The following is a 144179-nucleotide window of genomic DNA, read 5'->3' on the forward strand; positions in this document are numbered from 1 at the left end:
TAGACCACGGGCCTGATGAGCAAAGAGATGCAAATATCCACATATGCACACATGCAGCTCCAGGTTAGAGATCGGCTGGGTTAGTAGGGAGACCATGCTGACTAAGAGGGAATGCCTTTCCCTCCGGGTAACCCAGCACATATACATAATAGATATTTAGCAAGTGTTTAGTAAATGAACGAGTGAATGAATGGACGAGCAAACAGAGGAACGGCCCACTGCAGGAGAGTGTGAGATGTGGGGTCCGGGTGATTACTGCAGAGGGGAGAGAAAGGAATTAATCATGGACCTATGACAGCTGCAGTCTACAAACATGGCAGCCACCTCATCTTCATCTTGAGCAGCATTCAGGTGTCTTGGTGGGTTCTGGAGAGAGACACGGCCCCTCATCAGTGTGCCAGTGTGAATATTAGACATGTGGGTTAGTTGCTAGGGCTGCCTAACAGTATGCTGTGGACTTGGCGCAACAGATGTCCATTTTCTCACAGTTCTGGAGGCTGAGAAGTCCGAGGGTGCAGACAGCTGCTTCTCACCGTGTACTCCCATGGCCTTTTTTGGTGCATGCAGGTGGAGAGAGAGCATGCATGTGAGCTCTCTGGTGTCTCTTCTTACAAGGACACTTATCCCATCATCAGATGAGCGCCTTATAACCTCATTTAACCTTCACCCCCTCTTATAGACCCTGTCTCCAAATTCAGTCACATTGGAGATTAGGGCTTCAACATAAGAATTTGTGGTGAGCTCAGGGGTGGGGGGACGTGATCCAGTACATAGCAGTGTGGTTGCCTAAAGACTTATCCACCAGCACTGAGCCAGGTGCCCCCACAGCTACATCTGGATTTCTACACTTGCTGCAGCGGGAATACTTGGCTTCTACCAACCAGTGCTGAAATAACACTGCTGTAACCACACTTCATAGCATCTGGCAGAGTGCTTTCAACGACACAGTCTAACTTAACTTGGCAGCAAACCTGTGAAGTAGGGACTGTACCCATTTTGTGGATGAGAAGAACGCAGTATAAGAAGTTAAGTGTCTGGCCCACAGCCCCTCAGCTGATCCGTGGTGAACCAAATCCCTCTGCTCCAACTCTTACAGATAGTGCCCAGAGCTTCCCATTAAGGGACTCTTGATTTCCCTTCCATTCCCAGGCTTTTAGTTTCCCAGGAGTATTTAGGAGGCTTTGGGAATTCCGTTGCCTATGAAAGGAAGCAGCTAGGCCTGGTGCACTGTAGACATACTAAAGATTACTTCATAAACAAAAATTAGGTAAAATACTCCTAATGAAGGAACTGAGTAGACAGAAATATCCCTGAGTCTAATTATCTAATGATCTGTGTTTTTGTTTTCCAAGTTCTGAAATTAAGCCTGTTTCATTCTGTTGGTCAGTACAACAGGGTATGGATTCCTGATCCTGAAGAAGTTTGGAAGTCTGCTGAAATAGCAAAGGACTACAAAGTTGGTGACAAAGTCCTGCGACTTTTGCTGGAGGATGGAACGGTGAGGGTCCTTGCTGGCTGTGGCTGCCACAATGTATGAAGGGTAACTGGGATGTATGTGGAGGGGGCACAGCCCCTGTGGGAGGAGCCTGGGAGAGGGCACATGGGGGGTCATCCAGAGTGGCCGGCTGGTGCTGTGGGTCCACTATTTGTACCGCACCCCCCCACCCCACACACTGCCCTAATGAAGGCATCAAGTGCCCTGTGCTGCATACCTGGGCATCCAGCATGGCTGGGAGAACACTGGAAAGTGATTTGCCGTTTTGTTTAAATGTTTATTTTATTTTTGAGAGGGAGAGAAAGAGCATGTGCACAAGCAGGGTAGGGGCAGAGAGAGGAGGACAGGGGATCTGAAGTGAGCTCTGCACTGACAGCAGAGAGCCCCATTGGGGCTGAAACTCATGAACCGTGAGATCATGACCTGAGCTGAAGTCGGACGCTCAATCAACTGGGCCACCCATGCACCCCATTAATTCACCATTTTGGTTTCATGGGTCTCAGCATAGACACTGGGCAAAGATGAGAAACTTGAAGAAAAGTGGTTGGAGCCTAAGGCATCAACCAGTAGAGAAAAACCTCAAGATGGGAAGAGGAAGAGAAGTAGAGGAAGGAGAGAGAAATCAGGAAGGGAGAGGGAGGGGTGAGAGGAGAACAGAAGGAGGGAAAGTCCATCTGTAGGTGGTTGGATAGAAACAGGTAAGAATTGGGAGCTCCAGGATGGCATGTGGCAGGGTGATTAGGGAACTGACGGGAGAAGGGACAAGAGGATAGGAATGCCCAGCTTTGTGTGACGTTGTGAAGAGCCTGTCAGTGCTGGTGTGGCAAAGGATCATGTCAGTGGTGGTTCCTGTGCTGCAGTGTACCTGTGATCAGGCCCTCTCGAAGGCTGGATGTGTCTTTTGATTAACAGCTTCTGCAGATTTTACCACTCCTTTAAGTATCATGAGCTGTCCTTTGCCCCCATAGCCATAATGACATCCCACTGGATCCATAGCTAGCATGAGTCAACTCTCTGGATGCAGAGCTAGACAAAGTATTCATGTTCCATTTGGATGTCAGAGTTGGTCCGGGGAATATCATATGAATATTAAAATGCTGGAATTTTTGAGTCATGCACATGGTCTCTGTAGAAACAGGACACTCTTGGGGCATCTGGGTGGTTCAGTCAGTTGAGCATCCAACTTCGGCTCAGGTCATGATCTCTTGGTTCGTGAGTTTGAGCCCTGCATGAGGCTCACTGCTGTCCACGCAGAGCCTGCTTCAGATCCTCTGTCCCCCTCTTTCTTCTCCTCCCTCGCTTGTGCTCTCTTTCTCTCAAAAATAAATAAACATAAAAAAAAAAAAAAACAAACAGGGCACTCTGTTTCCAATCAGACTGTCCTGGATTTGGGAGTCATCTCCTGAGATCCCAGGTAGGAAGATGAGCAGAGCAACTAAAGACACTTCCTCAAGAAACATACTATCTGGATTCAAAACCTGTGAAGGCCACTTGCTAAGTTTATGACCCTTAGCCTCTAGCTTTCCTCATATGCAAATTGGAGTTAATAATAGCAGGACCTCACAGGGTTGCTGAAGATAAACGAAATGATCCATGTGTGCGGACCACTGGAGAGAGACAGAGAGGACACTGCTACTTCCATTTAGCTAACCCTTCCCCACCAGTAGCTCTTTGCAGCCTTGTGGAGCACTTCCTGCACACACTCTAGGTTCTCATTAGGGATCAGGTGTCTCCACGGAGAAAAATCTCAGACTGCAGCTGCAGTGGCAGTTTGCAGCTTTAGTGAAGTCAGCAGGGCTTCAGGTAGCGACATTCCTGGCTCTGAACGCCAGCCCACGAGAGGCAGGTAAGTGGGCAGGTGGCCAGATAGCTCCTTAGCTTTACAAAGCCTGCTTTGTGTAGGAAAATGTCACCTCTGCCTTCAACTGTTAATCTAATGTTCTTTATGTTTTCTCCCCTCCCCTCAATGACTCTCTTGATTTTCTCTCTCTGTCTCTCTCATACATAACACACACGCACGCGTGCATGCACGTGCACACACACACGGGCTGAACTAGAAAAGGAGGTTGTTAATTTAAAACATAACAGAAGAACTCAAGGAAAGAAGTTATATATGAGCAACAATTTATTTTACTCTCAAAATAAAAGTCTATAGATTAAGAATATTCTGCTTAACTGAACTCCTGTCTTATACCAGTCACAAAAATTAATTCAACATGGATTAACGACTTAAATGTAAGACCCCTAAACCACAACACTCCTAAAAGAAAACATAGGAATAAAGCTCCTTGCCATAGGACTTTGTGATTTTTTTGGATTTGACACCCAGAGCACAAGCAACAAAATAAAAAATAAGTAGATGTGACTACATCAAAGTAAAAGGCTTCTGCACATCAAAAGAAGTTGTCCACAAAGTGAAAAGACAACCTACAGAAGGGGAAAAAGTATTTGCAAACCATATATCTGATAAGGGAGTAATATCCAAAATATATAAATAATTCTTACAACTCAAAAGCAAAAACAAAAACAAACAACATCAAAAATGAAAACAATACTCATAAAAGAAGGGCAAAGGACCCGAACAGACAATTTTCTGAAAAAGATTTTTATAGATGGCCAGCAGACACTTGGAAGGATTTTTGACATTCCTAGTTCTTAGGGAAATGCAATTCAAAACCACCGTGAATATCACCTCACTCCTATTAGAATGGCCATCATCAAAAGGACAGAAAGTCCCAAGACGCCTGGGTGGCTCAGTCGGTTAAGCATCCGACTCTTGATTTCAGCTCAGGTAATGATTTCACGATTCATGGGATCAAACCCTGCATCAGGCTCTGCACTGACAATGTGGAGCCTGCTTGGGATTCTCTCTTTATCCCTCTCTCTGCCCCTCCCCCATTCTCTCTCTCTCTCTCTCTCTCTCTCTCTCAAATATTTAAGAGAAGGACAAAATAACAAATGCCGGTGTGGATGTGGAGAAAAGGGAGACCTGTGTACTGCTAGTGGAACTGTAAATTGAACAGTCACTATGAAAACCAGTATGGAGAACCCTCAACAAAATTTTTTTTAAGTTTATTTATTTTGAGACACAGAGAGAGCATGAGTCGAGGGGGAGGAGAGAGAGAGAATCCCGAGAAGTCTCTGAGCTCAAGATGGGGCTCGATCCCATGAACCATGAGATCATGACCTGAACTGAAATCAAGTCAGATGCTCAACCCACTGAACTACCCAGTCACCCTCAAAAATTTTTAAACAGAGCTACCATATGATCCAGCCGTTCCACTTCTGGGAATATATCTAAAGGAAACAGAAACACTAACTCAAAAAGATAGCTGCACCCCCATGTTTATAGAGCGCTATTCACAATAATCAAGATGTGGAAACAACCTAATTGTTCATCAACAGATGAATGGATAAATAAATTGTATATATGCAGCACCTGAGTGGCTCAGTCAGTTAAGCATCTGACTCTTGGTTTCAGCTCAAATCATGGTCTACAGTTTGTGAGTTCAAGCCCTGCATTGGGCTCTGCACTGACAGCGCGGAGCCTGCTTGGGATTCTCTCTCTCTGTCTCTCTCTCTCTCTCTCTCTCTCTCCCCTCCCTCCCTCCCCCTCCCTCTCTCTCCCCACTCCTCTTCTCTTCTCTTCTCTCTCTCTCACTCTCCCCCCTCCCCACCTTAGAATAAAAAAAAAAAAAAAAAGGATACAAACATCCAGTTACAAGATAAGTTCCAGGAGTGTAATGTGCAACATGATGACTGTGGCTACACTGCTAGGAAAATTAAACTAAATCTTGAGAGTGCTCATCACAATGAGAAAATTTTTTTCTTTTCTCCCTTTATTATTACATCTTTATGAAATGATGGATGTGAGCTGAACCTACTGTGGTAATCATTTCATGGTATATGTAAAACAAACCATTATGGTTTATACCTTAAAATTTTACAGTGATATATGTCAATTATTTCTCAATAAAACAGGGAAAAACAATATTCTGCTGGGGGCAGGTCCATGAATATATTTGCACTGAAAATGGAGCAGGCAGCTGTCATGATCCAATATAGTTGGCCTAGATTGCCCTGAGCTGCTCTCCAAACAGACCAACCAACAACAAACCAAATCCTCTCAGCATTGATAGGAGGCATTAGGACACATGCTTCAGAGCCAAACATATCCATACTGTGTGACCTTGGACAAGGAGCTTAAACTCTTTGAAGCTGTCTCCTTAGCTGTTAATTAGGGTACTCATGCCCTCCTTGGAAGGCAGTTTTGAGGAGTGCTGACTACATGGCATAGGGTGTGCATAGTGGGCACTTGCGAGGGGACAGCCAGGTCACTTTGTGGAGCTGGTTCAAGACCAGGTATCAGAAAGAAGGCGGCCTGGGAAAGTGGAAGGAAAACCAGCTTGCTGGATAACCTTGATCAAGTCACTTCCCCAAGCTGTGAAATGAACGTAAAGGAAGTTAGAACAGGTGGTCATAAGGTCCCATGATTCTCTGCCATTTGGAGCCCAGTCGTCTGTGGTGTCAGCACCACTAGGCTTGCTAACCTCTCCCTTCTACTCAGGCACCTATTTTGGGAATACTAGGTGAAATCTACCAGACAAGAGACCATCCCCAGCAAGTTACTCAGCCCAGGGCTGAGGGTAATGGGAACAGGCAGCCTTATAAGGGGGGCATGAGCCCTCAGACAGGAGTTACAAGCACATGGATCTTCTCAAAGAGTCACCACCACTCACATGGGCTCCTTCAGACACTTCTCACCACCCAGCAGAACCCTGTTTTCAGACAAAAACTTGGGTGGCTCTCAACATCTAAACTGCATACAAGTGGAGCCCTGTGATAGCAATGAGATGGGGTGCCCAGGTCCCTGCCCACATGGCTTTTCTGTACGTCTCATGGAAGCTTCAGTGAGGTTCTATAGCTCTGAGGACCCCTGGCCTGGTCCAGCCAGTCTTCTCACAGATGGGAGAAGAGGGGCCCAGAAAGAGCGAGTGACTTACCCCAGGGCCCATGTCCAATACCTTCGTCCCCTGGCTCCCACTTTCCAAGAGTCAGCCGTGGAGATTATTTTCTCATTGCTACACATAGGTTTGTTTTTCAGAGTGTCAGGGACCACTCCAAACACATGGTAGATAGGACAGAGGACTAGAGTTCAATAGAAACACCAAGGATATTTTACTTCTTGAACTTTAATTTCATCTTTGTCCATAGGAGCTGGATTATTCCATTGATCCAGAATCTCTGCCTCCACTTCGGAATCCTGACATCCTCGTGGGTGAGAATGACCTCACAGCCCTCAGCTATCTCCACGAACCTGCGGTGCTTCACAATCTCAGAATCCGCTTTGCAGAATCCAAACTCATTTACACCTACAGTGGTAAGGAGAGTGATTCTAGGAGAGCAGGAATGACCCGGAAACACAGTGCTTGCTGTCTAGGGTGTCCTGAGGACATTTTATATCGTGTTTATGTTAGAAATGTTGACTTCTGCCAAAATGTGTACTCACAGCTACACCTTTGCCCAGATTTCTATCTAACAAGCACAGAGGTTTGATCTTCAAGAGTCTGTTGTAAACAGAAGTGTCTACAGGTGGGGAGAATCTTCATCAAGAATTGATATCAGACTTCCCAGAAAAATATATCTGGGTAAAGCTTGTGTTTGAGTTTCTCATTGGATTTGATACATTTATGACTTACTTGGGGCAACGATGTTATCATATATTTACACTGAGAATTACAAAACTTTTCAGTTTTAGGGCATTCCCATCCGCCATCTCATCCAACTCTGAGAGTAGCCCAGAAGTGTGGGTGGCATCTGTAGGCAACTGAGATTCGGAGCATTAAGTGATCTGCCCAAAGTCACATGGCAGGTTTAGTAACTGGCGGAGCTGGGCTTACTCCAGAGAACCTGGAGAAATGGGTGACGGTCAGAACCTCAGCGTTGCATCTGGCATCTTTCCCCAGGAATCATTTTGGTGGCTATGAATCCTTACAAGCAGTTGCCAATCTACGGAGATGCCATCATCCATGCCTACAGCGGGCAGAACATGGGCGATATGGACCCACATATATTTGCTGTGGCTGAAGAGGCGTACAAGCAGATGGCCAGGTAGCCGCTTACTGGGTGGGACTTCCTCTTACTCTCCCAACACTCCTGCATTTGCTGGGCCCTCACAGTGGAGGGGAGACATCTGGTGTGGTCTCATTAAAGGTGACCATACGACCAGAGAGTGAGGGCACTTGGTAGAGCAGACTAATGAGTAACAAATGATTGTATGTGAAACCTGTCTAGACCGAGTTTCCTGGTTTTTCTTCCTTCTAAGTAGTCAAAGGTCAAACCTACCAATCTGGGAAAAGCAGATGCTTCTCTTGCACTGTGTTTGGTTGGAAGAATATTGATTTATTCTCCACTGTGAGATGTTTAAGCTTTATTCCCCATCTAACCCAGCAAAAAGTTATGATGGATGAGCACAGGTTTTAGATGTAAGAGCTTTGGAGTTTTATCCTCTTTCAGCTTCAATGTCCTCATCTGTAAAGTATGAAGAATAGAGGGGCACCTGGGTGGCTCAGTCGGCTGAGGGTCCAGCTTCGGCTTAGGTCATAATCTCGTGGTCCGTGAGTTCGTGCCCCACATCGGGCTCTGTGTGGTCAGCTCGGAGCCTGGGTCCTGCTTCCGTTTCTGTGTCTCCCTCTCACTCTGGCCCTACCCCACTTGCTTTCTCTCCCTCTCAAAAAATAAATAAACATGAAAAAAAATTTTTTTAGGTATGAATGAAGAATAGAAACACCATCTTATCTTTGCTGATCCTTTTACAGTTTGAAAAGAACTCTCCGGACAGTGGTCTCCTTTAAGTCTTGCAACACCCCTGTGAAGTCAGTTGAGCCACCATCATTGCCCTCATTTCATAAATGGAAACCTGAGGCACAGAATCTGGACCCTACATAATCTAGGCAACCATCTGAGTGTCCTCAGCTTTAGTGTCTTCCATCTGTGAGCCAGACACTCAGAGAGCACCCATTCTACGTTCCACTGCTTATAATCAGGAAAAAATAATGGTGGTGTGTGTGGTTCTCTCCTACCAAGAAGGCTGGTGGGCATTTTAGAACTCGCATGGCACCTCTCTCAGTCATCAGGGACTGGATGCCTTTTAGATCTTCTGTCCGTGGAGTGAGACCCTCATCCTGAAGGCAAGCTAATACTTAGCCATCTCCTCCATATTGTTGGCACCAGAGTGTCAGAGGGGAAGTATGTGCCCCTCCTGGTTAAAGAGACTTCCCAGAAGCCCCACAAAGACTTCTGCTCACAGCTCGTCTAGGACCTATTCACAGGGCCATGCCTGGCGGCAAGTAAGGTTGGAATAGGTAGTCTTTCATATGCACAGCAGTGTTCCCACTGAAAATTGGGGCATAGTCTCTAAGAAGGAGGGGAGGAGGAATGTTGGATAGAGATTCACCAGTTAATAACCAGTTACCTTGGTCTCTGCTACAGCAAATTTCCTCCAAACTGAAAAACACCTGTGGTTCTAGGATTTGCCCTGGCTCCCTATAAGTCTTCCAGGCACTCTGCAATTAAGGTCCATGGCTCATAGCCTGATGGGCCAGGGCTGCTCCTGTACGTCAATAGTATGAGCTCACTGGAGCTATCGGGCTGAGCCAGTTTCAACTTGAAAAGTCCATTTTCTCTGGAGGCCTGTCTGTCTAAATGTGATAGAACTGAATGTAAGGTAGGTTTGTACTGGACTTGCTGATACTAACCTGGGAGTCAGAAAAGCCCAGCTTTACTAAGCCCGGCTCCATTTCTATCTGGCGGGGGACACTGTAGGTGTCCGTCACTGATCTCCTCAGAGTCTTGCTCTTTTGGGCAGGAACTCCATCTCTGAGGTGCTCCCAGCATTCACAGGGAGGTGCTCTGCCCTGGGTCAAGTCACCTTACCTTTCTGAGTCATTGTTGTACCATTCCATAAAAATAGATACATGTGGCATAGGATTTTTGTGAGGCTTAAATGAGGATCCTTATAAAGTATCCATGGAGTGCCTTGTATCTATAAGCAGTGCTGGATACATAGAACAGCTTTATAGTACAGTCCTGCTATCACCTTATGATGTGAGAAGTTGAATACATTTTTTTAATTTTTTTTAATGTTTATTTATTTTTGAGAGAGAGACAGAGCATGAATGTGGGAGGAACAGAGAGAGAGGGAGACACAGAATCTGAAGCAGGCTCCAGGCTCTGAACTGTCAGCACAGAAACCAACTCAGGGCTCAAACTCTCAAGCCATGAGATCATGACTTGAGCTGAGGTCGGACACTTAACTGACTGAGCCACGCAGGCACCCCCAAGTTGAATACCTTTTTAAAGATCTCCAGCATGTGGGCTTACTGAGCACCTATGTTCCCAAGCATATTTTGAATAATTGCTCTCCAAATAATGCCTTTAAAATGTTTTATGTTTATGTGGGGATACAGAGGAGTTGACCTGGGCCCAAGATGGCTTTCTTTAGAGGCCTGCTTGCAAGGTTGGTATAGGGCTAGCCTCTGGGAACTTGGATTTTAGGAAGTTCCCCACCATTATCCAATTGAGGAGAGAGGTTCATTGTACCTTGACTGTGTAGATGATGTGGTTCATGCTGAGCACCTGCCTTCCTTCAGGGCATCTGGAATTTTGGTACACGCTCTGCCTATGTGACCAGCCCCCAATACAAACCCTGGCCACTGAATCTCTAAAGAGCTTCGTGGTAGACAGCACTTCCCATGTCTTGTCATAATTCATTGCTGTAGTAATTAAGGATTCACACTCAGCTTCCTCTGGACTTGGCCCCATGTGCCTTTCTTCTTTGCAGAGTTAGCCTTTTGGTGTGATGAATCTTAGCCATGAACATGACTGTGTGCTGAGTCCTGTGAGTCCTCCTGGTGGGTCACTGACCTGAGAGGGTCTTGGGGGACCCTCAACATGGGGGACAGGGCAAGAAACAAAGTTTAGCTTGATCACATAGAAAAAAAGACTAGAAGGGAATTCACTGGAATGTTAAAAAGTAGTTACCTTAGAGTAATGAAACAAAGTTTACCTTCTCTCCCCTTGTCTGTGTTTTTCTTACTGAGTACATATTACCTTTTTAATAGCAAAAAAACAGTATCTAAAAAATCCTTTAATTTACTTGCTTTAGAAACAATAAAAATCAGTCAATAATTGTAAGTGGGGAGTCAGGTGCTGGAAAGACAGTGTCTGCTCGCTACGCCATGAGATACTTCGCCACCGTCAGCAAGTCCAGCAGTAACGCCCATGTGGAGGACAAGGTTCTGGCATCGAACCCCATAACTGAGGTGTGTACCCTGCGGGAGGTGGGGAGTGGGGTCACAGGCAGCAATGTGCAATAATGGAGAAGTGGATTGGTTGTGTATATGTTTCCCTGGCTAACCTGAATCCCTCAGCTTTAAAGACCATAGAAGTGAGGGCCAGAAAGTCTGTTCTCTGATAGGATTCGAAGGAGCTTGAAGAAGAGACTACCCTGCTAAGGCTCTCTCCTCAACCTGCTGGGCTAGAAATCAGATTTCAGGAGTCCTGTGTCTATATTTATATACCAAAGGAAATTTCCTTGACCACAGACACCACTGGTGCACTGAGACCACTGGTGTTCTTCAGCCAATGCCACCAAGTTTCATGAGCTGATTGTTAAATATTCAGAAATTTTTTGGTAAGCTGACTATTAAAATTTTGATAGTTCAACATCAGTCATGGTGGGAATATTTACACTTTATAAATTGGCAAATGCCACATATCAAGGCTCTTCTGCTTCCCTCTCTGAGAGCTGATCCACCAGCCCAACTCTGACTGGGAGAGCAGTGTGAACAAGACCAGTCCTCATGGCACCCAGGAGCAAGGAGACAGCCCTTAAGGAAGAAGGGTCATCGCAAAGGCTCAGGAGATGATCAAAGGCCAGCTCTGACTGCTTTGCAAAGTGGGAAAAGGACTGATTTAAATTTATTTGGAAGCATTGCAAAAAATTAAGATCATTAGATTCCTAGATCTCTCTCCCTGTTTTCTCAAATCAAAATCATCAGTGTTTATCAGGCCTATTTTGTTTAAGCCCCTGTACCAGATAATATAGGAAGTAATGGAAAAGAATAAGCCCCAGTCCCCAAGTTGAAAGACTCCTCTAACATAAACACATTTAAAGTTAAATGGAGGGACGCCTGGGTGGCTCACTCAGTTAAACGTTTAACTTCAGCTCAGGTCATGATGTTACGGTTTATGAGTTTGAGCCCTATGTTGGCAGCTGCACTGACAGCATGGAGCCTGCTTCAGATTCTCTCTCTCCCTCTTTCTGCCCCTCCCCTACTCAAGCTGTCTCTGTCTCTCTTAAAATAAATAAACTTAAAAAAAAAAGTGGAAACATAAACCACAATCTAAGGTAGCAGTAGAAAAGTTGTCCAGAGGTACTGCCCAGTGGGTAAATTTGTGTGATTATTTGTTTAAGGTTGGTCTCACCCACTAGATTATAAGCTCCACGAAGGCAGGACCGTGTCTTCTTGGTTCACCTTTGTCACCCAAGGACGTGGCGCATAGCAGGTGCTCAGTAAATATGTGTTGTCAGAAAGCATGATGACCTGGGCAGGAAGTACAGTATGTGTGCATGAGAAGGGTACTTCCAGATGGAAAATGCTCAGGAAGGGGGAGGGGATGGGCAGAGAAGAGACAGAATTCAAGAGTGGAAATAAAAAGCAAAAGTCATGCCTAGAATATGGAAAGAATGGGAGAGGGCAGTTTTTTGGTTGAGTGGAAGGTCTGGGTAGAGAAGTGGTAAGAGATAGGGAAAGAAATAAAGTTTGAATGATGTGTTCTTTTAATTGAGCATCTATAATATTTGGGGCATGGATGTGGTGATCCTCCCAACTCCGCAAGCTGCGTATTATTCCCGTGTTACAGGTAAGAAATCCAGACTTGGAAAGATGAAATCAGTTTTCTAGCATTACACAGACAGCAAAAACAGGAGCCTAGGAACCATGAAACGTCAGAACCTGTGCTCGTTCTAATCCTGCTCAGTGTCTCCTAGCAAGATGGAGGAGAGCCTTGAATGGCAGGTAGAGGATGTGTCATGTCCCCTCTGAGCTTTGGGCTGCTTCCCTCACCCGCCCCCCCAACCTTCCTCTGCTAAACAGACCTTCTCCCAGCATACAGGATTGGATTTTATTAAGCAAAGATCTTTTTAACATTATTGAGGGTTCTCTGTTTTGTAGGCTGTTGGAAATGCCAAGACCACCCGCAATGACAACAGTAGTCGGTTTGGGAAATACACAGAAATCAGTTTTGATGAGAGAAATCAGATTATAGGAGCCAACATGAGAACTTACCTGCTGGAGAAATCCAGAGTTGTCTTTCAAGTAAGTATAAAAATATCAGTTAAGTTTCCTTTTTCCCAACTCTTAAAGTACTGTTTACACTTACATACTCACTAGACAACCTACATTGCTTTGTGACTTGAAGAATAGAGTTTCCTGTCTTTCATTTGTATTTTGGCTTATTTTTTTTCTGTTTCTTAAAAACAAAAAATTGATGGATAGATGCGATATCAGTGGAATGATATGACTCCACCAAAGGGAAGAATTATGATTTTTAATTTTGGGGCATTTAAAAGATCCTTAGTGTTTAACAATCAAGTTTCTCTTTCTAGAACACAGAAACTGCTTGAAACAGACAAAGATGTTAGACTGGCTTTTCTGTCAGGAAGGGAATGGGCTTACAGCTAGTGGGGTGGGGGGTGGGGAGTTAGGAGAAAGAGCCTTCCGTCAGTAAAGTGGAGAAAATTCTCCTAGTTTTGGCCCAGGAGAGTACCAGTAAGCCTTATATCGCAGGATGTTTCTTAAAATTTTCAACTAGTTCAGGGGCACCTGGGTGGCTCAGTCTGTTGGGCATCTGACTCTTGATTTCAGCTCAGGTCATAATCCCAGGGTCATGGGATCGAGCCCTGCATCAGGCTGAGCATGGAGCCTGCTTGGGATTGTCTCTCTCTCCCTCTCTCTCTCTCTGCCCCTGCCCGCTGCTAGCTCTTTCTCTCACTCTCTCTCTCTCTCAAAACAAAAATTTCACCTAGTACAAATTACATTATTCTCACTTCGCAGAGTGTTTTCATTTACTAGCATTTTCTCTGGGGTCCTTGTCTGGAAGGCAATCATGAGCCAGCAGCTCTCCCTCTGCCAGTGAGCCAGCAGAGGGCAGCAAGTTGCTCACAGACTTATCAACCAGAGAAGAAACCCATGTAAGTGTTGGTGTCTGTGAGAGCAGAATTGTCAGTCCACGTTAGCCATCTAAGACCCATTACCTGAAAACCTCATGTTTTTACTGTAAAGGGTTGCCATAACTTCAGGATTTTTCTTTATTTTACAGTCAGAAAATGAACGAAATTACCACATTTTTTACCAGCTCTGTGCATCTGCGCAGCAGTCGGAATTTAAACATCTTAAATTGGGTACGTGGTGGTGATGTATGGAAGTATCTGTCCCTTTTATGTAGGGGATTAAATTCTAGGTTGATTTCTTCTTAGAGTAGTATCACTTAAAGAAATATTCTGTTCCAAGACATAAATCCTTGGATTTAGGGGTGGAACTGATGCATCTAACTAAGGAGATACATGGAGGGGCAGGGTGGAGACCTTCAACTCCAGGGATTTTTTCAAAGCTCATGGGTGTTCGTGATCATACAGCCAGAACTACCTGAATAAGGCCTCCTGACCACTGGGACTTGGTACTGTAAACCCCTATGCTTTTCTTTACCTGAACTTCCTTGGGTAGCCGTTTTTCCAACATGTAAGACATATTTCCTTGTCTTCTGAGATGGAGTACCTCTGTCATAATTTGAGCTTCCTTGATGACTCAAGGTCATTATTATTTATAGTTCTGACTAATTATGCTGCAGGGACAGCAGAACTCTTTGTCCTTTAGCACAAACAGTGGACTCCTGTGCTGTCACAGCTCTCCTCTCTTGGTTGTCTGTGCTATATTGGTAGATAGAATTGTCCAGTAAATTTCTTCACATCTCACATAAAGATAATACCTATGCCTGTCACAGAATGTGAGTAGCAAATGTGGAAGAGCCTTCTGAAGGGTCACAGTCACCTACTATTCAAATATTAGGTGTGCATATGGTTATCCACTTGATTGTGGTGATGATTTTGTCAAGGTATACTATATCAAAACTCATCAAATTACACATCTTAAACATGTAGAGTTTATTCTGTGTTCAATAAACCCCAGTAAAGCTGTATAAAATGGTTAGATACGGGAACAAACACCATGAGCTTTGTAGTCATGCCCGTGTTTAAATTCTTGCCCTGCCTCACTTTTCGGAGCCTTGGCTTCTGTGTCTGTAACGTAGAATTCTAAGGAATAAATGGATTCCTGTGTGTTAGGTGCTTACCACAGCGCATTACTTGTGAGCTTCCTGCCTTGTTTCTGATAAACACATATGTACAAATGTATGTGTCACAGACATTAACAATCTTTTGATTTCAGGGAGTGCAGAGGAATTTAATTACACAAGAATGGGAGGCAGTACTGTCATTGAGGGTGTGAATGACAGAGCAGACATGGTAGAGACTCAGAAGACCTTCACACTACTGGGTAAGTTGAAGTGTCCTGAACAAAGTGTGGCCATTTTCTCTTTTAAAAAAAAGGAAAGAGAGGGATGTCCAGGGTGCATGTGTTTAAAGAGTCCTAATAAATTCTAATCTTAGGATGAGCCAGTCAGAATATATTTGGAGACCAAGCATTCAAGACTATGCTTTAACCTTAAAAGATCTAGAAATCAACTCGTTAGCCCTCAGGCTCGCTGGTTTGCAGGTGAGAAACATGGGCTGTGCTCCCATGGCTGCCCCAAAGCTCCTCTGGGCTGCCTTCGGAGAAGACTGGTAAATCAGGTCTGGAGGGTCATGCTGCCCCTGTTTGGCCTGATAAAATAGCAGATGCTTACATGGAACTTACCGAGTGCCACGCACCATCCTAAGCACTTTGTTACCTGTATTAGCTTGTTTAGTTTACAAGCACTTTATGAGGTGGATGGGGCATTTCCCCCGTTTTACCACAGGGGAATGGAGAAGTCTTATAACATTTTTATATAGAAAACAAGATCTTGGATTGCTTGGTCTTTCTCCACTTTGCCTTTCCCACATGGAGCTCACATTTGGAAAGTGTCTATCAAATGACATTGATAATAAAAATTATCATTCACTTTCCCATAGTGTATCAGTGTAGACTTTAACACCTGCCTGCCAGTCAAAGCTTCCGATCTGTGGTTTAAGACGACAGGCCATTTTTACATCTCACAGAGAGTATTTGTTTTACCAGTTTGTTTTCATTATTGTGGCTTGGTTGACTATATTTAAATGTAAAAGGCAAAGAATTCCAGGTTAAATGTATCAGAAAAATAGGCAAGATTTGGATAATGGTGAATGAAAACTGGTTGGTTTCCTAAGCACAATTAACGATCTGATTTTGCCTCTTCCAAATGAATTAAGGAGAAGGGCAGTTTAAGTATTGTATAATAAGATAAACACTTTGGGTACTGATAAACATTTTCTTAAAATAATTATAGTCATAATTTCATCTTTTTATAATGTGCTCCATTGAGAGAGAACACCGTGTATGAGGAGGGATCAGGTGGCCTCACTCTGGCACGGCCCCTGTGGGACCTTGGTCCACATGCCCTGTCCTCCTTCCCACCTCTACCCTTCCGACACTCCTTCCCAGCTCTATAATGTTTCACCTCACAGCAAAATGATACAAGAGAAATAGAGTAGGCTTTGGGGTCAAATAAACATGACTTGAAATCTAGTTGGCAGGACTCTAAAGGGGTTGCCCTTCCTGAGACTCAGTTTCCTGATCTGTAGAATGGCCATATTCCTTACCCACAGGGCTCTCGTGATAACTGGTAAGGAAATGTATGTGAAAGTCCCTGACACCAGGCTGAGCATGTAGCCAGTGCTTGCTAAATATTACAGCCTGCCCTCAATCTCTGTTTGCTGTTGTCCAAGCCCTAGCCATCCTTTGAGCAAAACACCCCTTTCTCCATGAAACCTTCCCTGATCATTGGAGACCAGCAGCAGCAATTTTTTTTTTCACTGCCTCACACAAATCAGATGGTTTTCACAAATATCCACACTATCAGGTCCAGGACTAGGGTGAGGCAGGAGAGGCGACTAGAGCACAGACTTGAAGGAGGCACTCAGGTACTCATTCTCAGGGTGACACAAATGTCGGGTCAGCCCCTGGCACCCAGCTTGCCTCACCTTGTCCCACCCAGCCTTACACACCTGGCGTGGGTGTCTTGACAAAGCCCCCAAAGTCTTGTGGGGAGATAGAGTAAAACAATCTACTGCCGGGGCGCCTGGGTGGCGCAGTCGGTTAAGCGTCCGACTTCAGCCAGGTCACGATCTCGCGGTCCGTGAGTTCGAGCCCCGCGTCGGGCTCTGGGCTGATGGCTCAGAGCCTGGAGCCTGTTTCCGATTCTGTGTCTCCCTCTCTCTCTGCCCCTCCCCCGTTCATGCTCTGTCTCTCTCTGTCCCAAAAATAAATAAACGTTAAAAAAAAAAAAAAAATTAAAAAAAAAAAACAATCTACTGCCTCTCATGGCTGCTAATGGTGTAGGCTGCCCGGTGTCAGAAGTGGGTGGGGTGGAAGGAGGTTGGGGCCGTCTTCCCCTGACCTTCCAGGGAGCCCTCTCAGCCTGTGACTGGTGTGGTGGGCAGAATGCCAGGAATGTGATGGACTCTGCACCTGTTTACTCTCTACCAAGCCTGTGACTTAAAGATGCTAGCCCAGTGAATGTCTCCTTTGATCAGCTGTGCCTTGGCCGTTAGACCTCATAATTTAGTAGTAAATTATCTATCATCATGTATTTGCTCCGATTTTTTTCACGTGTCATAACATGGGTCTGTGGCCTTTCATAGATCCATCTACTTTTTTCTGGGCATCAGTTTCCCCATTTGATTACTGAGATAGCACTGAGAATATTCAGTTGTTCCAATTACCAATTGCTTTTTCCCCAAATCTTAGTGGCCTAATATGACACATTATTATTATGTTTCGTGATTCTGGGGTGACTGGGCTCAGCTGGATACTTCTCATTTGGGGACTATTCTGTGCCGGTGGGTAGGGGCCTGATCTTCTGAAGCCTTCTTTCTCCTATCAGCTGGAATGGTTAGAAGTACTGGGGCCTGGGCGGGCATCTCTCTCTCTCCACAGGAACTTCCTCACGGCACGCTGGTCCCAGGGTAAATGAACTGTGCACGTTGTGGCTAGCTTCTCCCAGAGCTGGTTACAGTAGGCTTGGTGAAATCTGTAAGACTTTATGAACCAGCCTCAGAAGTAAAGCAGCATCACTAATGCCATGTGCTAATGGTTAAAAGTGAGTCACAGGGCCAGCTCAGACTCATAACTCATGGTGAGAGAACTGCACCGTACATGAACACTGGGAAGATGATGCACTGGGGGCCATCTTTGGAGAGTAGCCACCGCCCCTCCCAGTAGCTGTTAGGGATGCTGTGAGGATTAAGAGATAATGTCTAAAGTGGTTTATGAACTATGGCATGCTATATCAGTATGAAAGATCAGTATATATTTAATGAAAGCATGACTTCACTGCATGAATCACTAAAAAATGTCCTAGACCAGAGGTCAGCAGATTGCTGTCTGTTTTTGTAAATAAAGTTTTATTGGAACATAGACACACTCATTTGTTTAAATATGGTCTATGGCTGTTTCCATGCTGTGGTGGCAGAATTGTGATAGACTGTACAGCCTGCAAAGCCTAACAAGAAAACATTTGCTGCCCTTTGTCCTAGATGGTAGAGTGAGCATAGTTGATGGATTCCTTAGAGTTTTCTTACAGTATATGAAGATTCATGGATGGACTTCATGAAGCTATCTTAGCTTCATCCCTGTGTGTCTCACCAAGGAAGTTCCCTGATGACTGTGTACCAGGCAAAGAAGTTTGAGCAGACGGCAGAGGTCCATTCACTGTTGTGGAGTGGAACCGGATGACCTCACTGTAACTTTGAGCTTGCCATCATCCTGTGACCGCCCCCCCCCCAACCAAATACCTCATTCTGCATGTTGATTTTAGGGTCTCTAAACCTTTGCCATCCAACACAGTAGCCATCAGCCACAAGTGACTGTTTTCATTTCATTTAAATTAAAATGAAATAACCTTTGGGGCACCTGGGTGGCTCAGTCTGTTAAGTATCCAACTTCAGCTTGGGTCATCATCTCATAGTTCATGAGTTCGAGTCCCATGTCTGGACTTGTCTGTGCCGACAATTCAAAGCCTGGAGCCAGCTTCAGATACTGTGTCTCCCTCTCTCTGCCCTTCTCCTGCTCACACTCTGTCTCTCTCTCTCTCTCTCTCTCGAAAATAAATAAACATTAAAAAAATATGAAATGAAATAACCTTAAAAGTTCAGTTTCTCAGTTGTATTAGGCATGTTTCAAGTGCTCCTAAGCACATGTGACTAATAGCTACCCTATTGGACAGCACAAATACAGAACATTTCCATCACCTTGGAAAGTTCTAAACAGCAGTACTTCTAACAATGTGTGTGCCTTGTTGATACTGCTTGTCTCACTGCTGTGTTCTCTTGTTTGGGTCTCAGTGTTCTCTTTTTTATTTAAAAAAAAATTTTTTTTAACATTTATTTATTTTTGAGACAAAGAGAGACAGAGCATGAACGGGGGAGGGTCAGAGAGAGAGGGAGACACAGAATCTGAAACAGGCTCCAGGCTCTGAGAAGTCAGCACAGAGCCCGACGTGGGGCTCGAACCCACGGACAGTGAGATCGTGACCTGAGCCGAAGTCAGACGCTTAACGAACTGAGCCACCCAGGTGCCCCGAGTCTTCTCTTTTTTAGATGGAGATCTCCTCAAGGGTAGACCGCCTAACCTGAATTGTATGTAGGTTTATAGCACCTTTGGTCAGACCACCCTTTTTAAAAATGTAATTGCTAAATAAGTACTTGATTTGTCCATTGCTGTGTTAGTTCTGAAGCTAGTATGGAGAAATTAGCAGTGAGGTCATCTAAGTTCAATATGCGCATACATTTCACAACACATCCCATACATGGGTCTCTGAAGTCTGCTCAAACTTCTTTGCTTGGCATGGGGTTGTCAGGGTCCTCTGTGTTTAGGGTCCACAAAGGGATGTAGCTAGGATGGCTTCATGAACTCCACGGGTCTTTTCACATATTGCAGTGGTCGCTGGCCTTAAACTGCTTGGATGCCCAGCGTGTCCTAACCCTTCTTTGTCTTAGTTTCCCCCTCTATAAAATGGGAACCATGATGGTGCTCACTTCATATAGTTGTTGTAAGCATTAGATGAGATGATACATGGAAAGTACTGGAGACAGGGTCTGGCACAGAGTTCCTTCCAGTTCTGTTCCTGAGACACCTTAGCTGGTCATGGATTTATGCCCCGATGAAGCAGAAGGGGATGTACTTTGACCAAAACCTCCTTTCCTTTGTTCTTCTGATCTCAATTAACCCTTTTATCCTTGCCTGACCGTTTACTCTCTGACAGAATGAATCTGTCAAGAATTTCCAGTCTGACTGGAAAGAGTCAGACTTGGCCTGGACCTCAGGCTCAAGATCCTTGCCTGTTGTGCTTCTCACTGAAGTCTCACTCAGGCCAGCCACACTTTCACATGACCTTGCCTCACTAAAGAGAATTCCTTCACTGAGGTCTTAAGTCCTCTCCTTCACATCCTCACTTTGGAGTTAGTTCACTTTCGTGGATTCTGGAAGACGTGGAATAGTGAAATGATTTAGTTATGGATCAGTCACACAGTGAGTGGGGAATGCCAAAATGAAGATCCCCAGATGGTGTGTTTTTAGTTGCTTTTTCTCCTCACTGACCTGACGCTTATCATGGTAGTGGCCTGGGGCGGGGCGGGGGGGTGGGGGTTATTTCTGTTAGACGCATCTGTCTTTCTAGTGGAAGCATTAAGTCCAAACAGAAGGCAGCAACAATGCCTAGACTCAGGCAGAGCTGGAGCCTTCCACATATTTTTGGTTTGAAATCTTTTGCACCTTTGGTTTTGTTTAATCTTTGAAGTAGAGAAGACTGTGTAGGTTCTGAAATTATTTAAGAACATGACCTAGCTACTATTGAAATAGTGCAGGTGTCCTCAAGGGAGAAGCAGAGGGTGGCCGTGGCCACTCTTACTCAGCATTTAGGACCTGCTGTTTTTTGCTTGGAGGGAGTGGGGGGAGTCACAGGTGATGACAACACCTGCCATTCCCCCGCAGACCAGGGAGCATGGATATCGACATGAATGAGCCTGCCCCCCCCCTTAGAGTATCTCCAAGCTCCTTGATGCACCACCTGGTGCCTACCCCCACCCCCCACCCTACTCCCGCCCTGGAGTCCTGACCTAGCAAAGCCCTGCTCGCAACTGGCAGGTTCTCTATCGTGATTTGCAGACATTGGACACAAAATCCTCCCTAGTAGCTGGCTAGGTTTATTTTTGGCTCCAGGAAATGTGCTAATGACCTAAGGTGACTGAGTATGTTATATATTCGTAATTTATATGCTACCTACAGCAGTCAGGGTCCCAGTGGGAAATACAAGGTCCACATAAATTAAGATAAAAGAAGGAGGGTTTATCTATGAAGGGACCAACTACAAAGATGTGGACAGATCTGTGGGAGCTATAAGGGGCAGCAAGTAGCCAGGGTCAGGAGCAGAGCTGTTCACTGCTCTTTCCCATTTGGGCACAGCAGTGTCACTGGAGCCAGAAAGTAGAGTTGGGGGAAGTCATCACCAGACCAGGAGCGATGACCTGTCAGTTGGCAACACTGAGAGCCTGAGGCAACTTTGCAGGGAGAGAAACAGGGATGACCTATCTAGTACCTCTCTCCTCCTGATCTCTGATCTCCTGCCAGCAGTCCTCGCTGGTCACACCCAACCAGAGGCCAGAGGGCATGAGAGCCCATTGCCTTCAGCCAGATGGTTCAGCCCTCTGGGGCTGCAGAGGCAGATGGAATCATCCAGCACCCACCACAAGAAGAATTCAAGGAGCTTATGAACCAAAAAAAAAAAAAAAAAAAAAAAAAAAAAGAAACACAATGAAAATAAAGGAATCATATCACGTCGAATAAATGAGAGCTGATTCTCTCAGGAAACTGACATGAAGTGGTTACTTGCATATTACTTTTTGTGTTGAACTTCTAGCAGCAATGCCAAAAGGGGAAACCTAGAGGGCTGCAGAATTCACATCTGTGTCATTTCAAGTTCAGATCTTGGCACTGATGGCACTAGAGTGTCTTGAAAGAATTCAGGTGCTTATCTTACTAGTGTGAAGTAAGAGAAGAAATGCAGTAACCCTAATTTGGAAATTTTTTTTCAGGTTTCAAGGAAGATTTTCAGATGGATGTTTTTAAGATCCTAGCAGCCATCCTCCATCTGGGCAACGTGCAGATCACAGCGGTGGGCAACGAGAGATCCTCAGTTAGTGTAAGCCGCTGCTTTGTTTCACCTTCCTGTGTTCAAAGAGTCATGAGTAGAGAGTCTTGTGGTTACCCTGCTTCTGCATCTTAGCACCGGGCACATTGGGCCCACCGGGGAGACCTGGTTTCAGGAGAAGAAAGCAAGGATTTCCAGGGGTGGCTTTTAAAGAGTAAAACTTCTTCCTCTTGCAACAGTAGAGGAGGGGGAAAGGCAATCTCCATGTGTTTTCCTTTATTCAGTAAATTTTTACCAAGTTCCTTCTATGTGCCAAGCCCTGCTGTAGGCTCTGGAGAAACAGCAGCAAACAAAGCAAGACAGGAAGCCCTTCATGGGGCTTATGCTCTAGGGGAAGTGGAGGGGAGGAGACACAATAAGTAATTATGGGCTCTGGCAGCTGGTGGTGGCTATTAAAAAGGAAACTGAAGCAGAGTAGGGGGTACAGAGGGGCTGTACGTCTTTGTGTAGAGCATTCAGAGAAAGCCTTGCTGATATGGTGGCGGTGGGCAGAGGCCTGAAGCTGAGAAGGTGAGTTGTGCCTGTATTGAGGGAAGAACATTCAAAAGTAGAGGGAACAGCAGGCGCAGAGACCCTCAGGCAGGAGGTGTTTGAAAAATAGTAAAAAAAAAAAAAAAAAAAAAAAAAAAAAAAAAAAAAAAAAAAGATCAAGTCAATATATCCAAAGAGGAATGAGTAAAACAAGGGGTGGTACATAAGGCCAGAAAATGTGTGTGTGGGAAGAGAGGGTACAAGTCACGTAGGGCCCGGAGGGAGCTGGATATGTTAAGCAGAAAGGATGCCTCCTGCCTCCCAACACTTGCCTGCACTAAGCACCAATGGTGCTGGCTTTCTCTCTGGAAATATATTCCATAGAAGTTTTGTGACAGGTTTCTTTACTTACCAAATACAAAGTTAGTTTATATGTGTGTCTCTTCGACAAAATTATGAGAAGTGATCCTTGGTAGCGGCATGTATTTGGTTATGCTCGTTAATATCCACATCAAGAAGAAAATAACATATAGTGAAAAATGTTTCTATGAAATGTGCAGTCTCTTGACCTTTAAAGCTTGGCATATATATACATGTCTATCTTGTCAGCTGCCATCACCATAACAAAACAGCATAGGCTAGATGGCTTCAACAACAGGAAGTGGTTTTCTCATAGTCCTGAAAGTCTGAGATCGGGATGCCAGCATGGTTGAGCTCCTGATGATGGCTCTCTTCCTGGCTTGCAGATAGCCTCCTGTTTGCGGTGTCCTCACAGCAGAAAGAGGGAGAGAGAGAGAGAGCTCTGGTCTCTTCCTCTTCTTAGAAGGGTACTGATTCCATCATGGGGTCCCACCCTTATGACCTCATCTAAACACAGTCCCCTCCCACGGGCCCTACTCCAAATACTGTCACACTGGAGGTTAGGGCTTCAACATATGAATTTTTGGAGGAAGCATTCAGTTCATGATCTAACAATGTCCATTTTCATGTTCTCCGAAAGACTCATGGCGACAGTACACTGGTAATTTCTTGGCTCTCTGGTACCTGAAGTTTAGGGCAGAAGAGAACCAAACAGAGTGGATGGAGCATGTAGTTTTTGGCTCAGTGCCTCAGTTCTGTTGTCCTTTGACCAGGAAGTAATTTTCCTCCCTCTCCTCAAGCTCTCACACTAAGTGCCCCTCCCATCCCACCAGTGTCCAGCCCTCATTGGGTTAGTCAGTTCACATGAGACTGGGAGCTTCTGGGAGAGGGGATAGTAGGCCTGGGTAGGAGCCTCTTGTGCATGTGGTGGGTGTTCTCCCTCTGTACCTTCCCATGTACCTCCGTGGAATGGGCTTCTGCATGCGTTCTTTTCAAACTCCTTAGACTAAAGGTGTGATTTCCACCCAACAATTGCCCTTGCATTGAACTCTGTCCCATTAAGTTTGTTATGAAGGTAGTATTTTGGAGCAAGAGTTAAAACCACTAGACTAAAAATCCTTTGTTTATCAATCTAAGGAGACAAAGTCCTCGAAAAAGATGTATAATCTCCTTTATTGAAATTTTACTTACTTATTTTGAGAGAGAGAGAAACAGCATGAGTAGGGGAGGGGCAGAGAGAGAGGAAGAGAGAATCCCAAGCAGGCTCCACACTGCCAGTGCAGAGCCTGATGTGGGGCTCAAACTCACGAAACTGTGAGATCATGACCTGAGCTGAAACCAAGAGTTGGATGCTTAACTGACAGCCACCCAGGTGCCCCAAGATGTAGAATCTTCATAGCACATTAGAGTTCTGTAATTACTGGTCCTATCTTTGGAACATACATACCATTTGTTTGCATCAGAAACTTGGAATATCAGGCAAATACAATCTAGATGAAGTCACCTTTTTAAGAATTGTTGCCCCTTTCCTTCCCCCTGTGGCAGGACCTGTAGCTGAATGTTTTTGACTCAGATGGTTTAGTTCCTTCTTGGAAGGAAGAAGACCCATGACTCTGGCAGTCTGCTACACACTGAAGAGGTCAGGTGCCCGAGCAAAAGCTTTGTGTTCCTGGAATGTTGGTCAGAAGGGGTGTGGGTGGACAGTAAGGAGGTACTGGGACTTTTTAGGTTCTATGCTCCACTGTAATCTGATGCTTTTTAAGTACAACCACATGGTTTTCTGATTGCCTGTGATGATTCTACAGATTAGCCTGCCTCAGAAGTTCCCTTGCCAGAGGGGAATGATACTGCTCAGTCACAGGGTTCACACCTCCTTGCCAAGTGACAAGGACTCCTTGTCCATGCTGGTTGAGGACAAACAGAAACAGACCTTTCCTTGTCTGTGACCAATGGGGCAGCTCTCATGCCCCAGCTGGGAGAGAAGCAAGATTTACTTTGTGTGTCCAGGAAAAGTCTTTGACACATTCACCCTGTCAGCTGAGAAGCCAGCTCTGTGAAGGGACCCCACCGGGTGCTCTGACGATGACATCTAGGTACCTTAGGACTAAGACCTCCCACGCAAACCCCGAGCACACAGGGAGGGACAGAGTGAGTGAACGTGCAACGGCAGGTGGCCCTGGCATCTTGCAAAGGAAAGAGAGGGACCTTGAGGCTGTGTCCACATGCACAGAAAGGGGAGGATTGCCTTGGTGGCCTTACTCACCCCTGACATTCTTTGGCCAGAATGAAAATCCAGGTGGGATGCAGCCCAGGACTGCCAAGGCCATGTGCAGGCCCCATGCTGCTGTGGCCCCTCCTGCCTTCCTCCCAGGCCTGCCTCTGTCTCATGAGGCCTGGTCATTCTCATGCCAGTTCATCCTCGTCTCTCACATAGGCCCAGATGGAGGCCGAGGGGCCCCTGCTGGGTGGGCTGGAGCTGGGTTGGATGGCCAGATGGCCCTGATGGGGTTTGTGCTTGTTTTTGAAGGAGGATGACACTCACCTGGAGGTGTTCTGTGAGCTCCTTGGCCTGGAGAGTAGCAAATTTGCTCAGTGGCTATGCAATCGGAAAATCATTACAACCTCTGAGACGGTGGTAAAACCCATGACCAGGCCCCAAGCTATCAACGCCAGGGATGCACTGGCCAAAAAGATCTACGCTCACCTGTTCAACTTCATTGTGGACAGAATTAACCAAGCGTTGCAGTTTTCAGGCAAGCAGCACACTTTTATTGGTGTTTTGGACATTTATGGGTAAGATTCTCTTCTGTGAGCCTGTCTTTTGTCATTTAAATGTCAAATGCTCATTATTTTTAGATCATTTTGTTCTCGTTCCTTTTTTGTGTTTCACATGATCAGAAAGGTGGTCTTCTCTCTGTTTGCATGTATGAATGTTAAGTATGGTCCCCTGGGCTCCAGTGTGTTTTATGTAGAGTGTATTAAATCAGTGCTGAATTAATAATGGCTGACATCAAGAGCTCACCATATGCTAGCTACTGTGCTGGATGGTTTTCATGTGCTTTCTCACTCTTCAAACAGAAAGGAAACAACCAAGGCTTAGACTCAGAAATGTGTTCGTGGTTGCTCTGTTGGTGGGAGAGCCCAGTGCTGTGTGAAATTCCTGCTCATGTCTGAGATGTGGAGCCCTGACACACCTTTCCCATTTCAAAGGGGTAAAATGACATTCCCAGATGTTCTGGACCTTGCTCATGTTCACAGGGTCCTAGGTCGACCCAAACCCAGGCTTTTGACCAGCCAGCTTCTCACACCAGAATCCTCTTCTGTTGTCGGACCCCAGCCCTTCTCCAGCTCTTTTAACACTGTTGGGGACCAAGTTCCCACCACACTGGAGGCGCTTTTCCTCCTCTGTGCCCAGTCTTCCTTTTCTAAATCCCAGGCCAAACACATGCTCGAGATGCCCACAGAGTCCCCAGAGTGTAAGTGAGGACAGACCAGCGTGGGAGCAGGCTCTGAGGGTTGTTGGAACTCAGGCTTCTGTTTGTCAACACCTGGCCTTAAATACCCAATGCCTCACCCCTCCCAGGACCAATCCTGGTTTCTCCGTGTGGGAAGGGGCAGATTATTCCATTTGAGGCATCACAGAGTATCCCACCTGGCTTGGGGAGTGTTCCCCCACACCCTGTGAGAAGCAGCCCAACCTCTCTTTCCCATACAAAGAGGAGAGCCCGGCTCTAGGCACCCCTACCCCAGCCTGCTGGAGGAGGGAGGAAGCAGATGGGCCATGATGCTGTTGAACTTTTACCCAGGTACAGAGAAACCGCTTTCCCATAGTTTAATGTGAGACAATGCCTCAAGGGAGTTACTTTGTTTAATTTAGATTCTGAGTTAATGCATGTGACTCCCAATTAATAGCATATGTCAACAGTTCTAAAATACTGATACATCACTGGGATGGTCTAATAAATGATTTACCTTGTCTTGTTCTAAAAAGAGGATTTGAGCAGCCAGTAAAAATCTAAGTAGACTTTTAAAGTGTTGTTTTTTTTTTTTTTAATGTTTTTTTATTTGAGATAGGGAGAGGGGGAGGGGAGGGGCAGAGAGAGGGAGGGAGAGAATCCCAAGCAGGCTCTGTGCTGTCAGGACAGAGACCAACTTAAGGCTCAGTCTCACAAACTGAAAGATCATGACCTGAGCCAAAATCAAGAGTCAGATGCTTCACCGTCTAAGCCACCCAGGTGCCTCAACCTAAGTAGGCTTTTAAAAACTAATAGTCTTATTTAACAATGGTCTCTTTCATTGTGGTGTAAATACATGATTGTTACAGTAATCTCTCTTCTGTGTTTTTTAATGTGTTAAAAATAAATAGTCCTTTAGGATATATTATTCCATCTATCCAACACAATCACGTGTGTGATTGGTGAATGGAATAGGGACATGACCCCTGCCCTCTTGGGATTTAATCTTAGTGGAGGAGGCAGGCAGGTAATTAGAGATTGAGAGGGTTCTTGTGATGGGAATAAGCAAATGAGCAGATGGATGTGCTGGAGGTTGGGGGGTGGGGGGAGGAGGGCAGCTGAGTACGAACCTCGGTGTGGAGGAGAATGGCTGGCAGGCAGCAGTCAGATCCACAAAGACCACTATCATAAGGAATTTGAAGTTTTGGTTCAGTGAGCAAATCAGAGACAGGAGTAACTATAAATTTATAAGAACTTGTTAGAGTATACTTTAAATTAAAATTTAAAAATTAAGTTCCTCTTCAGAAATTCTAAAAGTAGCGTACTTGCCGCCATCCATGAATTAACGGTGCCTTCTGAAAAAAAAAAAAAAAAGAAAAAGAGAAAAAGAAAGGAATAAGCTCTTCTCTGAGTAACAGTGCTGCCGCCTGGGGCGGATCCTTTCACTACTTTCTCCATCTGGTAAGCTCACGTGGATCAGCCCTTGCTCATGCACGCCATGCAGCCTTTGAGGGAATGGGGCTCAATTCCACCTGGAAATACAGCAGCCCCAAAGTAAAAGTTAGCAGCCCTGAAAAGCTGTGAGTCTGGAGGTGTCTGCTCAGAACAACATGAAGACTTGTGGTTCTCCAGCCAGTCGGGCTGGGGTCTGGAGCTATGTGCTGGGGTTGGTCTATGTGCTCTGGATCCAGAGTGGGAAGGGCCTGGGGCTAGGAGGCAGAACGCTGGGAGCAAGCATGGCAGCAAACCAGTTGTGTGGCCCTGAGAGAGTCCAAGACCTCTCTAAACCTCAGTTTTTGCATCTGTAAGATGGGACCTCTCTCATAGGGTTATTCTGAAGACCAAATGGAAGAAATTGTGAAGTCGCCTTAAGAACCATAAGCATCATTGAAATGTGAAATGTTGTAGCTGATGTGCTTCTGGCACTTTAAGTCATAGATTTAGGTCTTCCCATGGCTTTTGAACTTTAGATCTGAGGGCCCATTTTGGGGAGAGGGAGTAGGCAAAAGGGCAGGAAAATAATAATTAATATTTGATATTCCATCCCTCCTGTAGAAAGCCTTGCTTTTGGCCCTGGCTGTGGGCTGAGGAGCATAACAAGGCCCTTTGGACTCTCCCCCTGGCCTAGCGCTGGTCTGTCCACCGTGTCCAGACTGGCCCTGGGCTTGTGAGGGTACATATGGAATGGGATCATCAAGAGCTGTGTGGGTTCTGCTCCTGCTCTGATCACCCTGAAGCTGTCCAGAGTGCAATCCAGGCCCTCAACCTACCCTGGAATTCTAACCTGAGCCAAACTAGCTCAGTCAAGTGAGGTTCCCAGGGAACCTGTGGTTGGAGTTGGCAGGAACCACTCAGAATTAAAGCAATTAAGAACCAAGGCTTTGGAGGCACTAAGAGCTGGGGTCAAATTGCATGTCTGGCACTACTCGCTGCTTTGGCCTCTGGCCCTCAGGTGTAACGGTGGGTCTTGCTGGTCCTGCACATAGGGCAGTGTTAGGGTTAAGTGAGGTCATAGGCCCTGACCCTCATACCTGCAGTGCAGGAGCGCTCCTGGCAGAAGCGTTCACCTGGCTGGGAGGCAAAAGTCGGTGCTGTGTTTTGTCCAGACCACATCACCGCTTACAGGGTGAGAGAATTCACATGTGAGTCCAGATTTTCAGCTTCTCTTGTGAGTCGAGCCGTCTGGCATTCAGACCTGCGTTAATCATGGTCACGGCAGATGGAACGGAGTTGCAGCTGCCGCCGCAGGACAGCCTGCTTGTGGTAGCCTGCGGTAAGTCTCACTGTAGTGCTGTCTCCAGCCCACTCCCTGTTTCTGTCACCGCCTGCCTCCTCTCCAGTCTTGAGCTTGCAACTCCAGAGATAAGTATTTAAAGTCTAAAAGTAGACCCGATGGGGTCTGCTGGGCTGTGGGCCATCGAATGACCTCGCCCTTGTCCTCCAAGAACTATGAAGCCAGGCCTTGAGGAGGCAGCTGTGAAACAAAGAGTGAGCGAACAGGAAACAGCATTGCCTTTGACCTGAAAGCATGGGCCTTGTAGTCAGGCAGGCTCATAGTCGCTGCGTGACCTCAGGCACCTTTCTTAACCTCTCAGAGTCCCATTTCCTCATCGACAAAGAGAAGATAATTGGGTGTCAGTGCTGTTGTGTGAATCAAATGATGCATCCTCTTGTGACCAGCCTTCTGGAAGGCCTGCTTCAGGGTTGGTGCCTTGTACACACCAGATTCCTTGGAGAGGCAGCTTGGAAAAAGATGATTTGTAACCTGCCAGGATATTAAAACCAAAAGCTGTGAGGCATATTTAAAATTTGCAGAAAACATAGCAAACTTCTAAACTGTGAAGTTCGTCAAAAAATACTGAGCTATAAACAAATGTGTGTGCCCTTCAAGAAATGTTTTAACTTGTTTAAACCATATTTCAGTTTTGAAACCTTTGATGTGAACAGCTTTGAACAGTTTTGCATCAATTACGCTAATGAGAAGCTGCAACAGCAGTTTAACCTGGTAGGTGACTTTTCTGCCTTCTTTCTTTTCTGCCTGCTTCTCAACCCTGCATGCGAGCCAAAGAGCCTCTCTCTCCTCACATCTCCAGAGTAGTGAAGGAGCCACATGCTGGGTCACTGCACCACCTTGTGGCCATATCTTGAAATCATACTTGCCCATCCCTGTTCCTGTTTTTCTAGGCCCCTGGCCAGCTGCTCAGCGTCAGTTCATCGCCTCCCGTGCTTGCTCACAGACCCTCTGTGCAGCTAGACTGAATAATTTAGTTAGTTTCCACGGCCCTGCAAGCCTCTTTATCCTTGTACCTGCCCCTCTCAGTGCTGTAACCCACCTGCTCCTGTCCTGAGAGCTGAGATGGTTTGAATCTCAGCTCTCTCACGTTCTTCCTTTGGGACCTTGGGCTCAGAGCCTCAGTTTCCTCTTTTTTAAAACTGGGTCAGTAGTCTCTGCCTGTGTAATGTTGTAAGGAGAAGACCTAACACTGACTCATACTCATTAAATGTTTCTTTTCTTTCCTTTTCCTCACTTTGGAATAAATCCATGTATACTGTTGAATTTCATCCCCTTGCAAATTTGTATTTTCTCAAGGATTCCCTGGAAGTTTAACATTTAATAACTACAAGTAAGGTTTATTCCAGGTAGATATGCTACGTAGCTCACTTGAAGTCACCCCACCATTCTTTGCATTCCCCTTAGTCCCCTCACTACTGTGCTCTCTCTGGTTTGAGAGTCATTTGTTTCTCAGCTTCCTATTGGGCTTCTTCTCCTCACTGCCCCTCCCCTCCCCTCCCCCCACGTGTAGCCAGGATGAGCCTGAGCCTGTCCTCTGGGAAGCCTCCCTGATACCTTTAGGGCCTGAACAAGGAGTGAACAAAGCTCTCCATGTTGTTGGCTTCTCACACTGGCCCCACAGCCAGCATTTGCGAGCAGGCTGGCTCCCACCGGCCAGAGAGGCTGCCTCTTTCTTGGATACCAGCAGTGCTATGAGCTGGGAGGGGTTGCAGGACCACCCTGAGTATGCTGGGTGTTGGCTAAACAGCATGTGGGGTTCCACTCAGACCAGGTGGGAGGATGACGGCTAGACTCACGTTAGGAACTTGACAACATTGATCATGGATAAGGAGGGCTGCCTGTACCTCAGGGTCTTCCTTAAATACCGCAAACCAGTCGGGTGTCTGTATTTTCCAGATGCTTATGTCCTAGACTTTGGAAGCACACTTTAATGTTTTGTTTTATTTTCTCTATTAACTTCTGGATTTCCAGCATGTCTTTAAACTTGAACAAGAAGAATATATGAAGGAAGATATCCCTTGGACTCTGATAGATTTTTATGACAACCAACCAGTTATTGACTTGATTGAAGCAAAAATGGGCATTTTGGAGCTACTGGATGAAGAATGCTTGGTAACTGAAATTTTTTTTTCAACTTCCAAGTGGTAACAAATGAGAATATTACAAAATGGATTTTTAAATGTACATTTAAATTTCAGATGTGTTACCCATTTGGTTGAGTATTAATGCTGGGACAGGAGTCTGTAGCAGGAACAACAGAGGGCCGGGTGAGCCTCGCCCTCAGCATGTGTAGCCCACCATTGGGTAACACGCACAACCTCTCAGGCCATGTCCAGCAAGGGGGAGCCCTTTGAGCACCTAGGGGTATGTAGAATGGACCGGAAAATGGCAGGTGACTTCATGCCACTTGTTAATGACTAACAAGAATTGAGTTTTCTTTTGTTTCTTCATTCTTGTGAGTCATCCATTTGGAGGTGTAGCTGAAAAATCAACATCATATAATTTGAAAGAAGCGTTCTACTGTTGTTATGTCCTTCTGGGAGGAGCAACTTAACAGTGGGGCAGCCTAGCAATGTTCCTCATGGGACCTCAGGGACAAATAATCCCCAGGGCAGTATTTTGTTTTTGGTTTAAAGATTGTATTATGATGCTTAAACATAGATTTAGTTTCCTCTCCAGAGATTTATTTCTACCAAAAAAAACACAAAAAACCATACTGTTGAAGACTTACTGGCATTTCTCCCCAGAACTGTTGATTCCATGGTTTTACTCATGAATTATCCTATCTGGTACCACAGTGACAGAAGATTAAAGGGCTGGCATCAGGTCAAAGCATTCTGGAATGATCTAATGAGGGTAGGGTGCATAGGCCAAGGTAGCCTCCAGGAAATACTTGTACCTACTCTACACAGACATTCCCTAGGTGACCAATGTCATGAAGAAGCATGCAGGAGTTGTTTGGGCACAATGGGATGTTAACTTCACTAAGTTTGGATTGAATATAATTGATCACTTGCAAATCACCAGCATCAAGAACAAGTTTTGCAACTAAGCTTTGTTTCAGTAGGTAGTTATTAGTTAAGCAGTAAAACAAAAGAAAATCTATTTTTCTGAGATTGGGCAAAGTGGGGAGGACTATATTTAGGTGCCAGTCTTTCCCCATTCGATGGAGAATAAAAGTCACATTCATGTAATGGAACCCATGCTATTTGTCCCCTGAACCTTTAGACTTCTCTGAGAAGAAGTAATAGTAATACTGCCAAATTTGCAAAAATAAATTTCTTCATTCTTGAGTCATTATATGTCCATTTCCTTCTAGTTTATAACATTTTGTTTGTCTAAAGGGGCATGGATATATCTGTTTAAATGGCACCTAAAGATTGTTAAGATCAAGGACAGATGTATGCCTAGAGTTGCTTTATAAAAAGGAACCATAGGGGCACCTGGGGTGGCTCAGTCAGTTAGGCGTCTGACTCTTGATTTCGGCTCATGTTCCTCTCATGGTTCATGGCATTGTGCCCCACATCTGGCTCTGCTGACAGTGTGGGGCCTGCTTGGGATTCTTTCTCTCCTCTCTCTTCCCCTCCCCCACTCATGTTCTCCTTCCCTCTCTTTCTCTCTCACTCAAAGTAAATAAATAAGCATTTAAATTTTTTTTTTAATTTTTTTTTTTTTACGTTTATTTATTTTTGAGACAGAGAGAGACAGAGCATGAACGGGGGAGGGGCAGAGAGAGAGGGAGACACAGAATCGGAAGCCGGCTCCAGGCTCTGAGCCATCAGCCCAGAGCCCGACGCGGGGCTCGAACTCACGGACCGCGAGATCGTGACCTGAGCTGAAGTCGGATGCTCAACCGACTGAGCCACCCAGGCGCCCCTAAATAAGCATTTAAAAAATAAATAAAATAAAATAAAAAATAAATAATCAATAAAATAATTTTTAAAAATAAAAAAATTAAAAGGAGGGGCACCTGGGTGGCTCAGTCGGTTAAGTATCTGATTTTGACTCAGGTCATGGTCTCACAGTTGGTGAGTTTGAGCCCTGCATCGGGCTCTGTGCTGACAGCTCAGAGCCTGGAACCAGCTTTGGATTCTGTATCTTCCTCTCTCTCTTTGCCCATCCCTAGACACACACACACACACACTGTCTGTCTCTCTCCCCAAAATAAATAAATAAACATTAAAAATAATAAAAATAATAAAAATCAGCCGCAGATCTAAGCATCTCACTCTGGGGTTCCAGCTCACTTGATTTGTCAGAATTAGTGCTTTTTTGTGCTTCTTAACCTTTCGTCTCCAGTTGTCTTACTTACTATTTGGTTTGCTTTTGTCTTGCAGTTACCACATGGAACTGATGAAAACTGGCTTCAAAAGCTATACAATAATTTTGTCAACAAGAACGCTTTGTTTGAAAAGCCCAGAATGTCAAATACATCCTTTATCATCCAGCACTTTGCTGATAAGGTACGATGAAAGTCTGGAGCAATGCTCTCTGTGCTGGAGCTGTTCCCTGGTGGCAGCAGGCAGGCCAGAAACTTTTCTGATCAGATTCAAGTCACACGGCATATAGCTGTGATGAAGAATACATGCGTGTGTGTTTAACGGTCTTTATTTGTTTTTATCACAAAATATGAGTTTCAACGGTACTGCCTTAAACATGAATGTGGTGCTAGTGGACCTCATTTCTGATTTTGGATTTACTGTGAATTCATTAGTCTCTTATCAGTTTATTTCCTCTATAAAGTTGTCAAAATCAAGGCAGCATAATTGTTTTCTATAATGAAAGCTATATATTTTTTTGAGGTTTTCCTTTGTTATTCAGTTATATTTATTACAGTGGTAACATAGGTTGGCTGAAGATGTTGTGTTTTCTGGGTGGTCTTTATTTTCTTCTTTATAGATCTATGTTTTATGAAACAAATGTACCTTAATAAAAAGACAAAATTGATATAGTGGGAGAGGGGCCAAGATGGCAGAGCAGCATGGAAGCTCTTGGCTTCTCTCGTCACTGAAATGCTGCTAGATCAGCACCAAACCATTTTGTACACCTAGAAAATTGATGTGAGGATTAACCCAACAATCTGTATAACTTGAGCCACAGAACTTGGCAGGTACACAGCACGGAGAGTTCAGTTGGGAAGAGAGAAGCCGTGGAGGGTAGGGAGCTGTTTTTGCAGAGAGAGGACTGAGAAAATGGGGGAGAGTCCAGGAAAAGCACTCCCCCAAAAGTAGCTGGAGAGAAAGAAAAAGAGTGGAAACACCCACAAGTGACTGAACCAGAAAGGGAGAAAGGGAAAGGAGAGCGTTTCAATACCATTAGTACTCTGGAAACAAGGTAGAGCAGAGTCAATATGTGGTGGTGCTCTGATGGGAAGGGCGAATCCCCAGAAGCAGACAGGGAGGTCCAAGGGCTCCGTGGACCACACAGGGAGAAGCTGTTCCCCTGCTAGGAGGGCATTTGGTAGAGGCTATAGTGTCCCCACAGGCAAAGGTCCCAGCAGACCCCAGGGAACAGCCATGTTTGCTGGTATTGGAACAAAGACACCAGAGTGAGGTGAAACCTGGCATTGGTTGTGTGTTGTGTTTTGCCATAATCTCTGAATCTCAGCTGCTGTGCTATCCCATGAACTTTTTCTGGGGCAGGCGGACACCTGGCCACAATCTCTGAAACTGTGCAACAGCATGACCGCATGAACATTCCTGGGGGGCAAGCCAGCACCTGGTCATTGCCCAGCAAGACGCTTCCCCAGAGGGTTGGAGCAAGTCGAAGCCACAGGGCTCTTAGAAGTGAGGGGTTTGGTAACACAGCCCCATTGAGATATAATTCAGGAGGGAAGTGCCATCTGGCAGGCTGACAGCTTGGACACAGACAGTGTAGAAGTGGGGAGTGGACAGAAGCCAGAGACAAAGGAGGGGTACTTGATTGCTGGTCAGTGAGAGCTCAGAGTTCTGATGCCAGAGACTGGGAAGCTGGGTGATGCCATTTTCACCTCTCTCATGCATCTGCATACAAGTGCTCTGTGCCACACCAATCCACCCCAGTAAACTAAGCAGTGCCACCTAGTAGAGAACGGAGCTGTTACATCAAGCTCCATCCAACTGCACCAACCAAGCCCTAGAGGATGACCAGAAGTCTCTCTGCCTGTTTAGTGTACACACTATAAAATGCTTCAGAGTTTGAGTTCTAGAGGAAACTGGATGTAATTTCATTATGTTTGCTGGTCCATCTATTTGAGTTTTTTTGTTTCTTTTCTTATTCTTGGATACAGAAAGAGAAAAAATTTATTTTCTGTTTTTTAAAAACTTTTTTACTATATTTTTTATTTTTTTGTAAAATTTTAAATTCAATTTAATTTCCTTCTTTTCATTTTATTCTGTTTTATTGGGGCTTTAAAAAATTTTTTAAACATTTTCTTACTTTCATCCTTTTTTTCTCTTCTTTTTCTTTCCCTTTTCTCTCTATTCTATCCAACTTCTTTCAACAACCAGACCCAAATACACCTAGGATCTAGATTCCTTTATTTGATTTTTTGTGTTGTTTTTAATTTTTTTAATTTTAATTTTTTATTTTATTAACTCTTTTTCATCTTCCAAAGTGACAGAACGAAGCAATTCACCCCAAAAGAAAGAGCAGGAAGAAATTACAGCTAGGGGGTTGCCTGAGTGGCTCAGTTAAGCATCTGACTTCAGCTCAGGTCATGATCTTGCAGTTCACGAGTTCAAGTCTCATGTTGGGCTCTGTGCTGACAGCTCAGAACCTGGAGTCCACTTCAGATTCTGTGTTTCCCTCTCTCTCTGCCTCTCCCCAGCTCACACTCTGTCTCTCTCAAAAATAAAAACATTTAAAAAAAATTAGAGAACTCAGTGACTCATTAAAAAAGAAAAACATCCGAATCATAGGAGTCCCAGAAGATGAAGAGAGAGAAAAAAGGGGTAGAAGGTTTATGTGAGCAAATCATAGCAGAAAACTTTCCTAACCTGGAGAAAGACACAGACATCAAAATCCAGGAAGCACAAAGAGCTCCCACTAAACTCAACAAAAACGAACCATTAACAAGGCATAATATAGTCAAATTCACAAAATACACAGACAAAGAAAGAATTATGAAAGCAGCAAGGGAAAAAAGTCCTTAACCTATAAGGGAAGACAGATGAGGTTCACAGCAGACCTATCCACAAAAACTTGGCAGGCCAGAAAGAAGTGGCAGGATATATTCAGTGTGCTGAATCAGAAAAATATGCAGCCAAGAATTATATATCCAGCAAGGCTGTCATTCAAAATAGGAGAGATAAAGAGTTTCCCAGACAAACTAAAACTAAAGGAGTCTGTGACCACTAAACCTGGCCTGCAGGAAATTTTAAGGGGGACTCTCTGAGGGGATAAAAGACAAAACAAAACCAAAAAAGCAACAAAAACTAGAAAGGACCAGAGAACACCACCAGAAACTCCAACTCTACAGGCAGCACGATGGCAATAAATTCATATCTTTCAGTACTCACTCTAAATGTCAATGGGTTAAACTCTCCAATCAAAAAACATAGCATAAATAGAATGGATAAGAAAACAAGATCCATCTAGACCTAAACAAGACCCATTTTAGACCTAAAGATACCTTCAGATTGAAAGTAAGGGAATGGAGAACCATCTATCATGCTAATAGTCACCAAAAGAAAGCCAGAGTAGCCATACTTATATCACACAATCTACATTTTAAAATAAAGACTGTAACAAGAGATGAAGAAGGGCATTATATCATAATTAAGGGGTCTATCCACCAAGAAGATGTAACAATTATAAACATTTATGCCCCTAACATGATGCACCTAAATATATAAACTAGTTGATCACAAACATAAAGAAACTCATTGATAATAATACCATAATAGTAGGGGATTTCAACATCCCACTTACAGCCTATTTCTTAAATTCCACATATGAGTGAAGTCACATGATATTTATCTTTCGCTGACATATTTCACTTAGCATAATACACTCTAGTTCCATCCATGTTGTTGCAAATGGTTAAGATTTCATTCTTTTTGATCACTGAGTAATATTATAGTGCTTATGTATATATATATATATATATATATATATATATATATATATATATATATACATACATACATACATACCACATCTTTAGACATTCATCTATCGATGGTCATTTAGGCTCTTTCCATACTTTCACTATTGTCATTAACACTGCTACAAACATTGGGGTGCATGTGCCCCCTTTCAATCAGCATTTTTATATCCTTTGGATAAATACCTAGTAGTGCAGTTGCTGGGTTGTAAGGTACTTCTGTTTTTAATTTTTTGAGGAACCTCCACACTGTTTTCCAGAATAGCTGTACCAGTTTGCATTCCCACCAGCAGTGCAAAAGGGTTCCCCTTTCTCTATATCTAGTGTTTCCTGAATTGTTAATTTTAGTCACTCTGACAGGTGTAAGGGGGTATCTCATTGTGGTTTTGATTTGTATTTCCCTGATGATGAGTGATGTTGAACATCTTTTCATATGTCTGCTAGCCATCTGGATGTCTTCTTTGGAAAAGTGTCTATTCATGTCTTTTGCCCATTTCTTTACTAAATTATTTGTTCTTTGGGTGTTGAGTTTGATAAGTTCTTTATAGATTTTGAATACTAACCCTTTATCCGATATGTCATTTGAAAATGTCTTCTCCCATTCCACTGGTTGCCTTTTAGTTTTGTTGATTGCTTCCTTCACCGTGCAGAAGCTTTTTATCTTGATGAGGTCCCAGTAATTCATTTTTGCTTTTGTTTCCCTTGCCTTGGGAGACATGTCTAGTAAGAAGTTGCTGTGTCTGAGGTCAAAGAGGTTGTTGCCTGCTTTCTCCTTGAGGATTTTGATGGTTTCCTGTCTTATATTTAGGTCTTTCATCCATTTTGAGATTATTTTTGTGTGTGGTGTAAGAAAGTGGTCCATGTTCATTCTTCTACATGTCGCTGTCCAGTTTTCCTAGCACCATTTGCTGAAGAGACTGTTCTTTTTTCCATTGGATATTCCTTCCTGCTTTGTCAAAGTTTAGTTGGCCGTATGTTTGTGGGTCCATTTCTGGGTTCTCTACTCTGTTCCACTGATCTATGTGCCTGTTTTTGTGCCAGTACCATACTGTCTTGATGATTACAGCTTTGTAATACAGCTTGAAGTCAAGAATTATGATGCCTCCAGCTTTGGCTATTCAATGTCTTTTCTGGCTCCATACAAATTTTAGGATTGTTTGTTCTGTGAAGAATGCTGGTGTTATTTTGATAGGGATTGCATTGAATATGTAGACTGCTTTGGGTAGTATCAACATTTTAACGATACTTGTTATTCCAATCCATGAGCATGGAATGTTTTTCCATTTTTTTGTGTCTTCTTCAGTTTCTTTCATGAGCTTTCTATAGTTTTCAGCATATAGATGTTTTACCTCTTCGTTAGGTTTATTCCTAGGTATTTTATGGGTTTTGGTGCAATTGTAAATGGGATCTATTCCTTGATTTCTCTTTCTGCTGCTTCATTTTGGTGTATAGAAATCCCACAGATTTCCATATGTTGATTTTTAAACATATTTTCTAAATTATGAAAATTTATGACAAGTAGATATTACATTATAAACTATGTAAACTAGAGGCATAAACTATTGGAGTTTGAATTTTTAAGCACCCACCCTCAAACAAATGTTATTGTTTGAGAGATTCAGGAAGCCTTATGGATCAGGAAGGGCCATGTGGAGACTTTGTCTAAGCCAAATTCAGGCAATGTGAATATTTACCCACTCTAACCTGACCTCAAGGGCTTTGGTGGCCTTTGAAAGTTTTGTGGTCAGACAAATCTTACTTTCTACCATATTAATGCTGATTTAGGATAGTATTTTGGTTTGAACCCAAAGGACAACACTGAGCTTTTTTCCTCCTGATGGCTTTTTTTTCCTCCTAAGGCAGAGTGAACCTTAAGCCTGCTCTTCTTAGACCTGTGTGTGTATTAACTTCAGACATTGCCGGGAATGACTGGTCACCTGTGGCTAGAGGGAACTGGCAGAAGAATACAGAGTGATCAGTGACAAGTTAGAAATCAAGGCAGTGGGATAGCCTGGCTCTTTCCAGCAAGTGACATATTCCCAGCTTCCGAAGTTTTATATGATAGAGTTTCTGTGATAAACAGAAACAGAATCTGTTTTTAGAAGATTGCTTTTTTAGTGCCTTCATTATTCATTCTTAGAAAAAGAGAAAAACTCCTTGGTCTTAGATGCTGTCTGCTTTTGCTTCTTTGGCAATAATTAAATCCTTTCTCTGCACAGGTAGAATATAAATGTGAAGGTTTTCTTGAGAAGAACAGAGATACCGTATATGATATGCTGGTTGAAATCTTGAGAGCAAGCAAGGTTTGTAAGGTCCTACGATGGTAATTAATGTTATTCATTATATAACTTGAAATGGATCTATATGTGTATCAGGAAAGAGTAAGAAGTGTGTGGTTATGTGTACTGTCTTGCAGTGGCAAACTATAGCTCATGCTTAGAAAAAATAACTATTTTGGAATTGGGACTAAAACATGTACCAAGCTTCTGACAGCTTGCAGACAAATCTCCACTAGGTGCAATATCAGAAATCAAATATGCAGATGCCAGAGAGGAAGGATAGCTACTATAACCAGTTAAAAGACCACAGTTTACATTTTATTCATTCTTTCACAAATATGTATATAGCACCTACCATGTGCTAAGCACTGGCCCTAGATTCTGGTTATAGCAGTGAGCAAGGCAGCCAGGATGCATGCCCTCATGAAGCTCACTATTCTAGAGGGAATGACATACCCTAACTACATAAGTAGCAATGGCACATAGTGCTAAGCACATGAAAGAAACCAGGGCAAGACAGAGAGAGGGTGACCTGGGAAGGGAGTGCTGGCTCAGATGTGCAGGCTCCTCGAATCCACAGTTCTATGTGAGGAGTAGGGTCACCAAAGGAATGACTTCTGGGTTTTCCTTTTCCCCTTTGAACATTTCCTTATTAATAGTTGAGAATAAGAATATTCCATACACAAGCCTTCATTTTGTGAACAGTTTAGATCGTATTTATTTTTCTTCTTTTGAAAGATCCCTAAGCCTTTGTTCATATTCAAGTATTTTGACAGTTTCCCACATAAGCATGAGCACTTCCACTAACAATCATATAGAAGTTGCAGGCATGACAACTTCAGTTATTAAACCGATTTATGATAGAGAATTCAATGTGGAAATTGCCTGCATCTTGTGTACAAAATTAGTTCATTTAATTCACCAATTGCTTACTCATCCCCAAGCATACCCTGGGGTCCGGTCTGGAAGCTGAATGCAGATCACATCAAAGCACAGATGGGTCTCTCTGCTGAGCACGAAAGCTCTCAGAGGCGTGGGAAGTACAGATCCACGGGTTTTGCAGCTGGAGCATACAAGGATATATTAGGCAGTGATTCTCCCCCAAAGGAGATTGTCAGTGTTTGATTTAAAAGAAAAAAAAATGAGTTTTGCTCTAAGAAGATAAGACATTTAAAGAAGTCATTGATGCATGGTAGAAAGTAATGAAGATCTTAGAAGCCACTCATAAGTGAAAGTTTTTTTTTTATGTAGAAGAAATTGAAATTAATTTGAATCAGGGCACAATTTTTTTTTACCTTTGTTTTAAACTTAATCGAAGCGAGTGAATGGGGTAGAGCTAGAAAATATTTTAATAGAACCTTGAGTAATGGGTAGAGTTTGGATTTACAGGGATGAGAATATGAGGTAGGAGGGAGGAGAGTCCAGGTGTTGAAACAGCATGAGCCAAGGCACAGAGGTAGGGCTAGTAAATGTCTCCACTGTGTAAATGTCCATACAGACATTTAATATATATCTAATATATATATGGAATATAAATATGACATATAGACATTTGCATGGATTGCCTCTCTGCTTAGATTCCTGGAAAGAAGTTATGCATCATCCAGGGGGAGGAGTGTCCTCTTGTGGGATTCAGATTAGGCTGTAGAGATTGGTGGAGACCACTAACCTCATTTTACATGGGGTTCTTATGACCATTTATGAGGTTTGTATCACCTGCTGACTATGAGTGAACACCTTTGGACATTGAAATCCCCTCTGTTCCTTCCAGTTTCATCTCTGTGCCAGCTTTTTTCAAGAAAATCCAGTTCCTCCTTCCCCTTTTGGTTCAGCGATCACAGTTAAATCTGCAAAGCCAGTCATCAAGCCAAACAACAAGCAGTTCCGGACCACAGTTGGGAGCAAGGTACACAGAAAGTACCTGAGGATGGGGCCAGGCCCCAAAGGGAGCCAGGCAGTGGTGGGGCCCACATTCCAGGCCTGGACATGGGCACTGACCTGGTTCACATCTAGTATATACGTAAATGCAAAGAAAAGTCACAGCTCATTGTCATCATCCCTCAGCCTCCAAGGCCGCACAGGCCTGAGAAAACCACGTGCCCAATAACATGATTTACTAAGTTCTTGCTATTTGGGAGAATTGGTTAGAGCAGAATTCTGTCCAGAACATAGGACATGCTAATACTCACAGTCACAGATTAAAACCTTTCATAATAGATGTTAATGCATGAAGCTAACTCTTCTTCTTAATTTACTAAGGTTGGCCCTTTTGTTTTCCTTGATATGAGTATCAAATTTCAGCATATTTTTTCTCTGACCTTGTTTCCTAGTTCCGCAGCTCTCTGTACTTGCTCATGGAAACCCTCAATGCAACCACACCCCACTATGTCCGATGCATCAAGCCAAATGATGAAAAATTACCCTTCGAGTAAGTGCTTTTATGCAGGAGAGGGAAAACACTGAGGCCATTTCTGTCACAATGTTGGAGAATTTGCTTATAATTCTCTTGAACTTTAGTGTTTCTGGTTTTTTGTTTTGTTTTTTGGCTAAGTACAGTATACTTTAGTGATGGGACATGATAAGGTAGGGCTTCCCAAGCCCCTCCCTTCCTCTGGGGGCTCTGGGATGGAAACTGTGTAGGTTGGGAGATTCTCAGTGTGTTTGGGGATGAGTTGAGGCAAGGACTCCCCACCAGCTGAAGGTCTTTCTCTTCTTCCTGCATTTTCTGGGGCTGGTGATCCAGAGGGCTCTTACTCCTTGGAAGTGACGTGCACCATAAGGTCTTCCACCCAATTGCTATAGCCAAATTCATTGTCATATCAGAAAATGAGCTTGACAAAGTGGTCATTGAGAACAATGTCAACCCCAACATCAAAGGTGAAAGAATGGGTGTAACTGTTAAAGTTGCAGAGACAACCTGGTCGTCAATGAAGTCCAGGATGCCCTTGAGGGGGCCCTCTGATGCCTGTTTCACCACCTTTTTGGTGTCAGCATATTTGGCACCTTTCTCCAGGCAGCAGGTCATATCCACAACGGACACAATGGAGTTGGAGCATGGAAGGCTGTGCCAGTGAGCTGCCCACTCAGCTCAGGGATGACCTTGCCCACAGCTTTGGCAGCATCAGTAGAAGCAGAAATGATATTCTGGGCAGCCCCTCGGCGATCATGCCACAGCTTCCCGAAGGGGACATCCACCATCTTCTGGGTGTCATGGACTGTGGTCATGAGTCCCTCCATGATGCCAAAGTTGTCATGGATAACCTTGGCCAGAGGGGCCAAGCAGTTGGTGGTGCAGGAGGCATTGCTGACAATCTTGAGGGAGTTGTCATACTTTTCGTGGTTCATGCCTATCACAAACATGGGCATCAGCAGGAAGGGCAGAGATGATGACCCTCTTGGCCCCACCCTTCATGTGAGCCCCAGTCTTCTCCATGGTAATGAAGACCCCAATGGACTCCACAACATACTCAGCACCAGCATTGCCCCATTTGATTTTGGTGGAGTCTTGCTGCTACAAGATGGAGATGGGCTTTCCATTGATGACAACTTTCCCATTCTCAGCCTTGACTGTGCCATGAAATTTGCTGTGGGTGGGATCATACTGGAACATGTAGACCATGTAGTTGAGGCCAGTGAAGAGGTCATTGATGACAACCATATCCACTTTGCCAGGGTTAAAAGCAGCCCTGGTGACCAGGTGTCCAATACTGCCAAATCCATTTACTCCAACCTTCACCATCGTGTCTCAGGGACACAGCTGGAAGTTCAGCAGAAGATGCTGCTTTTGAATGAGGAGGAGCAGAGAGCCTGTTGCTGTTTTTTTAATGATTCAGAGCAGTCCCATCCTTTACATATACTGTTAACTAGCACAAGCTCTGTGTTATGGCTAAACCACCTTGTCTCCAGGGTGAAGCAAAGGGGATAGATTTGAAAGAATAGTCTACCACTGAAGTTGATGCAGCAGAGAAAGCCAGAACGTCTCCTTGATTATAAGAAGAATTTGTATATGGCATGGTGACTACAGTTAATAATATTGTGCTGCATGTTTGAAAGTTGCTAAGAGAATAGATCTTAAGAGTCCTTGTCACAAGAAAAAAAACTGCTGTAACTATGTGCCATGATGAATGTGATCTAGACTTCTTTTGATTGTTTCGCAATATATTACAAATGCCGAGTCATTATGCTGTGCACCTGACACTACTAGAATGCTGCATGTCAGTTATACCTCAATAAGAAAGAAAAGAATTTGTTTTTTGAAAGAAATTCTGTAGAGGAACAGAGGTTTCTTCCTCAAATATGGCATGAGATATTAGACTTGTTTTCTGGGCCCCCCCCCCCAGGAAAACCCCAGACCTAGGAGTGGACATTGTAGAGTCTCTTTTAACTGACTAGACCTAAGATGTGTCTGAGGGGCATGCACTGTCCATGGAGGTGGTGTATGTGTCCGTGGGCCACCAAAGGGTCCGACCTCAGCCAGAGGGTACCCTGTAAAGGGAATTCAAACAGCAAATGGGCATTTGAATGCAGTGAGTGGAAATATTTCTTCCACACTGGCTGTCATTCGAAGCTGAACCAAAGGCCACTTCCCCCACGAGACCTTTTCCATTTCCACCATCATAATCCAGCACTCCTTTCTCTGTGACCTCAGTACAGCTTCCTGAACTCTCACAGAGTTGCTGTTTTCACTTGTCCTCTGGCAGGTGTCCATTAAGTAGCTGCTGGGTGCCCTGCGTGGGGATCACAGAGGCAGACCCCGCTCCTCAGGGCTCACAGTCCAGGCAGTCTGCTGTACTGCTCATGGGCATATTTGTCCATCATGACAGCTTAACACATATTGAAATCTTCTTCTTTAAGATTCGACTCTAAAAGGATTGTTCAGCAGCTGCGAGCCTGCGGCGTTTTAGAAACAATTCGCATTAGTGCGCAGAGCTACCCTTCCAGGTGGGTTGTCTCTCCTTGTTTTGGGGGGAAAATGCCGACCTTCAGGTCTGCTGAGAACCGAGGGAGAGGCTGCCATGTTTTTTGTCAGGTACTTGCATAAGATGCCCCAAGATATTCCCACTCTTCCCTGGGAAGGCCAGAGGGGGCCCCTGGCGGCCATGTACTGGTCAGGGGCCACCATCATCCCATCACCTGTTTTCACTGCTAGTGAACATCACCTCCTGCCTCCCCATTGCTCCTGAGAGGAGGAGATGGAGGGGGAGGAGAGCATAATCATCAGAGTAGAGTATTGGCAAAAAAAACCACTCCTGGTCTGCTGTGTTCAGGGTGAGGTCAAAGGTCAAAGTTCAGAACAGACTCCCATCTACCCCCACTGCCACCCCAGCAGCAGTGGGATCCACAGACATGCCATGTTTCCTCACAGCCACACCTCCTCAGATCTTCTTTGACTTTGCAGGTGGACATACATTGAGTTCTACAGTCGCTATGGTGTGCTCATGACCAAGCAGGAGCTTTCGTTCAGTGATAAAAAGGAGGTGTGCAAGGTGGTTTTACACAGGCTCATCCAGGTCAGTCTTGCTCAGCTCCTGGAATCATGGGCTCTTACCCAGATGCCCATCTCCCAAATGTGTTTCCCTACCCACCTGTCCTATGACTGTGTTGTCATGAATGCCAAAGATGAAAGAAAATATGCCCAAGCATTTGAGTGCTAAGGAGATCAGAGCAGACACATTCACAGGGGCATCATCTCCTGAGAGTAGGAGTCACCATTACGGACCCAGGCTTGAACCCTGACCTCCCCCAGAGTCCTCCTATCATACTCTGACCTCCCACAATTTAAGGAACTTCGATGGGCCTGGCTTATATTACACAGTCAACTGAGCCTGCCACTACACCAGGAGGTTCCCAAACATGGCAGTCCGTGTGGACTTAGGTCATTGCTCTGGCAGTGAGTTTGATAGAAAAGAAGTGGGGACAGAGTTACTATGGCCAGGAAAGGAGGTGGTGAAGACAAACCAAAATAAAGACAGAAACCAGACCTTTCCAGGCTCTGCTCTATTGTAGAAACCACATATGAGAAGCCGAAGCTCCCCAATGGCCTAAGAATCACCAAGCATGCACACAGCCCTCCTACCCCACAGACAGACGCAGACCCCTGAACCTCAAGTTCGTTTCTTCACCCAGTGGCTTTAAACAAGTCACAGTATAAATTTCTAGGTCATAATCAGAAGTTTTCTGCCTTGGGGCACCTGGGTGGCTCAGTCAGTTGAGCATCCAACTTTGGCTCAGGTCATGATCTCACAGTTCACAAGTTCGAGCCCCATGTTGGGCTCTGTGCTGACAGCTCAGAGCCTGGAACCTGCTTCGGAGTCTGTGTCTCCTCTCTCTGCCCCTCCTCCCACCTCTCTCTCTCTCTCTCTCTTTCTCTCTCTCTCAAAAATAAATATACGTTAAAAAAATTTTTTAACAAAAATCTTTTTGCTTTATGTCAAGGAACAGGTGTGTCAAAAATAACAATATTTTGGCACCTTCGAATCTCTTAAACATCTTTTCCAAATACTATAAACTCTGAAGGATTTATTTGTGATTCTATCATTTTTCTCTTCCAGGATTCTAATCAGTACCAGTTTGGTAAAACCAAAATTTTCTTCAGAGCAGGACAAGTGGCTTATTTAGAGAAACTCCGATTGGATAAGCTCAGGCAGAGTTGTGTTGTGATACAAAAGCACATCCGTGGCTGGCTCCAGAGAAAAAAGTTTCTCCGAGAAAGACAAGCTGTCCTGACAATCCAGCAGTACTTCCGGGGTCAGCAAACTGTGAGGTATGGCCGGAGCCAAGGAAGAGGTGTGGAATTGTGTGGCCCACTCTCCTAACTGCTCATCGCTGGGGGAGGGACCTGTCAAGGACAAATGGCCTTTCTCCTGGGGGGTGCAGATGTGTGTGGGTGTCCTCCTGGGGCCAGCCGTGAGTCTACCTACCTTAGGGCAAGTAGTCCTGACTCCGCCTACTGTTCCCATGGCAGCGGTGACAACTAGGACCCTGAAGAGAGGAAGCTTCAATCAGGGTTTTGCTGAAGCGAATCAGAATCCCCAGTGAGACCAGGAAGAGGGACTGGGCCCTTTTTCTGTGGGAATTGAAAATGCCTAAGGCAGGGCCCTAGGGAAGTCCCTAAGTAAATGCCATGAGTAACCACTGACCAGCCTCCCTGCAGATGGGGAGGGGGCAGGCCGTGCCTTAGGGGATCCATGGCAAGGCTCTGCCAGCAAAGCCATCTCCCAAGGGATGGCTGAGTGGAGGGCAGGTCCACCAATCCCAGCCCTCACTGAGTGCTCCCACGAGGCTGTGCCGGGCTGGCCTGTGAGATGGCATTCTTCCCAGATAACAGTGTGTGCTTGCCTGTGTCTGTGCTGCCTCCTTCCTTGGCACGCTGTGAGGATAGTTGAGAAGGCAAGTATTTGAGAGTCAGACCGTGTCACTGAACCTCACCTCTTCCTGAGCTTGAGGCCTGACCTCCAGCAGCATCTGGGCCTGTTTACGTGATTGGCACACCACGGCCTCAGCACCATGGCCTCGGCACACTCCAAACTAGACTCACCATCACACCTCAGGTGACCATCTTACATACACAGCCAGGCTTTCCCTCCTGTGCCCTGGGTCAGTCAATAGAAGCAGTCTCCAGTGCAGGAAAGCCCAGGGGTCTCTTCTTCCCCAACTCATGTTCCCTTTCTGTTTAGGAATCACCAAAGCCTGACAGCTCTACCCCTGCTTACCTCTTGTGTCTGTCCTGTCATTCCATTCCCCCACCCCAGCCCTAGATTTGAACTTCACCACCACTTGCTTTATGGTCCTACAACACAGCCTCTACCTGCTGCGTGTCTTCCTGAAGCAGGGCCTGATGTAGCCACTGTCCTCCTCTTGCCTTTAATGCCTCCTGTGACCCCTATTTCCTACACTCAGTCTCTGACATGAGTGTTCAAGACCCCCCATGGCCTACATACATTCATAATAATGGAAGCTCTGGGAGAACCAGGGTCATACTTTCGCACACCAGAGTAGGTATTCAGTAAATATATTTTTAAATAACAGAATGCCTCAGTGGCTCAGTTGGTTAAGCGTCCAACTCTTGATTTCAGTCAGGTCATGATCTCACAGTTGTGGGTTCAAGCCCCACGTCAGGCTCTGTCCTGACAGTGAGGAGCCTGCTTGGGGGTCTCTGTCTCTCTCTCACTCTCTGCCCCTCTCCTGCTCATTCTCTCTCTCAAAATAAATAAATAGGCTTAAATAGCAAATGGTTTCTATATTTCTAACCTCACTGGCTAGTTTTCTTCATGTATCTTATTTTCTAGCAATTTCAGAGAGATTCTCTTTTTCCGAATATTTCAGGCATGGCTAGGCCTCCATGTGTTCACTGATCCTTAGCCTGAAATGCCTTTTCCAACCTTCACTGTCTACAGAAATCCCACCTCTCCATCAAGGGCAGGCTTACAAGCAGAATGATAGTTCTGTACAATCTCTTTTACAGATCTTTTAGTAGTTATTTTATGTTTCCTCTTGTCCCACTTGGCCATTTGTAAGTCTGTCTGCTACATGAGGTTGTAAACTATGAATGTAAGAACTTTGTTCTTCACTTCTAGTCCTTTAGACAGGAGTTGACAAACTTTTTCTGTTAAAGCCACAACTACTTCAGGCTTTAGGGGCCTTGCAGTTCCTCTCAACTATTCAAGTCTGCCGTTATTAGCCATGAATGATATACAAATAATAGGTGTGGTTGCATTGCCATAACACTTGGCAATAGCAGCAGGTGGAAGGCTGCAGAGTTGGTCCCCAGGCTATAATTTGCCCTGATCTAGAGCCTCTAGCGTGATTTCCCACAAGGATGGATAAGCAGTGCGAAAGCCCGGTTTTGTTTCCACATATGTGAGTGATGACGGATGGATCCACCTGCATGTGAAGAATGTGACAGTTGCCACGTCGTTCCTCTGTCCTAGAGCAGGTCCACACTCAGATCAGGGTGAAAAGGAGACGTGATGAGACTGATTTCCAGTGGGTGTTAGAGTAAATGAGTTGTAGAGTTTAATGGGTAGATTTGCAAGACATTTGAATATTCTTCAGTAAAAAAACAAAAACCAAACTGCTGGAGCACATGGGTAGCTCAGTGGATTAAGTGTTTGACTGTTCATTTCGGCTCAGATCATGAGCTCGTGGTTCGTGAGTTCAATCCCCACATCGGGCTCTGTGCATAGTGCAGAGCCTGCTTAGGATTCTGTTTCTCCCTCTCTCTCTGCCCCTCCCCCTGCTTACTCCCTCGCTCTCTCTCAAAATAGATATTTTTTTTAAATGCTATGCAAGCATGTTGCTCTACAGTAGAAGTCAGTGCTCTGTGAATAACAGATATACTCTGCATTCTTTTAAACCAAGGAAAGCTGTTACCGCAACAGCCTTAAAAGAAGCATGGGCAGCCATAATCATTCAGAAGTACTGTCGTGGATATCTTGTCCGCAGTCTGTACCAGCTGATTCGCATGGCCACCATCACCATCCAGGCCTACACCCGAGGACTCTTGGCGAGGAGGAAGTATCGGAAGGTGCAGCTGAGACCCCATGCTTTCTTAGGGCATGAATTTCCCAGGGCTCAGGTTATTTTTCACCAATCATAGTGAGATCTCTTTTTCTGCGTGAAGACCTTCATAGAGAGCAGGGAGTTCTGATATATGAGTGTCTGTTCACACATGTCTGCTATAGGTGGGGTTTGGTTATTGTTTCAGTGGTCTAGGTATAATAGGATTCTGTGGGTTGATTACAGGAAATTTGTCTTTTGCATTGTGAAAATATTTTGGTAGTTGCATCACTCAACATTGGAGGAGTTGTGAGAGAAACACTGGAGAGCCAATTTATGTTTCCTAATATCTTGTTTCAAAGATGCTGGAGGAGCACAAGGCTGTGATCCTTCAGAAATATGCACGGGCGTGGCTGGCCAGGCGCAGATTCCAGAGTATCCGACGATTTGTGCTCAACATTCAGCTTACTTACAGGGTCCAGCGTTTGCAGAAAAAGTTAGAAGATCAGGTAAGTGTTTGTAAATGAATCTTTCATACGTACTTTTTCTAACAAATTTATTTTATCCTGGGCCAATTCCTCAGCTAATGCTGTTAAAATTTATGCCTGTGTTAGGAGGTTCAAATATTTTATGTGGACCACTTGCTCTAGAAAACAGAAGTACACTGTAAAGGGCTGCTACATGTGGTTGTATAGGTTGTACACTGCACAAGGGCCGCTGCCCAACAGTGCAAGTGCAGCTGAAATCCAGCCTTACTTTGATTTTGCCAACCCATGTGTCCTGGTACAAAGCTGTGCTGCCTCGAGGCAGGGGTGCCTTTTTTTCATCTGCACAAAGATGCTGTCTGCATGCCAAGCCATGCTCCCTCAGGGCTGTGTTGGCTCACGGGAGTTGGCACTTTCTAATTTGCTCAAAGGTCTATATGGTCTAACTGCAGCCCTGCCTCGTTTGGGGAGATTCCTCATACCATTCTCACTGGTAGGAAATAAAATCGTCATGTTCTTAGCCAGTGGAGAAGGACTGTGGAATATGCAGTGTCCAGATCTATAAAACTCACCCCTTGGTCTGCCCGTCTCAAATAATCCCGAGATTCTCCTAAGGTAAACTTGAAACTTAGCCACAAACGATGCTATAGGGGTCCTTAGTGAAGGGATGTGTAAACAGCTTGAGGTTTTGATGCAGCTTTCATCGTTGTGCTGTGGGGTGACAGGCCTGCATGTTACATGGGTCGTGCAGAACAGTAAAATGCTGCTGTGACACCTAGGAGCAGGGCCCCTGCAAGTCCCCATGCTGCCCGGACTCCATTCTAGGTGTATTCATTTGCTAGGACTGCCATCACAGAGGCTAGAAGTCCAAGGTCAGGGTATTGGTATAGTTGGTTTCTGCTGAGTTGTCTCTCCTTGGCTTGCAGATAGCATCCTTCTCCCTTTGTCTTCATGCCGGCTTCCCTCTGTGTGTCTGTGTCCTAATCTCTTCCTAAAAGGACACCAGTCATGCAAGAATCAGGCCCACCCATATGACCTCATTTTACCTTAAGTTTGTCTTTAAAGACCCTATCTCTAAATATAGTCACGTTCTGAAGTGCTGAGTATTAGGCTGCAATGTGTGAACAGTTGTGGGGCAAGCGGGCAGCAGGGGACACAATTCATCCTACAGCATTAGGGTTGTCTTGGAGCTCCAGGAATGGGCTGGTCCCACACTAAATGCACCATCAGCTCAGGAAGTTTACCTGAGAAGATCGGCCTTGCTGTTTTCACTGGGATGAAGATGGTCACACATGCCATCATAGTGATACATATCATGGATTTAGATGCCACATCAGAGATTGTGAGAAACGAATGGAACAGCTTCTTCATTTTGGATAAATCCCTAAACATCTCCTGTTTTTTTCCTCTAGAACAAAGAGAACCATGGGCTGGTGGAGAAAGTGACCAGCCTGGCTGCTCTTCGAGCCGGTGACATGGAGAAGATTCAGAAACTGGAATCAGAACTGGACAGGGCAGCTACCCACAGGCACAATTATGAGGAGAAGGGGAGGAAATACAAGGCTGCCATGGAAGAGGTCTGTGCCGGGTGCGATTATGGAAATATATGCGAGTCTTTCCGTGCAAAAGGTCACAGTGCAGCATTTTCCAACAAAGCAGATTTCTGCAGAGCAGATCAGATTTCCTGTTGGCTTCCACTACCAAAGGATGCCTAGCTTTTAGGAGAAGAGAGATCAGAGTCCTAGAGTCTGGGGGAAGAGGAGGAGGCTCCCACTTCAAGAAGCAAAACATAAAGTTTCCTCTTTTTTTCAACTATTATGAAGTGATGAAAGCCCCTTTAAAGAGAAGGAGCCCTGGCTAGATGCTTCCCTCTCTTCCAGGATGATGTCGGTCCCTGTCGCTTTCCCATCTGGTATGTGTCCTGGCATATGCCTTCCCCAAAATAGCAATGAAAAGCTTGGAGCAGGTTTTCATGTCTGTAGTGCAATAAAACGAGCAGTAGCTAGAAGTCGGACATCCCAGGTTCAAATCTTGTCTTCGCTGCCGTCTGGCTGAGCATCCTTGGGCAAGTCCCTTACACCCTCTCTGAACTTTAGTTCCCTCATATGTAAAATGGGAATAACAACAAGGGACTGCCAGAGTTGTTGAAATGATACAATTGCCAGATGAAATAATTTAGCCAAGTGCCTACCATAGAGCCCTGCGCAAGTGTGAGCTACAGTTTTCTAAAGAGGTAGTATTTATTACCCTCCATTCTCATACTTTCTCAAGTTCTACAGCGTCCAGGTTTGTGGCGGCCTGGAGCCCCAGGGCACCTTCCCCGTGGTCCAGCACCCAGCTGATGCCGTTGCCCACGCTGCCGGTCACCAACCTTCAGCACCAAGTGGCCCCAGCTGTCAGCCCAGCAGATATTTTACCAGGAGAAGCTAAAATAATAGAGTTGCTGTCATGATCACACATCCTTACTGCATAATAACACTCTCAAAGTGTGGATTCACTTTATATATAAATTATTTCTATCATATTAAATACATAAATACCTTGGCTATCGAGAAGCTTCAAGAAAAGGATGGAGGTGCTTTCTTGACTTTGAGGAGACCTTGGATTTGGCTCTTTTTTCTTGATTTCAGCCGTTGCTGGGTCACGTTGAGAGCCAGTGCCTGAAGTCACATGGAGCTCTTGCACGTGAGTGGAGTACAGACAGCATCTTGCATTGGGCTGGTGCTGGCTGTTCTCTACGGATAGGAGCTGAGCTGGATAGATGGATGGATAAATAAATAAAAATACAGCTTTTCACCAAGAAAGTCTGTGGTGACAAAACTGGAAGTGAGGTTTTCAAAAAAGCTTTTTCTCTTCTCTTTGCTAGAAATTGGCAAAGCTTCAGAAGCATAATTCAGAACTGGAAATACAAAAAGAGCAAACAGAGCTGCAGCTTCGAGAGAAGACTGAAGAGTTGAAAGGTAAAGCCCAAGGCGGCTCGATGCGAACATTCACGTGCTCACCTGTCTAGTCATTAGGGAAATAACTACTGGGTATGAACGGAGTTTTAGGCAGAACCAGGAATCTGCAATGTATACCCAGGGAAATGAGGGTATTTTTTGCCTCACAGGGAATAACTATATTTAAGTTGTGGTAACTTTACCCTACAGAGGCATCTGTTTTATTTCCATCTTTTGTCAGACAGCACGATAATCCCTGTCTCAGAACCGTCTGGGCCATTTGCAAAATACAGATGGCTGGGCCATAAGCCTGGAGCTTTTCCATCAGAAGATGGGGTGGGAGCGGTGTCTGTGTGTGTGCATGGGTGTGTCTGTGAGTGGTGGTGGCCGGGGTAGTTCAGGCATCTGTCTATATTTTTAAAAACCTTTGTGGTGATCCAGATGCACAGTCGGGGTGATGCCGGAGCAGTGTTGTTGCTGGCCGAGGATCTGTAGTCAGATTTCAAATCTGTCCAAATGACTTGGTCTCAGTGGCACCCCCTCCTCTGCTTACTGCCCCGGCTCTGAGTGAAGGGCCCTGCTAAGCACTTGAGCCACATCACCCCCAGGCTGTCAGAGTCAGACCCTTGGAACCAGCGGTATCCCTTTCATTCAGGGATGTGGAGCAGCTTAGCTCTGTCCATCCATAGCTTTCCAACTCAAAATCTGATTGCAAGCCCTTGCTAAATCCCGATAGGAACAGGAACCTGGGGGCTCCTGACCAGATGGTTTAAATGACCACACCCATTTAAGAGGATTGTTTCTGTAAGCTCTGACAGGGCAGCAGGGGAGTGGGAGTTCAGGCCTGGGGGCCCAGCACACACCTCAGGCCCAGCAGGCCGTGGATACACCAGGCCGGAGGAGCACAGGTGCCCTGGGGGTTCAGGTCAGAGTGTGGGAGAGACAGATGTCAGGAGGAGGAAATAAACATCCTGAGTCCTGGCCAGCAGAGCAGGAAGGGCTGTTCAGATGACGCCCAGGATGGGAGTGACCTCCTGCTACAGGTACTGCACATCCTCCACCCTGCCTCTGAGGACTGATGATGTGGGCCTTGACTGACGCACGAGGTCAGAGTTCTCTGAGGAAACCTTGGACCTGAATTAGGGAAGAGCTTGTCCACCTCCACCTCCTTTATCACAGTACACTGCTCCAGGGTATATTTGCTCTTTCTTCTAACGTTAGGTGGATTTTCCCACAAGAAAATTTAAATTCCCACAAATGCATCCTGAAAGTTACATAGTTGATAGCGTTGACCTGTTTGGGTCCATAATTTTATATATCCTTCTAAAAAGTGCTTGAAAACTTTCAGTCCCAGTGTTTATAAACCGCTTATGTTCTGAGTGTCCCTAAACATGGCAAACAATGTTTTGTGAAAAGCACCAGTCTTCGATTACCCTGTGACCTATTTATTACTAAGGGTTGTTATCGAATGTTTCCCCTTTTTGAGATTCCAATGTGGACATCAGCCCCTTGCTCCCGGGGAGAAAATCACATTTGGGCAGCTCTTTCACCCCCTTGCAAATGGCCTAAGATGTAAGCACCAGAACTGAAACCAATTCTGTGAGTGAACGAAAATTAAAATTATATCAAATATGCTGGCTTCTAAATTAAAGCTTAAGCATTTTTCTAGTATTTTCTGGCTGACTCATGACATTCTGTAGCAGTTATTTTGATTGAGGGACATTTGATACCTCATTTAACAAACTATTAAACTATTGGCTTTTTTTTTAAACCAGTAATTCAGGGTAGTTATCATCACCTCATCCCTGGGCTCCCCTCTGGGGCAGAATTCAGAAATGGGGTGGAATTCAAGGATGAGGTATCAGCTATATACAAATAGAGATATCAGGCTTAATGGACTCCTCCCGTTTTGAAGGGCACCTGTTTGGTGTGGATATGCTGGGAATACAGGCCTGTCACAACTTCAGAATATCCAGAACCCCAGTGATGATAGCCTGGCTTTCCAGTGTCCCCTCAACCTATGCTTTGTTGTTAGAGACTCTTGTACTGAATGCAACAGGAGATTTGTTATACTTCCTCTTACCCAGATAAAGACAGACGCTTCATTATTCTCTTGGTTGTCATGAATGAGTGGTTCTGAGCCAAGAGAACCACTATGGTTCCCCTCTCCCCATCAGGGGACATATGGCCCTGTCTGACAGTTTTGGTTGTCACAACTGGAGCAGAGGTGCCGCTGGCTTCTAAATTGACCATTTTCTTCCCAAAGGAAGAAACCCAAAAGGGTTTCCATGTAGTTTTCATAATGTATATTGTCTCAAAGCCAATATGCCTTTTCAAATCAAACAAATGATCCTCAGACCAAAAAAAAGTGCTATAAATGAAACTATTCACACATTCCAACAGAACCAATTTGTCAGAATGATTATCCCCCGCCCTTGTCTGTATTTCTGATTTATAAATTATAAAAGTGACAGTTACCCTCTCAAGTCCTACTAGTCATAAATATCCCATGACTGTTCTCACATTCTCACTTTCTTAAACATGACATGAAACAATGGAAGCGTTGGTTTGCAGATATATTTCAAAGAGCATTCTCTTTTCACAGAAAAAATGGACAACCTCACCAAGCAGCTCTTTGATGATGTGCAAAAAGAAGAGCGACAAAGAATGTATGAAACCTAGTTTGCCTTAAAGTTACTGCCTCCTTCTCTCTCTCTCTACTGTTTTATACTTTGCTTCTCGGCTTGCAGCTAGCAGGTCACAGATACAGGATGGGGGGGCAGTGAATCTTTTAGGAAATGAGAGAGTCAGACGTGTGAGAGCCACATCCCACAGTGTGCGCCTTTCAGACACTGCACAGTGTCTGCATCTGTGGGCAGTGGACCACCGTGAAGTTCTCGCTTTCCCATCATTGCTAAGACAGGAGTTCAGAGACTGCCACCCCTTTCAACTTCCATCAAGTCCAAGAAGTAAAATTACTGCCCAGGAAACCAACGTTCCTCCCTCCCCTGTCTGTTGTGTCTGTTAACTTGACTCTTGTCCCAGATGATAAGGGATGGAACGCACCTCACAACAGTTAAGGCAGGTCCCCATGACCTTGTACGGTACCAGTCCCACCTTCCCTATCTCAATACCGAACGCTTTGTTCATTTCTAAAGACTGCAGTCTGCGCTCCCTTCTCTTAGAGTCAACTCAAAGGTTTTAGAGTTCCAAGTAGGGATGCGTGGCAGGGTGCTGGGGAGAAACAAAATATTCCTGGCATCTTTCTCTTCAGGGCTACAAGGCTCAGGCTGCCTGGGGTGATAGGATATATATATAACTTCCTGTGCATTTAGTTGGCAGAAGAGCCTGGGTCTGCGTAAGGAGCAGGATGGATGCCACAACTTTAGGGGAGGAAATGTCACCAAGGAGCTCCAAGAGTTAACAGATAGACAAAGTGTTTCATGATCCTATATGAGTTTTAAAATAGGGATATTTGGCTCTTCACCTTGAAATTTTTATTTTCCAATGAACTCTTAAGTTTAAGAGAGGAGCTTGGTTCTTGGCATCTCATGGTGCACTGGGGTTGCTTGGGAGCAATCATTTCAAGAAGGGGTTTGGAGAGGCAGGCCAGGGCCAGGTGACTTTAAACTTATTGTAGTCCTCATAAGCACTCACCTGTAGCTTGATCTGGCCCTTGATCAGCTGACAGGGGACATTTTGGCCCCTGTCACAACCCTCAAGGAGCGTACAGATGCCAGCAGTCTGGGAGGGCGGGGGACACTCCCAACCAGCTTAGGTACAAGTCTGAGATTGTTTCAACATAGATTCTTGGTTGCAGTTTTCTTCTTTTCAAGGTACTTTACTGGCCTCTTAGGAGCTCTGTGGATTTTTGAAAAATGTAAAAACAAGGTTAAGAAGTTTGTTAGTATCTCTAAAAGTGAATGAAACAAAAACCTATTGGGAATGTGACTCTCTTCCTTGGGATTTTCCCTTTGGGCTATGAAAGCAAGTCATAAAATGGACTGAGATGACAGCCTGGCAAGTAGAATGGTGATTTAATAAACTCCTGGAGCCCTAGGACTGCTTCAATTCTGACTACACCCCCTCCCCCAGCCCCGGGCTGTGTCAGGCTGGGCTAGGTCACATCTCTCTTTGGTTACTTATTGTCTTGGTCAATTGTCCCATATTTCATTGAGCAACCATCTCACAAGGAATTGAGTTTCCAGGGACTTTGGTGTACCTGGATTTGCTGTAGTTTATTTTAGAATGTTTGAGTGGCTGGCCCCTTTGACATGTTAAATGGCTGTATTAACTTATTTAGGAACTAGCCAAACCATTCTAGGATCCTTGGAACTTGGCAGGGGCTAGTACTCTGCTAAGGGAAGAGACCCCTCCAAGAGACCACAGGGAACCACACAGAACTAGGATGGATTCAGAAATACAGTATCCCAGCCACCACTGTGTCTTTGAGTTCAGCCTCCCTACCCTGTGTTTCTTGCGTGTGACCATAGTAGAGCCACATTTATCAGATCAGAAGGTATAAGAAACTTCCCTAACCTAAGGGGACAGGAAACAGGTAAGAATAAGGCCATTGTCTATTGGAACTGTCACAGTAGATCCTAATTAACTTGTCTCCTTTCCAAGTCTCCTCTTACTATTTTCAAAATGATGTATTGTTCTAATTCAGGTTAAAGAAATTTAGAGAAATTCTGAGTTAATTATTTTTTTCTTTTGCACCTAGACTTCTTGAAAAAAGTTTCGAACAGAAAACACAAGACTATGAGAAGCAGATCTGCTCTTTGAAAAAAGACATTCAAGCTCTCAAGGATGAGAAAATGCACCTGCAGCACCAACTGGAGGAAGAACGTGTCACCTCCGATGCCTTAAAGGGGGAGGTGGCCCAACTGAGCAAGCAGGCAAAGGTAGAAGGGGCTTCTCACTGCCAGATGAGCTCTTGGGCTAAGTTATCTGACCTGCACAGAGGGAGCAGTTTCAGACTCCCACAGGATCAGACATCCAACAGCATCTGTATAACGACCAAAGTCAAAAGGACCCTGATCCCTTCAGTTCTTCTGAGGATGAACCCCCAAGCTGCCTTTAACTTACCAATAATTGGTTTTCCTATTTTAAAACTCAGCTTTCTAACTATTTTCTAATTATATGAAGCTATTCAAATATGTTGACCTAGAGAATATGTTCAAATTAAATTAAAAGTTGATGTGAACCCTTATTATACAACCCATCCCATTGTTGTATTTCTATAAATACCTGTATTAAAATTAAACTACCTTATTATCAGCATCATATATTTTAAATTGTTATCAGAAAATCCACAAAAGCAATGATCCATGTTAGCACAGTCAAGGCGTAACTGAATTCCTTCCCTACCAGAAAACACAAAACTGCATGTCTCTGTGTTCTTCAATGCAAAACATTTCAGTGTAAGTTTAGAAAGCTTTTAAGCTTCCATGAAATAAGTGAAATGCATGTTAGTAGAATATTGTTAAGATTATGCAAATATTCTCTGTAACTGTCACGGAATAGCCATGCATGGTTTTGAAGAGCTTTAGGAATCACAGTCTTCTCTTGACTTCCTGGCAGAACTGTCTGTATTCTCTGGACCCCAGTTTCCTATTGTTTAAAAGGAGGATTTTGGACTGTGGGATCAGAGAGGATCACGTATCGCTCTGACTGCTCCATAAGAATGGAGCTCACATAAGACATGTCAATCTGTGGGAGTCGTGTCATCTGGCTAGTCTGCATCTTGGGAAGTCCTATGGCTGCTCTTGGAGTGAGGCATCACTATTTGTCACGCACTTCCGCTTTGGTAGCTAAAACTGTGTTCCAAACTCTCGATGTGATATATTAAGGAGACCAGTCTGATTTTCACAGAAAATGAATAACATTATGATCATATATGACTTGAAAAATTTATTGAAGTGTTACCAAAAGAAGGTCTTTGGGATTGGATGGTCCTGGGGCCCCATCAGCTTGCCATGTGACCCTGAGTGTGCCATTTCACCTTATGGAGCCTCAGCTTTCTGTCTAAACTATTACTGTATCACCACATGGGCCTGTTGTAAGGATTAGGTTGTGTATGTAAAGTGATCAGTAAATGTCAGTTGGATCCGCCTTCTCACCCTCTGAAGAAACTGGAACTCTAGCCCTTAAACACTTAGACTGAGAAAATATCAAGGAGGGGTTATTTCCCTCTGCATGTCTCCCCTAGCTACAAAACACACACATGTGATTCTTTCTCAGGCTGACCTCACAAGGTAATAAAGGCAAAAGACAGCCTCTTCCCCACAACGTGTGCTGCCTCTCAGTGGACCCTCATCATACCCCCACAGCCAACTGCTAACCTCTTGGGTACCCCTGGCTCCGCCATGTGTCACATTAAAACCTGGCAGGAGCCCAAACCCACAATTATGAGGGTAGTGGCTTGTCCACATCCCTGAATCCTAGAGTTCACCATCCAGTGAAAAGGAATTTAGCCTCTTAGGTTTTACTTCTCTTGGGTCCTCTTCCTCCCCACAGCAGCCCACCCCTGTAGTAAGGAGCTATTTCTTCCCTTTATGTGGTAAGGAAACTAATTCTGTTGCTACAACCAACTACATCTGGGAATAGGTAACAATATTTTGAGCAGTTAAACATGCTTCAAGACCTTACTGTGTAGGTAGTGATGATTTAACAAGATTTTAACTGGGTAAGGATGTCTTGGGTAGGTATACAACACAGTAAGAGTATTCTCTTTGTCTGACATAAACCATAATAGCTGTTTTTTTCTTCATCTGGTACGGTCACTGCTGTGATACAGACAATCTCTGAATTTGAAAAGGAGATAGAGCTACTTCAGACACAGAAGATAGATGTGGAGAAACATGTGCAATCACAAAAACGGGAAATGAGAGGTAAGAAAAATATGAGTCACTGAGCCCACAAGTCTGGTTGGTTTGCTGATTGGTTGGATATGTGGTATGTTGAATAGTTGGTTGCCTTCGTAGTTGGGTGGTTGGTTAGTTGTTTGGTTGAATGGCCAGTAAGTTAGTTGATGGTATGGTTAGCTGGAGACTCTGTGTGACATCTAGAGAATTGGAACCACATTCAAAAATGTAATTTATATCAGCTCTGCCTCTTCCTCTCAGAAAAGATGTCCGAGATCACCAAACAACTTCTTGAAAGCTATGACATTGAAGATGTAAGAAGCAGGTAATCATTTTTGCATTACCAAATATTTAGGAACATGGAACACATGAGAGAGATGATAGATTTTCTTACCCTTCCTTATTTTCCAGGCTCTCTTTGGAAGATTTGGAACATTTAAATGAGGATGGAGAACTTTGGTTTGCTTATGAAGGACTGAAGAAAGCAACACAGTGAGAAATTCCCCCTCAGAGTTCTTTTTTTTATTTTCAGAGATGATAGATAGAGGAAAGTCAAAAGTTTATATTCCACAGATTTGACACACAAGGGAATTCCTTACAGTAGGATGATCTAGTAATCACTCGAAATATTTTGAGAATTAAATAATGAGTTGAATAATGGAAAACAATCTTTTTAAAGGATAAACTTTCAAGTAATAAAACCCATAACCTGTACAGTAAAAACAGATTATAACAAATAAGTTAGCCAGGGTTGTTATAGAGATAAAACTGTGTTTAAATTTAAGGAGTTTGCTGTAATTTTTTACATACAACCTTTATTTTTAGGACAACTTTAGGTCCACAGCAAAATTTAGCAGAAAGTACAGAGATTTCCCTGGTATTTCCCTTCCCCTGCCCCCATGTAATCAGCATTAGAATCCCCCACCAGAGTGGTATGTCTATTAAACTGATCTGTCATTATCATCAAAAATCAGTAGTTTACTTCAGGGTTCACTGTCGGTGTTGTACATTCTATGAGGCTGGACAAATGCATAATGAATGTATATTGTTGCATCATACAGAAAATATTCTTAAACTATTAACATGCAATTTTAATAGTGTCTATAATTTCTTATTATTAACTGCATGTTAATGCACATAATGCTTCCTAACTAACTAGAAGGATTTTATAATCCTGTGTACACAGTTCCATAGCGTATAACTATGTGTACATAAGTAAAATTATATACTTAGCATGGCTCTAATTGTGAATTTTCATAACTGCTGCACATGTACACACTCACAGTCAACAACATGGCAGAATAAAAACCAGTGGTTAATTTGTTGACCCGTCCTCTGACAGTGTTTTGGAAAGCCATTTCCAGTCCCAGAAGGATTGCTATGAAAAGGAGATTGAAGCTTTGAACTTCAAAGTGGTGCATCTAAGTCAAGAAATCAACCACCTGCAGAAATTATTTAGAGAAGAGACTGACATCAATGAAAGTATCCGTCATGAAGTTACCAGGCTGACATCAGAAAACATGGTATGGTCTTATCTGTGGGCCCCAGGTGTGGCCATTATTCTAGAGATGTCATTTGTTAGTGGAATAAAACTCAGTTTCTTGGCAGTAAATGATGGATCAGAATTATGTTTTCTAGGAGTGAAATAACTGAGTCAGAGGATAAAACTATAGGGGTACCTGGGGATGTGGTTCATTCAGTTAAGCACCCAACTCTTGATTTTGGCTCAGGTCATGATCTCACAGTTCCTGAGTTTAAGCCCCATGTCAGGCTCTGTACTGACAGTGAAGAGCCTGCTTGGGATTCTCTTTCCCTTTCACTCTGGCCCTCCCTGGCTCATCCTCGTTCTCTCTCTCTCTCTCTCTCAAAATAAATAAACTTAAAAAAAAGAACTTTGTTTTTAAAATTAATTAATTATTTTTTACAAAGAAGATAAATCTATAAAATTACCCTAGGCTGGAAAGCACTTTGATGTGAGAGGTGGTTTGTTTACCATAGAATGGGTCCAAATTCTGGTGGTGTGTGTGTGTGTGTGTGTGTGTGTGTGTGTGTGTTTAAACCTATGTATTTTAAGTCTAGCCCTAACCCCTTGGCAAGTGACAAAAAAACCCTAAGGTAAGAAGGGTAACTCTTGAGTGGGACATGTGTTCAGGTCCATTCTTCTGCTTGTGCTGTGAGCAGAGATGATGTGCCTCTTATCTCATTTTTCCAAGGGCTTCTCTCTTCCAGGATTCCTTCCTTCTGAGTTTGTCTCATCTTTTCTTCCAACTCAAGCCTCTAGCCACTGAGAAATGCTATAGGAATCTCCTCAAAGAACATCCCTTTCTTAACCCCACTTCACCTGCAGTCACCACCCCATTTTTTGGGGGGAGCTGGCCAGACTTCTCAGTGGCCACCTAACTGATTTCTCAACTCATCCCCCATTTACCCCACAGCCACCTTCTTTTTCACCCTCATCTTGTCTCTCAGCAACATCTGGTGACATCATCACTCCCTCTTCATGCCTGCTTTTGTTCTGCCGCCTTCCACGATACCACACTTTCCTGGGGTTTCTCAAGCCACCTCTCTAGAGGCTGCACCTTGTCACCTTTCTTACCATTTCCTTCTCCTCTGCCTAACCTGAGAGTGTTAGGAAATTGCAAGGCTGCGTCCCAGGTGAGGAGACGTGACCATGGGCACAGCAAATATGTGGAACGGTGATTAAGGCCCTTCGTGTCTTTGTTTATTCTTTGGATGAAATGTTAGTGAGGAATAATGTGGAACATACATCTTCATGCACAAACAAGTTTTCTTCATTTGCTTCAGAAGCACAGTTGTTCTTACAAACTTGGACGACAGAAAAGCCATTTACCTAACTGAGGGTGGAGGTGAATGACATTTAAAGAAATACAGAAGACAAGGATAGAGGACTATGAGACATACTGGACCATTCCAGACCTCCACTAACAGAGCAGTGCACCGCCTGGAATTCACAGGGCGTGGGGGGACCTCTTTGAGATGATTTTCCTGTTCCTGGATGAGGAGATGGCATCTCTGGGCCTTGGCCAAAAAGGCTGCCCTCTGTTTGCTCACATTGCCCTCATCTCAGCAGAGCCCCTCCCACCTCCCCGTGATGCCCTCCAGACTGTGTACTTCCTTCTCCCCCTGGAGAGAAGGTTGTAGCATGTAGCCATAATGCCAAACCAGTCTAATACCTCAGCTGGCCCTCACACACAACTATGCTAGATGTACGCTCCTTGGGGTTAGACTCCTAGAGGGTTCAGTTTGCTTCTGAGTAGCTCTGAGATTTTAAAGTTCAGAGATGAAAGCGTTTTATATTCAAATATTTCTGATTCTTCTCTAAAGATGATCCCAGACTTCAAACAGCAAATTTCAGAGCTGGAGAAGCAGAAGCAAGATCTGGAAATCCGCCTGAATGAACAAACTGAAAGCATGAAAGGTACCTGCAACTGTCACGGAAGTGCTTTTAGAACATGGTTTCCTGTGTCCTGGAAATGACAGAAAAGTCATTGTACCCAGGGATCTCAGACTCTGATTCTCCAGGGGCCCAGCCAAGTGACAAATGTGAGAAGGGGGCTGAGTGGAGGAGGCAGTAAGGTGCCCCAGCCTCCGAGCTCCATTGATTGTTGCCAAGTAGGCAAATTGGCCTCAGTGTTGTTTGATAGTCTTATTTTTTTAACTCAAAATTTTTTAATTAATTTATTGAGAGAGAGAGAGAAAGCATGTGGGAGGGGCAGAGAGAGAGGGAGAGAGAGAATTCTAAGCAGGCTCTGCACTGTCAGCGCAGTACCCAAAGTGGGGCTCAAACTCAGGAACCGTGAGATCATGATCTGAACCTGAACCAGGAGTTGGACACTTAACCGACTGAGCCACCCAGGTGCCCTCGATCCTATTTTTAAAGAAAAGCCAGAAATCCATATTTTTATGTGAAATATGACAACTTTAGAATAATGGCTTTAAAACTTTTTAATTTTTTGTCTTTATTTTGGAGAAAGAGACAGAGCATGAGTGGGGAAGGGACAGAGAGAGAGGGAAATACAGAATCTGAAGCAGACTCCAGGATCTGAGCTGTCAGCACAGAGCCCGACGTGGGGCTCAAACTTATGAACTGAGAGATCATGACCTGAGTCAAAGGCGGATGCTTAACTGAGCCACCCAGGCACACCTAAAAAAATTTAAAAAAATTTTTTTTTAACGTTTATCTATTTTTGAGACAGAGAGAGACAGAGCATGAACGGGGGAGGGTCACAGAGAGAGGGAGACACAGAATCTGAAACAGGCTCCAGGCTCTGAGCTGTCAGCACAGAGCCCGACGCGGGGCTCGAACCCACCGACCGCGAGATCGTGACCCGAGCCGAAGTTGGACGCTTAACTGACCAAGCCATCCAGGCGCCCCACACCTAAAAATTTTTAAACATTGTTCAGACCAAACAAAACCTCTACCAGGAAACAGCTTAGGACCCCTGATAACTGAAAGCACAACCAAATCCGAATCAGGGTGCCATATAGCCCCCAAAGTAATGGCAGGTCTTCTCACTACAGGAAAACTGGAAGAATTGTCTAACCAGTTGAACCGCAATCAAGAAGAGGAGGGAACACAAAGAAAGTAAGTGTTAATGTGTATGCTTGTGATGTTCATGCTCACGTAAATGCTTTTCTTTTCTGAAATTGTGGGAGATACCAACATATGTTATTAAGCCAAAACAGCAAGGTGCTGATTAAGGTAATATGATGCATTACCATTTAAATGTGAAGGAAAGAAACACATATGTACACACACACACACACACACACACACACACACACACACCCTGGGAAAACATACAAGAACCAAAACATCGCCTGCTTCCAGGGAGGGTAACTGGATGGCTGGCACACAGAGGAGGGAAGGGGACTTACTTCTCACCACATACTCTTTTATACTTTTAGAATGTCATGCCCCACACGCAGATAATCTGTTTAAAAAACTGATGAAATAAGATTGTGTGTGAGAAAAGAGATTTTCTTATAGCAAACCGTTTAGAGTAAGACTTGAAATCTGTGCTGACAGAGAATCTTCAGTTAATCGCCCCAAATTTGCATTCTGACCAGCAGAGGGCCTGGCGCTCTGGTGGAGCCTCGTGAGGAAAATTTTTGCTGCCAGCTCACTGACATACTTGATTCTCAGGGCAATACATGGACACAATATGTCCTAGAGAACATTTTTAGTCATGTGACTTCATTGGTAGGAGAGGGATGAAATGAGGGCCCCAAAGAGTAGGAAAGTGGGGAGACACTGTCTTGGAACTCTTGATGGGCTGCTGCTTCTCTCTGATCCCTGGCTTTTTGAGAGTCTGGTCCCCAGGCCTTTCACGAAGGAGATAATCATCGGGCTTTCTGTCTTAAGGGCATGAGTGGTTGTGGATGCCTCGTGGGAGCCCTCAGCAGCCCCTGGCGGAGTGGAGGCAAGAATCTCCATCAGGTTAAGGAGACCAGGGCAGTCATAGACAATTTTATACACAGCCAGCCCTGATCTTTGCCCCCACCCCCCCATCCCCACTTCGAGGACATTTCTACTCGAGTACTATTCACCCTATACATAAATTGGCCGAAGTATTTTTCTGCCTTTGGAAATAATCAGTTTTTGCTATGACAATGAGTGACTTCTCCATGACAGTCAAACTGTTACACAATTTCCTTTATCTCTTTGTCAGGACCTTAGAGGCCCAAAATGAAATACACACCAAAGAGAAAGAGAAGCTGATCAGTAAGATTCAAGAAATGCAGCAGGCCAGCGAGCTCTTGAAGAAGCAATTTGAAAGTGAAAGTGAAGTCAAGAGTAGTTTCCGACAGGAAGCATCTCGGCTCACTATGGAAAACAGGGTGAGAACTTTCCCAACTTGATAAATGACTGTGTGCAGATGTCACTGAAGGGGGGAAGGGGGAACATGTCACCTAACGCATGCAATGAACAGCCTCCGTGAGAGCAGTGTGTTTCCTGCTCTCGGGAGACAGGTGGTCTCTGAGGTTACAGCCTGCTGCTGAGCCTTGGGGGCTTAGCACGGGCCACACAAGCAAAGTGTCCGATAAAGTAAAGGGAGGATGAGAGGAGACATGAGCACTGTCCTACAGATGGCACCTGTCTCAACCGTTCTGGTCCAGAACACACCAAAAATGACAGGCTGATGTGGGAACTTCCCTAAGCAAGACTTTCCACAGTGAGGGGCCCTCCTTGCTTTGCAGGTGTGCCCTTCCTACAGTTTTTCAAGTCAAAATGTTCTTCTGTGAAATGATCATGATGGTAGATGACAGACACCTTAAATTGTTAAAATCTTCATCACATTTTAAATGCCCTTGTCAAAGAAATTCAGCTACTCTAAGTCAGTCCCCAGCAATTCTTTTGAAATTTTATTGGTGTGTGAAACCCACAAGCCTGAGAAGTACCATCATGGCCCATGGGCCACTTTCTTGGGAGTCAGACTGCTCGGGCCGCTTCCTGGCCTTTGAGCCTCCCAAGTCTATGACCAGCGGAGGGCTCCCTGGGCAGTGGTCAGCACCCTGGACAGGCTGCATCCCAGGCTCTGCATCCTATTGTCAGGACCCGCCATTTCTTTTTTTTCCCCCAAAGTTTTTATTTAAATTCCAGTTAGTTAACATACAGAATAACATTGGTTTCAGGTGTAGAATCTAATGATTCATCATTTACATACAACATCCAGTCTTCATCACAACAAATGCCCTCCTTAATACCCATAACCCATTTAACCCATCCCCCTACTCACCTCACCTCCAGCAACCCTCAGTTTGTTCTCCATAGTTAAAAGTCTGTTTTCTGGTTTGCCTCTTTTTTACCCCCTATGTTCATCTGTTTTGTTTCTTAAATTCCACACAGGAATGAAATCATATTGTATTCATCTTTCTCTGACTGACTTATTTCACTTAACATAATACTCTCTAGTTCCAGCCACATCATTGCAAATGGCAAGATTTCATTCTTTTTCATCGCTGAGTAGTATTCCATTGTGTGCATGCACGCGCATGTGTGTGTGTGTGTGTGTGTCTGTGTGTGTGTGTCTGTGTGTGTCTGTGCGTGTGTACCACATCTTGTTTATCCATTCATCAGCCAGTGGACACTGGCTATTTCCATAATTTGGCTATTGTTGATAATGCTGCTATAAACATTGGGGTGCAATGTTTATAGCAGTATTATCAAATATTACAACAGCATTAAATACTCTGAATCAGTATTTTTGTATCCTTTGGGTGAATACTTAATAGTGCAATTGCTGAATTGTAGGGTAGTTCTAGTTCTAACTTTTTAAGGAAACTCCGTACTGTTTTTCAGAGTGGCTGCACCAGTTTGCATATGAGTGAAATCATATGGTATTTGTCTTTTTCTGACTGACTTATTACACTGACCCCCAATGTAAGGGGGTTCCCCTATATTCACATCTTCACCAACACCTGCGGTTTCCTGTGTTGTTGGTTTTAGCCATTCTGACAGGAATAAAGTAATAGCTTATTGTAGTTGTGATTTTTATTTCCCAGGTGATGAGTGATGTTAAGCATGTTTTCAGGTGTCTGTTAGCCATCTGGATGTCTTCTTTGGAAAAATGTCTGTTCATGTCTTCTGCCCATTTTTTAACTGGATTATTTGTTTTTTGGGTGTTGAGTTCTATAAGTTCTTTATAGATTTTGGATACTAACCCTTTCTCAGATATGTCATTTGCAAATGTCATCTCCCTTTCTGTAGATTGCCTTTTAGTTTTGTTGATTGTTTCTTTCACTTTGCAGAAGCTTTTTATCTTGATGACGTCCCAATAGTTTGTTTTTGCTTTTTTCCCTGGCCCCAGGAGACCTAACTATAAAGAAGTTGCTATGGCCGATGTCAAAGAGGCTACTGCCTTTGTTCTCCTAGTATTTTGATGGTTTCCTGTCTCATATTTAGGTATTCATCCATTTGGAGCTTATTTTTGTGTATGTTATAAGAAAGTAGTTCTATGTCATTCTTTTGCATGTTACTGTCCAGCTTTTCCAACACCATTTCTTAAAGTGACTGTCCTCTGGTTATTCTTTCCTGCTTTGTCAAAGATTAATTGCCCATATACTTGTGGGTTCATTTCTGAGTTTCCTATTCTGTTATATTGATCTATGTGCCTATTTTGTGCCAGTACCATAAGGACCCCCCATTATCTCACAGAAAACCATGAGGGGGTAAAATCTTATTTTGCAATATCAGGATTTAACTTTGATGAAGAATTATATCTAAAGAAATCCAAAGAGTTTAACATTTAATAGAAAGTAACAAGTTCCAGTCAGGAGCACCTAGATGATGTGCAACTTTTTTTGAGGGAAATAGAACTTTCTCAGTGAATAGCCTGTATTCAGACAGTAGAGAAGCAGCTTCCTACTGAGCACGTGTGGGTGGCTGTCCTGACTTCCACAGCAGTGCCTCTGTGTGTCCCTGGGGTCTCGGTTCTGTGTCTCTGGAGAAACACATTAAGAACTTTATCTGTTCTTACAAGTAGGGGTGTGGGTACAGTTCCTTCCCTACTATCTCAGCCCATCCTAAAATTCATGTAATAATAAAAAAAGTCACCAGTCAATGAGAGCCTGGAGGAAACCACTGTTCACATTTTGATTTATTTTATTCCTTTCTTCTTTTTTCTACCATGGTAATACACATTTTATAAATTGGGGTCATACTGCATATAAAGTTTTAAATTCTATATTTTTTCTCACACTATATTGAAGATACTTTCCCATTGTCATTGATAATATATGCAAGCTGTCATTTTAATACCTAAGTCATAGGATACACAACAATTTATTCTACCCACTATTGTTGGACATTGGATTTTTTGGCTAAAAGTAATAACACTATGATGAACACTCTGAACAAAATCCTTGTTCACCGGGAGAACTGTTGGAAGGGAGAGGTAGCCACAGAGTAGAAACAGCACAGTTTCCATTGGCCCTGAGAGTCCCCAGAGGGCACATGACTATAGTGATTGTATGGTGGGTACTGCTGGATCTGAGAAGCCTGAATCTTTTCTGGGCCAAAACCTTTGGGATTTAGGAAGAGCCTAAACATTTTGCCCTTTCTAAGACATATTTGTAGGCATCCGAGACCCTGCTGGTTTTTGAGCCAAATTCAGCATGAGCAAGGCCACTCCATTATTAGGAAGGAAACACAAAGCCAGGACCCAAACCTCTGAAGTTTCTCTGCCTCCAGACTCTGATATCCAGAGAACCTATTTTCACACATTCATATTTCTAAATTATCTACAAGGGGCACTACTTTATTAAGAAAAAATAGATCAAGATAAATATGGCGTAGCCATACAATAGGGTGTTTTTCAGCCACAAAAAGGAATGAAATACTGACACATAGTACAACATGGATGAGCTTCAAAAACATGCTAAGTGAAAGAAGCCAGACACAAAAGGCCACATATTATATGATTCCATTTATATTAAGTGTCCAGAAGAAGCAAATAATATAGAATCATAAAGCAGATTAGTGATAACCAAGGACTAGAAGGGAATAGGGGAACAAGAGGATGACTGCTGAAAGTTACAGGTTTCTTTTAGGTGTGATAAAAATGTTCTAGAAATCGATAATGGTGATGTTTGTACAGCTGACTTTAGAAAACCATTTGGTGTACACTTTTTGAATGAATTATATGGTATGTGAATTATTGTTCAATAAAACTGTTACCAAAAAATAGATTAAGATGCTTCTAAGCTCATGTCCTTGTTTCTTTTGATTTCTGTAGGATCTTGAAGAGGAGTTAGACATGAAGGACAGAGTGATTAAAAAGCTCCAAGATCAAGTTAAAACTCTAAGCAAGACAATTGAAAAGGGTAGGAAAAATAACATTCCCTTTCCTACTTTTTGGAACTGTCAGCTAAGGTCCACAGGCACCGTTTGATTCCTGATGTGGTCCAGAGTCTTTAATACTCAAAGGAATGATTGTCAACTGGTGAGGTTGGGGGCTCGGTGATGGACTAATGGAAAGATCCTTTGGGCCGAGGATAGCTCACCAGCCCTCAGATAATTCCAGATGCACTCATGTAATTGCAAGGGACACCCTGTAATGAATACTTTTAACCTCTTCTGCTATTAACTCTCCCCTTTTAAAAATGAAACTGTAGGGGCGCCTGGGTGGCGCAGTCGGTTAAGCGCCCGGCTTCAGCCAGGTCACGATCTCGCGGTCCGTGAGTTCGAGCCCCGCGTCGGGCTCTGGGCTGATGGCTCGGAGCCTGGAGCCTGTTTCCGATTCTGTGTCTCCCTCTCTCTCTGCCCCTCCCCCGTTCATGCTCTGTCTCTCTCTGTCCCAAAAATAAATAAACGTTGAAAAAAAAAAAAAAAATGAAACTGTAATCAAGTTTCAAACGTAACTGCTTTGAAATTCTCTTCCTCTCCCAGTTATAGATGATTAATATCTCCATTTCTATTAGAAGAAAGAAGTAGAGAGCTAAGAAGCCAGACAGTAGTCCTGAATATGAACTTCACATTTTGAATGTCCTCATGAACTCCTGTGAAAAGGCCCCTAGGCTTTTCTTTCCTTCACCTGCTTCTGAGTCTGAACTTTTCTGACTTCTCTCTTCTAATGTTCTTGACTCTTGTTTCGTATCACTTCCTCTTCCTCCCAAACTGGATCACTAAGTCTGTACCTTGAACTCTCTGTTCCTTTTACTGTATTCACACTTTTGAAGAGCTCCTTTATTATTCTTTATTCAACTCTCACCTCAAACTCAAAATGCCCAACAGCAACATGAGGATTTCTCCCTCAATAATGATAAATCAGGTCTGCCCTCTCAAAGCTCCCATTGTGTCCCTGTTTTTGGAATGAGTGAATGAACTGCCATCTCAACATAAGGACTTCCAAACTCCACCTCCCACTCCTCAGTTTTTTTCTTGAGTCCTGGTCCCTTTTTGTCTCCAAGACTATCTCCTTTGCCTTCCTATTACCTCCTCCAACTCAATGTGTCTAAGTGGAATATATCAGCTTCCCTTCCTGTTAGTTATCCATTGTCATATAACAAACTATCCCCAAATTTAGCAACTTAAAACAGCAAACACTTAGCAACACACTGTTTTGAGAGTCAAGAATGAAGGAGCAATTTAGCTATGTGGTTCTGGCCCTTAGCTGCCTTCAAGTCATCAGCAGGGACATGGTCATCTGAAAGCTTAACAGGCTGCAGTATCATTCTTATCATAAACAGCATTGCTTACTAAAACAGTTGGCGTTCTACCTTTATTAGTTTCCAAGGGAACAGAGCTAATGTATTAAATTAACAGGAGAAAGTCTCGTGCAGTAGTAAGAAAGTTTTGTTAACAGTACTTGCATCACCTTCTTTTTCACCCACCAGACCCTACTCACCTTTCTTGGCCCAACGGGTGTGCTACCTCCTTCATTTTTTAACAGTTCCAACCCACTTCTGTGTACATTCTCATGGCCCTGTGTGAATTTCCTGTAGCTGCTGTAACAAATCAGCAAAAATTAGTGACTTAGTAGAACACAAATTTATTATCTTACGGTCCTGGAGGTCAGAAGTCCAAAATGTTTTTCACAGAGTTAAAATCAACATGTTAGCAGAGCTGAGTTCCTTCTGGAGGCTTTAGTGGAGAATCCTGTCCCTTGTCTCTCCAGCTTCTAGAGGCCACCCACATTTCTTGGCTTATGGGTCCCTTCTTCCATCTTCAAATTCATCAGCATAGCATCTTCAAAATCTTTCTCTCGCTGATTCATAGGGGCACATGTATCCCAGTGTTTATAGCAGTGCTTTCAACAATAGCCAAATTATGAAAAGAGCCTAAATATCCATCAACTGATGAATGGATAAAGAAGATGTGGTTTATATATACAATGGAATGCTACTTGGCAATGAGAAAGAATGAAATCATGCCATTTGCAGCAACATGGATGGAAATGGAAGGAATGATGCTAAGTGAAATAAGTCAGTCAGAGAAAGACAGATATCATATGTTTTCACTCATATGTGGAACTTGAGAAACTTAACAGAAGGCCATGGGGAAAGAGAAGGAAAAATAAGTTACAAACAGGGAGGCAAACCATAAGAGACTCTTAAATACAGAAAACAAACTGAGGGTTGATGGGGGTGGAGGGGAGGGAAAAAGGGGTGATGGGCATTGAGGAGGGTACTTGTTGGGATGAGACTGGGTGTTATATGTAAGTGATGAACCATGGGAATCTACCCCCAAAACCAAGAGCACACTGTACATACTCTATGTTAGCCAGTTTGACAATAAATTACATTAAAAAAAATCTTTCTGACCTCTGCTTCTGCATTACATCTCCTCTCAGAATGGACATGAATCTTTGGTGACCAGAAGGCAGACTCTGGCTCACCCAAAGATGTCCACATCACAGTCCTCAGAACCTGTGGGTGTGTTATTTACACAACAAAAGGGATTTTTGCCAATGTGATTAAATTGAGGATCTTGAGATGGGGAGATTACCTTGGATTAATCTAGGTGGACCCAGTATAATCACAAGAGACCTCATAAGAGAGGGGCAGGAATGCCAGAGTGAAACAAGGTGATGTGACAACAGAAGCAAAGAGACAGACAGACAGACATGGTGATGGAAGCAGAGGTCAGAGGAAGCAGAGGCTACAATCCAGGGGATGTGGGCAGCCTCTAGAAGCTATAAAAGGCAAGAAGCGGATTCTCCACTAGAGCATCCAGAACTTAGCTCTGCTGATACTTTGATTGTAGTCCACCATGTAAGATCCATTTCAGTCTTCTGACCTCCAGCACTGTAAGATAGGAAAATTTGTGGTATGTCAAACCACTAAGTTTGTGGTAACTTGTTACAGCACATAGGAAGCTAATACAGCCCCCTTAGGATCATGCAGTTTGGTACTTTGCTCACCTACTGTTTCATGAATCTTGTTTCCTTGACTGTGACATCAGCATCTTGAAGACAGAAGAAACATCTTGGCTTGCTTTCTTATCTGCACTGTGCTGGATTCATACCGGGCACTCATGAGGAGCCCTTCAAGGATCATTCCACCTTTTCAGCGACAGCTATACTCATTGATATAGTTGCAGATAAGAATCACTACCAGAGGAATTCTTTGGGATTAATCAAGTTTCCATTTATCTGAAAGCCGCAGGCATTTGTGTGCAAGCCAGCCAGAATGGGGTGGAAAGAGAGCAATCTCATTATAAAGCCTGTGGGAGTTGTTTCTGTGAATTTAGCTGATTGTTTGCCTCTGCCTATAGGCAATGATGTGCACTTGTCCTCAAGACCCAAGGAGTATCTTGGAATGCTGGAATACAAGACAGAAGATGAGGACAAGCTCATTCAAAACCTCATTCTCGGTAGTGAGAACTGGAAGTCTGAATGTTTGCTCTGTCAGTCATTGCTACCATCATGTGTGGGAGTAATCATTTCTCTTCCTCCACTGCTGCTTCTCCTAGCCCAGAGTCTCCTAACCTCGGCACTGGTGACCAGATAATTGGTTGTTGTGTGGGGGCTGTGTATTGTAGGATATTAAGTAGCATCCTTGACTTCTACTCTCTAGAAACCAGTAACAACCCCTAGTCATGACAATAAGAAACATCTCCAGACATTGCCAAATGTCCCTTGGGAGCCAGAATTGCCCTCAGTTAAGAAGTACTGCCCTCACCCCTTCCAAAGTCTAATCATAGGATCCAGATAGAAGACACATCCTCTCATCTTTGTGTCTCAGCACAGGAGCAATGGCAGAAGTAACTGTGGTTCCATGTCCCATTCGACTTCTGCTGAGAATTTTATTTGCAGGCAATGTGATGGGAGCTTCCCAAACACATTTCAGTTACAGGAATGTTCCAATGTGTATGCTCAAGTGTTGGTGGTCTTAGAACCAATCTTACTAAACTGTCCTCACCTGAAAATCACATGGTTTTCCAGTGGGAAAGAGAAAAGCTGCCTTTTATAAGCTGGTCTCAAGATAAAGCAGAAAGCTGATGTGTAGCCTAACTTCCTCTTCTTCTAGGTGACTCCCCCACCAGAGCACATGAGCCGCCTGTACCCTTTCCTTTCTAACCTCACTTGTGCACAGCCGTGGGGCCTCTTCATTCCTCTGTCTTAATGCAGCCATGGGGAGGTCTTTGTTTGCTTCCCTGAGTTTATTCTATAAAGTTTCTCTCTTCCCTTTATCCCCAATGTCTCCTCCTGCCATTCTCTTCTTCTCAAGGTCAGCGAGGCCCGCCTCTGCAGGACTATAGTGTGTCTGTTTTCCTGATTCAGGGAAGATGTATGTGATCCCTGAGACCGTATCCCATCCTCATCACACAGGCTGGAGTCGGGTGCATGGACTTGGGGTTTTTCCCTTACATTGGAGGGCTGAAATCCAGGGTCTCCATGCCAGGAAGAAGTACAAATTCTATCTAAAATTCAGCCTTTTTTTTTTTTAAAAAAAGAGAAAGTCCTTTGCAAATGGGAAGTAAGAGGAACAGGCGGTACCTGTATATTTTTGCCAGGAAAAGAACCAGACTGAATTCCTCAAAGAGAAAAGATAGGCCTGTGCATTCAGGCATTGTATCAAGTACAGAAAAGCAAATAACCCTTGTCCCATAGTCTGAGGCTCCTTATGGGGAGAGCTGGCTATCGATCAGCTGTAGTCCTCATTGACTCTTTCTGTTCTAGACTTGAAGCCTCGTGGTGTGGTGGTGAACATGATCCCAGGGCTGCCCGCTCACATCCTGTTCATGTGTGTGCGCTATGCAGACTCTCTAAACGATGCCAACATGCTCAAGTCCCTCATGAACAGCACCATTAGTGGCATCAAGCAGGTGGTTAAGGTAGGAACTGCCTTTGACATTGGCCTTTGGTATTTTAGTTACTTTAAGAACACCTTAAGGGTTCATCCCTGGCCCATTCTTCACGTCTAGTCTTCGGTGAATCACGCGAAGTGTGTCATCCTTAAATTAGAAGCCCACTCTATGAAAGAAGTCAAGCTGTTTGGAAAAGACAAGTTAGGTCAGGGATCCCCAAGGATAAAGATGTGCCAACAGACCTCAAAACCTTACCTTCAAGACTACAGCCGGGTAGCCAACACCCCCAGCACTTCTACCCCTTCAGGGTATGAGATGTCCGGCCATGAGGATTCATTATTCATCAGGAGTTAGAATAGAAAATTAACATTTGTCTGGTGCTTTGCGTGCTTTCTAGTCACTATATTCACAAGAGCCACCAGGGTGTTCTGGGAAGAGACCCCCATAAATTGATGTTTTCCCTGTCCCTAATTTCATAAATTGGGTTTCCTTAGGACAGACATGCATTGTGTCCCAGGCCATGGGTACACGGTACTTGCCTCCTCTTGCCACTCTGGAATCTTTAAATATTTAGAAACTAGAAGATGCATGGCATGAGGAATAGAAATCCTTCCTCACCAGCATTTTCCCGGTCAGCTTCCCCAGTGGCTCCCTGCCTCTGCCTCTGCCTCTGCTGGTGTCCAGGACTGCCCCTCCCCAGCTCCAGCACACAGCGCATTAAAGCAGCCCTCACTTGGCCCTGCGCCCCCGCATCTCTGTGCCTCTCCATTCACCAAGGTGCTTACATTAGCAGGTTAGTTCCTGCAATCTGGCTTCATCTCTGTCACTGCACAAAAAGATCACCAGTAATTCCTCTTGCTAAATCCAGTGGTTTCTCCTTAATTTTTATCCTCCTCTAAGGGACTGAAGCTTTCAGACCACCTCTTTGAAACCATCCTACTTTGTCCTTCAAATCCCAGGACTGTCCCAGTTTTCCTCTTACCTCTCTGACCACCACACCTCTACCTTCTTTCTTCCTCTTCTTGCTGCCCCACAAGCGGGGCTGTTCTTCCCAAGAGAGTCCTCGCTTCTGAGCTCTGGTTCCTCCACCCCTTTCCTTCAAGGCAGTATTCTCTCCCCTTCTCAGGAGGCTTTCTCTGCTGCCCTCTTTCATCAGCATCTTTCCATCCTCTGAGTTTTTGTGGCATCATCTATGGCCACCATGCAGGTGCTCAGCCCCCTATTTAATTGTGTCCTGCATATGTTATGTTATATGCAACATTCTTCCCAGTCAGAATGAGAACTCCAGAAAGCAAGACCCCAGACTTACCTTTATCAGGCACTCCTGCAGTGCCTGTATCAAGCTTCATACTAAGTGACCTATACAGAAATACTTTGCAAACCATAACCTGCTAAATAAAGATAAAAGCCTATCATTACAGTATATAAATTTAATAAAATCTTGGGTGAATAAAAGAAGAATTCATTTTGATCAAAAGCCAACAAGCTAACTAAACAGGTAAGATACATCTGTTCTTGGCTCAAAGGTACAAGTAGTGACCAAATCCAACTTTGTCTTTCTTTCTTTCTTTCTTTCTTTTTTTTTTAGGAACATTTAGAAGACTTTGAGATGCTATCTTTTTGGCTTTCCAATACGTGTCATTTCCTCAACTGCCTAAAGCAGTACAGTGGTGAAGAGGTAGGGGCACTCGCCTGCTCTGTGTTCCGTGCTGACTGCTGGTCTAGAACTTCCTTATGAGGCAGAGCCCACCACAGGGATTGGGCATGTCCCCACTTCCTGGGGCAGCCTCTGCTCCAAATGGCTTCTTACCTTCCTCCTCAGCCAGGAGGCCAGCTTCACATTACTGGTTGGACAGGATTCACAGCCAGAGACTTCTAGAAAAAGGCCTGGACCTTGGGCATGATAATAAGCCTCCATTTTCTTGAGTTTTAAATCAATGAGGTAGATTAGATGATTTTTAAGTTTGATTCTGGTTGTTAAATTCTGAAGATTTTAGTATTCTAACTCTAAAATACAACCTTTAGATCAACATGGCTGTTTCTTCAGAGAGGATCTACAGGATTCTCATCTTCCTCTATAATCTGTACATCTTTTGTCATTCCAACTCTGCCCCCAAGGGGCTAACATCATAAAGGAATTCTCCACCTTCAAATACTCAAAGAGCAAAATTTCATTAACCTGAAATAACAAAGTGGCTTTTAGGGTTTTACTGCTCTCCCAATATTTCTACCATTTGTCCCTGCACACACCCGTGCAGTGTATGAAGTTTCCAGTGTCATACCTTCCCCAACACTTGATATTGACAGACATTTTAATTATTTACCAACCTCATAGGTATAAAATGATACCTTGTCAACTTAAATTGCAATTACTTGATCACTAATGAGGTCAAGAATCATTTCATGTGCTCACTGGTCATTTAGGTTTCTTTTCAAATTACCTATGACATCAGTTTTCCATTTTGTTTAGAGGTGATTTTTTTTTTTTTTACTGATTTGTAGGTCTTTATCATGGATAACCCATGGTTTGTCTTATATTTTTCTTTATGGAGTCTATCATACATAATTTCTGAATTTTGATGTATCAATCCTATCCTTTTATGATGTGTTTTAGTGTCTCGGTCAAGAAATTCTTCCCTGCCCTGAGATCGTGAATTTATTCTCCTACTTTCTTCTGTATTTCTGTAATTCAAATTGGAGCTCACAATTATGCTTTTACCTATCCAGAATTGGTGTGATTATTTATCCCATGATGTTGAGATAATGACCTCGTATCTTTTTCCATGTGGATAGCAAATTGTCCCAATGAAGGAAGAGTAAAATACAAAAGTAATTCTACTAGTATTACAGAACAAAAGGAGAAACAAGTAGAGAAAACTCAACCTCTGACTAAAAGGAATACCAAAAGGAGCAGGGGGAACAGACCAGCCCATCTAAGACAAACAAGCATGTGTGAGACATTAATGGAAGAGGATATTATTCAACACCATTTACTTTTTTACCTTTTCTTTGCCCCCATCAGCCACATATACAATGTTCTTTGCTCTATCTGTTCTATGTTTTTTTTTCAGTTGCTATATATTCATTTTATTTCTATGGTTCTTTTTCACCTATGCCTGTTACCATTATATCCTCTTCTTGTCTTAATGCTTTCTTTTTCCTTTATTTCTTTGAACATATTGAACATACTGTATTAGGCTGGTGGGCTGTTATGACAAAATACCACAGACTAAAAGGCTTTTAAACCACAGAAATTTGTTTTCTCACAGTCCTAGAAACCTGAAGTCTGAGACCAGGGTGCCAGCATGGCTGGTACCTGGTGAGTGCTCTCTTTCTGGCTTGTGGATGGCTGTATTCTCGTTATACCCTCACACAGACTTCCCTTGGTGTGTGGGCGCAGAAAGAGAAAGATTGAACTTTCTAGTGTCTTTTATTAAAGGCACACTAATCTCATCAGACGAGGGCCTCACACTTATGACCTCATTTGATCTGAATTACTTTTTTACAGGCCCCATCTCCAAATACAAGCATACTAGAAGTGAAGGCTCCAACATAGGAATCTGGGAACATCACAAATATTTAGTCCATTGCACACATCTTAAAATATTTCAGATTGATCTATGCTCTATAATCATTAAGTCATGAATCTCATGTATTACTGACCTCTTAAACCTCTTTGTTTCCTTGGGTGCTTTGCAGTTTTGTTTTTTTATGAGCTTCCATGGAGGTTATTTTCCACTGTGTTCTGTTGGTGCTGGAGGCACATATTTGTAGGGTGAGTACAGTGACAGTTAGTTATATAAAATAAGGGCTACCACACACGTGTAGAGCTCATTTGATACAAATAAGACATTAAGTTTTGAAGTATAGGAGCTGATTATAATGCCATTAGAGAGTATTTTAATTTCGTACATGCCTATAGCATTCTAATATTTATATGTATTTATATGCTCAAATTACTTTCAGGAATTCATGAAGCTTAATAGTCCACATCAGAATAAGAACTGCTTGAACAATTTTGACCTTTCAGAATACAGACAGATTCTTAGCGATGTGGCAATACGAATATATCATCGGTTCATTGTTGTAATGGAAAATAACATTCAACCAATAATAGGTAAGAAAAGAATTGATGACCAAAAAATATTTATGGTAACACTGAAACCTTAAAAAAACAAATCCTGTAGGGCATGCCTAGATGTCTCAATTGGTTAAGCATCCCACTCTTGATCTTGGCTCAGGTCGTGATCTCATGGTTGGTGAGATCTAGTGATTTCAAAGAACATAATTTTAAAACCATAAAAATGTAACCGTGTAAATGTCTCATTTTTAATTCTTTTCTATTGCTTGAAATGATTACTTCTCTAAAAAGTACATGGTTTGTAATTTCCTGCCTGGAAGGGTGATTCACCCCAAAGGGAAAGACCAGGGAGACCTGCTACTCCATGTGTAGCTACTCCTAGGTCATTACCACTTTTGAAATCTTAAAGTCCCACTCAGATTCTTGTATACTTTCTTCAACTTTCTGAAATTTAAATACTTCAGGCTTGAAATGGTACAGACCATGAGTTGTGTTGACCCGCTCCCTTTCCTGTGAAGCTGAAAGAAGAGGGAGTCCAAGCCTGCAAGAGGAGCTACCGCCCTGTTGTACACAGCCATGTGCTCCGCCCACCTCCTACACCCCATGCTCCCCACTCCTTGATTCTCTTGCTTTCCCCATCACAGCTGCATCCACAGCTAACTCTTGCAGAAAATGTCCCGGGTCCTGGAACAGACCCGAGAGAGCAGTGGGAAATGTTCTCTGGTTGTCCCCACCGCATGTGCAAGAAATGCCTGTGTTTTGCTCTGCAGTGCCGGGCATGCTGGAGTATGAGAGCCTGCAAGGCATCTCCGGCCTGAAGCCCACGGGCTTCCGGAAGCGGTCATCTAGCATAGATGACACGGACGCCTACACCATGACCTCTGTCCTGCAGCAGCTGAGCTACTTCTACAGCACCATGTGCCAGAACGGCCTGGACCCTGAGCTGGTGAGGCAGGCTGTGAAGCAGGTCTTCTTCTTGATCGGGGCGGTCACCCTGAACAGCCTCTTGCTGCGCAAGGACATGTGCTCCTGCAGAAAAGGGATGCAGATCAGGTAAAACCCATGATTGATCAGTTACACCGAGAGGCAGCTGGAAAGGATGCTTTTAATGTCTAGGGCCACACATTGCTGCCCCCTTCCCATAAGCTGCACTGCCTGGTGGGGAAGGGGTGGGGAGGGGGGGGAGGGGGTTGTGCAAGAGGACTCTTGGAACTTTGGGGATGTCTGCGGTCAGGTGGTGGCCCCTCCACCCACCACTCTGCACCAGGCTAGCTTGACACTCAGGCCCAGGGCCTTAAGTGGTTAAAGACTAGCAACTAGTAATTGTAGATTTTAAATCCTGGCCCTGGGTGCTTATCATACACTCAGCCAGTGTTTACTGACCATCACCTCTGTGAATAGCACTGCCTGGTGGAGGACACAGGAAACAAAGGAAAGAGCAGTTTGATCCCTGCCCTCTAGAAACTCAAAATAGCCAGATAACAATTCAAGGCAAGTCTGATTAAGTCACAAATGAGTGCTGCAGAGAAGAGAGATTACTGAGGACAGAAAAGTTAAGCCTGAGAGCTGTGCGTTGAGTGATTTAAAAAGGGAGAAGAACATTCCAGGCAGGAGAAATGAGGCAGGCAAAGGCATAGTGCTGGAACTGAGGAGGACCGGTCCCCAGGCTTTGGTAGGTAGCGCTGTCTAGATTAGCAGAGGTTTGTTTTGGGAGCAGCAGGACCAGCAGGCTGAGGACATGGTAATCACATTTGAGGTGTGTCCACCTTTACTTATCTCTTAGTTGAGGAAACACAAACCCTGAGCTACTGTTTGAATTAATGGTGTCACATGATTAGAAAACACACAAAATAGTGTAGATATTTAGGATTTTTTATAATGTGTACAGGGATTTGATACCTGTGTGTGACATGAAAGCCTGAGGTCATGTTGATAGTATCTTAAGCCAAGAAGTAAACGAGACATCCATTAAACCTTTTCAGCATTAATGAAACTTGGAATTGGACATCCCCTCAAACCAAGCTGGCAAATTCCCATGATACCAGGTTGAGATTTTCAGATAAGAATGAGTATTCCTGGGATACCTGGGTGACTCAGTCGGTTGAACATCTGACTCTTGATTTCAGTTGAGGTCATAATCTCATGGTTGTAAGATTGAGCCCCATGTCAGGCTCAACACTGATGGCACAGAACCTACCTGGGATTCTCTCTCCCTCTATCTCTGCTCCTCCTTCCCCCTCTCCCTCAAAATAAATAAATAAACATTAAAAAAAAGAAGAAGGAATATTCCCAAAGACTAGTCTTTGTGGATCTTTTTCTTTTCATTGAGAAAGGAAAGGGTCCTGTTTATTTCACAAGCTCCAAGAAGAAGCCCTGTAGGTCTCTGAGGTAGGATTCAACCCTATTTAAAGTATGAATACTTTATGAACACATAAACCTGAATGTTTCATTAGAGTCTTGACTAAGCAGTTGTCATTCCTTCTGTGGGTTCTCCATGAGTGAAGATGGTCATAAGCAAGACACGTGACTCTAGGTCCTGTAACAACTGTTCAGAGGAGAGGCAACTTCTGTCCCCATGGGTGCTCAGTGCTTTTTCCTTTCACCAATCAAAAGTGGACATCCAGGAAGTAATTCCTTTAGAGCAGATTGCTCTGAATAGCACGTGCATTTGACAGGGATTCATTCATTCAGGTATTTATTAAGCCACTGCCATAGCAAGGCCCATAAGGATGTGAGGTGGCTTTACAATGAAAACACAAGCAACAAAATGATAATACATGAATTCAGGTAAAAATCAAGACCCAAAGGAAAAAAAATAGTAAACTGTGGACAGAGTAGCTAGAACACTGTTTCTAGCCCACGGGGGCTTTCCGGCTGGCAGGACAAAAAGCAAATGTTGTCATCGGCTCTTTGGTCTCATTGAGCATGGTGAGGCTGATGTGCTCAGGGGAGATTTAAAGATTTTCCTAGTACCTATTTTTTTGTTCCTAGTCATGAAATATAAAAATACTATTTCATGTGGAACTTTATCTCACAATCTCCACAATAGCATTTTTACAGCAAATTTCATTGTGGCTGCTTTGCCCAGTGATCTTTGATAAAAGCCAACATACAGCATGTGGAGACAGTTCTGTTAGGAACCAGAATAACGTGGCCCAAGCACATACATTTCTTGCTGTACTGAGGGAATTTGCAAAGAACATGAAAAGCATTGATTGGGGCCTGAAAGGACAGGCAGAATTTCAGCAGACCAAGACTTAGAAGAATGAACACAGGCCTCAGTAAAGGATAACTGATGGTAGGTATTAATAGCTCCCTTTGAAAGGAGTGCCGGATTGGTTACAGAGATAAGTAGAATGCCATTTTCCAGGGTGAGCAGTGCATGCTTTAGTCCCTCAGCAGTGGCAGCCACCATAAGTTGTTTTTTTTTGTGTTTTTTTTCTCCAGAAGGCTTTAAACTATGAATTCATGGGGCGCCTGGGTGGCTCAGTCAGTTAAGCGTCCGGCTTTGGTTCAGATCATGATCTCATGGCTCATGGATTCGAGCCCCATGTCGGGCTTTGTGCTGACAGCTCAGAGCCTGGAACCTGCTTCAGATTCTGTGCCTCCCTCTCTCTCTGCATCCCCCTCCCCCCGCTCATGCTCTGTCTCTCTCTCCTTCAAACATAAATAAAAACAATAAAAACTTTTTTTAGATAAACTATGAATTCAATTCCGTTAATAGTTATTGGAATATTCAGATTATATATTTCATCTTTGGTGAGTTTTTTAAAGGAATTGGTCCACTCAAAGTTGTTGAGTTTATGTGCATAGACTACTGACAATATTTTCTTATTATTTTAGTTTCTGTAGAATTTGTAGTGGTATCTGCCCCCTTTGATTCCTATATTGGTGATCTGTGTCTTATCTTTTTCTCGTGATCCGTCTTGCTAGAGGTTTATCAATTTTACTGATCTTTTCAAGTAACCAGTTTTTACTTCTATTGATTTTTCTCTATTTTAAAAAATTTAATTGATTTCTATTACTGTCTTTATTATTTCATTCTTACTTTGGATTTATTTTGCTCTTTTTTTTCTAGTTTCTTAGGGGAGAAGCACTGGTTATTGACTTTGAGACCTCTCTTTTCTAACATAAGCATTTAATGCTATGAATTTCTCTCCAAGTGCCAACTTTATCCCACAAATTTGGAAATGTTGTATTTCCACCTTTGCTGAGTTGAAAAAATAGTTTCTGATTTCCCTGGAGTCTTACTCTTTGCCCTGTGGATTATTTAGAAGTATGTTGCTTCTTTTTCAACTGTTCAGAGACTTTCTTGCTACTTGTCTATTACTAATATTTAGTTTGATTCCATATGATCAAAGAACATATTCTGTCAGGCACACTCTTGGAAACAGAAAGGAGAATGGTGGCTGCCAGAGGCTGAGGAGAGCGGGAAAAGGGGAGGTATTGTTCAGTGGATAAAGAGTTTCAGGTCTGAAAGATGAAAGAGTTCTAGGGATCTGTTGTTGCACACCATTAACACTACTATACTCTACACTTAAAAATGGTTAAGATGCCGGGCGCATGGGTGGCTCAGTTGGTTAGGCATCCGACTTCGGCTCAGGTCATGATCTCACAGTCCCTGAGTTTGAGCCCTGCTTTCAGCACAGGCTCTGTGCTGACAGCCCGAAGCCTGGAGCCTGCTTCAGATTCTATGTCTCCCTCTCTCTGACCCTCTCCATTCATGCTCTGTATCTGTCTCAAAAATAAATAAACATTAACAAAATTTTTTTGGTTTTTAAAAATGGTTAAGATGGTGGGGTGCCTGGGTGGCTCAGTTGGTTAAGCATCTGCCTCTTGGTTTCAGCTCAGATCATGATCTCATGGTTCATGAGTTCGAGTCCCACATTGGGCTCTGTGCTGACACCGTGGCGCTTGCCTGGGATTCTGTCTCCTTCTCTCTCACTGCCTCTCCTCTGCTTGTTATTGCTCTCTCTCTCTCTCTCAAAAATAAATAAACATTAAAAAAAATTTAAAGTTAAGGTGGTAAATTATATGTCTTTTATCATAATAAAAAAATAATCTCAAGATGCACACAGGTTGAAATATAGATTAAGACACCAGAGTCACTAACCATCCCACTTTGAGAATTGCCCAGGTTTATTTGTTAAATAAAAACTTTTAAATATTTTTACATTAAAAAAACTTTGATTTCAATTCTTTTTAAATTTGTGAAGATTTGCTTTTATGCCTAGAAAATGATCTGTTTTTGTGAATGTTCCACATACCGTTGAAAAGAATGTATATTCTACTGTGTTTGGGTGGAACATCCTACAAATGTCAATTTGACCCAGTTTGTTGATGGTGTTTTTCAGTTCTATATCCTTGCCGATTTTCTGTGTATTATTTCTGTTGATTACTGAGAGGAGTGTTGAAGTCCATATGTAATTATGAATCTGTATGTTCCTTCAGTTTGTCAGTTTTTGCTTCATGTATTTAATGTCTTCTTAGTGAGTTGACCATCCTAACATTATGTAGGGTCCTTCTTTAGCCCTCTAATGGTAATCTTCTCTGCTCTGAAATCTACTTTGTCTGAAAGCCTACTTTTTCTTTTGATTAGTGTTCTCATAGTGTATCTTTTTTCATCCTTTTACTTTTAACCTACCTGTGTCATATTTGAAATGACTTACTTTACTTCTTTTTTCATTTGAGAGAGAGAGAGAGAGAGAGTGTGTGTGTGTGTGTGCGTGCGCACGCGTGAAAGTGGGGAATGGGGCAGAGGGAGGAAGAGAGCGAGAGAGCGAGAGAGCGAGAGAGCGAGAGAGAGAGAGAGAGAGAGAGAGAGAATCCTAAGCAGGCTCCACATTCAGCACAGAGCCCGACCCAGGGCCTGATCCCATGACCCTGAGATCATGACCTGAGCTGAAATCAAGAGTCAGACGCTCAACCAACTGAGCCACCCAGGTGCCCCTAAAGTGACTTTCTTATAGGCAGTGTACATTTGGATCTTGTTTGGTTTAGTTTTGGATTTTTTAAAGCAAGTCTGACAATCTGTGCTTCTTAATTGGAGTGTTTAGGCCAGTTCAATTTAATGTAATTATTAATATGTTTAGATTTAAGTCTACCATTTTATTATTTTCTATTTGTTCCTTTGGTTTTTATTTCTCTGACTTCCTTTCTCTGCCTTCTCTTGGGTTCTTTGAATATTTTTGATACTCCTTTTATTTTTTTTTTAATATTTTTAACATTTATTCATTTATGAGAGGCAGAGAGCACAAGCAGGGTAGGGGCAGAGGGAGAGGGAGACACAGAATTGAAGCAGGCTCCAGGCTCCGAGCTGTTAGCACAGAGTCCAATGCGGGGCTTGAACTCACAAGCTGTGAGATCATGACCTGAGCCGAAGTTGGACGCTTAATTGACTGAGCCACCCAGGCGCCCCTTAATACCTGTTTTAAATTTATCTACTGTGTTTTTTAGTGGTTGCTTTTTGTGTTTTTATGTTTTTTGTGTTTTTTAGTTTGTTCTAGGGATTACAGTATGTATACTTAACTTCTTCAGTCTATTGAGAATCATTATCTTAACCATGTCAAGTGGAATGTAGGAAGCTAACCATCACATAGTCCCCTTTCCCCTTTCTACTTTATGTTATAGTTGTTTTATGTATTATATATACATAATCAAAAACTGTTCTGGATAATGTTATAATTTTTATTTTAAACCATCTAAAATATTTTAAGGAACTCAATAGAAGAATTGCCTATTATATTTACTCACATATTTACCATTTCTGTTGCTCCTTCATTCCTAATGTTTCAAGTCTTATTTTTTCCCCCAAATGTCATGTTAATATCATTTCCTTTCTGTCTGAAGAAATTCTGTCAGTAGGTCCTTGTACAGCAGGTTCACTGGCAATACTTAGTTTTCTTTCACGTGAAAATGCCTTCATTTCACCTTCTTTCCTAAAGTATGTGTCTTAGGACTTAAAGACTTAGGATGTGTCTAGGTGTGGATTTCTTGGGGTTCCCAAGAATCTCTTTGAGATTCCCTGAGCTTTTTGAATCTGTAGGCTTGTATATCTCACTAAATCTGAGACATTTTAAGCCATTTCTTCAAATATTTTGTCTGAATCTTAATTTCTCCTTTCCTCTGGAATTTCAATAACACAAATGTTAAACCTTTCATTATTATCCCATGAGTCCATAAGGTTCTGTTTATTTTTTCAGTTTTTTTCCCTTTATATTCTTTAGATTAAATAATCTCTATTGACCCCTTCAAGTTCACAGATTCTTTCCTCTGCCATGTCTATTTTGCTATTGAGCCTATTAAGAGAATTATTTTTGTTACTGGATTTTTCACTTCTAAAATTTTCATTTGGTTTTTCTTTATATCATTCTATTTCTTTTCTGAGACTTTCTATCTTTCCAGTTATTTCAAGATAGTTCATCTTCACTTTTTGGAGCATTTTTGCGATAGCTTCTTTAAAGTCTTTGTGAGATAATTCCAAGTGTGCATCATCTCAGAGTTGACACCTGCTGATTGTCTTACTTGATGCAAATTGAGGTTTTCCTGGTTCTTCATATGTCAAGTAATTTTGAATTGTATTCTGGACACTTTTAATATTACACTATGAGATTTTGAATCTTTCATTGTTATGGAGAATGTTGGTATTTTTATCAGATAATCACACCATTTGAGTTCACTTGCAAGTTCTGACCATCGTTGGTGGCTCGTGTTTCCCACGTCAGTTTTCAAAGCCTTTGTAATGCTGTTTGGTTCTGTCTCATGTGTGACACACAGTGGTCAGTCTGAAACTTGCATGGTGCTCTGTCTCATAGTTTAGTCTTCAAACTATGTGTGCTGTTGAGGATCAGATCCATGCATGAGCCCAGAGGAATGTACCAAGGAGTTCATAAACAATTTCAAGGGATTGCTTTCCCAAGTTCCTCCTCCTCCAAATCACCCCTGATACTTTCCAGATTGCTGGAAATCCCTCTTTGGTCCTCCAGACAGAAAACTGGGGCTTTACTCACCTCACTGTGTGGTGTACTTCCTGCAAATGTCTTCATCTGAGGCTCAGTGGTGGCAGAATAGAACAATGGGGGTTCACCCCTTTCTCATGAACCACAGTTGCTCCATTTGGAGAAGATTTTTCTCCCTGAGAATTTTAGCTTCTTCCTGGACTCCATTGCCACCATTGCTACCACAATGGAATTGGGGCTTAAACGTGAAAGAAGAAGGTAAAAGGAGAGGATTTCCACCCTCTCAGGAGCTTTAACACACCTCTTTTCAGCCCCTCAAGCCAGACCTAGAGGGCTCCTTCTGGAGCTCTTTGTTGTCATCAGTACCCACTGCTGAGCTTCAGGCTTCTTTGAGGTCAAGCTAATGAATAGCAGATGGAATAAACTGGTAAACTGATTATCCATTTGGCAATACCTCAAATACTGGTCTTCTTCCCCAATCCATCTGGTACTATTTACCTTTCAGAGTCATCAAATAGCTGCTTCAAGACATTCCATCAAGCTTTTATAGCTGCATTCATTGGGAGGGGCAAAATGGAGTGTGCTCTTACCAAGAACCAGAACTCCACCACTGATTCCCTCCCCCACTCCCACTTTTTTTTTAATTGAGGTATAATTAACATAGAGTGTTATATTAGTTTCAGGTATACAATATAATGATTCAACAACTCTATACATTACTCAGTACTCATAAGGATAAGTCTACTATTAATTCCTTTTATCTGTTTCGCCCATCCTCCCACCCACCTCCCCTCTGATAACCACCAGTTTGTTCTCTGTATTTAAGAATCTGAGGTTTTTTTTCTTTGCTTCTTTTTTCCTTTGTTTTGTTTCTTAAACTCCACATGTGAGTGAAATCATATGTTATTTGTATTTCTTTGACTTATTTCACTTAGCATTATAAGCTCTAGGTTCATCCATGTTGTTGCAAATGGCAAGATCTCATTATTTTTTATGGCCGAGTAATATTTGATTGTACATATATACCACACCTTCTTTATTCATTCATCTATGGACCAGATATACACCTGGGTTGCTTCCATATCTTGACTATTTTAAATAATGCTATAATAAACATAGGGGTACATATATCTTTTTGAATTAGTGTTTTTATTTTCTTTGGGTAAATACCCAGTAGTGGAATTACTGTATCATATTCCACCACTGATTTTTTTTTAATTTTTTAATGTTTATTAATTTTTGAGAGAAAGAGAGAGGGAGAAGAGGAGTGGCAGGGAGAAAGGGAGACACAGAATCCGAAGCAGGTTGCAGGCTCTGAGCTGTCAGCACAGAGCCCAACACAGGGCTTGAACTCACGAACAGTGAGATCATGACCTGAGCCAAAGTCGGACACTTAACCCCCTGAACCACCCAGGTGCCCCTCCACCACTGATTTTTAAGTGAGAGAATTAACATGCTCAACATCCAGATTGAGGAAGTACTGTAGCAGGACCAAATAGAATGGATTAGAAGGGACAAGATGAGAGGCCCAATAGGAATGTATTGTAATAAGGACTCAAACTAGTGGGGCAAAATTGACAGTGCAAAAAAGGGGGAAACCAGTTTAAGAGATGGTATCTCATACTCATTACATCCCTATGGAATACTTCAATTCAGCATTGTTGTCCCAGTGTTATAATCAAAGACCCACATAGGGAGTTGCTAATTTAAAAGGTCAGAGCTAGAAATGACCTTAGAGATCACCTAGTTCAAAACTCATTTTTTAAAGTTTATTTATTTAAGTAATCTCTCCACCAAATGTGGGGCATGAACCCATGGTCTTGAGATCAAGAGTCACATATTCCTCCAACTGAGCCAGCCAGGTGTCCCCAGTCGATTTTTTAAAACAGCTTCACTGACAGATAATTTACACACTGTGAAGTTTATCTGTTCTGTAAACCATACCCATATAGTTCAATGGTTTTTGGTATATTTACAGAGTTGTGCAAACATCACCATAATGTGATTTTAAAATATTTCCATCACTTTATAAAGAAACCTTATACCTATTAGCAATCACTCTTATCCCCTACCACATCCCACCTCCCCAGTATCCCCTCCCTCAGCCTAGGCAGCCACAAATATATTTTCTTTCCCTATAGGTTTGCCTGTCCTGGATACTTTTGTAAATGGAATCATAAAATGTGATATCTTTTCTTTTAGATATTTTTAAGGGTATTTATTTATTTTGAGAGATACAGAGACAGTGCAAGTGAGGGATGAGCAGAGAGAGAGAGAGAGAGAGAGAGAGAGAGAGATACAGAGAGAGAGAATATCAAGCAGGCTTTTCACTGTCAACACAGAGCCTGACATGGGGCTCGAACTCACAGACTGTGAAATCATGACCTTAGCTGAAACCAAGAGTCAGATGCTTAACCAAGTGAGCCACCCATGTGCCCCAAATGTGATGTCTATTGTAACTGGCTTCTTGCACTTAGCGTAAAGTTTTCACCACTCATCCATGTGACCACATGTATCACTACTTCATTCCTTTTTATTGCTGAATACTATTCCATTGTATGGACATACCACAATTTGTGTATCCATCAGTTGGTGGACGTTTGGGTTGTTTTCATTTTTTGGCTATTATAAATAATGCTGCAGTGAACATTTGTGCAGTGTTTTATATGGACGTGCTTTCAGTTCTCTTGAGTATTAGAAGTAGAGTTGCTGGGTCATATGGCAGTTCTATGTTTAACATTTTGAGGAACTGCCAAACTATTTTTCTTAGCAGCTATGGCATTTTACATTCCTACCAACAGTATATGAGGGTTCTCAACATTCTCATTTACCCAGAGAGGTTGAATAACTTTCCAAGTTCACACAGTAGATTGGTGGGACTAAAACCCATGCCTCTTAATTCATAAACTTATGATAATTACTCATAGAAACAAGAATAAAAACCCCAGTGGACTGAATTAAAGCCTTCTACCAATTGAAAATTTTCTGCCAACTTAGGAAAAGAAATGAGTTTTTTATACCAATGTAAGTCTTCAAATATCACTATGGTTTTTTCCTTTAGTAGATTTTCAAATCCATTATTAAGGGTATTTTAATAGATTACTTTATAAATTATTACAATTGCTGCTTTTTGCTCAGATTTTCCCCAAAGTTTATAAGTGGTATGGCCCCTCACCCCAGACCATCAAGATCCTTAGAACCATGGGCCATGAGAGCTGATCATCTGGTCCAACCCCCTCATGTTACAAATGAAGAAACTGCTGGACTGTGGTCCTAAGGCTGTCAGTGAACTTGGGGACCCTCTCAGTACACACTAGGGGATCCAGCACCCTACTCTGATGTGTTCTCAATGGATCACCCACTCTTGTCTGTTTCTCTGGCTTTTACTCCAGGTGCAACATCAGCTACTTAGAAGAATGGCTTAAAGATAAGAATTTGCAGAACAGCTTGGCTAAGGAAACTTTGGAGCCTCTCTCTCAGGCAGCCTGGTTGCTTCAGGTCAAGAAGACCACAGACAGCGATGCCAAGGAGATCTACGAACGCTGTACCTCACTGTCTGCTGTGCAGGTGACCACATTTACAGAGTGTGTCCCTGATCTTCACTACCAAATCATGTCATTGATGTCCCCCTTTCTGGCTTAGCCAGCGATAGGGTGTATCTGAGGCTCTGTGTGCTCCTTGAGGAGATGTATCTTCCATGGACCACCATCTTATCTAAAAAACATTTATTTAGGGGCGCCTGGGTGGCGCAGTCGGTTAAGCGTCCGACTTCAGCCAGGTCACGATCTCGCGGTCCGTGAGTTCGAGCCCCGCGTCAGGCTCTGGGCTGATGGCTCGGAGCCTGGAGCCTGTTTCCGGTTCTGTGTCTCCCTCTCTCTCTGCCCCTCCCCCGTTCATGCTCTGTCTCTCTCTGTCCCAAAATAAATAAACGTTGAAAAAAATTTTTAAAAAATGTTTATTAAAAAACATTTATTTAATACTAACTTAGAACTTTAAAACACAGAAGTGCATTCCCTGCCCACAAAACACAGATGTGTATGTATGGAGAACGGGGGGCAGTAAGGAAGGAGGCTGGAGCACATGGTTCCTAGAGCCAAATTACAATGTTAAAGAACTATGTGTGGTTCCCAACGGTTCCCAAACCATTGAATCATTATTTCATGGACAGACTTGTCCTTTTTCATGGTCTAACGCCATCTTATGTGCTGTTCGCAGATCATAAAAATCCTTAATTCATACACACCTATAGATGACTTCGAGAAAAGAGTGACTCCATCCTTCGTTCGCAAAGTACAGGTATGATTCTTAAGCATGTGCCTTTTATTTTTTATTTCCTTATTTTTTATATTAACTATAATTGATTGTCAAATTGGTTTCCCTACAACACCCAGTGCTCGCCCCAACAGGTGCCCTCCTTAATGCCCATCACCCACTTTCCCCACCCCCCATCAACCCTCAGTTTGTTCTCAGTATTTAAGAAGTCTCTTATGGTTTGCCTCCTTCCCTCTCTGTAACTTTTTTTCCCCCTTCCCCTCCCCGCTGGTCTTCTATTGAGTTTCTCAGGATCCACATAAGAGTGAAAACATATGGTATCTTTCTCTGCCTGACTTATTTCACTTAGCACAATACTCTCCAGTTCCATCCATGTTGCTACAAATGGCCAGATTTCATTCTTTCTCATTGCCGTGTGATATCCCATTGTGTATATAGACCACATCTTCTTTTTTTTTTTTTTTTTGGTTCATATTTTTATTTTTTTATTTTTTTTAATATGAAATTTATTGTCTAATTGGTTTCCATACAACACCCAGTGCTCATCCCAACAGGTGCCCTCCTCAATACCCATCACCCACCCTTCCATCCCTCCCACCCCCCATCAACCCTCAGTTTATTCTCAGTTTTTAAGAGTCTCTTATGGTTTGGCTCCCTCCCTAACTTTTTCTTTCCTTCCCCTCCCCCATGTTAAGTTTCTCAGGATCCACATAAGAGTGAAAACATATGGTAACTGTCTTTCTCTGTATGACTTATTTCACTTAGCATAACACTCTCCAGTTCCATCCACATTGCTGCAAAAGGCCGTATTTCATTCTTTCTCATTGCCATGTAGTATTCCATTGTGTATATAAACCACAATTTCTTTTTTTTTTTTTTTGGTTTATTTTGTTTCCTTTTTTTTAATATATAAAATTTATTGTCAAATTGGTTTCCATACAACACCCAGTGCTCATCCCAAAAGATGCCCTCTTCAATACCCATCACCCACCCTCCCCTCCCTCTCACCCCCCATCAGCCCTCAGTTTGTTCTCAGTTTTTAACAGTCTCATGCTTTGGCTCTCTCCCACTCTAACTTCTCTTTTCACAATTTCTTTATCCATTCATCAGTTGATGGACATTTAGGCCCTTTCCATAATTTGGCTATTGTTGAAAGTGCTGCTATGAACATTGGGGTACAAGTGCCCCTATGCATCAACACTCCTGTATCCCTTGGGTAAATTCCTAGCTGTGCTATTGCTGGGTCATAGGGTAGATCTATTTTTAATTTTTTGAGGAACCTCCACACTGTCTTCCAGAGTGGCTGCAACCAGTTTGCATTCCCACCAACAGTGTAAGAGGGTTCCCGTTTCTCCAAGGGATGTGCCTTTTAATTTTCAGTATAAGAAATTGATATTGAGGAGTGCCTGGGTGACTCAGTCGGTTGGGCATCTGACTCTTGATTTCGGCTCTGGTCATGATACCTGGGTCATGGGATGGAGCCCCGCTTTGGGCTCTGCACTGAGTGGGGTCTGCTTAAGATTATCCCTCTCTCTCTCCCTATGCCCCTCTCCCCTACTTGCACTCTTTCTTTCTCTAAAATAAAAAAAAGAAAAAGAAATTGATATTGAATTACGGTTATAGAAATCTAAGATTAAAGCACATTTACCAAACATGCAAATGAAAGGCACTTAGCAAAAGCAGCAGGAATTTTCTCTGTCAAATACCCCTGTTTTCAGAACCCATTTTAGCCTCAGTGGGAAGGGAATGAAAACACCAAAATCACCACTCAGCTGCTATGTTCCTTCAGGATGTCTTGTTTATTAACAGTCTTCTTATCAGTCTGTACAAGAGAGCAGAGCCTGAATGGAAACAGAGTCTTGTATACCCATTTTTTTCTTATTTAAATCCCTAAAGTTTCTTCCCCAATCAACTAGCACATCAGTTCTCAAAGTTTAGTTCAAGGATCCTGGGCATTCTGGAGACCCTTTCAGTGAGTCTGCAAAGTCTTCTTTTTTCTAAATATGTATGTGTGAGGCACGCTTTTCCTTATAGACTTCATCCAAAATAACATGTCACTATGGATTTAAGGTAGAAGTGGATACAAGTTTCCACCTGTCATATTATGTCAGGCATTAAAAAGATTTACAAAAATATAAAACAATACTGCCTCCTACTAAATTTTTTTGTTTTCAAAAATAGTTATTTTTCAATACGTGTTTACATGCATTGGGTTTTTCTTTTTATTTTAATGATTTAATATTTTGAAGTATTTTAATTACTAATATGGTAAATATCAATAGCTATACCTACATACCCAAAGCTCTTTAGGGTCCTCAATAATCTTTAAAGGGTATAAGGGGTCTTGGGGCACCTGGGTGGCACAGTTAAGTGTTCAACTCTTGATCTCAGTTCATGTCTTGATCTCAGGGTCATGAGTTCAAGCCCCATATTGGGCTCCATGCTGGCCATGTAGGCTACTTAAAATAATAATAATAATAATAATAATAATAATAATAATAAAAGTACACTTTATTTTTTTTTTAATTTATAATGTTTATTTAATTTTGAGAGTGAGAGAGAGCAGGGCAGGGAGGGGCAGAAAGAGAGGGAGATACAGAATCCGAAGCAGGCTCCAGGCTCTGAGCTGTCAGCACAGAGCCCGATGCAGGGCTCAAACCCATGAACTGCGAGATCATGACCTGAGCCAAAGTCGGCCACTTAACCAACTGAGCCACCCAGATGCCCCAAAAGTAAACTTAAAAATAAAAAGAATTTAAAGGGGTCTTTAGACAAAAAGTTCACAAACTACTGAACTAAAAAGAAGGATAACTGCTATAAGACTTAATCTGTGAGATCTACTCATGTTTGGGTTTAGAATTATGCCACAAGAGTGGATAAGAATAGAAAACAGATCTATTTACAGTCATTCCATCCTGTGGGAAATTAACTTCTGAGGTGAAACAGAGCACTTAAGTAAATATTCATGAGAGCGACTGGAAATCCTGCATAGACCATGTCACCATGGTATTGTGTTGTTAAAATAGTCTTTTGTGTATTCTCTCACATGATTTTGAAAGGAGCTTTTCAGTGAAGCTGGAGTTGTGTTTTCCTTACTCTAGACTTCTAAATAGTCATAAAGCAGAATGCACTGGTTTCCTTATTCATTTTTCTTCTGGTTCTTATTTCAGGCTCTCCTAAATAGCCGGGAGGATTCATCACAGCTGATGTTGGATACAAAATATCTCTTTCAGGTTACCTTTCCTTTTACCCCCTCTCCACATGCTCTGGAAATGATCCAGATCCCCAGCAGTTTTAAGCTAGGTTTTCTCAATAGATTATAGCAGGAGAAAGGACAGGAAATGTATGTTTCCCTCAGAAGCCAAATGAAGGTCAAATATGAGGGATGTGGTTGTTAATTGGAACTGGAAATGCTTTGGAATGTGATGTAAAGAAGCAAAGAAGACTTCTCCAAGATGGGCCACATCTTCTCTTGTTCCCTGTGATGGTGCTGCCACTGTCATTTTGTAAGAGTTAACACACACCAGCTGCGGTTGGAAAGGCCATGTCTACCTTCTGAATCACAGCCAGCTTTTACTGGAATTCCTCGTAGGCCCATGTTTTCTTCCAGGTGCCTCTTGTCTAGATCTGTTGTCCATGTTTTCTTCCAGGTGCCTCTTGTCTAGATCTGTTTTGTGACAGGGCTCCCCTCAAAGGGAGTATGATCTGGGGACACAGTGCCCCCTAAGTTTACTAATGTTCATGTGAAGCCCAGGTATATTTATGAAGCCGCGAGTGGGTTCCAGGGCTGAGTCTTCCAGGAAATAATCCCATTTGGCCACAATGCCCTGTCGAAATTCCTCTCACCCCATGACTCCTGCCCAGGGTGGGAGGGGTGGGGTTCAATGATTTTCACTAAAAATGCTCCTGCATGAAAAAATATTTATTATTTAAGAGCCCTCTAGTTTTTAGGCAAATATTCAGTCTGAAATGAATCACGTGAAGTGTTTTATATATATATATCTACCTAAAACAAATATATTATTAAAATTAATTGCCAGGGCATTTACCACCTCTTCTGAAAGAACATTTCTTTATGTTTTATCTGCCAACATATTGGCCATATGTTTTTCATTGTTCAATATCGTTTGTGCAACAGCTTCTCTAAAAACTAAGTTTAAAAGGCAACCTAATTGGTTTTCTCTCTCTTTTCAGCATTCAAATGTTTTTAAATTTTCCCATAAAAAAAAACTGAAGAATTATGTTAGTTCTTCCTGTTGAGAAACCAGTATTTCCCAAGTTTCATGAAAACCAACCATCCCTTGTCCCCCCAGACATTCTCATTCCTTCCTTCAGAGCACATGATGTTGCACTGCTAGCCTGTGGCGTGTGGCCCATTCCAAGAATCCAACCAGCCCTCCTGTCTCTGACAGACTCACGGGCACGAGCTGTGGTTCTGTCCCACAGGTCTATGTCTTAGGAGTGATAATACATGATTATGAAGCAACATCACCCTATCAATATGTAACAATGCCTTTTCATATTATAAATGATTTAGTTCTTTTAGATACATTGTATATGAAGAAATGAAAAAGTAGAACTTTTAAATGTTTTAATCAATAAAATAAATTACCAAATGAGTTGGGTCAGGTTTTTTTTAATTGCTGGGAGACTACATTTGTCTTACGTGCACGAGGTTTATGCTTTTCTTCAAGGGTTGTACACTTAAAGATGCTGGGATCTTTATAGATTCATAATTTCTCATAAAATGTGTATAAACAGTTGGGATACCCGGGTGGCTCAGTCAGTTAAGTGTCCGACTCTTGGTTTAGGCTCAGGTCATGATCTCACAGTTTGTGGGTTGGAGCCCCATGTAGGGCTTGCTGACAAGGTGGAGCCTGCTTGGGTTTCTCTCTCTCTCTGTCTCTCTCTCAAAATAACTTTTTAAAAAAGTATATAAATGTTTTAGTCTCTCTCTCTCTCTTTCTGTCAAAATAACTTTTTAAAAAAGTATATAAATGTTTTTAGAAGGGAAGTAAATATGCCATAAGTCCTGCCTCAGGCTGTGCCTCCATGGGCTCCCAGACAGTGAGAGAAGGAGGGGACACTTGGCAGAGACGTGAGTGGGTTTCTGATGTGCACTTGTGACCTTCTCCATGCCCCTTCTCCTCTCCCCATCTTCCCTAGGCCACAGGAGCCCATCACCCTTCCTTTTCGGTTCCCACAAGTCAGGGTTCTTGCCTGCTTTACAGCACTCGCCCTGGGCTATAGAAGCCGGTAACATTGCCCATCTCCTTTGCTACCCTGTGTGCTCCTGGAGAGCTTGTCCACATCTTACTCGTTCCACTGCTCATCTTGATGCTGGTGAGATGGGACAGGGCTGCAGGAGCAAGGTCCTATTAGAGGCAGCAGGATTGGAGGGGAGAGGCTGGTCAGCCTTGAGCAGGAGTAGATCTTGTTTGGGAACAAGACAAGCGGACCTTCAGAGGCTGAAAACTTTATGCATGGAGACGGGAGAGGGGCACTCATCCCACATCCTGCTCAGTCCCACAAAGCTGAAGGTGGGAAGGATAGCCAAAATGAAGACGTGCTGGTGGGCTGAGGACTGAGAAGGCAGGAGGCGCTGGTAACAGTCACAGGGGAATGTTAGGGTTGCTCAGTGGAGCGGGAAATGGATTCGTGAGGGGCAAAGCTGCCACATCTGCCTCCTGAGGAGGGCAGAGAACTGAGCCCGAGACACAGGTCAGCGGAGGTTCTGAAGGCATCTGGTGCGGATGAGCAGAAGGATGCCATCGGCAGTGCGTGCCCGTGGGAAGGGACAAAGCTGCTGAGTCTCAACACCCAGATAAGGAGATTAGAGGTGAGGCTTCTGCTTCGGCACCTTCCCCTTGGAGCTGCGGGTCTGAGTGACTCCTCAGCTGGTCGCTCCAAGTGTTGACTCTCTGGAAGGTATGTGTGTACTCACATATATGCAGGCTCTCCCACACGCTCCGAAAGTGTTCCTGTGTGCACGCACCAAGGTGTTAGGTGGGATTTCTGGGAGGTAGGAGCACAGGTAAGGGGGGGTTGGGGGGTTAATCTGCCTGTTCTAATTGTTCTACAACCTGCATGTGTTTCTTTTGAAATACTAGGAAGGTGTTTTGTTTTAAAAATATATTTCGTGCTGGCATCCAGGGGGAAAAAGTTAGGCATCTGTAAAGTCATATAATCTGTTTTAAAAATGGATCCAAGTAACACTTTGCATGTGAACATAAGCCTCAGAACGCAGCTTATGGAATAGGAAGGTTTTAATACAAATGTTATATAGTCACATCTGTGAGCTATATCCACACTATCATGTGCATCAGAGCTTTCTTCTTCTTTATTGCATATCACAGTTTATCCGGTCTGTCGATGAACATTTGGGTTTTTCCATGGGGCTATTCTGGATAAAGCTGCTATGACATCCTTATTCATTTTTTTGAGGATATAAGTATTTGTTTCTGACGAGTGTATATCCAGGAGTAGAATTGCCAGCTCACAGATTATGTATAGCTTTAGTAGGTCCTATCAACCAGTTTTCCAAAGAGGTTGTACCAGTTTATACTCCCACCAACAAGGAAAAGGGTCCAGTTCTCCACACCCTTGGCCACACTTTGAGTTGTCAGTCTTTTAAATTTTAGGTATTCCAGTGGGTAAGTACTGGTATAGCAGTGTGGTTTTCATTTGCATTTCTTTGATGACTAATGATATTGAGTGCCTCTTATATGTTTATGGACCATATGAATGTCTGCATTCGTGAAGGGTCCGTTCAAAGTCTTGTATTAAAAATAATAATCTTGGGGCCCCCTGGGTGGCTCAGTCTGTTGAGTGTCCAACTTTGGTTCAGGTCATGATCTTGTGGTCAGTGAGTTTGAGCCCCGTGTCGGGCTCTGTGCTGACAGTTCAGAGCCTGGAGCCTGCTTCGGATTCTGTCTCCCTCTCTCTCTGCCCTTCCCCCACTCAGGTTCTGTTCCCTCTGTCTCTCAAAAATGAATAAACGTTAAAAATATTTTAATAATTTTTAATGAGATAACGCACACAAAAATGAGCATTGCGAAGCATCCATTTCAGTGGTTCTCAGTATATATGCAAGGATGTGCATTATCTAATTCCAGAGCATTTCCATCACCCCAGACAAGAAACCCCTTACACATTAAGCAGTCACTCCCAATTCTCCCCTCCTCGCACTTACTGGTAACCTTTAATCTACCTCCCCCGTCTGTATGGATTTGCCTATCCTGGACATTTCATATAATTGGAGTCACAGTAAGTGGCCTTTTGTGTCTGGCTTATTTCACTTAGCATGTTTTCAAGGTTCATCCATGTTGCAGCCTGTAACAGAATTTCATTCTTTAATTTTTTAATGTTTATTTTTGAGAGAGAGAGAGAGACAGAGACAGAGCCTGAGCAGAGGCAAGAGCAGAGAGAGAGGGAGACACAGAATCTGAAGCAGCCTCCAGGCTCTGAGCAGTCAGCACAGAGCCCGATGTGGGGCCCAAACTCACAAACTGTAAGATCATGACCTGAGCCGAAGTCGGTCACACAACCAACTGAGCCACCCACGCGCCCCTGATTTCATTCTTTTTTATTGCCAAATAACATTCTACTATATGGGCATACCATATATTGTTTGTTTGTTGATCAACAAATAAACCCATTTGTTGATGGGTTTGAGTTGTTGACACTTTGGGCTTAAATGCTACTACAAACATTCATGTAGGAGTTTTTATGTGAACATGTGTTTTCAGTTTTCAGGGGCATATACCTGGGAGTGGATTTGTTGGGTCATATGGTGACAACTCTGTTCAGCTTTCAGAGGAACTGTCAAACTGTTTTCCACAGCAGCTGCACCAGTTTACATTCCACAAGCAAAGCAGGGTGGGGTGGAGGGGGAGTTGTTTTGCCCATTTTACTTTTATTTTATAAGTAAAAACTGGAGATACCCTACATATGTAATAATAGGTTGGTTTAATAAATTATGACAGGACATAGTATAGAGTAATACCAAAGCTGTTATCACAAAACAGATCTGTAAGTACTGACAATAAATGAGGTGAAGAAGGCAAATAGCTAACAGCCTTATTTGTATAACTCACAAAGCTTTACCTATGGTGTCAGAAGAGTCTGGAAGAATATGCACCAAATCTAAATAAGGGGGAAAAAACGCAGAGCAGGTTATAGGGACTTTCACTTCTGACTTTCTATCTTTGGCCTGTACTCTTAAAAATAAATATAGGGTGATGGGTTGTTCAGTAATTTTCAAATTACATATTTAGGTGAAAGATTGGAAGGACATTTTGTGCTTGGCATGGGATTAGGGGAAGGTTTGAGTTCTATGGACAACCGCAGAACAACTTCATGTCAAGGCTTGTTTTCTTGTTTTTTTGTTTCTTTATTTTTTTAATGTTTTTACTTATTTATTTATTTATTTATTTATTTATTTATTTATTTTTGAGAGAGAAAGAGACAGAGCATGAGCAGGGGAGGGGCAGAGAGAGATGGAAACACAGAATCTGAAGCAGGCTCCAGGCTCTGAGTTGTCAGCACAGAGCCCAATGCGAGGCTTGAACTTGTGAACTACGAGATCATGACCTGAGCCGAAGTCGGACGTTCAACCGACTGAGCCACCCAGGTGCCCAAGGCTTGTTAAAATGGGACATTTTTATATTTTTCTTGTCAAAATGTTCACTGAGACACTTGTCCTAGATGGGAAAAGTTCCCTCACCATAAAAAGGATTATTGACCATAAGTATGGTAGAATGCACTGAGAATAAATTTAGTCATGATATAGATGCTAAGTGAAAAACACCAGTGTGTAAAAATATTAAAACTATAAAATCTATTCTTGTATATGCCAAAATGTGGACAGGAGTCTCTCTGGGCAGTGGGATTGTAGATGATTATTTTCCTTCTTATACCTTTTTGATTTTTCCTGACACTACAATGCCCATGTATAATGTTTATAGTTTTAAATACTGTAATATTTCTAATTTAGTTTGTTGCTTGCCCGCTTAATAACCAGATCTAAAATGCTAGCTGTGTGAGGCGATTTAAGGTTGGTATGTCTCAAAACTGGTGGTCTCCATTAGAAAATGGTGTTTTCCAAGAATATGCAATAGCACTATGAAGCAAAAAAACTAAAGTTCAAAATTATACATGGCATACAGTTCCAATTTTTTTAGAGTATAAATGTATGCTTATGAAGACACTAGAAGAAGACACAAAATGTTAACAGCAGTCACTTCGTTAGTATAGGGCATGCAGGTGATTGTCCCTCTTCATGTCCTTCTGTTTCCAATTATTTCTAATAAACATGTACAGCTCTTATCATTTGATAAAGTTTAAAATTCAGTGTCTCCTTCCAGATTTGGGATATTGGCATTTTTTTTCTCCTTCCCTTTCTCTTGCCTCCCCATAACGCCTAGCCATGCTTGTATTCCTTCTCCACTCGGTCCCTCAGGTTTCTTCTCTCCTTCCATTTTCACAGTTGCTACTCCATCCAGAGCTTGTTTCCTCTTTCCCAGAACACAATAACAGTTTCCTAACCTAGTTGATTCCCCTGTTGTACATTCTCTCTCTGACCTACTTCTGGAAGCACAAATGCTGGAATAATCCACTTGAATGACGTTGCTGCCTTGCTGAAAAACCCATGGCTCACCTTCCTAATGCTATTACTTGGAGTCCTCAGCCTAATCTAGTGACTGGCAGGTGTGGGCAGTGGGGGGCAACATTACCGGGTCCTCGCCAAAGGCCAGGCTCCAGTGGGCAGTCTGATTGTGTTGCGGAGTCCCACTGCACACAGATTCAGGCTCCACCACTGACCTTGAACATGTTTAATCCCCCGGCACTTCCTCAGCTGTAACACAGATGTCTGCTTCCTTCCTGGGGTGGCTGTGAGCAGTCAGGGCCAAGCACTCCATGGTGGTCAATAGCTGGTTCCCTTCTGATCTTTCATCCTTAAAGGACTGTCCTCTCCTCTGTTACTTAGAGATCTCCAGAACTACTATCAGCTGCCCCTTTGCTGTGGGAGAGTTCAACCCAATTTCTCCAGCCCCATGGTGACCTCTGCATGATAGACATCCCGCCTTAGAAGTGTCCCCGCTGCCACCTGCCCCATAAATACATTCTTCTCAAATTTGGCTCTTTGAAATGTTCAGACCAGTACCCCCCAAATATCTTTATATTCAGGGGGTTATTTCTTTGAATCTTGATGTGTCCCACTCTTTGGAACACCTATTAAATCGGCTCCACCGTGATGGCTGCTCCCTCCCCCTCTTACCCTCTTGTCCTCATCTCCAGCAGTGGCACTGCAACACCTAGCTTCCCCAACAGAAACCTAAGAGGCATTGTAGACATCTCCCCCTCCTTGTCCCCACATGTCGCCAAGTCTGGCTCCTTCTTCCTAAGTGTGGTCCACATACATCCCACACCATTGTTTCAAGTAAGGCCTTCATTGTGTTCTGCCTGAAATGTGGCCTTAGGCTCACCTCTGCTTCTTCCACATCTCTAGCCTCCCCCCCCCCACCCCCTTCCCACTGCTATGCTGCTTTTGCTGCTGCTGTAGGCACTCACAGGGCAACTTAACATCTATGGAGCATTCACGGTATTCCAGCCTTGAGCTAAGCTTCATGAACTGTCTCTTCTAATTCCCCTGATGACCCTGTGACAGTACATGTTAAGATCCCCATGTGATCGATTAGCAAAGATCCAGAGAGCTCAAAGTAACTTGCCTAAGTAGTGGGGCCAGGATCTGGTCAGCCAGAGCCAGCACCCTTAGCCACCAGATGGTTTTGCTTCCGTAAGTTTGCTCTCCCTCCAGTGGCCTGGGCCTGTCTGTTGACCTCTTGATGGACAGACAGGGACCCTGGGTCTGTGGCTGTCAAATATTTAATAAGTGGGATGTGTCCCTTGCAGAGAACCAATACTGCGTTTACTCAGCCTTACAGTATTGGTTGAGATCAGGCTCTACCATTTTCTGACTCTTTATTCCAAAAGTGTACCTTAGAGGCAGAATTTTTTTAAGTTTTAAATTACAGTATCCATTACAACAATGCTTTCCACTGCAAAGCCCCACAGGATTAATATGGTGCTGCAAAGATTAATTGCATCCATGTCTGAAGCTGCCAAAAGAGCCAGTTAAATGGTAACCCCAGAAAACCTATTGTCTAATGCTTTCTTCCTGATTAAATAAACGAGTTGGTGTTGACCCAGCATGTTGTAATAAGTCAAAGGTTATACATTAACTGCATATACTTCATCCCACATGTAGAAGTCTGAGCAACCATCATGATAAAAGGAAGATGAGGTTTTAAAAAGCTGTTTCTGTTGGCTTTTCTCATGCACATATGTCCCTTTCTCTCTTTCTCTCTCTCTTTTTCAGCTTCATTTTGGGCAAAAAAAAAAAAAATGTGTGATCAGACCTTTCTAGTTAACGTATTTGGCTCCTGTGACAAATGTTTCAAACAACGAGCTCTGAGGCCAGTTTTCAAGAAATCTCAACAGCTCAGCTACTGTTCAATGTGTGCAGAAATTGTAAGTGCCACCTTTTAGAAATTTAAGTAGTTACCTGTTTTTAAAATGATGTCTAATGTTTGGGTCCTGTGACAGAGGAATTTACACACACACACACACACACACACACACACACGTACAGCACACATGTGCTCAGTGAGGCAGTACAGCATGGGAGTTCAGGGTGTGGACGCTGGTCTCTGACCTCCTGAGTTCAGATCCAAGTTGTGTTCTTTGATGGTGGTGTGCCAGCAGATCTCTACTCTCTTAGGAGGTAGGTTTTCCTATATGTAAAATAGGAATAATAGCACTATCTCGTAAGGCTTTGTGAGAATCAAATGAGTTCATTTTATTAAGTATTTATATTTTTTAAGTTTATTTTGAGAGAGAGGAAGAGGAAGAGAATCCCAAGCAGGCTCTGCACCATCAGTGTGGAGCCCAATGCAGGGCTCGAACCCACGAACCGTGAGATCATGACCTGAACTGTTATGATCAGATGCTTAACTGACTGAGCCACCCAGGTGTCCCTGATAAAGTGTTTAAAACAGTAGTACCCGGCACAGGATGTCCTCAATGAATGTTTTGGCTATTATTATTTTTTAGGACTAATGTTTTTTGCTTCTGCTTTCTACTAGTCTGCTAGGCAAGCAACTAAGATAAAAGGGACTCTGGCAAATAAACAGCCTGGAAGTACCTCTCCAAAGACCTTGGTCCAGCTCTCCCTGGGAACAACTAACTCTATTGAAGACTGAGCCCTATAGGGCCTCAGTAGTAAACAATATTAAGTTCAGGGAAAAGTGTTCCTTAGGCCTGAGACTTCAGTGAGGGCTGGGGACTGAGTATAAATCCTGACATTTTTCAAAGAACACAAATCAGTCCTCACTAGAGGTGACTATGCGTCGGCTTTGTTCAGATCTTGCAGCATAATGCCCATAGCATGGCTGAAGCCCTTGAAATTAATCCTATCTCAGAGGATTTGCAAAGCTGGGCTCAGTAATGTGGCTGAGCAGAGCCCCCACCTGGTCAAAGGTGGCAGAGCACTCTTCTCCAGAAGCCCAATAGGAAACCCCCCAATTATCAGCACATTTTAAAAACCATGTATCAAAGAGAGGACAGGGGAATTTTACATTTTATCCACCTGAAGAGGAAAAGACAGTATTCATCTTCTTGGTTCCATTTGTGTTCTCATAAAGCAAATGGCAAGTAAACAGCCCAGAGTGACACACAGGCTTTGGAAAAGCGCAACAATCCTGATGTCACAAGATTCAGGCTTAGTATAACAGGCTTCTACCTGAAGCACCTTGTGTTCTAAACTTAGCTCTGCAAATCGTCAAACCGAGGACATTCAGTTCTTAAAAGAGGCCTGCTTTCCGGCGGCCCTACCATCCTGGTACAGTGCTATTTGTGAATCTAGCTCTTTTGTTTTTTAAACACCTTCTTCTCTGGACACAAGGAGCCCAGAATCCCTGTCATCACATCCTGTAGCATCATAGATTCTCCCAGGTCGGAGGCACTTTTCAGGAAACGGTCACAGGCTATCTCCACCATAAGCACTTGCAGGTTCCCAATTATTCAGACACACTCCTGTGGCTGAGGAGACATCCACGTGACCGACAGCTGATTTTTATCTGGGTGTTTGGGATTGTGAGCCCCCAGTTTCCCTTTTCACAAATGAGGCAACCCTGTAACTCCACTACTACTGAAAGGTAGCAGAACTCAACTTTTCTGCTCTCCAGACTCCTTACCTAGAAACAGGAGTGGAAACCAAAGTACAGGAAGGCACTTTGTAAACTTTCCCAGCTATTAAAAAGTTGCATGTCCTCATCTCTAGATGACAGACCCTCCAGATTGGGAGATACGTGGGGTTTAGTTTACAGAGAGAACGTCCAGAGGAGGACACGCTCCAGCGTGAAGCTTTGCTCACTCCAGATCACACACGGGCAGACCTTGAGCAGGCACACACAGCCCACGAGGGGCCACGAGGCACCAGCCTGAGGAAGTGATGGGAGGATGCTATCTGGCCAGGCCTTCTGAGGTGATCCTGGTGAGAAGTGTCTCCCATGGCCTAGTGTCTCATTCAAATTATTTCATATGAATTGCTCAAGTGTATCAGGGAGCCTTAATTTTGAGCAAGTACTATGTGTCATGGGATGCTCTACAGGGTTACCCAGGATGAGGCTTTTTGAGGAGGTGTTTTCCATTTATAGAGGAGGAGCCTGAGACCCAGAGAAGTTAAGTAAATCACCCAAGGCCACACAGCACAGCCAGGAGTTATCCTCAGGCAGTATGATCTTGATGGCACCCATGCTTTTACGCTTCTGCTCTACAAACTCTGAAGCAGATATAATAGTTTCACTTTTATAAATAGTTGTATATATCTATTAACACATTGATATTTTGTGTATTTGTTGTTTTTAATTATAGTTTATATATTCTATTTTATATATCCACTTGATAAGCTAACATTAACTGAGCACCTACCATATACCATCTATTATGCTAAATACTGAGGATAAGTGATGAATAAACCTGTATCAATGGGGAGCTGGTAGTTAAAACACACCTGCTATGATGGCGGTGTCTGCTAAGAGGTTCACTCAAATTCTCGTATTCAACTCTCACAACAGCCGAAGTAGATGTCCCAGGTAAGGAAACCAAAGAGCCCAGAATCTAACCTTCTAGACAACCATGCTTAGATTAATATAGATTACTTCCAACTTTTTTTTTTAATGTTTATTCATTTTTGAGAGAAAGATACAGAGTGTGAGTGGGGGAGGAGCAGAGAGAGGGAGACACAGAATCTGAAGCAGGCTCCAGGCTCCAAGCTGTCAGCACAGAGCCCAATGCGGGGCTCGAACTCACGAACCGTGAGATCATGATCTGATCTGAAGTCAGATGCTCAACCGACTGAGCCACCCAGGCTACTTCCAATTTTCCTTTGATGAAGAGCCACCCAGGACAAGAAGTGGAAGGAGGGAAGGGTGAGCACAGCCACCAAAATCCTGTTTGGGAATGTTTGCTCTAGAATTTGTAACCTCGATCTGCCTTCCCATTTTGCATGTATAAACACACACACACACACACACACACACACACACACACACACACACACACGCAAGGTCATGGAGGGGTAAAAGGGAGAAGCCATGGGTTGGGTCCTCCACACTGAAGTCTGGAGGCATGTAGCTGAATAGAGCCAGACTGCCTAGGTCCAAATCCTGCCTTTGCCTCTTTCTGGGAGTGTGACTCAAGCAAATCATTTAAACTTTCCGTCCCTCAACTTCCTCATTTGTAAAATGGGGAGAATAGTATCCATTCAGGGTGATTGTTGTGGTTTATTAACGTAAAGTACTTGGAACAGCGCCTCGCATTGCAGAGGACTGGGAAAAAGAGATGCTTGAGCCTGCCTTAAAGTCACTAAATCTGCATCTTTGAGAGACTCCTAGGAACCTTCCATTCTAAGGTGGAGGAAGCTGCCTCAGAAATGACACAGCTGAGATCACTGAGCGTGTGTTCAAAAACGCTGGGTCTGGGCCCCTGGATACTAACCCCACCCCTGCCACCACCTCCTTTTGCTGACCCCAGGCCAGGCACTTAATTCTCTGCGTGAAAAAAAGAAAAGCAAAACCCAGAGTGTACGGTCTTAATGGCGTACACTACAGCTTCTCAGAAGCCAAAACGAGTTTTATTTTTGTATATTTGAGTCAACGAAGGAGCAAAGTTTCCGGTTCGTTGTGGGGGCGGGTGGGGAACCAGGGGTACCCAGAATGAGGTGGGAATTAGTGGTGGGTGTGGACCGGGCCTCGTTGCCCTCTCCTTGCTCACCTACTCTGCAAGTAGCAGCCACTGCGCAGCCTATCAAGTCCCGCTGAGAGCTGATCGGTGCCAGGGAGGGGGCAGGTAGGAAGGCCGTGTCACTGGGACTTCACCGGGTCCCAGGAGCCGGCAGTCCTGGATTGGAATCCCAGTTTGGTCCTTCACTACGAGCGTGTCCTCGGGCAAGTCACGTTATCGACTCTGAGCCTCGGTTTTCCCACCGGTAAAAGGGGCACGACACTCCCTGCTTCTCCGGGTGTTGTGCGGTGCAGCGCCACCGCGGGCATCGCCCCGGGCACAGCGCCAGGCGCGCGCAGCAGGTGCCAGGGCGGGGGTGGGCGCGGAGGGGGCACGGGTGTCCGCGGGCGAGGCGGGCGGAGAGGGGGGGAGTCGACCGCGGCAGCCAGGCTCGCAGCCGCCCGCGTCAGCGCCGGAGGGCGGGGCCGCGCTCGGGGAGAAGGCGGCTGGTGCTGCGCCGGGGGCCGCTCCCGCCCGCTCGCCGGCCTGGCCTCCGCCGCCCGCTCACCCGCCGCCCCGCTCTCCGCTTCGCTCCCCGCCGCGTCCCGGCGCGAAGATGGCAACCGATGGGCTGCACGAGAACCAGACGCTGGCGTCGCTGAAGAGCGAGGCCGAGAGCCTCAAGGGCAAACTGGAGGAGGAGCGGGCCAAGCTGCACGACGTGGAGCGTGAGTGCGGGCCGGGGCGGGGGCTGCGCGCCGGGAGGCGGGCCGAAGAAACCAGACCGGCCCCCCGGGGGAGCGGGGTTGGGGGTGCAGGGCCGGGGGGCCGGAGCCAGGCCTCGCGCCCGGGATGGGCTCCCTGGTTCCCGGGCGCCGGTGAGGCGTGGCTTGCGGCCCGGAGCCCCCGGGTTGCACGGCTGTGGGGCCCGAGCCGGGCGGACCTCGGAGGCGCCCGACACCTTGTAGAGCCCCCGCCCGCTTAGCGGAGGCGGTTCCGCCTCTGGGCGGGGGCGCCTGGTGGAAGCCGCCCCTGGTCGCTGCTCTACCCCGGTAGGGTCTTGAGATGAGTTCCCTCCATCGCCTTCCTGAGAGATGCGAACTGATCGCAGTCCTGCCCGAGCCGAGCAAGGTGGAGGAGGGGGTAGGGTGTCAGCGGTAACCAGCGCAGCGAGCCCTGTGGGCGCGGCCTAGGGTAAACTCCTGTTTTGTTTTTTAATCATTTGGCTTTCTCCATCATTGTTGTATCTTTTCTCAGTTTTGCTTTTCCGAAGAACCAGACTCTTGAGTTAAAACCTCATTTTTTCCAATCTGCCCCCTTTCCTTGGGGATGGAGAACCGGGTGGGGGAAGGAAAGCAGAGGAGCTTACCAAATCCTACCATTTAGTTAGTTCACTTGAGGCTGTTTAAGAAGCTTTTGAAGGGATGCGGTGTGTTTGGCATAAACGAGCAACAGCAGTCGTAGGTAAACAACATACTTCTTGACCACTACCATAATTCAGAACCGGCTCTGTGATTTTTATGAGTGAGCAATTAAGTAGCCAGGTTAAATGGCTCTTGGCGGGATCCGCTTCCCTTTACTCTGTCAGATGGTTTGTCCTCGGCAGAGTTTGGGCTGAGGGCCAGGCTTGGGGAAGTGGCATTATCTGCTTATTTTTCAGTTCTGAGGATGGCAGCTCCCTTTTGCTGAGCCCAGCCTCCCTATGGTATCCTCAGGTACACCTATACATCCTGCTCCTACACTTCCTATTTGGGGCCACCCCTTTAATATTTTTTGGAAAAGAAACATAGGGTTCATGCTGGGTTGTTAGCACCTGATTCCTTTCTTGATAGAAGCAGATGACCTGAATCGAGAGTGTGCTGTGCTTTTGTAAAGGCCTCCTTCGGAGACACCCTAAACCTCTATATCATTTAGGGATGTGTCCAGCTACAATTAACTATAGACCCCAAATAAAGTAGCGAAACAAATTGGGAGCTGTTTTCCTCGTGTAACAGGAACAAGGGTAGGTGATCACCTACTTTGGTTTAGCAGCTCAGGGTGCCATCAGGGACCCACCCTCCAGTCTTTCTTCTCCACCACCCTGAGAACGCTGGCATTTGCCGCATGATTACAGTATGACCACCACAGCTCCAAACATCACCTCTGTATCCAGGGCCAGAAGAAGGGAGAAAGTGGTCACCAGCCTCTGTTTCTCCTTCTTACCAGGAAAGCAAAAGTTTTCCCCCAAATCTCCCTTCTTCCAACAGATTTTGTACTTTATTGGCCAGAAGTAGGTTACATTGCTACTGCAAGGGACCCTGGGAAAGAGAGAACTGAGCTGGGCACATTGTCATCCCCAAACAACGTTGGGTTTCTGTTATCAGGAAGCAGTAGGGAATGGAAATTGGGAGGCATTGGACAAAGTCTGCCTCATTTCACTCTGCAAATTCCTACATTCTGCAGGTGCTATCGATGATGCTGTATGTGTGGTGTTAGTGCCCCTGAGGTAGGTCGTCTGACTTCTGCATTTTACAGAGGAGCAAACTGAGGCACGGCAGGGTGAAAGGACTTGCCAGAGGACTGCAGTCAGTCGGTGGTGGGACCAGGATTCCAGCCCAGACAGTCAGAACTCCAGCCCAACCTCGCTTCAGCTTTTTGCCCAACTACTTTGGGCTCTGTGCAGAGATTCTCCAGAAACTCTCTTGACCAACAGTGAAGACATCCCACTGGGAACCTGTTAGCCTTTTCTGTGACTTGGGAAATGACCTTAAGGCAGAGAGATAGTCAAGGTAGTTTTTCAGCATAGTCCCCTGTCCTGCCAAGGATGCAGTACCCTCAGAAGCCACCAACTTTTGGACCCACAGTGGAAAGATCTATCCCCACCTGCATGTAAGTCAGAATTTTGGAGTTGAAAAGACCAGAAGTCATATGGCCATGTTCCCCTTTATTCCCCCTGCAGCCTCCAGACCATTTCTCCTCTACTCCTGTATAGAACCTTTGCTCCTTTGAAGCTCCTGTCATTCAACTGACATCTGTTTTCCCCTTCTCCATGCTGCTGTCTCCTGACTTCCCAGCCAGGCTGCCTCATTTCTTAGGGAAATTTGGCACATGGCTTGAACCTTCTTTTTGACCTCGGCCCTGCCCCATCCCTGATATCTTCGGGGTTCCCAAGGGTGACTGTCCTAACCCACTGGCCTCTCTCTCCATCACAGTCTCCTGGATCCCTTTGGTGCTCAGAGCTACTCCTCCTCTTCTGACCAGTCTCCCCTCCCCTCAGAGATCTTCATGATCTAGGATCACTGGGCTCTTCTCTCTTCCAATCTCTCAACCTCTTACTGAGCCTGTCATTCTTACATTTTGGTGTTGTTATATAGATGGTCCTGTAGCCCCTACCCCAGCTTTTCAGGCCACAAGCTAAGATGGCCAAGTCGTCCCGGTTTGCCTGGGACTCTCAGTTTTAAAATGGAAGGTCCTGCATTCTGGAAAACCCTTTAGTCCTGGGCAAACTGGGACAGTTGACCAGCCTTCTGTTAGCTCTGACTTGCCCAAATTCTTGCCTAAAAACACAACAAAATAATAGAGCATGAACTTGGAGGAAAAGCAAACTCTACCCAACTCCAGACCCTCACTTCTTCAGCTCCCCTCCCTTTGACCCTCAGACCAGCATCCATACTGTTGAGCCCTCTTCCCTGAGTCAGACCCTTGGCTAACATTAAATAGAGGAAGTGGCTGATATGGGTGGCCCAAGGGGAAGCCTGCCTGCATCAAACTCCATAGCCCCAGGCCCAGCGCCCTTGCCTTTCCCCATATTCCTCCAGAGCTTCCTCCTTCTCCGTACATGTTTTCCCCTTATTACCGTCAGCTTACCTTCTGCCATGGGTAAGTGCTCCCTTGCTTGATTATAAGACATTTTAGAATCATGAGATATAATATATAGCTTGTATTAGTTTCCTATTGATGTTGTACAAATTTCCACAAACATAGGTACTTAAAGCAACATAATTTATTCTTTTACAGTTCTGGAAGTCAGAAGTCTAACTGGGTTAGCAGGGCTTTATTCCTTCTGGAAGCTTTAGGGAAGAGTCCCTTCCTGGCCTTGTCCAGCTTCTAGAGGCCACCTGCAGTCCTTGGCTTGTGACCCCACATCCTCTAACCTCCTTTCTCTCATCACATCTTGACTCTGATCTCCCTGCCTCCCTCTTACAAGGACCCTTGTGATTACAGTGGGCCCACCTGTATAAACTGGGATAATCATCCTCTCTCAAGATCCTTAAGTTAATCACATCTCAGAGCCCCTTCTGCCATGTAAGGTAACATAGTCACAGGTTCCACGGATTAGGACATAGACATCTTTGGAGGTCTTATCACACAACTCTCAAAACTAGAAGGGTCACCTGCTTCAGCCTCAGTCTTAAAGGCACAAAAAGTTTTCTTCTCCTCCCTGCCACCTGTATGGATGAGACCACTGAGATCCAGGGAAGGAGTATATTTCTTTAGCTGCCCTAAGGTTCTGCAGCTACTCTAAGGGAGAATGGGGAGCAGACGCCAGGGTTCAGGCTCCTAGGTATAGCTCTCCTCCTCACCCTGCTAGGCCATCACTCAGACAGTTGTGATTTATATTAAAAAGACAAAAAAAAAGTGGTGGGGGCGGGGCAGGCACCTAGATGGCTCAGTCAGTTAAGCATCTGACTTTGGCTCAGGTCATGATCTTGCAGTCCGTGGGTTCAAGCCCTGTGTCTGGCTCTGTGCTGACAGCTCAGAGCCTGGTGCCTGCCTTGGATTCTGTGTGTCCCTCTCTCTCTGCCCCTCCCCTGCTTACAACTCTGTCTCTCTCTCTCAAAAATAAATAAACATTAAAAAAAATTTTTTGAGGAAAAAATATCTATGCGTGTATGAAAAGGTTTCAGTATTAAATTTTAAAAAGTCATAAACAGTGTATATAACATGATCTCATTAGCTTAAACAAGAGATGCTTGTGTTATGCGTTGACTTTGTGGCAGGTTACACAAGAAACTGTTATCTCTAGAGAAGGCCAGGGGAGGAAGGGAAGTAGAGGTATTTTTCACTTCATACCCATCTGTGCATTTACTGCGTGTATAATAAAAAATGAGTACTGGAACAGGAGTCAACATCAAGAAAAAAAAAAGAGAGTTCAACTTTAAAGAGTCCTTAACTTGAAATTAAACTGAAGAATGATCTGGAAAACAGGCTGCAAGCAGAGCAGGAGGCATGCTGTGTTTATTTCAGCTACCATGTACCGGCAGCCTCCTGGGGCTGAGGGGGGCTTCTTCCAGATTCCCAGCTTCCTTGGTGGAAGATTCTCATCTAGTCTAGGAACGAACAACTCAAAGATTTCTGTAATTTCTTTGAGTACAAATCCAGATGACATTTGGGCAAATCATAGGACTTATCATCAGATGCTACTTACTTTTCTATCTGTTCTAAATGTAACTTTGTGAAAGGCTTTACTGTCAAAGATTATTATTATGGTGGGAGCCTTGGACTCTTCTGATTTTATGGTGTAGGGAGAAATCTAGGAAAACTGAATTTCTGGATTAGTCTGAAACAAATGTGTTGGCTGACTTTTTCCACGTTCGAAGGAAAACTACTGTGTCCTGAGGCTAGAAGTGAGTTTCGTTTCAAGCTAATCCTCTCCCTGCTGCTCTTCCACCCGCTGCCCGCAGCCGTGAGAGGCTTTCATTGCGTCTCCCTTTGCTTTGGCTCTGCATTCCTAATTGCACACAAGCTAGCTAACATAGTGTCTCCAGGGTACCATCGTAATAAACGAATGCCCACTGCCACATATTTAGAAATATAGAAGACAACAAGCCATTTATAACCCCACCACCCAGAGACAGCCACTTATAACATTTTGGTGTATTTCATAGCTTATGATTTTATGCTTGCCTATATATTTGTGAGCATATTTGGGATTGTACTAGATTTAGAGTTTGAGCCTAGTTTTAATCTAACACAATGGATTAAAATGCCCCCCATGTCATTTTACTGTTCTTTTTAATGTCAATATTTTGAAATAATTGTATGGAACCATGTAGGACTCCATCTGAAAGATGGTACCATAGCTTAGTCTTTCCAGTTTCTAATTAGGGAATTCTGGGGAGGTTTTTTTCTGTGTGTAGCTAATGGATGTTTTGGAGCAATTCCAAAATCTCAAGCACAAGTGAGGAGATGTGATTGCAGATATTTTCCTACCATCCCAGTGTTTAAGGATTTTGTTTATATCCCACCTCATTCGATCCTGAGGTAAATTCAGGTGGAATGCTTTTTTAAATTGTTTTACCTGTATTGTTTTTTAATTGAAATATAGTTGACACACAGTGTTACATTGGTTTCAGGTGTACAACATAGTGATTCTACAACTCTATAGGTTATGCTGTGCTCACCACAACTGTGTGACCATCTGTCACCATACAATGGTATTACGATATCATCGACTATATTCCCTATGCTCTTATCCCCTTTTATCCCCATGACTTACTCATTCCATACCTGGAAGCCTGTGCTTCCCACTCCTCTTCACCCACTTTGCCCATCCCCCCACTCACCTCCCCTCTGGCAACCATCAGTCTGTTCTCTGTATTTATGGATCTACTTCTGCTTTTCATTTGTTTGTTTTGTTTCTTAAATTCCACATATAACTGAAATCATATGGTATTTGTCTTTATGTCTCTGACTTACCTCACTTAGCATAACACTCTCTAGGTCCATCCATGTTGTAAATGATATCACCCTTTTTTATGAGAAGTGTTTCATTGTGTGTGGGTGTATAGATACACCACATATTTATCCATTCATCTATCGATGGACACTTGGGTTGCATAATGAGTTTTTTAGAATTAGCTTTGGATAATTTTTCATTTTAAAAAAAAATTTTTTTTTAATTTATTCATTTTTGAGAGACAGAGAGACAGAGTGTGAGCAGGGGAGAGGCAGAGAGAGAGAGGGGAAGACACAGAATCCAAAGCAGGCCCCAGGCTCTAAGCTGTCAGCACAGAGCCCGACACTGACCTGAACCCATGAACCGCAAGATCAGGACCAGAGCTGAAGTCAGACACTTAACTGACTGAGCCACCCAGGCACCCCAGATAATTTTTCATCTTTGATTCCTTAGATCTTCTACCAAATCGTGGCCATCAAAAGACTGTAATTGGTGCCAAACTTGGAAAGTGGTTCAAGATCATTTTTTAAATGGTTCTGTTTTTCTACTGAAGATGTCTCACTTGTCTTTGAACTTACCTAATGTATTACCAGTCATTTCCACAATGTTCATGTTCAGGAAAACTTTAGATCTTGTCTGTGCTTGGGTCACTTTTTTCATGGCCTTTTGGAATGATGAAAAGGACCCTGATGCGTGTTTTCACTTTACGAATTTATGTTGTTTGGATTTTCATGAACAGACTTGCACACTATACATTTTACTTCAGGTTCACATGTGCGACAGATTATAAAATAAATAGCAAAATATTCCCTGAAAGTTGACAGGAAGCCACATCTTCATGAAAAATTCATCTTTGCTTGAAACCAGAATTACAGATTATTTCCAGGGCCCCATCCAGATAAACTCTTAACACCCTCGTTTTACAGAGGAGGGCACAGGCTCAGAGGAGACATTTGTTTCCACTAATTTATAAGTTGTGCCTTTCCCTCAGGCCTCACTTTCCTTTTCTGAGAAGTGAGTGGATCAGGGCAACTCACTTACCTTGGGGGCCAGTGGGCGAGAAGTGTGCTGAGTACAAATGCTCCTGAGCCTGGCATCCTCCCTCCCCCATTCACCAGCTCAGCTCAGCTCTGGCTACTTTCTGCCTTGGGCTTCTAGTAAGGTTTTTGTCTGTGAGGGAAGGTAGAGGCTGACGGGAGGAGGAGCTGATGGCAACTGAAAACCCCTGCTTCATACACTTGCCAAACCTCAGGGTGCCCGGGATTGGTGCTCAGCCTGACTTGTTGAGTTCCTAAGTTCTCTTCTGTTTCTAAATTTGCATCGGTCTCCCAGAGCCAGGATGAGGATGCACTTCTTGATTCCCGGACTAGAGTCCCTAACGTGGATCCGTTGCTCTAGTTACATCAGGAAGTAGAGGGATCCAAGTTGGGGGTGTCTCCTAGACTAAGAAGCCATTGTCACCACCTCACTTTGGCCTTGATTTTCTACAGTAATAGAGCCACGTGCCCAGAACTTATGCCACTACAGGAGGTGTTTTCTGTTCGTAGGGGTCTGAATGCTTGTACATGACGTCCTTAGCCTCTCTGAGCTTCCCCTTCCTTCTTTGTAGAAATAAAGGTTAGCCTGGGTCCTCAGGCTGTGTGTAAGGCCCTCAGCCCAGTGCCTGTCCCCCAGGAAATGTGCACAAAATGGTAGATATTGGCAATATGCATTGAAATCCTCTAAAAATGTGTTATACCTTTGACTCAGCAATGCTATGAATTGGCATTTATCTAAGGAGGTAATGCAATGCAAAGGTATCCAGGCAGCCCTAGAACAAAGTGTCTTCCAGTAGGTAATTTTAGCGTTGTGGTATATTCAGTGGAATGTCATATAGTCATTTAAAGTGACAGATAATTATATTTGACATAGACAACCATAAATGAAAAAACTCGTCTCCAAAATTGTATGTGAAGTGTAGTCTGCTTGTGTGTGTGTGTGTGTGTGCATGTGTACACGTGTGCAGAGAAAAGGTTTGGAAGGATATAGACCACATGTTTAGAATGGTCAGGCTAGGCAGGACTATAAGTGATCGTGTTTCTATTTTCTGGTTACTTTCAATGGGTGTGCATTCTCTTCTATAATTATATTAAAATAAATCAAGAAAAAACCTTCTCCCTATCCCTAACCTCCTCTTTTCACTCTCTCATTCTTTCTTATCCCAAACGTGAAAGTCTCTGTGGCCCTTCCATTTCAGAAGCCCCCCCCCCCACCTCCTCCAGGTTATGTTGTTTCCAGTTTTCAAGTCCCCAGCCCCTAGTACCCTGACTCTCCATCTTTGGTTTCTGGCCTGCCAGACACCTGTTAGGCACTTTAATTCACTTCCCCCATTAAAACTCAGAACACCCCCGTGGATTAGTTCACTGTCTTCCATTTTACTGAATGAGAAACAGAGATATAAAGAAGCTAGCTTCCTCCCTTCCCTTTCCTTACCCCAACTCCTATGGATCCTTCAAAACCAGGTACCTGTGACATCTCCTTCTGATGGCACACCTGCCAGCAGTCAGCCATGTTACCCTCGGCTCCCCAACACCTCTGTGACCACACTGCAGTGGTGATATGTGTGCAGGCCTGTCTTCCCCCTGCACACTGTGAGCTCCATAAGAGCAGGGACTGTCTTATTCTTTTCTGTACCCATGCATCCGGCATAGTTCTTGGCACACAGTAGGAGTTCTGGAGACGTCATTTGAAAAGCTGTAACTCTTTAATAGATGTGAGATTTGCCAGATAGAAACAGGATGAGTGGGTATGGGATGGAAAAATGCAATGAGAAAAAATAATTAATAGTTGGGATGTGGTCAGATTCCCATTATGTAAGGAAGGCCCTATATGGGTGGGGTGAGCCATCTTTTTAATTAATTTTTTTTTTATTTTTGTGAGAGGGACATTAAATAGCTGTGGTCTTCCTAATGCACAAGTGAGGAAAACAGCAAGAATATCGATGTGAAGTGTCAAAGTAAAACACTAATCTATGCTCGCAACTCTGAGCTGGTACAGACATGTCAAAGGCCTGTAAGAATTTAGAAAATTTACTCTGTTTTTAAACATATTAAACAATATGTTTTTTTTTTAATTTTTTTTTCAACGTTTATTTATTTTTGGGACAGAGAGAGACAGAGCATGAACGGGGGAGGAGCGGAGACAGAGGGAGACACAGAATCGGAAACAGGCTCCAGGCTCTGAGCCATCAGCCCAGAGCCTGACGTGGGGCTCGAACTCCCGGACCACGAGATCGTGACCTGGCTGAAGTCGGACGCTTAACCGACTGCGCCACCCAGGCGCCCCTAAACAATATGTTTTAAAGAATGCATCAGTAAAAAATTAATGTGCTGTTTGTGGCAATAAAGAATGCAGTGTCTCAGCAGAAGTAATAGCATAATAATTGCATATTCAGGTATACTTTTTTAAGATTTTATTTTTAGGTAATCTCTCCACCTAATGTAGGGCTCTAGCTTACATCAAGAGTGGCCCTCTCCACTGACTGAGCCAGCCAGGTGCCTCTCATGTAGTTTTATAGTTAAACCAGTATTTTTTATAGTCTGAGTTTTCACAGAGACTTTTAACTTGTTCACACGTTTGTTCTTTTATCACAAAGAAATGGGGCAACTACATGAAACCAAGACTTCTTGGAGAAGTGGCTGATTCCAAGGCCAGAGCAGGGAAAGAACCTGAGTCTGTAATAAGAAGTGCTCAGGGAAAAAAAAAAAAAAAAGAGGTTAGAGTAGGAGAGAGCCAAAGCATAAGAGACTTTTAAAAACTGAGAACAAACTGAGGGCTGATGGGGGTGGGAGGGAAGGGAGGGTGGGTGATGGGCATTGAGGAGGGCACCTGTTGGGATGAGCACTGGGTGTTGTATGGAAACCAATTTGACAATAAATTTCATATATTAAAAAAAAAAAAGTGCTCAGGGAATGTTGGGGACGTGTTGGAAGGTCATGGGAGCTTGCTTGATGGGGCCCCCTCTGAGCAAATCAGGCACTGGATGAGCATCAAAATAAATAATTCTTACAGTAAGAATCCATGAGTCCATCTAATATACATGGGTGAATAAATACATTGGAGGGGAGGGAAAACTCCTTTTATTAGAAAGCCAACTAAAAAAAACAAAAAACAGAAGGAATGAGGGAATTAGGAAAACCTTGCGAACTATCGTAATAAACCATTCAGGCAAGAATCATTAACAGATGTTAAAACTAGAGTTTGAAGAGCGACTGGGTATTTATATAGTCTCAAAGTACATCCCCACAGGATGCTTCTTCATGATAAAAGGCAAAATGGTAACTGTCCAGTGAAGAAACTGGCAGACACCATCTTAACCACATGGTCAGCGTGAACAGTGCTGGTGATGGTGAACTAATGGACAACAGGTGCCTCCTGACCAGGCACACCGGCAAGGAGCTCCTCAGTCTCTGGTGTTCCTGCCAGACACATATTACCTGAATCTAATCTTGAGGAAGCAGGAGACAAGCCCAAACTGGGAAAGTAAGTCAGGAGACTAAAGAAACATGACATCTGAGTACAGCACATGATCTTGGGTTTTCTTTTGCAGTAAAGTTATTATTGAGACAATGGAGAGTCTCTCAGTAAGGTCCATACATCAGATGTAGTATTGTTTCAGTGTTACTTTTCTGACTCTGATAATATACTGTGGTTATGTAAGAGAGTGCCTTGTTTTTAGGAGATACACAGTGCAGTGTTTAGAGAGAAGGAAGGGAGAGCCAGCCAGGGAGGGTGGGTTTCTGAGAAGGGCTCTGTTGTCACTGCTTGAACTACAGTCCAGTCTGGCCCTCCCTGCCCGGGTTTCCCACAAGGAGGTGGCATTTCCCCCTCAAGTTCTAGCAGCTCCTGGGAAGGAAGAGGGCCAGCCCCCTGGCCTCACATCACCCACGTCACTCTGCTATGCTAAGACACCACACCTTTCCTCGGGCCATCCCTTGACTCAAATGCCCCCTTCCCTGCTTCTCACCTGCCTGGGGAAATGCCCTGCTGGGAGGTTTGGAGGAAGGAGAAGTGGAGAGGGGGTCAGGAGCCCCAGTTTTCCTTCTGGCATAGCCTCCAACCACAAGCGCAGTGGCACTGCACAAGGGGGAGAAGCCATGGGATCCCCCATCCTCAGTTTCCTCACCTCTGGATGCAGGGCCTGGACTAGATGGTACCTTTGTGGGAACTTGGCTCCTAGTGACACCCCACAGTGATAGCCTCTGAGATAAGCCCCCTGAAAGCTCTATTTGCTTCGAGAAAGAGGCCACGGTCCCAGCACCTGAGAGATCCCTTTTTGAAGCTCCTCCCTTGTGTTGGTTCCTTCTCTAGGTCATGTGTTCAGACTTCTAGAATATTGCTCTCTACTGACACTGCAAGTTTTCAGTAAACCCATGGCTGTACCGGTGGCTCCCTTATTCATTCTTGCCTGCAGCACATGAATGGAGCACCTACACATCCCAGGCCTGTGCTAGGCAAGAGGGGGAAGGGGGGTGGTCATTTAGGAGTCACGGTGCCTGCTGGCACCTCATAGGACAGTTTTTGTAAAGTTACTTTTCCTTGTGACTGGAAAGGTAGGTGAAAGAACCGGACACCCCAGAGTCACTCCCAGTTAGTTGTATGAACTTAGCCAAAGAACCCTTGTAAGCCTCAGTCTCCTCACCTGTTAAAGGGGGACAGTGATCTCATTCTGATGCTGCCCTGCCTACCTCGCAGAGCTGTCACCCTTCAGTGGGAGAATTGTGTATAGTAGAAGGTATATAATCTGTAGATATGAGGCAGTCTTGTTGATCCCTCAGCACACAGAGATGGAAATGCTTTGGAAAATGTAGGGTATTAAACACAAAGACAGAACGACATTGTTGTCTCTACCCTCCACTGAGCTCAAAAGAGAGCGTTGTGAAGGCATTATAGTAAAGAACAGGAGAATCAAGCTGTGGCCACAGAGAAAGATCAGTGTCATCCCTTTGCCAGCATATGGCTCAGAATCTGGTCCTGGGTAACAGAACTGATTGTTGCCTGTCCTTCTAGTACACCAGGTTGCAGAGCGGGTGGAGGCCCTGGGGCAGTTTGTCATGAAGACCAGAAGGACCCTCAAAGGCCATGGGAACAAAGTTCTCTGCATGGACTGGTGCAAAGATAAGAGAAGGATCGTGAGCTCATCCCAGGTACGTGGCACCTGCTGTTTGATGGTGAGCATGCGTCTGACTTTATAGCAAAAGAAGAGAGCTTTCCTTTTCAAGAAACCCTTCCTGATCTCTAGGACTCCGTTTATTCTCCACAGGACATGAGTTAGCATAGTTAAGAATTCTCTTGCATACTGTAGAACGCCATTCATTTGGGTAGATTTGGAATTGGTAGTAACTGAGACATGAACTGTATTTGACAAACCACTCAAAGTTATTTCTTCCTGAGCATATTTCAGGGTCTCATTTGTAAATGAAACCCTTTTTTAGATAGAGGGGTTTTTTCCCCTCAAGTTGGGGACATAAGTGCTTATGGGTTCTTTCACTTTAAGAGTTCAGCAATTTCTATGCCCTAAAGAACAATTTTTTTTTAATGTTTCTTCATCTGAGAGAGAGAAAGAGAGAGAGAGAGAGAACGAGTCGGGGAGGGGCAGAGAGAGAGGGAGACACAGAATCTGAAGCAGTCTCTAGGCTCTGAGCTGTCAGCACAGAGCCCGATGCGGGGCTTGAACTCATGAACCATGAGATGATGACCTGAGTCGAAGTTGGACGCTTAACCAACCGAGCCACCCAGGCACCCCTAAAGAACAAATTTAAGATACATTTTTGGAAAGGATATTTTTTTCATTCATTCTATCTCATTGACATAGTTTACTTTATATCTTATGTATTAGTGTTATCTAGTGCTGTATAACAAGTTACCCCCAAATTTAGCAACTTAAAACAACAAATATTTATTATGGTTTCTGAGAGTCAGGAATCTGGAGCAGCTTATCTGGGTGGTTCTGGCTCAGGATCTCTGATGAGGTCACAGTCAAGATGCTTGTCAGGGCTGTGATCATGGCACAGCTCCACTGAGGCAGAAATTCCCTTCCAAAATGGCTCATTGGCTGGATGCCCTAGTTCCTCACCATATGGAACTTTCCATAGGGCTGCGTACAACACGGTAGCTGGCGTTCCCCAGAGTGCTAGGGGGAGATGGGGCAGAAGCCATGCTGTCTTTTATGAGCTGGCCTCAAAAGTGACTTTCCATCACTTCTGCTATATTCCACTGGTCACACGGACCAACCCTAATATAATGCGGGAGGGACCTATACAAAAGTATGACTATCAGGAGGCTGCTTATCACTGCCTGGTACTTTTTATGTCTATTTTGACGTAACACGCATTGAATATAAAACTGTAAACTGAAGTCATTTATTTTTATGGCCAGTTTGGGCTTCTCCCTATCCCTGCCTTCAGCCCAGCTTTTCCAAAGGACAATTTGGGGTTTTTTTTAATTGCCCTTTTAAGTATAAAAACTATACATATTCTAGGGGTGCCTGGGTGGCTCAGTCGTTTAAGTGTCCAACTTCGGCTCAGGTCACAATCTTGCCATCCGTGATTTCAAGCCCGGCTTTGGGAAGCTGTGCTGATAGCTCAGAACCTGGAACCTGCCTTGGATTCTGTGTCTTCCTCTCTCTCTCTCTGCCCCTCCCCCCTTACACTCTGTCTGTCTCTCTCAAAAATAAATAAAAATTAAAAACATATACATGTTCTAAATAATCCACACACTCTAACATCTATGTCAGGTTGTATTTGATAAGAACAGGTCGTAATTAATCTCCTATATTACCTACAGGTCTAGTATGTCACGTACTTGCTTTCTTTTACGTTCATAAAAAAAGTTATCCCTTAAGTTTTCTACCACATTTTAAAAAACGCTGAAAAAGAGAACAAAGAAAAGGTTTTACTTCCACCACACAGTCCCAGCCATTATTACTATTTTAGAGCATTTCTTTCTCAACTTTTTTTCACAAAGTGGTTATCAAGATATACATGTTGCTACCTAGCCTTTTTGACTTTTTTTTTTACCCCTAGAAGTGTAATATATGTTGGATTCTCTGTCACTCAAATACTGTCCTTAGGGAGGAGGTACACTGCTGACGTGCTCCATCCATCCACCTCTGCTGCAGAGAAACTAGAAGCCGGGTGGGTGTGGGAGGAAGCTGGAAACAGCAGGAATGTTCTGGAGCAGACAAAGTGACTCAGAGCAGCCCTGTTCCCTTGAAGGCAGGAGATTAATCAGCCTGACTGCGTGGGTTTGGGTTTAGGGTGGAGGCTGTCTCTCTAGGTATGTGGGCCCCTGGTGTATAAATCCGTGCTTGTGGAGCAGCCCACATTTGGTTTTATGACTGATTTTAGCCTCTTGGGTTCCTTTTTCTCTCCAGAGCACATAGTAGGTGGGTGGTGGGGACAGGCAGGCAGGCATTGAGGTGGAGGAAGCCACCGAAGGGAACGCCAATTTGGACAATACACTGAGTCCGTCCAAACACTCCCCCCCCGCCCCGCCGGCCCCATGCAGCATGTGGAGCTACAGGTGTGGAGGACCCCAAGGCCTGGAGCCCCTTATCTCTTCTCTGCTCTGTTACCTAATCTACCCCATACGTTGTGCTCAGGGGTTTAGTCAGAGAAGTCAGACTAGAAGAACCAATGTGCTTAGGAGTTTTGAAAGGTCCCAAAATGCCTACTTTGACCTTGTTTCTGGGCACTTTGGCCACACGCAGCAGGAATATGGAAATCTTCCAGTAGATCATACAAAGCATCAAAAAGGCTAGGTAGCAACATATATATCTTGATAAGCACTTTGTAAAAAAAAAAAAAAAAAAAGAAAAGAAAAAAAAAAGTCAAGAAAGAATGCTCCAAAATAGTAATGGCTGGGACTGAATGGTGGAAGTAAAACAATTTCTTTGTTCTCTTTTTCAGCGTTTTTTAAAATGTGGTAGAAAACTTAAGGGATAACTTTTTTTTATGAACGTAAAAGAAAGCAAGTACATGACATACTAGACCTGTAGGTAATATAGGAGATTAATTATGACCTGTTCTTATCAAATACAACCTGACATAGACGTTAGAGTGTGTGGATTATTTAGAACATGTATATGTTTTTAATGTTTTTATTTATTTTTGAGAGAGACACACAGAGTGTGAGTGGGGGACAGACAGAGAGAGAGAAGGAGACACAGAATCCAAAGCAGTGTCACTTTGGATAATCAGACCTTACCTGTGCCCCTAAGCAGCATCTCTTCCCCTGCCCTTGCCTCATTCGTCGGATTTGGCTCCAAATGGCTTGAATGATTACAAAAACCAAGCCTGCCGTGGATGCTGCAGACTCGCCATCCCGGAGGGTGTGTGGCGGACCCATGTGCTGAAGGAGTCAGCTCAGCCGTCCTCTTCTGCTGTTGGGCAGAGCCTGGGGGCCCAGAGGATCCGCACACCAGATGCTGGGCTGGTGACTGCATTGTAGGGACCAGGGCTTATGTGGTCTATCCCCAGTGGGTTTGTATGACAAATAGATGACCTAGTGGTGACTCCCCACAGCCCCAGTGTGGGCTGCAGCAGTGGTGACAGTGAACTTGGCCCCAGCCCAGAACACACCCTGACAGGGAGTGCTCTCTTTGCAGAACAGCTGCCCACAGGGGATCCACACCATGATGGACTTGTTCTCAGCATAGGTGCAACATGTTAGGGTGGCAACGTTACACTGATCTCAGGCCAGCGCAGCTCCGAGAAGTGGGCCAAGAATGAGGGTGGGGCTCTGACCCGTCCCTACAGGGAGCACAGCACACAGGAGCCAGGATGGCTAGTGGAGGTGGTGAGAGAGAAAGCAAGAGTCCATTCATTGCCTGTCAGGTACCTAGAGGTCGTTTCAGGTTTGTCTTACGCCTGTATCGCTTTCTGACAGGGTATGGTGCGCGATGGCCATGTACCAACAGTTTGTGCTTGGTTTCTAAATAGTATAACAGAAGTCTCCGAGCAATGCTTTTGTCTTTGTATCTGTACAAGGAGTATAACGTTGAAAACTGAGCCTTTAATCAGGCTGGACAGTTGAGCCCCATATTCGCTCCCCTTTTGTTCAAGGATAGATCTTGATTACCCAGATACTCACTCTGGCTTTCTCCTGCACACTGTCCCGCCAGACACAGCTTTTATGAACAATTCTCAGTACTTCCCTGTAAGGACTGGCTGACAACTCCTGAGCTATTTACTCTTTTCCTTCCAGGATGGGAAGGTGATCGTGTGGGATTCCTTCACTACTAACAAGGTAAGGTGTTGTTGCTGGCATGTTGAGCAGCACCTCAGAACCACAGCCCTGGGTCCTCATCCCCTCCAGACAGCCCCAGTCACAGTCATCCTTCTTCTCGGGTGCCTTTCTGGGGATGGAAACCCCACAAAAGCCCATCTGTATTCGGACAGCTCAGCAGCCCACAGCAAAATCCATTCCTCTGGAGAGCTAATACCCCTCATTGAGGCTGGAGCATGGAGAGCCACCAGACGGGGTGCTAGCACTAGAACGGGAAAGGGCCTGGCTTGGAAAACGTATCACATTCACACAGACATGTATTGTTTTTCTTCTGAGGGATGGTAGGAGGTTCCCAAATCCCCAGGTTTCTCTCCTTTCTGTGTCTTTGACCAGACTCCGTACCACTGTGGACATGAGCAGGCAGTGGGCAGGGAAGCTGTGGCTGCAGGGGGTTGAACTGACTATCCTCTGTCTGGCCTGGGCATGCTCGGCTCTGAATTTAGACTCTTAAGAGAAAGGCCAAAATCAATGTGTCGGTGTGCTTACAAGCCTGCATCATGTTGCCATTTACGGTCATGACTATTGATTCTGTTATTTACTTATAAAGAAAGTCTTCTTTTTCACTATATAAAACACAGAGATCTAGATCTGCCTAAAACTGAACAGCATCCGAATTCTGCACTATTGAATGTGTTTAGTAGCTGTTGTGGTAGGCAGTTGCTGTACAACCTGATCAAAGGGGGGCCCAGAACCATCTTTTGGAGCAGAGTCCCTAATGGTCAGGCCCCTGGGAAATAGTAAAAATGGCAACTTAAGAGTTTGCAAAGGGCTTTCCTGTCCAGCACCTCCCTCCACGGAAGCTTCTATTTCTCCCAGCATGCCTTAGCATCTTCAGGAGTGTGTGGGTTTTTGTTATTTCTGTTTAAGCCTTAGAATGTCATTGAGCACACACTGCCTGGTTTCTAAGGGGCATGGTGTTGCCTCTGTGGCCCCCCTGTCAGAGACCATAGTTATTACTTGTAAAGAAGGGGGCCTGGGGTGCCTTGTGCCTAAAGCGACCATTTGCACAGATTATTCTTGGCGTTCAAAAGGCTGTAGATTCTGGGGCACCTGGCTGGCTCAGTTGGTTAAGCATCTGACTTCAGTTCAGGTCACAATCTCACAGTTCATGGGTTCAAGCCCCGCGTCGGGCTGTGTGCTGACGGCTGGAGCCTGGAGCCTGCTTTGGATTCTGCATCTCCCTCTCTCTCTACCCTTCTCCTGCTTTGCGCTCTCTCTCTCTCTCTCTCTCTCTCTTTCTCAAAAATAAACATTAAAAAAAATTTTTAAGGCTATAGATTTCAAGTGACAGAATTTTCATGGGCAGTGTCAGGGCCCATGTTTCCCCCACAAAATCACACAGAATCAAACAGGAAAGAAGACCAGCACTCACATGTACTTTAGGAATCATCTAGTCCCATCCTCTCCCTTCACAGATGGGGAGAGACTGAGGGAGGACAAATGGCAGGGCTACATGAGGCCGCACATCTTGCTGGTGTTGGAACCAGGACCAGGGCCTGTCATGGAAATAAGACCACAAATTTAGAAGGTTTTGAATCGTGGCTTTCTTGTTTGCCTGTCTACATGCAGGAGAATGCAGGAGCCAGGAGCAGGAACTGCTACGTCTTGTTCTCACAGCTTCCATGTTACGGGTTCTGTGTTATCTGTGAGCACAACTCAGCATCACCCTGTGCACACCTGCCCCCACTCACACCTTCCCAGGAATGGTTTCAGGCCCCACAGGGCCCAGCGGCTGTCGTACACTCACAAGGAGACACATATGACATACATGTTGAATCATTTAAGAATAGATTTTGGGGGCGCCTGGGTGGCGCAGTCGGTTAAGCGTCCGACTTCAACCAGGTCACGATCTCGCGGTCCGTGAGTTCGAGCCCCGCGTCGGGCTCTGGGCTGATGGCTCAGAGCCTGGAGCCTGTTTCTGATTCTGTGTCTCCCTCTCTCTCTGCCCCTCCCCCGTTCATGCTCTGTCTCTCTCTGTCCCAAAAATAAATAAATGTTAAAAAAAAAAATTAAAAAAAAAGAATAGATTTTGAAAATAGGGGGAATTTGAGTAAATAGGTTGAAGAATATAACTGCAGTGAAATTCAGACTGACCTTTCAAAGAAAATGAGCTCCAATATTCATTCACAAGAACGAGGGGAGTACACCATTAAGAAGTAAGTAAAACATTAAGAATATTGTTTTGCTGGTTGAGATTTTTAGCTTTCCGAATATACGACATACTGTTCAGCTGATTATGGGGGAGCTGAGTCTCTTCGTCAGTCTCCAGCTGATCATCACCTCACATCACTGCTCTTTGAAGCTGTAATGGAATTGAGCAGGAACCTGAATCGTTTCATTTTGTGAAAACTAAAGGTTAATACATGTGTGTAGAAACACTGCTTGTTCCTTCTATGAACCTGGCGTACTGTGTTTCAGGAGCACGCGGTCACTATGCCCTGCACGTGGGTGATGGCTTGTGCATATGCCCCATCAGGATGCGCCATTGCATGCGGGTGAGTAGGAGCCACAACAGCTTTTCAGATGTCCTGTTAGCCATAAAACACCGTTCGATGGGCAAAAACAAACACACAAAAACTTGTTTTTGTTATTTACTGGTTAAGTAATGTGTTAACTTCCTCCCTGAACTTTATCAAAAAAGAAACTATAAAAATCTCTTTCATAATTATTTTCACTACAGACTGACAGTCATTTAAGTTTCAAACCTGCCCGCCTCTACTCTCAAATGCTGTTGGTAGGGACTGGAAATTGGTGTAGACATTTTGGAAAACTTGTTGGTAATATGAAAGAAGCCTTGAAAAATTTATAACCTTTGGGGCACCTGGGTGGCTCAGTTCGTTGACCGTCCGACTTCAGCTTAGGTCATGATCTCACAGTTCACGAGTTGGAGCCCCTCATTGGGCTCTGTGCTGACAGCTCAGAGCCTGGAGCCTGCTTTGGACTCCATGTCTCTCTCTTTCTCTGCCCCTCCCCTGCTTGCACTCTGTCTCTCTCTCAAAAATAAATAAACATTAAAAAAGAAATTTTAAAAACCAAAAAACAAAAATTTGTAACCTTTGATCCTAATGATGCCACATCTAAGAACTTTGTTTGAAAGGAATGATCCATAATATAGAAAAGCCACATGAGTGATAATATTTATTGTAGTGTTATTTAAAATAAAGCAAAAATAGGGTCAAGTAGGGAAGAAAAGTATGTCCATCAAAGGAAATTGTTAAGTGAATTGTGGTACATGAATTGAAGAAAATATTTTATACAACCATCAAAAAGAAAACTTCTTAATTATAGTAAGTGAAAAGAGCATCCAGGAAGCCTGGGTGGCTTAGTTGGTTGAGCGTTCAACTTCAGCTCAGGTCATGATCTCATGGCTCATGAGTTTGAGCCCCACATTGGGCTCACTGCTGTCAGCACAGAGCCCGCTTCAGATCCTCTGTCCCCCTCTCTCTCTGCCTCTTCCCCACTGGTTTTCTCTCAAAATAAATAAATAAACATAAAAAAAAAGAGCATCCAGGTGGCTAGGAAGACTGTTTTATTCCCTATTCTCCTGGAGCTCAGTTTAACAGAGTTGGCACTGAGGACTGCAACCAACCCAATTCCCTTTCCCTGTGTTAAACGGTTCTGGAACCATTCAAAGTATTTCTACAGTAGGAGCCCAGCCATGTTAGGAAAGAGGCAATCACAGGTCTGTTATGAACTATACCAGAAAATCCAGTAGCAGTTCTTTGTGGATGATAGGACTATGGGTTTTTTTAAATAGTTTTCTCTATTTTCAAGTTTTAAAAATAAGTCTATGTTATTTTTATAATCAGGAGAAAATAGTTTTATTTCAAAAGTGAAAATCCTTGGCCTTGAAACAAAAAGTTTGGAGCGTTCTCCAGCCAGGGTCACACCAGTGCTCATCCCCAATGTCCCTCCCTTTGGGTGGCTGTTTGGGGGCATCTTTCCATTAACTCTCCATTTGCCAAGACCCTGTGTGCCTTTGGAACCCATGGTCACACACACGTATTTCATATTTTCTAATTATTTAAATAATTCAAAAGTAAGTTGTATTTCCATCTTATAACTGAATGGTAATATTTATATAAAATTCATTTCCATTTACTTCTTGAAATGGTTTGAGGTAAGCACAATAAAAGACACATATATATGTGATTTATATATATGTGTGTGTGTGTGTGTGTGTGTAGGTATTTATATATGTCATATATATAAAACATTTATTGATATGCTATATATATAAAACTTTATATATGTGTATGCAGACACACACACACACACACACACACACACACACACACACACACAGACACTATCAGGTAAGTACAAAGGAGTTCAGCCAGCTGGACAGTTAGAAGGCACAGTCCCCACAAGACTTCTGTCCCTTCAGATACCAGCCACAAATTTGAGAGTCCCCACAACCATTCTCAGGTTTGAAAATTTTCTAGAACAATCACAGAACTCTGGGAAGTGCTATACTTAGGCTCACAGTGAAAGGATACAAATTAGAGCCAAAGAAAGAGGTGCATAGGGCAGAGTCCAGGAGGGGTCCAAACCTGGAACTTCCAGGTGTCCCCTCTCTGTAGAGTCACAGATGGCATCACCTCCTCCTGGCCACCATGTGTGATGATACGCAGAGTATTATCAACCAGGGAAACTCCTCTGAGCCTCTGGTGTCCAGAGTTTTTACTGGGGCTCAATCACATACACCCCATGTGGCTGACCCTCAGTCTCCAGTGTGTCCTCGAGGTTTAGACTAATACCTTCAGTTTCTAGTTCCTCCAGAGGAGGTCAGAACTGACAGAGATTGGAAGTCACAGTACATCTCCTAAAGCCCCACCAGAAATCACACTGTTAAGACTATTGGCCAGAACTGCTCCCATCAGACAAGCCATTCCTGGGACTCAGAGATGACCTCCCAGTAGCTGAAGGCAAAAGCCAACCTCTCATTAGGTAAGATCAGTTCTTTCTCATTAGGAATAATAAATATTCTGCATTTTAAAAAACCCTGGAGTAATATGTTTCTAACTGGGCATTGATGTTAGCAGATACATAGAGTTGGGTGAGTTACATGATTTCTCAGTATTTGACACTGAGCTACTAGCTGTCTGGTTCTACATTACAAAAAGAATATGTTGGGTAGATCCTTCTGCAATATGCAATGGATATAATAACATAGTGAACAAGGTCTTTCACAGTAGTTTAGAAAATGATTCTCTCGGATATGTCTTATTTGAACCCTCACTAAATGGAACTCATTGGGAACATGTCCATGAGGATGAGGGGCAGGCAGGGAAGAGAACAATTTTACAAGGCCCAGGTGGACACATTTGTGGTGACAGCCTGGCAGAGAGAAAAAGCTCAGAGAGGAGGGATGGCTGGTGCCTTAATCTCAGTCACATCTGTTTTCCAGCCCTGGAATACGGTAGCTGGTCAGCACCTGCACTGGCTGCCTCGCACCTTGTTATGAAACAGAAGTGGAGGTAGTTCAAGGTGTAACTATTGGTGAAATATTAACAAATATGTAAAATATGGGGTCCACTGGATGAGGAGAGAGCATTAAAAATGAAACTGAGAGACTGAATCCCCATCGTAGACAAAAGCACCATCTCCCTTGCTCAGACCTTCCTTAGAACTGCCAAGAGGGGCGCCTGGGTGGCGCAGTCGGTTAAGCGTCCGACTTCAGCCAGGTCACGATCTCGCGGTCCGTGAGTTCGAGCCCCGCGTCAGGCTCTGGGCTGATGGCTCGGAGCCTGGAGCCTGTTTCCGATTCTGCGTCTCCCTCTCTCTCTGCCCCTCCCCCGTTCATGCTCTGTCTCTCTCTGTCCCAAAAATAAATAAACGTTGAAAAAAAAAAATTTAAAAAAAAAAAAAAAAAAAAAGAACTGCCAAGAGCCACCGCGATTAACTTGCCTTTCTAGTGATGATCTAATGAGATGTTTCTCGACTGTGGCTTTGTGACACCCCTGTAACTCCGTGATCACACAGACCCACATCTCTGCCACATTCTCAATTTTTTTTTAGGGAATAATGGGGATATTTTTATCTCCATCTGCCTGACTTGTGGGTCTATTTCTTAGTTGCTTCCAAACTTAAAAGCTAAACTCTAACAGTATTGACACAATCCTCTTCTCAAAAAAAAAAAAATGTGTTAATTGATTTTATTTATATGTAAGTTTTTTTTTTTTTATTTAAAAGCCAGATCCCCAAGAAGACTTCACTCAGGAATTGTACACTTGATATGAACAACTGTTCACAAGGCACTGGACTGAGTGTCCTGAGGAATTTAAAGATGAATAGGGTAGGGGCACCTGGGTGGCTCAGTCGGTTAAACGTCCCACTCTTGATTTCAGCTGAGGTCATGATCTTGCGGTTTTTGGGATCAAGCCGGACCTTGGGCTCTGTGCTGACAATGCAGAGCCTGCTTGGGATTCTCCCTCTCTCTGCCCACATGTGCTCTCTCTCTCTCTCTCTCTTTCTCTCTCTCTCTCTCAAAATAAATAAATAAACAAACATAGTGCCTGCCTCCAACCAAGTAGAATATAAAGATAACAATTATGACCACTTACTGAGTCTCTATCATATGTCTAGAGCCATTCTGAACTCTTTATGCTTCTTCACAACAGCCCCTTGTAAAAGATGGGTGGCATCCACTCCATTTTATAGTTGAGGAAACTAAGGCTCAGAGAACCTTAACAAACATAAGCAAGATTACAAAATGAGTTAGATACTAAACCAGAGATTCAACACCAGATGCATCACACTGCAAGCTTCTCTGCTTCTCATAGTGCAAATAACGCTAAATAATAAGTATCCCAACAGAGCTACAGAAACTACTCTGAAGCCTCAGCATGGGAGAAAGCCTTCCACCCTGGGGAAGCCAGGTCTGGGGAAGCCAAGTCTGGGGAAGCCCATGGTCCACAGCATGTTGGTTCAATGGCACAGCCTAACTGCAAATCATTCTTAGCCACAAGCTTATGAATTACTGGTAATAGACTTCCCAAGTCCACACCTGCTGCTTTGAGCAGCTGGAAAGGCTAAGGGACACCCTAGCATCCCCAGGGCCTCAGAAGAGAGCTACTAAACATCGTTCCCCACTAAAAGGAAGCAGGGCTCCTTGGAGTAAGGCTGATTTAGGTCTGGGACAGGAAAGGAAGGCCTCTTTAGAGCCTCGGGGATTTTCTTGTTCCAGAAAGCAAGGAAATATTCAAGGACCAATGGAGTCCTATCAAAAGGAAACAGGAGCTGCTTGAAGGGGCCCCCACTGTCCAAATTGGGGACAATTTGAGCATCACATGGAATAGTGATAGTAATGGATTATAACAGAGTTGAAGAGAAAAAGGAATCCATTTCTTAGGAATGATCAAATCAGAAGGTCACCCTTTTGTACCCCTAAAGTAATATTTGATTCAAACAAGCATAGTCTTGCTGAAGCCATTGCATGAAAGGTTGTTGGAAAGCAGGATATTCACATGGTCTTGAAGTGTCAAACCCAAACTATTACTAATTATAAACAAGTCACATTTACCATGGAAAGATATAATGCTTTGACCAAGTCATCAAAGTTGGCATCACCAATTTTAAGACAAGAGACATCACAAACCTCTGAAGTGAAGCAGTAAGAAAGAAGTACACAATGTCACCTTTATACTATTATTGCCAAAAAAAGTTATACTTGAAAATAGCCATTAAGAAACAATGTGGAGCACCTGGGTGGCTCAGTCAGTTGAGCGTCCGCCTTCAGCTCAGGTCATGATCTCGCAGTTCATGAGTTGGAGCCCCACATCAGGCTCACTGATCAGCCTGTCGGCACAGAGCCCACTTCGGATACTCTGTCCCCCTCTCTCTGCCCTTCCCCCCACTTAAGCTGTCTCTCTCAATAAATTTTGAAAAAAGCAAAGAAACAATGTGACAAGTCCAGATTGTATGTGACATTCTATAAAACACTTGGCCTAAGATCTCTTGTCATGAACAACAACAAAAAAGAGGTAGAGGGTCTGTTCTAAATTAAAAGATCTTAGGGGTACCTGGGTGGCTCATTAGGTTAAACGTCCAACTTTGGCTCAGGTCATGATCTCACAGCTCGTGAGTTCGAATCCCACATTGGGCTCTGTGCTGACAGCTCAGAGCCTGAGCCTGCTTCCAATTCTATCTCCATCTGTCTCTGCCTCTCTCCTGCTTGTGCTCTCTCTCCCTCTCTCTCTCTCAAAAATAAACGTTTAAAAAATTAAATTAAAGGATCTTAAAAAGATACAAAAAACAGTGCAATATCTGAACCTTGCTTGGGCCCTGGATCTTGGGGGCAATTGGGGAAGATTGAATACAGATGGCCTCTTGCACGGTGTTAGGGAATTTGTGTTAGTTTTCTAAATGTGATAATGATTTAGTGGCCACCTAGGAGAATGTTCTGTTTTATAGAAGATGTATATTTGCAAATTGAAGTATTTAGATGTAACATGTCACGTCTGCACTTCCCTTCAAATGGTTCAGAATTTGCTCCTACAAATATGGCAAAACCAAAGTTACTAAACATAAGTCAGGGGATCTGGGTGTTCATTGTCATATTTTTCTTTCAATTTTACTGTACATTTGAAAATCTTCCAAGTAAAAGTTGGGGGAAAGTTTACAATATATGATGCTGCCAAAGGGAAACATTTTGAAAAAGTGCATGTGCATGAGAATGTATACATGTATTCTATTGCCCTGTATTAGCATTTGACACTTCTTTCTTTCCATGCTAGTGGTTTGGATAATAAGTGTTCTGTGTATCCACTGACATTTGACAAAAATGAAAACATGGCTGCCAAAAAGAAGTCAGTCGCTATGCATACCAACTACCTGTCTGCCTGCAGCTTCACCAACTCAGACATGCAAGTAAGTAAACGGCCATGTGGTGGGGCAGCCTGCTGGAAAGCAGGGGAAGTGGCAGAGGACTAAGAAGGAGTGGCAAGGAGAGGAAGCTTTCCAGTGTCCTCTATCATTATTACTGTTATTGTTACTGTTATTATTATTATCATCTTGTTCAAGTATAATTAACATACAGTGTTATATTTCAGATGTACAGTATAGCGATTCATCAGTTCTATGCATTTCCCATTGCTCATTATGATAAATGTGCTCTTAATCCCCTTTATTTCACCCCATCCCTCACCACCTCCCTCCCCTCTGGCAACTGCCAGTTTGTTCTCTGCATTAAGAGTCTGTTTTTTAAAGGACGCCTGGGTGGCTCAGTCAGTTGAGCGTCCAACTCTTGATTTCAGCTCAGGTTGTGATCCCAGGGTTGTGGGATTGAGCCCCGCATAGGTCTCGGCACCGAGTGTGGAGACTGTTTGGGATTCTGTCTTTGTCTCCCCCTCTGCCCCCTCCCTCACTCATGCACACTCTCTCAAAATACATAAATAAACTTAAAAATAAAGAAAACCATTTCATTTACAATTACATCAAAAAGAATAAAATACCTAGGAATAACTTAACCAAGGAGGTGAAAGCTCTGTACTCTGAAAACTATAAAACATTGATGAAAAAACTGAAGATGACACAAACAAATGGAAACATATTCCATACTCTAGACCCAATATTGTTAAAATATCCATTCTACCAAAAGCAATCTACAGATTTAATACAATCTCTATTAAAATACAACAACATTTTTGAGAGAACTAGAACAATCCTAAAACTTATATGGAACCACAAAAGACCCCAAATAGCCAAAGAAATCTTGAGAAAGAAGAACAAAACTGGAGGTATCACAATCCTAGATTTCAAGATATACTACAAACTGTAGTAATCAAAACAGTATGGTACTGGCACAAAAATAGATGCATAGGTCGATGGAACAGAATAGAGTCCAAAAATCCATCCACACTTTTATGGTCAATCTACAGCAAAGCAGGTAAGAATATACAATGGGGGAAAAGACAGTCTCTTTAACAAATGGTGCTAGGGAGATTTGGCAGTTGGGAAGATGGCGGTTGGGAAGATCACCACGCGTCCTGCTGATCACTTAGATTCCACCTACACCTGCCTAAATAACCCAGAAAACCGCCAGAAGATTAGCAGAACGGAGTCTCCGGAGCCAAGCGCAGACGAGAGGCCCACGGAAGAGGGTAGGAAGGGCGGTGAGGCGGTGCATGCTACACGGACTGGCTGGAGGGAGCCGGGGCGAAGGGGCGGCCCGCCGACCAAGCAGAGCCCCCGAGTCTGGTTTGCAAAAGCGGAGGGGCTGGACAGAGTGTGTTCTGACAGCAAGCAGGACTTGACATCTGGAAGGTTATAAGCTAACAGCTCTGCTCGGAGAACAGGAGGGCTGGAGGACAACGGGAGGGAGAATTGTTGAGCCCCGGACGACAGAGCTCAGCTTGGCAGGGAACAAAGGCGCTCGACATGGCATCTCCCTCGCCCATCCCCCAGCCAAAATCCCAAAAGGAACCAGCTCCCGACACGGAACTTGCTTGCATCGCACAAACACCCAACGCTGTGCTCCTGCGGATCCATCCCTCCGGAGACTCCCTCCCGGTGCCACAGGGCCCCTCCCGAAGCAGACCTCTGAAGGATAAGCAAGCTGAGCCTGCCCCTCCTGCCCCTGTGCACCTTGCAGATCCACCCCAGCTAATACGCCAGATCCCCAGCACCACAAGCCTGGCAGTGTGCAAGTAGCCCAGATGGGCCACACCACCCCACAGTGAATCCCGCCCCTAGGAGAGGGGAAGAGAAGGGCCACTGACTGTGGCCCCAGCAGTGGGCTGGGAGCAGACATCAGGTCTGACTGTGGCCCCGCCCACCAACGCAAGTTATTCAAGACAGCACAGGGGAAGTGCCCTGCAGTTCTGCACCACTCCAGGGACTATCCAAAATGACAAAACGGAAGAATTTCTCTCAAAAGAATCTCCAGGAAATAACAACAGCTAACGAACTGATCAAAAAGGATTTAAACAATATAACAAAGTGAATTTAGAATAATAGTCATAAAATTAATCGCTGGGCTTGAAAACAGTATAGAGGACAGCAGAGAATCTATTGCTACAGAGATCAAGGGACTAAGGAACAGTCAGGAGGAGCTAAAAAAATGCTATAAACGAGCTGCAAAATAAAATGGAAACGACCACGGCTCAGATTGAAGAGGCAGAGGAGAGAATAGGTGAACTAGAAGATAAAATTATGGAAAAAGAGGAAGCTGAGAAAAAGATAAAAAAATCCAGAGGTATAAGGGGAAAATTAGAGAACTAAGTGATGCATTAAAGAGAAATAATCTATGCATAATTGGTATTCCAGAGGAGGAAGAGAGAGAGAACGGTTCTGAAGGTGTACTTGAAGAAATAATAGCTGAGAACTTCCCTGATCTGGGGAAGGAAAAAGGCATTGAAATCCAAGAGGCACAGAGAACTCCCTTCAGACGTAACTTGAATCAATCTTCTGCACGACATATCATAGTGAAACTGGCAAAATACAAGGATAAAGAGAAAATTCTGAAAGCAGCTAGAGATAAATGTGCTCTAACATATAAAGGGAGACCTATAAGACTTGTGACCAATCTCTCTACTGAAACTTGGTAGGCCAGAAAGGAATGGCAGGAAATCTTCCATGTGACGAACAGAAAAAATATGCAGCCAAGAATCCTTTATCCAGCAAGTCTGTCGTTTAGAATAGAAGGAGAGATAAAGATCTTCCCAAACAAACAAAAACTGAAGGAATTCGTCACCACTAAACCAGCCCTACAAGAGATCCTAAGGGGGATCCTGTGAGACAAAGTACCAGCGACATTGCTACAAGCATGAAACCTACAGACATCACAATGACTCTGAACCCATATCTTTCTATAATAACACTGAATGTAAATGGACTAAATGCACCAACCAAAAGACATAGGGTATCAGAATGGATGAAAAAACCAGACCCATCTATTTGCTGTCTACAAGAGACTCATTTTAGACCTGAGGACACCTTCAGATTGAGAGTGAGGGGATGGAGAACTATGTATCATGCTACTGGAAGTCAAAAGAAAGCTGGTGTAGCCATACTTATATCAGACAAACTAGACTTTAAATTAAAGGCTGTAACAAGAGATGAAGAAGGGCATTATATAATAATTACAGGGTCTATCCATCAGGAAGAGCTAACAATTATAAATGTCTATGCGCCGAATACCGGAGCCCCCAAATATATAAAACAATTACAAACATAAGCAACCTTATTGATAAGAATGTGGTAATTGCAGGGGACTTTAACACTCCACTTACAGAAATGGATAGATCATCTAGACACACGGTCAATAAAGAAACAAGGGCCCCAAATGGTACATTGGATCAGATGGACTTGACAGATATATTTAGAACTCTGCATCCCAAGCAACAGAATATACTTTCTTCTCGAGTGCACATGGAACATTCTCCAAGATAGATCACATACTGGGTCACAAAACAGCCCTTCATAAGTTTATAAGAATTGAAATCATACCATGCATACTTTCAGACCACAATGCTATGAAGCTTGAAATCAACCACAGGAAAAAGTCTGGAAAACCTCCAAAAGCATGGAGGTTAAAGAACACCCTACTAAAGAATGAGTGGGTCAACCAGGCAATTAGAGAAGAGATTAAAAAATATATGGAAACAAACGAAAATGAAAATACAACAATCCAAACGCTTTGGGATGCAGCGAAGGCAGTCCTGAGAGGAAAATACATTGCACTCCAGGCCTATCTCAAGAAACAAGAAAAACCCCAAATACAAAATCTAACAGCACACCTAAAGGAAATAGAAACAGAACAGCAAAGACAGCCTAAACCCAGCAGAAGAAGAGAAATAATAAAGATCAGAGCAGAAATAAACAATATAGAATCTAATAAAACTGTAGAGCAGATCAACGAAACCAAGAGTTGGTTTTTTGAAAAAATAAACAAAATGGATAAACCTCTAGCCAGGCTTCTCAAAAAGAAAAGGAAGATGACCCAAATAGATAACATCATGAATGAAAATGGAATTATTACAACCAATCCCTCAGAAATGCAAGCAATTATCAGGGAATACTATGAAAAATTCTATGCCAACAATCTGGACAACCTGGAAGAAATGGACAAATTCCTAAACACCCACACGCTTCCAAAACTCAATCAGGAGGAAATAGAAAGCTTGAACAGACCCATAACCAGCGAAGAAATTGAATCAGTCATCAAAAATCTCCCAACAAATAAGAGTCCAGGACCAGATGGCTTCCCAGGGGAGTTCTACCAGACGTTTAAAGCAGAGATAATACCTATCCTTCTCAAGCTATTCCAAAAAATAGAAAGGGAAGGAAAACTTCCAGACTCATTCTATGAAGCCAGTATTACTTTGATTCCTAAACCAGAGACCCAGTAAAAAGAACTACAGGCCAATATCCCTGATGAATATGGATGCAAAAATTCTCAATAAGACACTAGAAAATCAAATTCAACAGCATATAAAAAGAATTATTCACCATGATCAAGTGGGATCCATTCCTGGGCTTCAGGGCTGGTTCAACATTCGCAAATCAATCAACGTGATACATCACATTAACAAAAAAAAAAGAGAAGAACCATATGATCCTCTCAATCGATGCAGAAAAGACAATTCACAAAATTCAGCACCCTTTCTAAATAAAAACCCTCGAGAAACTCGGGGTAGAAGGATCATACTTAAACATCATAAAAGCCATTTATGAAAAGCCCACAGCTAACATCATCCTCAATGGGGAAAAACTGAGAGCTTTTTCCCTGAGATCAGGAACACGACAGGGATGCCACTCTCACCGCTGTTGTTTAACATAGTGTTGGAAGTTCTAGCATCAGCAATCAGACAACAAAAGGAAATCAAAGGCATCAAAATTGGCAAAGATGAAGTTAAGCTTTCACTTTTTGCAGATGACATGACATTATACATGGAAAATCGGATAGACTCCACCAAAAGTCTGCTAGAACTGATACATGAATTTAACAAAGTTGCAGGATACAAAATCAATGTACAGAAATCAGTTTCATTTTTATTCACTAATAATGAAGCAACAGAAAGACAAATAAAGAAACTGATCCCATTCACAATTGCACCAAGAAGCATAAAATACCTAGGGATAAATCTAACCAAAGATGTAAAAGATCTGTATTCTGAAAACTATAGAAAGCTTATGAAGGACATTGAAGAAGATATAAAGAAATGGAAAAACATTCCCTGCTCATGGATTGGAAGAATAAATATTGTCAAAATGTCAATGCTACCCAAAGCTATCTACACATTCAATGCAATCCCAATCAAAATTGCACCAGCATTCTTCTCGAAGCTAGAACAAGCAATCCTAAAATTCATATAGAACCACAAAAGGCTCCAAATAGCCAAAGTAATTTTGAAGAAGACCAAAGCAGGAGGCATCACAATCCCAGACTTTAGCCTCTACTACAAAGCTGTAATCATCAAGACAGCATGGTATTGGCCCAAAAACAGACACATAGACCAATGGAATAGAATAGAAACCCCAGATCTAGACCCCATAAACATATGGCCAACTCATCTTTGACAAAGCAGGAAAGAACATCCAATGGAAAAAAGACAGTCTCTTTAATAAATGGTGTTGGGAGAACTGGACAGCAACATGCAGAAGATTGAAACTAGACCACTTTCTCACACCATTCACAAAAATAAACTTAAAATGGATAAAGGACCTGAATGTGAGACAGGAAACCATCAAAACCCTAGAGGAGAAAGCAGGAAAAGACCTCTCTGACCTCAGTCGTAGCAATTTCTTACTTGACACATCCCCAAAGACCAGGGAATTAAAAGCAAAAATGAACTACTGGGACCTTATGAAGATAAAAAGCTTCTGCACAGCAAAGGAAACAACCAACAAAAGTAAAAGGCAACCAACGGAATGGGAAAAGATATTTGCAAATGACATATCGAACAAAGGGCTAGTATCCAAAATCTATAAAGAGCTCACCAAACTCCACACCTGAAAAACAAATGACCCAGTGAAGAAATGGGCAGAAATCATGAATAGACACTTCTCTAAAGAAGACATCTGGATGGCCAACAGGCACATGAAAAGATGCTTAACATCGCTCCTCATCAGGGAAATACAAATCAAAACCACACTCAGATATCACCTCACGCCAGTCAGAGTGGCCAAAATGAACACATCAGGAGACTATAGATGCTGGAGAGGATGTGGAGAAACGGGAACCCTCTTGCACTGTTGGTGGGAATGCAAATTGGTGCAGCCGCTCTGGAAAACAGTGTGGAGGTTCCTCAAAAAATTAAAAATAGACCTACCTTATGACCCAGCAATAGCACTGCTAGGAATTTACCCAAGGGATACAGGAGTGCTGATGCACAGGGGCACTTGTACCCCAATGTTTATAGCAGCACTCTCAACAATAGCCAAATTATGGAAAGAGCTTAAATGTCCATTAACTGATGAATGGATAAAGAAATTGTGGTTTATATACACAATGGAGTACTATGTGGCAATGAGAAAGAATGAAATATGGCCCTTTGTAGCAACGTGGATGGAACTGGAGAGTGTGATGCTAAGTGAAATAAGCCATACAGAGAAAGACAGATACCATATGTTTTCACTCTTATGTGGATCCTAAGAAACTTAACAGAAACCCATGGGGGAGGGAAAGGGGGAAAAAAAAAAAAAGAGATTAGAGTGGGAGAGAGCCAAAGCATAAGAGACTCCTAAAAACTGAGAACAAACTGAGGGTTGATGGGGGGTGGGAGGGAGGGGAGGGTGGATGATGGGTATTGAGGAGGGCACCTTTTGGGATGAGCACTGGGTGTTGTATGGAAACCAATTTGACAATAAATTTCATATATTGAAAAAAAAACGGTGCTAGGAAAACTGGACAGCAACATGTTAAAGAATGAAACTGTACCACTTTCTTATATCATACACAAAAATAAACTCAAAATGGATTAAAGAGTTAAACATGAGAACGGAAAACATAAAATTCCTAGAAGAAAACATAGGCAGTAATTTCTTTCTCTGCACTGATAGTGCCGAGCCCGATGCGGGACTCGAACTCATCAACTGTGAGATCGTGACCTGAGCTGGATGCAGAGTTGGATTCTTAACTGACTAAGAATGGAATTGTTTTCTTAATTTCTCTTTCTGCTGCTTCACTATTAGTGTATAGAAATGCAATAGATTTCTGTATATTAAGTTTGTATCCTGCAACTTTACTGAATTCATTTATCAGTTCTAGTTTTTTTGCTAGAGTCTTTAGGGTTTTCTATATATACTCTTATGTCATCTGTAAATAGTGACAGTTTAACTTCTTTCTTACCAATTTGGATGCCTTTTCTTTCTTTTTCTTGTCTGATTGCTGTAGCTGGGACTTCCAGTACTATGTTGAGTAAAAAGGTTGAGAGTGGACATCCTGTCTTGTTCCTGATCTTAGAGGAAAAACTCGCAGTTTTACACCTTTGAACATGATGTTAGCTGTGCGTTTTTCACTTATGACCTTAATTATGTTGTGGTATGTTCCCTCTAAGCCTACTTTGTTGAGAGTTTTTATCATGAATAGATGTTGAAGACTGTCAAATGCTTTTTCTTCATCTACTGAGATGATCATAAGCTTTTCCTCCTCTCTCTTGTTAATGTCAGGTATCATATTGATTGGCTTGTGAATATTGAACCACCCTGATCTCTGGAATAAATCCTACTTGATCATGATTTTTTAAAATATATTGTTGGATTCAGTTTCAGTTTGCTAATATTTTGTTGAGGATTTTTGCATCTGTGTTTATCAGAGATATTGGCCTGTGGTTTTCTTTTTTTGTAGTGCCTTTATCTAGTTTTGGTATCAGGATAATGCTAGTTTTGTAGAATGAATTTGGAGGTTTCCTTCCTCTTCTATTTTTTGGAACAGTTGGAGAAGAATAGGTATTAACTCTTCTTTAAATAGTTGGTAGAATTCACCTGTGAATCCATCTGGCCCTGGATTTTTGTTTTTTGGGATTTTTTGTTTATTATTATTATTACTAACTCAATTTCATTACTAGTAACCAGTCTGTTCAAATTTTCTTTCTTAATTTCTTTATTAAAAGTTTTTTTTTATGTTTATTTTTGAGAGACAGAGAGAGACAGAGTGCAAGTGGGGGAGGGGCAGAGAAAGAGGGAGACACAGAATCTGAAGCAGTCTCCAGGTTCTGAACTGTCAGCACAGAACCCAACCCACGGACTATGACATCATGACCCGAGCTGAAGTCAGATGCTTAACCGACTGAACCACCCAGGCACCCTTGTTCAAATTTTCTACTTCTTCCTGACTCTGTTTTGGAAAGTTATATGTTTCTAAGAATTTATCCATTTCTTCTAGATTATCCAATTCATTAGCATATAATTTTTCATAACATCCTCTTAAAATCCTTTGTGTTTTTCTGGTGTCAGTTTTTATTTCTTCTCCTTCATTTCTGATTTTATTTGAATTTTGTCTTTCTTTTTTTTTATGAGTGAGGCTAAAGGTTTATCAATTTTGTTGATCTTTTCAGAGAACGAGCTCCTGGTTTCATCAATGTGTTCTATTGTTTTTTTAGTCTCTATGTCATTTACTTCTTCTCTAATTTTTATTATTTCCTTCCTTCTACTGGCTTTGGACTTTGTTCTTTTTCTAGTTCCTTTAGGTATAAGATTAAGTTGTTTATTTGAGCTATTTCTTCATTCTTGAGGTATGCCTGTATTGCTATAATTTTCCCTCTTAGAATAGTTTTTGCTGTGTCCCAACAATTTTGGCCTATTGTGTTCTATTTTCATTTGTTTCCATGTATTTTTTAATTTCCTCTTTGATTCCTTAGTTGACCCATCCATTAAATATAGTAGCCTTTTTTTTAGCCTCCATGTGTTCTTTCCAGATTTTTTCTTATGATTGATTTCTAGCTTCATACCATTGTGCTTGGAAAAGATGAATGATATTATTTCAGTCTTTCTGAATTTACTGAGACTTGTTTAGTGGCCAGCATGTGATTTATTCTGGAGAATGTTCTTTGTGCACTTGAAAACAATGTATATTCCACTGTTTTTGAATGGAATATTCTGAATATATATATTAGGTCTATCTCGTCCGATGTGTCATTCAAAGCCATTGTCGGTTCATTTTCTGCCTGGATTATCTATCCATTGATTTAAGTGGGGTGTTAAAAGTCCCATATTATTATTATATTACTGTCAATTTCTTCCTTTATGTCTGTTAATAGTTGCTTTATTTATTGAGGTGCTCCCATGTAGGTGCATAGATATTTACAATTGTTATATCTTCTTGTTGTTTTTTTTCCTTTGTCATTATGTAATGTCCTTCTTTGTTTCATTAGTCTTTGTTTTATTTTAAAAAATTTTTTAAGTTTATTTATTTATTTTGAGAGAAAGAGAGTGCGAGGGATACAGGCAGAGAGAGGGGGGAGAACGCAGAACCCGATGCGGGGCTCGAACTCACAAACCGTGAGATCATGACCTGAGCTGAGATCAGGAGTTGGACACTTAACCAACTGAGCCACCCAGGTGCCCCTCTTTGTTTTAAAGTCTATTTTGTGCAATGTAAGTATTGCTAGTCTGATGTCTTTCTTAACTGGATGGGTGTACTCCAACAGTTGGCTCTAAGAGGAAGCTCCTATTATTTCTCATTGGTTATCATTTTTATTTTTAATCAGCAATGAGGAAAGTCAGGGATACTAATTAATGATAGACTTGAGATAAACTGCATATCATATTAAACATCCTCCTCTAATTGACTTGGTGGTCATGGGAGTGGAACAGAGAACCTTCTGAATGGGTAGAAATTCCTATCTTTTCAGTCTCAGTGGTGCTTGCATGAGCTGCTGTACATGAGTAGAACTTCAGTGAGCAGCTGAGCCTCAGAGCTGTGAGCTTTACACACCTCACTGTACCTCCTTCACACTCCTGTTTTAACAGATGCCAAAAGAAAAAGCTTTCAGTAGTAAATGTTTCCTACTTTGAATAAACCACAAGGTGAAAACAATACAACTTCAATACTTTGACTAAGGTTTCTTAACAAGTCATAAAAGGATCCTTAGTTTATTCATTCATATCTATTTAGCAAACCTTAGTAGGTGCCCACCACCCACATTGCCAGATACCACCGGTTCTGGGGGTGGACTTGCTGACACCGTCCTATGTTCTCAGGCCCTTCATGGAAACCATCTGTGATTGAACAGCAGGGGAAGCTGAGAGCTCAGAGCAGGAGGGGTGGTCACAAACTTGCTGCAAAGGGCTGCCTGAGTCAGCCTTGGAGGGGGAGGGTGTTGCCAGTGAAGTGTGAGGGCAGCCCAGTGGGAGGCAGGCAGCTGACAGGTGGGCGGGGCCAGATCACAGGACCCCCTGAATGGGCTGACCCAGAGAAGGGCAGAGAGCCATTGCAAGGGCTGCATCAGATTTGGGTTTCTTTTTTTTTTTTTTTTTTTAATGTTTATTTATTTTTAGAGAGCATGAGTGGGGACAGAGGGGGAGAAAGAGAATCCCAAGCAGGCTCTGCTCTGTCAGCACAGAGCCCCACACGGGGTGGGGGCTCCATCTCACGAACTGTGAGGTAATGGCCTGAGCCAAAATCAAGGGTCAGACACTTAACCAATGGAGCCATCCAGGAGCCCTGATTTGGGTTTCTTTTAATGAGGAGAGCCTCTGAGTCAGATTAAAGCCTTCCATGGCCCACCATGGCTTCAGCTGACTGAGGTCAGCAGGGGATGCGAGGCTTGTAGCAGGGAGACCAGGTGACTAGGTAACTTTCATTGCTGACCAGAGGATGCAGCGTTTGCACCTGTTGCTTACCACCAGGATTCTCAAGGAGCTGTACGGTAGGGGGTGCTGTGGCCTGGGCTGGCTGCAGTGGCCAGAACCAGATGTCTTTGGGCCTGAGGAGCAAGCCACTTAAAGCCACACAGGATGTTGAGTCTGGATGAAGGAGAGCTCAGAGGGAGGCAAGAACAGTGAGTCTTCGGGCATCTGAAGTCCCTCGGGTTGTGTCCCATCACCCTCGCTTTGTGTGGCCACGGGTGCTGGAAGTGGGGATTAAATGGGGCATCTGTAAGGTAGAAAGTGCTTTCCTCCTAACAAGCAGGTAGCAGCAGGTAGAGAAGGTCCTGCTGGCTATTCCTGTGGTGATGCAATCTGGAAGACAGAGCAACGTAAGGTCTTGGCTCAGAGTCAGACAGCTGAGATCAAATCCTGGCTTCACTGTATTCTAACCGGCCAGTCCTAACAAGGTTTTATTCTGTTTTGTTTTTTTTACCTGCAAGTGAGAATGGTAGTGAATTCTTCCCTCATAAGGGTTTCTGAGGATTAAATGAGGTGATTTGTATAAAATACTTAGTATGGCCCCCGGTAAATATCAATAAATTTTAGGTTTTATCACTTTATTATTTATTATTATTAATATTTACACAAAGCTTCCCGGGTGACTCGGATGCATGGCCTGGTTTGGGTACCTTAATGAACCTTAAGCTTCCTTATATTTTGGGGATCAAGGATGGAGAAAGAAAAACTCAAGGAGCTGGTATAAGACTATGGTGTTAAACCTACAAAATCTCTACATTCCAGAATAAATGACTGACAGCAAGTTAGAGGTTCTGTTTAGTGCATTTGTCGTGATGACCATTGGGCTTTTAAATTCTATTTTTACTTATAATGAAGATCACAAACATAATAAAAGTATTTTTAAATATTTTTTTTTACTATTAAGGATTTACTCCTAACTTTTAAAAAACTATTCATTTCTTTGATTGAAGAATATGGTATCGAAAATTCCCAAATTAAAGAGCTAGAGTGAGGTAATTGTTTAAAGCAGATTGTTGGGATGTCCCAAAGAAGATGAAGGTTATTGGCCCTTTCCTATAGGACAGGAATGGATGTGAGCCAGAAGGGATGAAAGGGAATTGTAGCATATTGTACATGTAAGTACCCAAATTAAGACCCTGGGTCTTAGACCCAGTCTTAAGACCACAAGTCTTGTGTGCTCATAAGTTACTTTTATGAGCCTATGTCATCTTGTCGGGTGTACCTGGGCCTCGTAAAGGAAGCCAAGGAGGATTGAGTCCCGTGGACAGCTGCAGGGGCTTGGCAGCCTTGGAAATTCCCCAAATTTGAGAGCTGTCCCAGAGTGGGAGCTCTGATGAGGGCCTTGGAGGCCACACCCAAGAAACTTGAACTCTCAGAACCCACCCAGCTCTTGCTCCCGGGAAGAGCTCCGAAGTGACTTCTGGCTGCAAGGAGATTCTAGGCCTCCCCACACTGCCTGGCAGGAAACGCGCCCCGAGATAGTACAGCTGGAGGGTGCAAGGCTAGGGTGGGAATAGATTCCGCTCCTCTCCTAATTGCAGAGAAAAGATACTCTTTTTTTTTTTTTAAACAAAATTTATTGTCAAATTGGTTTCCATACAACACCCAGTGCTCATCCCGACAGGTGCCCTCCTCAATGCCCACCCTCCCCTCATCCACCCTCCCCTCCCTCCCACCACCCCATCAACCCTCAGTTTATTCTCAGTTTTTAAGAGTATCTTATGATTTGGCTCCCTCCTTCTCTTTTTTTTTTTCCTTCCCCTCCCCCATGGTCTTCTGTCAAGTTTCTCAGGATCCAC

At 43.6% G+C, this 144179-nt stretch overlaps 2 protein-coding genes and 1 pseudogene across 2 annotated transcripts in view; 2 read left to right on the forward strand and 1 right to left on the reverse strand.

Moving 5' to 3' along the window:
* The first annotated feature begins 291 nt into the window (after nucleotides 1–291).
* MYO5C (myosin VC) lies at nucleotides 292–94925 on the forward strand. The gene is made up of 41 exons (XM_047074655.1): nucleotides 292–421; nucleotides 1353–1498; nucleotides 6710–6875; nucleotides 7462–7606; nucleotides 10662–10818; nucleotides 12733–12876; nucleotides 13880–13961; nucleotides 15004–15111; nucleotides 21885–21991; nucleotides 25359–25624; nucleotides 29710–29791; nucleotides 31052–31192; nucleotides 33418–33543; nucleotides 39386–39469; nucleotides 41217–41351; nucleotides 41776–41873; nucleotides 44300–44386; nucleotides 44844–44955; nucleotides 45997–46208; nucleotides 48806–48971; nucleotides 49306–49452; nucleotides 50841–51005; nucleotides 52295–52388; nucleotides 54973–55036; nucleotides 57091–57271; nucleotides 59167–59260; nucleotides 59495–59558; nucleotides 59645–59725; nucleotides 60576–60756; nucleotides 62579–62672; nucleotides 63776–63839; nucleotides 64927–65095; nucleotides 68992–69079; nucleotides 72471–72569; nucleotides 73879–74033; nucleotides 75595–75684; nucleotides 77973–78123; nucleotides 78858–79140; nucleotides 89438–89612; nucleotides 90261–90341; nucleotides 93488–94925. The coding sequence occupies exons 1-41, from the start codon at nucleotides 292–294 to the stop codon at nucleotides 93638–93640; spliced, it is 5367 nt and encodes a 1788-aa protein (XP_046930611.1). The 3' UTR covers nucleotides 93641–94925.
* LOC124508580 (glyceraldehyde-3-phosphate dehydrogenase-like) lies at nucleotides 42196–43175 on the reverse strand (annotated as a pseudogene).
* An 11222-nt stretch (nucleotides 94926–106147) lies between the features above and the next one.
* Nucleotides 106148–144179, forward strand: part of GNB5 (G protein subunit beta 5) — a 50112-nt gene continuing 12080 nt past the window's right edge. The window contains exons 1-5 of the mRNA XM_047075096.1: nucleotides 106148–106330; nucleotides 118309–118445; nucleotides 122506–122547; nucleotides 125005–125081; nucleotides 131325–131457. Of these exons, the coding sequence (XP_046931052.1) occupies nucleotides 106219–106330; nucleotides 118309–118445; nucleotides 122506–122547; nucleotides 125005–125081; nucleotides 131325–131457 (501 nt within the window). The 5' untranslated portion in view covers nucleotides 106148–106218. The remainder of the gene's footprint in view (nucleotides 106331–118308; nucleotides 118446–122505; nucleotides 122548–125004; nucleotides 125082–131324; nucleotides 131458–144179) is intronic.

Source organism: Lynx rufus, unplaced genomic scaffold (assembly GCF_022079265.1).
Source record: "Lynx rufus isolate CCGP_SWC_20201006 ecotype Redwood Valley unplaced genomic scaffold, mLynRuf1.p SCAF_13, whole genome shotgun sequence".
Classification (NCBI taxonomy): Eukaryota; Metazoa; Chordata; class Mammalia; order Carnivora; family Felidae; genus Lynx; species Lynx rufus.

Coding starts and splice junctions, on each gene's coding strand:
- MYO5C (XM_047074655.1), top strand. CDS start 292: ATGACAGCTGCAGTCTACAAACATGGCAGCCACCTCATCTTCATCTTG. Junction 10,819..12,732: donor CATCGAACCCCATAACTGAG/GTGTGTACCCTG, acceptor TCTGTTTTGTAG/GCTGTTGGAAATGCCAAGAC. Junction 74,034..75,594: donor GCATCAAGCAGGTGGTTAAG/GTAGGAACTGCC, acceptor TTTTTTTTTTAG/GAACATTTAGAAGACTTTGA.